The following is a 144,179-nucleotide window of genomic DNA, read 5'->3' as shown; positions in this document are numbered from 1 at the left end:
CTGCAAAGGCTATGGTCCCTGACAATATTCTGGCAACAGTACTGAAGACTTGTGCTCCAGAACTAGCCACACCCCTAGCCAAGCTGTTCCAGTACAACTACAATGCTGGCATATACCCGGCTATGTGGAAAATTGCCCAGGTATGTTCTGTACACAAAAAGCAGGACAAATACAACTCGGCCAATTACCGCCCCATCAGTCTACTCTCGATCGTCAGCAAAATGATGGAAAATGTCGTCAACGCTGCTATCAAACAGCACTTGTTCAGCAATAACCTGTTCATTGACACTCAGTTTGGGTTCTGCCAGGGCCACTCAGCTCCTGACCTAATTACAGCCTTGGTCAAAAAATGGCAAAAGAGCTGAACTCCCGAGGTGAGGTGAGAGTGACTGCCCTTGAGATCAAGGCAGCATTTGACTGAGTGTGACATCAAGGAGCCCTAGCAATGTTAAAATCAATGGGAATAAGGGGGTAACTCTCCACTGGTTGGAGCCATACGTATCATGAAGGAAGATGGCTGTGGTTGTTGGAGGTCAATTATCTCAGTCACTGGAGGAGTTTCTCAGGGCAGTGTCATAGGCACAAACAGCTGTTTCATCAAATAACCTTCCTTCCAACGTAAGGTTAGATTGGGGATGTTTGCTGATGAATACACAATGTTCAGCACCACTCATGACTCCTCAGATACTGAAGTAGTCCATGCCCATATGTAACAAGACCTGGACAACATTCAGCCTTGGGCTCCAACAACAGAGAATCTAACTATCTCCCCTTGACATTCAATGACATTACCATTGCTGAATTCCTCATTATCAACATCCAGGGGGTTACCATTGACCAGAAACTGAACTGGACCAGCCATATAAATACTGTGGCTATAAGAGCAGATCAGAGGCTGGGAATCCTGCGCAGAGTAACTCACCCCCTGACTCCCCAAAGCCTGTCCACCACCTACAAGACACATGTCAGGAGTGTGATGAAATACTCTTCACTTCCCTGGATGAGTGCAGTTCCAACAGCACTCGAGAAGCTCAACATCAACCAGTACAAAGCAACCCACTTGTTTGGCACCCCATCCACTACTTTCAGCACTCACTCCCTGCACCACTGATGTACAGTGGCACTGTGTGTACCATCTACAAGGTGTATTGCAATAACTCACCAAGACTCCTTCAATAGCACCTTCCAAACCTGCAACCTCTACCATGTAGAAGGACAAGGGCAGCAGACACATGGGAACACCACCACCTGGAAGTTCCCCTCCAAGCCACCCACCACCCTGACTTGGAAATATATCACCATTCCTTCACTGTCACTGGGTCAAAATCCTGGAACTCCTTCCCTAACAGCACTGTGGATGTACCTACATCACATGGATTGCAGCAGTTCAAGAAGGAGGCTCACCTCCACCTTCTCAAAGGATGTGGGCATCGCTGGCTTGTGCTGGCCAAGCCAGCGATGCCCACATCCCATGAAATAATTATAAAAAATTCTCTTCCCAGAAAACAACAGAGGCTGGGTCATTGAGTTTATTCAAGGCTGATTTTTGATAGACAAGGGAGTTAACGGTTATGGGGGGGCAGACAGGAAAGTGGACTTGAGGTCTCAACCAGATCAACCATGATCATGTCAAATAGCAGGGCAAGTTCGAAGTGCCAAATGACCTACTCCTGCTCCTATGTCCTATGTTGCTAACAACTCTCAGATAACTGAGGATGCTACAAGAAGGGAGAAAGATCCTTGCAGCACTCAAGTTTAAACCTGCTAACTTGAAAATGTCCCATTTATCCTACTCTCTGCCCATTAACCAATATCCCATCCATGCTAATATATTATCCCCAAACCCATGAGCCCTTACCTTGCAAATTGACCTTTTGTGTGGCACTTTATCAAATACCTTTTGAAAATCCTAGTATACTACATCTACTGGCTCCTCTTTATCTATAATGTGAGTTACATCTTCAAAAAACCCTAATAAATTTATCAAATATGATTAGCTAGATACTGGACACAGGCTTCAACAAAATGGAAAAATTAAAGACAGGCAGAAGCAAGATGAAAAAAGGATGGCTATTGTGGCAGAAGATAAAATTAGAATCCCAAGAATGCCCAATGGGAACTTCAGGTGTGACTCAAAGTATCATTATGCAGGGAATGTCTATAGTAAAGGTTGGTCCTCAAAATGACAGATTACAAAAATAATTCTGAGGAAGAGGACGAAGATAATGATTAATCCAAACAAATTATATTGGTCACAAGGAATTTCAGTCCTCTGATGAAAATGTTAATCGCAGATTCATTTAATTGTACAGTACTAGATAGTACTTGCACTTCTCTATTATGTGCGACAGATTGGTCCAAATGTTATGTTGATTCACTAAGTAATGAGGATTAAAGCAAGGTTAAGGAATATAAAAGCACTACTTGCATTAGGTTTGATGATGGCAACACACTGAGGTTACTAAAATGAGTTGTAATTCCATGTGAAATACCTTAAGTAAGCCATTTTATAAATACTGCTGTAATATGGTGTTGAGTAAACTTTTTATGAAAAAGGAACAAATGAAACTTGGTATGGCACTCGATAAGGCAACTATTTTTGAAAAATCAGTGGATCTTCAGTTTACTCAGTCAGGACATTATTGTATCCCCTTAATGAAACTTGGTGTTTCTCATCAGAATCTTAAGACAATTATTAGCGGCATCAGGTGATAAGAATCAGGGAGAAAAAAAAAAATCTCAAAGTTACATAGACAATTTACTCAGCCTACTGTCAAAGGTTAAAAATCCAGCTAAAATTGCAGGTCTGGTTGATAAATTGTATGAGAGGCTAATAAAAGAGATTAGTCAGAACTGGGAAATCTGTAAAATGTATCAAAGGATGCCATTACATTCTATTGTAAGCTGTCCATTGGCACGTGACATTAATGAGATAGTTGCCATGGATCTAAGGGTGTGAGACAAATGCAGAAATATTTTTATCCTACATTTTATAGATCTGGCAAATGTAATCTTTCTACAATAATACATAGTGAGGCCAAAATGGTTATTATAGACAAAGTCATGCAGAAATTGATGGAGACTGTATTTGGGACACCCATGAAGTTGCTGACTGACAACAGAGGGGAATTTGCCAAAGACATGTTCAGAGACGTGTGAACATATGAACATCATGGTCATGGATAATATAGCTCAAAGTCCTTTCAGCAATGGCCTCTGTGAAAGGAGTCATACAGTGATTGATGAAATGCTGCATAAAATTTTAGCTGATCAACCAGACTGCAAGCTGACAACCTCCCTTGCATGGATGATTCGTGTAAACAATTCACATCAGAAGTTTGGAGGTTATAGTCCCTGTCAATTATCTATTGGTAAAATCCCAAATTGTCTTTTGTTCTGTCCTATAGTCCTCCTGCTCTGGAAGGTATGATAATTAGAGCATTTTTTCCGCACTTTTAAATGCTTTACATGCAGGGAGACAGTCTTTCATCAAGGCTGAGGTCTTGAAGAAAATTCGGAGAGTGTTGAATCATCATAGAAGGCCATCCGCGACAGACTTCAAGTCAGGAGATTGGGTATACTACAAAAGAGAGGGTCATGGGAAATCGAAAGGACCTGGTAAGGTAATGGATCATGATGGTAAGTCAGTACTTATCAAACATGGCAATCAAACTGCTAAGGTTCATTCATCACGATTAATTGGAATTAATTACAAAATCTCAGACTCTGAGCAGCTGATAGAAGCAAATGAAGCATCTTGCATCTCAAATAGTCATGCTTTTTGTGATGAAGGTCTTGAGGTATTGAATGCATTGGATCAAGGACTTGATAGTGGTAATGTGAGTGATCACGACACGTATGACAGAGCTATCACATCCATAGGCCTGTTGCTTTGACTAGGTACCTGGGTGACATATATTTCAGAAGGTCTTAGTGAATGGAGGAATGTGACAGCTGTGAGACAGGCAGGAAAAACTACCAGTAAGTTTAAATATAAGTTGAATGTCCAAGATGGTTACTAATAGGTGAGGTCCATGGCCTGGCAGAATGGGTGAAAGAGTGGATGATAAGAAAGCCGTGACGATGAGTCCAGAAGTGACTATAACATCAGAAAATGAGCATGTACTGGAGAAAGTGTAAGAGGGAGATTTCATAACGCTAGTTCTAACAGATATAGCTTAGACAAAGAAACAAAGGCCATGGCGCAGTCCAGTCACAGAACCAAGCACAGAAGTCCTCATGATTGTGAAGTTTTGATTGCTGCCAATAAAGGTAAACTAATAAGAAAGGCAAAACAAAGATAATTTTAGACAGAGTTTGGAGTTTTCTGTGAGGTATTAGACAGGCGTCAATCAGCTTTGCCACAGGTGGATTTGTACTGGTAATGTCCTTGCAGATGGGATTTATAAGGCTAAAGCAAGTTTGGTTGTTAGGGGTTTTGAAGAGTGACTGGGTGTTACAGATTCTAGAATGGCCTCTCTCAGAGCTAAAATCTCTTTGGGTCCCTTGGTCACATATTCATGGGAGTGCAGGTAAATCAAGAGCCGCATTGCTGCAAGGGGATACTTTTCAGATCGAAAGAAATGTTTCTGATACTGCCTAAAGATGCAGCGGATGTAGAAGGAAAACTATGGAAATGAAACAAATCCATCTATGGCCTGAATGATGGTTCCAGGGTATGATACTTTTCAGTGACACCTGTTTTGCTGAAAACATTAATGTCATAAAAGAAAACTTTTAGCTACTTTGATGACACATGCTAATGATTTCTTATGGGGCGGTACTGGGGAATTTGAGACATGTGTAATTAATAAAAAATAGAGTAGAATTTAAGATTGGGAGACAGGACTTTGGGGCTACTCCTGACCTGCCCTCTTACACTCCTTATTCAGCCAGAACTGATTCCCCAGTTTGTCACATAACCACTCCCGTTGGCCTCTTGCACCGTGAAATCTTTTGTCATTTAATCTCTCCTCCACCCTAACCCCTCCTTCCCTTTTGTTCTTTTTCTCAGTTTTGATGAAAGGCCACAGATCTTAAACATTGGCCAGGATCTTCCGGTCAGGAGCGGAGTGGGTGTGCACATCGCTAACTGCGATTTAAACTGCCTGTTTAACTATTTATGCTGGAGTGTTTGGACCTTCCTGTCCCAGCTCCAGCTTTGATGCAGTGTTGAGCACAGTCGGGTGGCCTAGTGGTGAAGTATAACTGAAGTGAAGACAAACTTTGTATACCCTTTCTTGTCATGAACTGAAGACACGTCCCTTAAGGTCTGTCTTCAGTTCACTGACTTGCAAAGTGTTTCAATGGAGCTGTCAACCTCCGACAATGTTCACTCCCCTTCATCCCCCAAAATGCTCACCCCCCTCAAACTCCCGAAAATGCTCACCCCACCAACCCCCTGACAATGCTCACCCCCCCAAACCCCCGACAATGCTCACCCCACCCAAACCCCCGACAATGCTCACCCCCCCAAACCCCCGACAATGCTCACCCCCCCAAACCCTCGACAATGCTCACCCCCCCCAAACCCCTGACAATGCTCACCCCCCCCAAACCCCTGACAATGCTCACCCCCCCCAAACCCCCGACAATGCTCACCCCCCCCAAACCCCCGACAATGCTCACCCCCTCAAACCCCCTGACAATGCTCAGCTCCCCCCAAACCCCCAACAATGCTCACCCCCCCCGAAACCCCTGATAATGCTCATCCCCCCAACCCCCCGACAATGCTCACCTCCCCCAAATCCCCGACAATACTCACCCCCCCAAACCCCCTGACAATGCTCACCCCCCCAACCCCCCGACAATGCTCACCTCCCCCAAATCCCCGACAATACTCACCCCCCCAACCCCCTGACAATGCTCACCCCCCCAAACCCCTGACAATGCTCACCTCCCCCAAACTCCCGACAATGCTCACTCACCCCAAACCCCTGACAATACTCACCCCCCAAACCCCCAACAGTGCTCACCCCCAAACCCCCGACAATGCTCACCCCCCCCAAACCCCTGACAATACTCACCCCCCCAACCCCCGACAATACTCACCCCCCAACCCCCGACAATACTCACCCCCCCAACCCCCGACAATACTCACCCCCCCAACCCCCGACAATGGTCACCCCCACCCCCGACAATGCCCAACCCACCATCCTTTCAAGGGCAATTGATGATGGGCAGTAAATGCTGGCCTTGCCAGCGAAACTCAGATCCCATGAAAGAGTTAAAAAAAACTAATACAGGGTAATAACATTCATAATATATATCACAGGCTACAGGTAGTGTGGTATAGTGGTGTTATCACTAGACTAGTAATCCAGATACCTAGGATAATTATCTGGGGACCCAGGTTTGAATCCTGCCATGGCAGATGGTGAAATTTGAATTCAAAGTCTGATGATGACCACAAAACCAATGCTGTGTCCTTCAGGGAAGGAAATCTGCTGTCCTTACCCGGTCTGGCCTACATGTGACTCCAGACCCACAGCAATGTGGTTGACTCTTAAAAATGCCCTCTGAACAAGGGCAATTAGGGATGGGCAATAAGTGCTAGCCAGCAATGCCCACATCCCATGAACAAATTTAAAAAAAACACCCTTAATTTGTAACACAAGCTAAATAAACCCATAGTATATATAACAAGTTGAATACACTCATAATATGTATGACAGGCTAAATGCACCACTATTAGTTAAAACAAGCTAAGTATACCCATAATATTTACAAAGCTGCCAGTAGCATTTTTTCAAAGAAAGAGCCAGCATTCCAACTAACAGCACAGAAACCAGATACACTGGTCATTCATTGCATTTGTTGCTTGTGGAACTTTGCTGTGAGCAAAGTTTGCCTCCATGTAAGCAGTGGCCACACCTCAAAATTAATCCAGAAGAGTTTTCCATGAGGAACTGGACCCTTTAAGCTTTTAATGTAGCTCCGAACCCAGCCACTCCTCAGCCTGCTCACCATCCCTAATTGGATGGCAGACAAGGTGGCAGCCTATTAATTGGCTGCCTCCTGCAAAATTAAGCTGGTGGGTGCACTAATGAGGCGCAATGGGTCAGGACCCCGAAAATCTTTTAAGTGGGGAAAATTCTGGCCAATATGCCCAGGAGAATGGGAAGGGAAAATGCCGCACCATTACAAAAGAGGCCATTTGTGATTATGAGAAAGGTTGTTTGACTGGAGGGATTTGAATAGGGTATTTCAGAAAAGATAGGCGTCGAGCCGGGACACACTCAAACACTTTAAAGAGGAAAGATACGTTACAAATGGGGTGGCTGTTAGAATCATAGAGCACAGAAAAAGGCCATTCAGCCCATCATGTGTGTGCTGGCTTTCCTAAGGAGCAATTCACATACTGCCACTCCCACACATCCCTGCACATTCCATCTTTTCAGATATTTAGAAAATTTAGAAAAATCTGCGGCACAGAAAGAGACCACTCTGCCCATCATGCTTGCGCTGGCCAAGAACCGAGCACCCCAGCCTAATCCCATTTTCCAACACTTCTTACATAGCCCTGGAGATAGCAGGGCTTCAGGTACATGTCTAGACACCTTTTAAATGAGTTAAGGGTTTTTGTCTCTACTTTTAGGCAGTGAGTTCCTGATCACTACTACCCTTTGGGTGAAATAATTTTTCCTCACCTCCCCTCTAATCCTTCTATCAATCACTTTAAACCTATGCCCCCCCAGTCACAGACCTCTCTGCTAAGGGAAATTGGCCCTTTGCATCCATTCTATCCAGACCCCTCACAACCTTGTACATCTCAATTATATCTCCCCTCAGCCTCCTCTGTTCCAAGGAGAACAACTCCAGCCTATCCAATCTTCCCTCATAGCTGCAATTTTCCAGTCCTGGCAAAATCCTCATAAATCTCCTCTGCTCCCTCCCTAGTGCAATAACATCCTTTTCGTAATGAGGTGACCAGAACTGCACACAGTACTCAAATTATGGCCTAATGGTTTTATATAGTTCCAGCATAGCCCCCTTGCTCTTATATTCTATGCCTTGGCTAATAAAGGAAAGTATTCCATATGTCTTCTTAACCACCTGTCCTGCTTCCTTTAGGGAGATGTGCACATTCACTCCAAGGTCCCTCACTTCCTCAACACCTCTCAGTATTCTCCCATTTGTTGTGTATTCCTTTGCCTTTTTGACCTCCTTAATCCATCACCTCACACTCTCCAAACTGAATTCTGTTTGCACTTTTCCGCCCACCCAACCGGACCATTGATATCTTTCTGCAGCCTACAGATTCTATTCTCACTATCAACCACGCGGCCAATTTTTGTGTCACCTGCAAAATTTTTGATCATACCCCTACATTTACGTCCAAATAATTAATATATATACCACAAAAAGCAAGGAACCTAGTATTGACCCTTACGGAACCCCACTGGAAACAGCCCTCCAGTCACAAAACCACTTGCCAGTTGGAGAGGAAAGCTGGATCAATGTTTCTTTGAGAAACAGGTGATGATGGCAGTTTTGAAATGTGGGGGAGCGGGACATTTCCTGAGGAAAGGGGACCATTGACATTCCACAGGGAGCAGGAACAGGAGTTCAGTGATCAGGAACTGAATGGTGGGGTGCGGGGATAGGGGGTTGTGGGATCAAGGGAGCAGAAGATCAGTTTCTTTGTGAATTGAGATTTACATTGTTATTTGTTCTCTGAAAGCGGCTGACGTGAGCAAGGTAGCATTTATTGCCCCTTGATGCTTTGAGAAGGCAGTGATGGCCCTTATCCTCGAACCATTGCAGTCTTTGTGACGGTGAAGTCGCATAATTGTATTGGAGGGAGCTCGAGGTTTTAAACCCAGCAGTGATGAACGTGTGGTGATAATTGTCTAAGACAAGATGGTGGGGAATTTGGAGGTTGCGGTGGTCTTATTACGGTGCAACATGATTGGCTGCTCTAGAATGGACTCTCTGGAAAGGGAGACTCTTTGTTAATTTCTAAAATCTAATGCCTGATCTACTGACTCTTTGTTCCTCAGAGGTTTTGCCAATGCTACTATTTCTATTTCCGACCGAATGGGCAGCTTCACTGTGCTGCTACTGGCATGGGCACCCACCACTTTATTTAACTGGCCAGACCCTGGGCATCCCAGTGGGGTCAGGTGAGTAATTGTGTAATGCAGAAGTCATACTAAACCACTGTTTTGGCAGTTGAGCGGGATCTCAAATTTTCAGGACCATTTTTTATAATTGCTGGCTCTTCCCATTGTATTGATGTCACTTTGGCAGAGACCGTCAGTAATATAATCAAATTAAAGCATGAATAAATTTGTGTGTTAGCTTTTATATGGTTCTGAAACTGTAGGGAGCAAAATTGGCAAAGGCCAAGAATGTGCTATTGGCATTTTAATGCTAAAGTGCTGATTTACAATACATGGGTTTATTTTAAAGCACAACATAATTTCATTATTGCAATTTATTATTGGCTAACAATGAACAATGTATATTACTGGGCAACAGCATGTATTATTGGTTAAGGCACCATGTATATTTTTGGATAATAGTTAATGATGAATGCACAGGAGACCAAAATGTGTTACAAAATGTGTCTTACAATTGTAACCTCTGCAACTTCCCATTATACTGATGAGGGGCCACAGTTCACAGGGCTCGAGGCTGCTTACCAACCAAAAGGGCAAAGACAAATCACATACTCCTTAATAGTATTACAAACGCTTTGTACATTCAAGTTACATAGTCAGAACTTGTGAGGCCGCAATAGCCGGAAGTCGGAATGAAATGATGAGGCATCAGTTCCCAATAATATTAGTGACTCCACTGGTTCCAGAACATAAAAAAAGATGAATTGAGAAAGGGCCATTTTGCACAACAAAGCAGTTCCTCCTAGACTGTGTGTAATTCTGGTCTATTGCACACTCCAGTCAACCCATGAAATCTTCCGAGGAAGCATGCGCAATGCATAAGGAAAAATCCAGAATGCACTTGTTACTGTACATGTGACCAGTTTGTTTCTGTGGCATCACACTCCCATGGTAAACTCTGTGGAATTCTTTGTCCTGGTTACCCATTTCTGAACAGTTCCCCTCCAAGTCACTCACCATCCTGACTTGGAAATACATCGCCGTTCCTTCACTGTCGCTGGGTCAAAATCCTGGAACTCCCATCCTAACAGCTCTGTGGGTGTACCTACACCATATGGACTGCAGCGGTTCAAGAAGGCAGCTCACTACCACCTTCTCAAGGGCAACTAGGGATGGGAAATAAATGCTGGCCCAGCCAGCGAAACCCACAACCCGTGAATTAAAAAAAAAATTTGTGTTGTAAAGACTGGCACAGTAGCGTGTTGATAGAATTGTTCACAAGCCTTTCTGATTGGGAAACAAATGAAGAACAAGTCACTGACAATAAGCAGTGGTGCACTGTTGCAATAGAGGGAAATGCAGTATCTAATTTGTGTACAACAAGGCCCCACAAATAAGAATGAGGTAAATGATCAGATAATCTGTTTTTGTGATATTGGTTGAAGGGTAAATATCAGCCTAGACACCAGGGGAAAGTGCAGGAGCGGGCACGGGCAGGCGCGCCTCCGATCGGCGCCCCCAATTGGGGGCGCACCGCCATTTTACGTGAGCGGGCCAATTAAGGCCCGCCCAGCATGACGTCAACCAGGAAGCGCTATGCCGGGAGTGCGCTCTTTCGCGTGCGCAGGAAAGAGTGCACTCATCTCCCTGAGGCTAAGTGCTGCCTCAGGGAGATCGGCGCCAAATAAAGGTGCAAAAACAAAATTTCCCTGACATGTCCCCTCATGTGACACTGTCACATGAGTTGGGTCATGTCCATCACTTTAAAGCATACATTTATTAAATTTTTAAAAACCCTCATGTAACCTCATCCCGCCCGTGGATGGGGTTTCATGCTTTTTCTGAAGCCCGCCAGGTCTCCCAGCCTGCCCGCTAACCTTAAGGTTGGATGGGCAGGTCCATTAATGAGGTTAATAACTTTGTCAATGGCCTCAATTGGCCATTGACAGGTCGGCGGGCACACAGCTGATTCAGCTGTGCCCCTGCCAACCTGAAAATTGAAATGACGCGGGGTGACGTCGGGAGTTCCGCCCGATGTCATCTCACATCATTTTACGTGTCGGCGAGTGGGTCCCGCCCCCCCCTGCCTCCTGCTCACCGACCTAAAGATCCTGTCCGAGGGAAAACACCCCTGTTCTTCGAAAATGCCATCGAGTCTTTTACGTCCACCTGAGAGGATAGACAGGCTCACCTTTTAATGTCCAATCTAAAGGACATGATCTCCAACAGTGCAGCACCCCATCAGCCCTGCACCAAAGCATCAATCTAGATTTTGTGCTCAAGTCTAAAAGGTTTAAACTAGATTGACAGGGGGTTGGGAACCTGAAAGGGAGCTCAGATTGGAGTGAAGCAAAACTGTTAACAGGAAGTAGAAAAGCAGTAAGCCAAATTAGAAGGCAGATGTAACAAAGGCAAGCACCAAATAGGATCAGAATGCAGAATAATGTTAAAAAGACGAAGTTAAGGGCACTCTATCTGAATGCATGCAGTTTTCACAACAAGGTAGGTGATTTGAAGGCACAAATAGAGGTCAATGGGTACGATTTAAATTTTTTTATTCATTCATGGGATGTGGGCTTCTATTTCCAGCATTTGTTGCCAATCCCTAATTGCCCTTGGGAAGGTGGTGGTGAGCTGCCTTCTTGAACTGCTGCAGTCCATGCGGTGTAGGTACACCCACAGTGCTGTTGGGGAGGGAGTTCCAGGATTTTGATCCAATGACAGTGAAAGAACGGTGATATATTTCCAAGTCAGGATGTTGAGTGGCTTGGAGGGTAACTTCCAGGTGGTGGTGTTACCATCTATTTGCTGCCCGTGTCCTTCTAGATGGTAGTGGTCGTGGGTTTGGAAGGTGCTGTCTAAGGAGCCGTGTTGAGTTCTTGCAGTGTATCTTGTAGATGGTACACACTGCTGCTACTGTGTGCTGGTGCTGGAGGGAGTGAATGTTTATGGATGGGGTGCCAATCAAGTGGGCTACTTTGTCCTGGGTGGTGTCAAGCTTCTTGAGTGTTGTTGGAGCTGCACTCATCCAGGCAGGTGAAGAGTATTCCATCACACTCCTGACTTGTGCCTTGTAGATGGTGGGCAGGCTTTGGGGAGTCAGGAGGTGAGCTACTCGTCACAGGATTCCTAGCCTTTGACCTGCTCTTGTAGCCACAGTATTCATTTGGCTAGTCCAGTTCAGTTTTTGGTCAATGGTAGACTCCAGGATGTTGATAGTGGGAGATTCAGTGATGGTAATGCCATTGAACGTCAAGGTGCGATGGTTAGATTCTCTCTTGCTGGAGATGGTCATTGTCTGGCACTTGTGTGGCATGAATGTTACTTGCCACTTGTCAGCTGAAGCCTGGATATTGTTCAGGTCTTGCTGCATTTGGACATGGACTGCTTCAGTATCTGAGGAGTTGTGAATGGTGCTGAACATTGTTCAATCATCAGCGAAAATCCCCACTTCTGACCTTATGATGGAAGGAAGGTCATTGATGAAGCAGCTGAAGATGGTTGGGCCTAGGGCACTACCCTGAGGAACTCCTGCAGTGATGTCCTGGAACTGAGATGATTGACCTCCAACAACCACAACCATCTTCATTTGCGCTAGGTATGACTACAACCAGCAGAGAATTTCCCCCAATTCCCATTGTCTCCAGTTTTGCTAGGGCTCCTTGATGCCACAGTTAGTGAAATGCTGCCTTGATGTCAAGAGCAGTCACTCTCACCTCACCTCTGGACTTCATCTCTTTTGTCCATATTTAGTTCATATTGGAACCAATGCTGTAATGAGGTCAGGAGCTGAGTGGCCCTGGCGGAACCCAAACTGAGTGTCAATGAGCAGGTTATTGCTAAGCAAGTGCAGCTTCATAGCACTGTTGATGACCCCTTCCATCGCTTCACTGATAATGGAGAGTAGATTGATGAGGCAGTAATTGGCTGTGTTGGGCTTGTCCTGCTTTGTGTCTACAGGACATACCTGTGCAGTTTTCCACATAGTTGGGTAGATGCCAGTGTTGTAGATGTACTGGAACAGCTTAGCTGGGGGTGCAGCATGTTCTGGAGCACAGATCTTCAGTAATGTTGCCGGAATTTGTTTGGACCCATAGCTTTGCTCTGTGATGCTGGGGACCTCAGGAGGAAGCTGAGATGGATCATCTACTCGGCACTTCTGGCTGAAGATTGTGCAAATGCTTCAGTCTTATCTTTTGCACTGAGCTCCCCCATCATTGAGGATGGGGATATTTGTGGAGCCTCCTCCTTCAGTGAGTTGCTTAATTGTCCACAACCATTGAAAACTGGATGTGGCGGGACTGCAGAGCTTTGATCTGATCCGTTGGTTGTGGAATCGCTTAGGTCTGTCTATCACTTGCTATCTATACTGTTTGGCATGCAAGTAGTCCTGTGTTGTAGCTTCACCAGGCTGACATCTCATTTTTATGCCCTCCTGCACTCTTCATTGAACAAAGGTTGATCCCTTGGCTTGGTGGTAATCGTAGAGTGGGGGATATGCCTTGTAATGAGGTTACAGATTGTGTTCGAGTGCAATTCTGCTGCTGCTGATGGCCCTCATAGTTGCCCAGTCTTGAGTTGCTTGATCTGTTTGAAATCTATCCCATTTAGCACAGTGATGATGCCACACAACAAGATGGAGGGTATCCTCAATGTGAAGTTGAACTTCATCTCCACAAGGGCTGTGCTTTGGTCACATCCTAATGATACTGTCATGGTCAGTTGCATTTGCAGCAGGCAGGTTGGTGAGGATGAGGTCAAGTATGTTTTTCCCTCTTTTTGGCTCCCTCACCACCTGCCGCAGGCCTAGTCTAGCAGCTATGTCATTTAGGACTCGGCCAGCTTGGTCTGTAGTGGTGCTATCATGCCGCTCTTGGTTATGGACATTGAAGTCCCCCACCCAGATTACATTCTGCACATTTGCCACCCTTAGCGTTTCCTCCAAGTGGTGTTCAACATGGAGAGGTACTGATTCATCTGCTGAGGTGGGGTGGCATGTGGTCCTCAGCAGTAGGTTTCCTTGCCCATGTTTGACCTGATGCCATGAGATTTCAATGTTGAGGACTCCCAGGGCAACTCCCTCCCTGGGTGATGGTGGTGTGTGCGACATTGTAAGGTATGTTTCTGTGAATATGACTATGTCAAGCTATTGCTTGACTAGTTAATGAGACAGCTCTCCCACTTTTGGCACAAGCCTGGAGATGTTAGTAAGGAAGACTTTGCAGGGTCGACCCAGCTGATTTTACCATTGTTGTTTCCGGTGCCTAGGTCAATGCCAGGTGGTCCGGCATTCCTTTTAGACTTTTTAGTGGATTGATAGAACTGAATGGCTTGCTAGGCCAGTTAAGAGTCAACCACATTGCTGTGGGTCTCAAGTCACATGTGGGCCAGGCCAGGAAAGGATGGCAGATTTCCTTCCCTAAAGGGCATTAGTGAACCAGGTGGATTTTTATGACAATTGACAATGGTTTCATAGTCATTTATTGAATTGAAATTTCACCGTCTGCCATGGTGGGATTCAAACCTGGGTCCCTACTGCATTACCCTGGGTCTCTGGATTACTAGTCCAGCAGCAATACCACTACACCACCACCTCCCCTGTAACCATTGCCATTGCACAGACAAGGTTACAGGGTGACCAAGACTGGGAACTGAATATTCAGGGATATTTGTCATTTAGGAAGGGGAAAAGGGGGTGGTGGTGGGGTAGTGCTGTTATAAGGATGAGATCAGTACATTAGTGAGAGAGGATCTCAGATCAAAGGATCAAGATGTAGAATAATTTTGGGTGGAGCTAAAAAAACAGCAAGCGGCAGCAAACATTGGTGGGAGTTGTTTACACGCCATGAAACCGTAGTGATTATGTTGGGCATTGTATAAATCAGGAAATTAGTGCTGCATGTAACATGGGTAATACAGTAATAATGGGCGACTTCAATTTACACATAGACTGAGTAAACCTCATGAGAACTAATCCTGTAGAGGATGACTCCCTGGAGTGTGTACAAGATGGGCCTCTGGAGCAGTACATTGAGGGACCAACTCGAGATCGGGCTATTTTAGATTTCGTGTTTTCTAATGAGAAAGGTATAATGAACAAGGGAAATTATGAGAGGCAAGTTGGCTGTGGTGGATTGGGAAAATACACTAAAAGATTTGACACTAGTGTAAAGAACCTATTTTTATTTTCTTGGAGTGTGGCTTTAAAGACTACCATGGCTGCGGTTGAAAGACATGTTCACTGGAATAGGATGAGAAAATACAATGTTGCTATTTCCTGGAACAGAGTGTGCGAGGTTGGATAAAATGGTGCTGGAAAGAGAGTCCTGAACTAAGGGAAACTGCCTAGCAACAACATTTTAATTGGCTCCTGATCAGGTGGCCAAGGTTTTGTGTGATAGCAGTGAGCAGAGAGATCCTAGTCTGCAAAGAGAACACACCTAAAATCTCTCTCTCCTGTGTGTGTAAGAGTCCAGTAAATCTACAAGGCTAGCTAGCTGGCTTTTTCTTCATACCTCTGTAACCTGCTCTCTCTGAAAAAACCCCTGTCAAGATGAAAAGGGGAAAATCACATTGAAAAGCAAGTTTTCAACTAGTGAACTACACTGAAAGTGATGGAAGACCATCTTGTGTCATTAACAATGAACTGCAAGAGATTTGGAAGACATCAATCAAATTCAACCCATCGAATCCCATGCTCCAGATTAGTGCTATTGAACTGTTTTATCTCACCCTTAAAATCCATGTTTTGGATGTCTTGAGATGAGAACCAAGAAGCCGATTAAGAAAGGGAAAAGAGAATATGAATACAAGCTAGCGAGTAACATAAAGGTGGATGGTAAAAGCTTCTTTAGCTATGTGAAAAGGAAAAGATTAGCATGGACAAATAAGGGTCCATGACAGGCAGAGACAGGAGAATTTATAATGGAGAATGGGGAAATGGTGGAGAAACTAAAAAAAAATACTCTGGGTCTGTCTTCACAGAGGAAGATACAGAAAACCTCCCAGAAACACTAGGGAACCAAGGGACTCGTGAAAATAAGGAACTGAAAGAATTTAGTATTAAGCAGCAAGTGATAGGCAGAGCCAAGTGATTCTACAACCAACAGATCAGATCTAAGCTCTACAGTCCTGCCACATCCAGTTATGAATGGTGGTGGACAATTAAACAACTCACTGGAGGAGGAGGCTCCACAAATATCCTCATCGACAATGATGGGGGAGCCCAGTACATCAGTGCAAAAGATAAGGATGAAGCATTTGCAACAATCTTCAGCCAGAAGTGCCGAGTGGGTGATCCAAGTTGGCCTCATCCAGAAGCCCCTAGCATCATAGATGCCAGTCTTCAGCCAATTCTATTCACTCCATGTGATATCAAGAAATGGTTGAAGGCACTGGATATGTAAAGACTATGGGCCCTGACAATAATCCAGTAAAAGTACTCAAGACTTATGCTCCAGAACTTGCCGTGCCCCTAGTCAAGCTGTTCCAGCACAGCTACAACACTGGCAATTATCCCAAAAGGTGGAAAATTGTCCAGGTATGTCCTGTACACAAAATGCAGCACAAATCTAACCCAGCCAATTAGTGCACATCAGTCTGCTCTCGATCATCAGTAAAGTGACGGAAGGGGTGATCAACAATGCTATCAAGTGACACTTGCTTAGCAATAACCTGCTCATTTACGTTCAGTTTGGGTTCCGCCAGGGCCACTCAGCTCCTGACCTCATTACAGCCTTGTTTCAAACATTGACAAAAGAGCTGAACTCCAGAGGTGAGGTGATAGTGACTGCCCTTGACAGCAAGCCAGCATTTGACTGGGTGTGGCATCAAGGAGCCCTAGAAAAAGTGGAGACAATGGGAGTGAGGGGGAAAACTCCCCACTGGTTGGAGTCATACCTAGCACAATGGAAGATGGTTATGGTTGTTGGAGGTCAATCATCTCAGTTCAAGGAAATCACTGCAGGTGTTCCTCAGGGTAGTGTCCTAGGCCCAACCATCTTCAGCTGCTTCATCAATGACCTTCCTTCCATCATAAAGTCAGAAATGGAGATGTTTGCTGATGATTGGACAATGTTCAGCACCATTCGTGACTCCTCAGATACTGAAGCAGTCCATGTCAAATACAGTAAGACCTGGACAATATCCAGGCTTGGGCTGACAAGTGCTAAGTAACATTCGTGCCACAAATGCGCCAGGCAGTGACCATCTCCAACAAGAGAGAAGCTAACCATCATCTCTTGACATTCAATGGCATTACCATTGCTGAATCCCCCACTATCAACATCCTGGGGGTTACCATTGACCAGAGATTGAACTGGACCAGCTGTATAAATACTGTGGCTACAAAAGCAGGCCAGAAGCTAGGAATCCTGCAGCAAGTAACTCACTTCCTGACTCTCCAAAGCCTGCCAACCATCTACAAGGCACAAGTCAGGAGTGTGATGGAATACTCTCCACTTGCCTGGATGAGTGCAGCTCCCACAACACTCAAGAAGCTTGACATCGTCCAGCCAGCTTGACTGTCACCACATCCACCAACATTCACTCCCACCAGCACCGACGCACAGTGGCAGCAGTATGTATCTTCTACAAGGTGCCCTGCAGGAACTCAACAAGGCTCCTTAGACAGCACCTTCCAAGCCCACGACCTCTACCATCTAGAAAGACAAGGGCAGCAGAGATATGGGAACACCACCACCTGGAAGTTCCCCTCCAGGCTACTCACCATCCTGACTTGGAAATATATCACCGTTCCTTCACTGTCGCTGGGTCAAAATCCTGGAAATCCCTCCCTAACAGCACTGTGGGTCTACCTACAACAAATGGACTGCAGCGGTTCAAGAAGACAGCTCACCACCACCTTCTCATGGAAAATTAGGGATGGGCAATAAATGCTGGCCTAGCCAGCGATGCCCACATCCCTTGAATGAATGAATAAATGAAAAACAGAGGTAATATTCGAAAATTAAATTGGATTGAAGGTTGATAAATCTGCTGGACCTGGTGAGCTGCATCCTAGAGCATTGAAGGTAGAGGCTATAAAGATAATGGATGTATTGGTGGCTATCTTTCAAAATCCTATAGCTTCTGGAAAGGTTCCTGCAACATGGAAAGTAGCAAATATAACTCAACAATTTAAGAAGGGAGAGAGAAAACTGAGAGCCACAGAGCTCTTAGTTTGACATCAGTAGTAGGAAAAACGTTAGAGTCTATTATAAAAAATGTGATAACTGGACACTTGGAAAATAATGATCTGATTGGGCAGTCAACATGGATTTATGAAAGGAAAATCATGTTGACAAACCTGTTGGAGTTTTTTGAAGATGTTACTTGTAGCATAGATAAAGGAGAACCAGTGGATGTGATGTATTTGGATCTTCAGAAGTCTTTCGATAAGGTCCCACACAGGAGGTTAGTAAACAAAATTAGGGCACATGGGATTGGGGTAATATACTGCTATGGATTGAGAATTGCTTAACAGATAGAAAAGAGAGTAGAAATAAATAGGTCATTCTCAGGATAGCAGGCTGTTACAAGTGGGGGCCGCAAGGATCAGTGCTAGGACCACAGCTGTTCACAATCTATATAAATGATTTGAATGTGGGGACCAAATGTAATATTTCCAAATTTGCTGATGACACAAAACTAGGTGGCAATGTGAGTTGTGAGGAGGATGCAAGGAAGCTTCAAGGGGATTTGAACAGGCTAAGTGAATGGTCAAGAACATGGCATTTAGAATATAATGTGAATAATGTGAAGTTACCCACTTCGGTAGAAAAAACAGAAAGGCAGAGTATTTCTTAAATGGTGAGAGTTTGGGAAGTGTTGATGTCCAAAGGGACCTGGGTGTCCTTGCTCATGAGTCACTAAAAGTTAGCATGCAGGTGTAGCAAGCAATTAGGAAAGCAAATTAGCCTCCATCACAAGGGGATTTGAGTACAGGAGTAAAGATGTCTTGCGATAATTGTATAGACCCTTGGAGAGACTGCATCTGGAGTAATGTGTACAATTTTGGTCTCCTTATCTGAGGAAGGTTGTATTTGCCATAGAGGAAGTGCATTCACCAGGCTAATCCCTGGGATGGCGGGATTGTCTTTTGAGAAGAGATTGGGGATACTGGGCCTGTATTCTCTACAGTTTCTAAAAATGAGAGGTGATCTCATTGAAACTTACAAAATTCTTACATGATATGACAGGGTAGATGTAGACAGGATGTCTCTCCTGGCTGGTGAATCTAGAACCAGGAGACACAGTTTCAGAATAAGGGGCAGGCCATTTGAGACTGAGATAAGGAGGAATTTCTTCATGCAGAGGGTGGTGAATCTTTGGAATCCTCTACCCCAGAGGGCTGTGGAAGCTCAGCCATTGAGCATGTTCAAAACAGAAATCAATAGATTTCTGGATACTAATGACATCAAGGGATATCGGGACAGTGAGAAAAATGCCATAAGAGGAAGATGATCAGCCATGATCTGTTTGAATGGCAGAACAGGCTCAATGGGCTGAGTGGCCTATTCTTGCTCTTATTTCCTATGTTCCTATATATCCCTGGAGTGGACCTGAACCCACAACCTTCTGACTCAAAAGAAAGGATGCTATCAATTGAGCCACACCTAACACTTGGCAACTAGATGGCAATTGTTACATTTTTTTCATTCTCAATGTCTCTCCACCTTGCATACCATGGCCAAGGTTATGAACTCATCAACTAGGGGAAGTGAGGCCAGAAGACTGGGTTCATGGCCAGGGGGAATATTAACCTCAGTACCATAGCACTAGGTCACTGCGGTGCCCACTATATGAGACCCGCCAAATATATCTCTGGGACTTTGAAGGAATTGGTTGTAATTTGCAACCTGTTCAATATAGAATGCTTACACGGATTGCAATGCAATTGCTGTGTCACAGTCACTTGGACAGCACCAGTGATTGGGAAAGTTCAGTTCTTCTAAAGGTCAATTGGGCTTCTTATCATGAATGTGAAGAAAATGCAATTCAGGTATTTTTAGCATAATTAACAGACCATGAAGAAGTATTCTGGAATTGTCCTGTTCTTGCACCAACTATATATGAGACTCATGCTGAAACTCGGCAGCATTGGGCTCCCAATACTCCTCAGTTCCCCTCTGTCATTCAACTAAAACTTGCCTGGGCTTTGCTCCCTTTGTAATTTTTCATATCTTTTGCAGAAATTGGGAGTAGGAAGTGATTTGGGATCAACATCTAATGGAAAATATCCTGAAGGAACTGGTATGAACTCCTTACATCTTCTTGGGTTTTATTAACTGCATTTTAATATTGTGCACGGGATATTTGTGTTATTATTGGTATTTATTTTATGATTTGTAGACGATTTTTAGTTGGCAGAACTTGAATTGATTTTAAATGTAAACATTGATGCAATCTAGTGATAAACCATGGGGTAATTTTGTCGGGCTGTGCTGTCAATGGAGAGACCACATGAGAAAGCTAGGGGTCCTGTCTAGGATTTCTTGTCAGCGTAGACTCACATAATGACCCCTTAAATATTCACAGGAAGACAAGAGAAGCAGGTAGGAGAAAGCTGATTGATAGCGAAACCAATTCACTCTCTGAATTTACTGTCGTGTTTAATTTGCTCAGCAGAGCCCACTCGCGCGGATAGTCTTCAGTGTCCACTGGGCAACAGGCATGAACCTTTGAACACTGGCAGCTGTTTGTCTTTAGACAGAGGTTAGGACCGCATGACTGCGGAAACTACCAGGACTCCTTCTCTATACAATGCTTAAAAAGATTTCCGATTAACATCCTTCAATTTTGCTTTGTCCATTTTCTTATGTATTTTTCTTTAACTCACAAGAGCTGATGACTTTGCTGAGTAACTAGTTTAATATAGCATTACTGCCCACACAGTGACTAAGAGCTTAATTTAAACCATCAGTATAATTCATCACAGAGAGAAACAGAATGGTTAACAGTAAGTAAAACTCTTGGTAATTGTTTCATTCTCCTGATTGTGAGACAATTTCTGTCATGGTTTTTAATGTATATTCTTGTGCGTGATTTACTTTTTTCAACTCATCGGCATGAGAGATGTCAGTGATGGGATTGGAACATATTGCAGTAGATCAATCCCAGGCCAATTGTGTTTCATGCTTGGAAAAATTCTCTCCACTCTCCCTTCCAGTATCTTCAAGACAAGTACAATAAATGCTGGAGAAGTAAAGCTCCCTTCATCTTCTCACTAACAATCGTCTATTATTAAACAGGGTAAAACTGGCGGGAAAAGGAATCTCGCAAGTGTAGAAACTTTCTTACATTATTAATGCAAAAACTAATACGAGAGATAATGCACATTAACTCCAAACTCAGAAGAACTATTTACCACACTAGAGTGTATAATTGAAGATTTTGCAACAGTCACCCATTTGGCCAACAAACATAGGGAAGCACAGGGACAGTAAAGAGACAGAACAGTAGCACAGAGTGTGTAGAATAGAAAGCAGAGGCAGCGTTTAAGGTGGAAATTGGAGCCTTGGCCAAAAAAGTATATGTAAGAAATGGCAACCATTTGAATTGTAAAGTAATGCCAATTGTGAGAATTTTACACAGATACCCTCACATACAAACGCCCGTGCACACTCCTGCACACACACGTGCACTCATACCTATGGGCATGTAAATACAGAAATGCTGCACATACATACATAGACACATAAAGGATATACATAAAGACTTACAATCATCTCTGGTATACTTTTACATATAAATGTACATGGATCCATGTGTGGATAGACATAGACACCGAGGCAACACACCAATTTTAAATAGCAATTTTTGTGTAAATGCCATAGTCACATAAACTTATCTGCTTTTAAGTGACCCAAATGTTTTTACCATAGCATAAATGCACACTCACTCTTCTTTCTCATCTTCATACTTCCCCATAGTGACAATAGGTTTGCCAACCTTTATATGCCCTCCTCTGCTACATTTAAATTCAACTTCTCCAAAGTTCTCCTTGTCTGCCATCACCCTCTGTAAACTCCACATTGTCTGAAACGGCACTACCTCCATCATGCTGCACACTGCTCCCTGTTCGCCTGTCTCTTGCCTCTTCACTGACCTACACTGAGCCCCATCATCAATGGATTAAATTTAAAATCCTCCCCTATGGCCATGCTCGACCACTACAACCTTTCTCAGCCCTACATCTCCTCCTGCATCCTCCAATCCCCACAGTCTGGCCTCCTGTATATCCCTCTCCCACTGTTCCACTGTTGAAAGCCCCACTTCCAGTCGTCCTGGCCCTATCCAAACCTTTCTGCCTCCCTCCCCACCATTAAAACCCTTCATAAACTACCTCTCTGTCAAAGGCTCTGCATCCCTTCCTTTTACTGCTCTGTGTGGCACCTTGTAACATTTCCCCTGGTTCCGGGGCTATATAAATGTAAGTTGCTAATGTTATTATTGAGGGCTGTGAACATCAGACAAGGTGGAGCTGACAGGAATGATGAACATTGAAATGTAGATGGTGAAGATCACAGTGACTTGAATGTAGAGGGGCCTTTTAACGCTATGCCAAAAGAGCAGCGAGCAGAAATTCATAACAAGAGTTTAAGCGTTCGGCTGCTAATATTGGCAACAGTAATCTCTAGGCTGTATGTTAAAATTAGACCCCAGTCCCATGTGCTCTAAAACTCATGTCCATACTATAGGCAAGGATTGCCAACTTTGGTTGGAGGAATTCCCCATACAACGATTCTCATGGGCAAACCCCCTTCCCATAGCCGACTGGAAAGCAGACAGACTCTCCTTTCCTTGATTGGATCATTTCTGTCTGTTAGTCAAACAGCCTTTCTTCCTATCTCCAACAATAAATGGGAGTTCAAAAAAAGAATATATTTTAAAATTTTAATGCCCCCAATAGTTTTTCTCCAGTGTGGCTGGAAGCAATGTCCAGGAGATTAATCTTTAATTCCTCCAGATTCCAGGACAATCCTGGAGGGTTGACACCCCTACAGTAGGCTTGTTTCTGAAGTAACTGGTTTGAACTAAAAACAAGTGTGCATACTCTGCTGGGCATAAGTTCAGGTTTATGACTGCCCATAACTTTGTAACCATCTGTGAATTAATTAAAAAAATAGACTTGGCTATTCCGTTCCTGGCTGGCCTCCCACATGTTATCCTTCATAAATTTGAAGTCATCCAAAACTCTGCTGCCCATGTCATAACTCATACCAAGTCTCGTTCAGCTGTCACCCCTATGCTCACTAACAATGACTCCTCGTTAAGGTATACCACAACCCTAAAACTCTAATCCTTGTCCTCAAATCCCTCCGTTGTTGTGCCTCTCTCCATCTCTGCAAGCCCCTCCAGCCCCATCTGAAGATATCTGCATTCCTCTAATTGTGGCCGCTTAAGTATCCCCAATTTTAATCGTTCTACGGTGACTGCACCTTCAGCTGCCGAGGTCTTAAGCTCTGGAATTCTCTCCCTAAACCTCTCCACCTCCCTACTTCTCCCTCCTGCTTTAAAACACTCCTTAAAACCTACCTATTTAACCAACCCTTTGATTCCTCTACCCTAATATCTCTTTATGGGGACTCAGTGTCAAATTTTGCATTATAATGCTCCTGTGAAGCACATTAGGACATTTTATTATGTTAAAGGTGCTATATAAATGCAAGATGTTATTGTTCTGTCCTTCAGGGACAGGGGGCTTTCCTGAAAGCCTTGCTATAGGACAGTGGTGAGGAACCTCAATTGCAGACAGGAGCAAGCTGCTCAGCACAATAGAGGCCATTTAACCAGCTGTCCCTACCTCCAATTGTAAGGCTCATATCAGGCACTGGGGCAATGCAGCCATTGGGAGCTCATAAACCTTCCACTTAGGTTTAGGGTGGCCAACCTTCCGGGATAGCCACTGCCGTGATGAACATGTGAGAAAACTCATTAGGACATGAAACAAATTTGGACACTTTCATTTATTAATTGTCACAATCTTTAAGATGGGAAAAAGACTGCTTGACTGGCTGAGGCTCGTGAAAGGTGGTAGGTCATGGGGTGACTCCTCTAGGCATATACTTCACTAGAGCTGGGAACCTGATTTAGGAAATTACGGAGATAGGTAGCGGCATGGTTGTGAAGGGATTTGAACAGGACAATGGGAATTTTACAATCAAGGTGCTGCCAGACTGGGACCCATTGTAAATCATTGAGGACAGGGATGATGGTTTAACAGGACTTGGTGTGAGCGAGGATACAAGCTTAAGTTTACGAAGGTTACGCGGTGGGAGGCCGACCAGGTGCAAAATGCAGTAGAAGATCACAACACAAAATTCAACCTCATTATCCTTTTTTAAACTCTTCATCTTCCTCCCCAGAAACGGTCTGTGCTTCTTCATCATTGGTATTAAAATCACTATATATCTTGGCTGTGAAATTGGGCTCTGGAGCACTGGCACCAGTGGCGCTACAGAAACCTGCATTCAAAAAAAGTGGTAGCCAGAGCACCTGCAGACACTTTGGGCTCAGTTCATGCGGCATGTCCTGACTGACAGGACACTAGTGTGGGCGTGATGTGCGTGCACCTCAAGCATGTAGTGCCATTATATATTATCCTCCTCTGGTGGCTGGAAGCCCGTTCCCGGTGGGGGGAGGGGGGGACGGCCAATTTTTTATTGCTTATTGTACTGCTCAATTTTGTGGTTGCATTAAAAGTCGATGTTTCACCTCCACAACGCAAGGGTCGCCTTCCCAGTATGCCAGAAATAAACTTAAGTTACAACGAAAATTTGATGACCTTGAAGCCTTTGCTCGACTTGAAGATATAGGGATCACTGTGGAGTACTTTAACCCATCATTTCTGGTGAAGAGGCTAAACTTGGTTTTTGACTTGTCACAGCATTCACTGATGTTAGGTTCTAAAGTAAGCTACAATCTTCGCTTATGTCAAATGTTGACTCAACCTTATGCAAAATTCCCCAGTGGATACACATCATTGCAACAGATTGGACCAACACCTTTTACAAGATTCCATTAGCAAATATTCAATGAAGTACTGTGGAGTGGTCACACCCTACAAAGGGTGTATACACTCAATCCGTCACTGAGGAGTTGACATAAAGTGTCTTAGGTGACCTTCTAGAGGAGGGCTGAGTCGTCAAGCTTGCAGACAACCTGTACTGTGATGGTAACGGTCCTGATGAGCTTCTTCCTAAATGGCAATGTGTACTTCATGCTCTGTCATGATGTGATCGGTGTCTATCTGCCACTAGGACTGTCATCTGCGCTAAGACTACAAATTATTCTGGGATGGATTTGGCACATTGAAAGCTAGCCTACAACACATGGCTGCTCCCTCTAACTCCTCTCCACAGGAGAAGCTTTCTGGCGTGAGCTCTTTCATCGGAGCCTAAAAAATGCTTTTCAGGGCCCTTCCTCAGTGTGCCTCATACACAACTCCCTTGGATGCTGTTGCTGCCAGGTGCCAGTCCAATGAAAGGGTCAAGTGGACAGGTGGTCTGTGCACGAACTTCCAAATGGCACAATCTGCTCTTTCATCCACTAAAACCATTATCTTTCCCCGTCCAGTTATCAAAGACAGTGTTGTTAAGAAGCATGATATCGCATCAACCCTGGATGTGCCCATGGCAACAGACTCAAACTCGCTGGCATTTTCAGCACCAAATTGTGTGGTCATCAAATCACCTGGTTGGCTTGTGAAATTGAAGATCTATTCACTGCAGCTTCTAGCAAACACTTATAAGACCATAAGACCATAAGACTTCAGCCTGTATATTGTGCGGCCCAAACACCATCCTTGTAACCTCACAGAAAACAAACCTTGTGTGCAGGCCTCTGAGAAACTGTGCAATGGAGAATTTTCTGCCAGTCCACGTGTCATTACTTTCCTTTCTATGGCCGGTCACAACCATGCCTCTGTCAGACACCTAGCTGGATCTGTGAGTATCCCATCGGATTTTGCAAGCCTCAGTGCACCTCAATGTGAGGACCCCATCTGCCAAGTCTGTTCCTTCATACACCAGACCTCACATTCCACTGTTCACCACAGGTATCCATTGATGACATTGTATCAGGCTCAACAAAGCTCCCTTTCACCAGCAGAGCAGCATGGCCAGCTATCCAGTCAGAATGGCCCCTCCTTCATTGCACAAATGCCCACCTGTTGCAATGCATCCTTCCTTCAAAGGAACTTGTCAACATTCACAATGTCACATGTTATGTCTGGGTTGCTACCATTGTCCGGGATGATTTATTCAACGTTCAGCACAATGAGCCTCTTGCCCCATCCAGAGAATGCATTACCATTCCATGTAATGTTCTGGAAGCTCTTATCACTGCTATGTCTTGGTCACCCCTCATGTCATCAACTCAAACCAGTCACCCAGCAATATAGTATTTCTGTGCATGTGATATGGATGCCTCCATTGAACAGGCTACAGCTAGATGCCATACTTGCACTGCTCTCCAGAACATCCCACACATTGTCGTTCCCCAGTCTTCAAGTGACCCTCCTGAGGTGGTTCCTATGTAAACACTCTGCTTTAAATTATGTTTTTTGACTTGATTTTTATTGCCTCTGGGCTGGACTGTTTGTATGTGTGTCCTTGTGTCTTCATGTATGCCTGGGTGTACAAAAGTGTTTGTTACTCTTGGAGAGATAAAGTGATATTCTTAGTAAAAATGTGGAAAATTGCCCAAGTATGTCCCATCCACAAAAAACAGAACAAATCCAACCCGGCCAATTATTGCCCCATCAAGCTACTCTCGATCATCAGAAAAGCGATGGAAGGTGTTGTCAACAGTGCTATCAAGTGGCACTTACACAGCAATAACCTGCTCACTGACGCTAAGTTTGTGTTCCGCCAGGGCCACTAAGTTCCTGACCTGTATCTGAATGCGCATAGCATTCATAACAAGGTAAACAAATTGATAGCACACATTGAAGTAAGTAAGTAAGACCTGATAGCCATTGCAGAGGTGTGGCTGCAGGATGATAAGGCTAGGGTCCTGAATATTGAGGGGTATATGACATTCAAGAAGAATAGAGGAGGGCTAGCACTGTTAAGCAAGAATGATAATAGTTAGAGATGACCTTGGTTCAGGAGATCAGGATATAGAATTGGTTTGGGTAGAGATGAGGAATAGTAGGGGGAAAAAGTCACTAGTGAGTGTGGTCTACAGGACCCCTAAAAATAACCACAATGTTGGACAAAGTATACAAGAAGAAATATTGAGTTGCTTGTGATAAAGGGACAACAATAATCATGGGTGATTTAATCTACATATAAACTGGAAAAATCAGATTGGCAGTAATAGCCTGGATGAGGAGTTCATTGAATGTTTTTGAGATAGTTTCTTAGAGCAGCATGTTCTGGAACCCACCAGAGAGAGCAGGTTACTTTAGACTTGGTATTGTGTAATGTGACAGGATTAATTAATGACCTCAGACTGAAGGCACCCCTAGGTAGCAGCGACCACAATATGATTGAATTTTATATCCAGTTTGAAAGGGAGAAGAGTGGGTGTAAGACTAGTATTTTAAACTTAAATAAGGGCAACTATGTGGGCATGAAAGCAGAGCTAGCTGAAGTGAACTGGGATACTAGGATAAGGGACAGATCATTAGAGAAGCAGTGACAGACATTTAAGGGGATATTTCAGAATACACAGAATAAGTATATTCCTCCTATAAAGAAAAATTCTAAGGGAGAACCCACCATCCGTGGTTAACTAAAGAAGTTAAGGAAAGCATCAAACTTAAGGAAAAAGCATATAATTGCGCAAAGGTGAGTGGCAGATCAGATTATTGGTCAAAATATAAAGAACAGCAAAGAATAGATAAAAGGTTAATCAGGAGAAGGAAATTAGAGCATGACAGGAAGCTAGCTAGAAATGTAAAAATGGATAGCAAGAGCTTCTACAGGTTTTTAAAAAGGAAAAGAGTAAGTAAAGTGAGTGTTGGTCTTCTAGAGAGTGTGAATGGGGAGTTAGTAGTGGATAATAAGGAAATGGCGGATGAAATGAACAAATGTTTTGCTTCTGTCTTCACTATAGAGGATACAAAAACATTCCAGTAATAGCTGTAAATCAGGGGGTGGAGGGGAGAGAGGAACTTGGTGAAATTACAATCATTAGGGTAGTGGTACTGAGCAAACTGATGGAGCTGTGGGTTGACAAATCTCCGGGTCCTGATGGACTTCATCCTAGGGTCTTAAACGAGGTGGCTAATGAGGTAGTAGATGCATTGATGTTAGTTTTCCAAAATTTCCTAGATTATGGAAAGGTTCCATCAGACTTGAAAGAAGCAAATATAACCCCACTATTCAAGGAGGGAGGGAAGCAGGAAACAGGGAACTAAAGGCCAGTTAGCTTGATGTCTGTCATGGGGGAGGTGTCAGAATCGATCGTTAAGGAGGTTATAGCTGGGCCCTTAGAGAAACCCAAGGTAATTGGGAAGAGTCAGCATGGTTTTGTGAAAGGGAAATCATGTTTAACCAATTTATTGGAGTTCTTTGAAGGAGTAACTTGTGCTGTGGATAAAGTGGAGCCTGTGAACATACTATACTTGGATTTCCAGAAGGCATTTGATAAAGTACCACATCAAAGGTTACTGTCGAAAATAAAAGCTCAAGATGTAGGGGTAACACGTTAGCACGGATAGAAGATTGGCTGGCTAGCAGAAAGCAGAGAGTATGCATAAATGTGTCTTTGATTGGCAGGATGTAACGAGTGGAGCCCCACAGGGGTCTGGGCTGGGACCTCAGCTTTTTATAATTTATATTAATGACTTAGATGAGGAGAACAAAAGCATAGTAGCTAAATTTGTAGATGACACAAAGATAGGTAGGAAAGTATGTTGTGAAGAGGACATGAGGAAGTTGCAGATGGAGATAGATAGGTTGAGTGAGTGGGCAAAGATTTGGCAAATGGAGTTTAATGTGAGAAAATGTGAAATTGTTCACTTTGGCAGGAAGACGATAAAAGCAGAATATTACTTAAATGGAGAACGGCTGCAGAATTCTGAGGTGCAGATGGATCTAGGTGTTCTAGTACATGAGTCACAAAAAGTTAGTATGCAGGTGCAGCAACTAATTAAGAAGGCTAATGGAATGCTATCCTTTATATGAGAGGGATTGAACATAAAAGTAAGGATGTTATGCTTCAAGTTATACAGGGCATTGGTGAGACCGCATCTCGAATACTATGTGCAGTTTTGATCTCCTTATTTAAGGAAGGATGTAAATGCATTGGAGACAGTTCAGAGGAGGTTTACTAGATTGATACCTGAAATGAGGAAAGACTGGACAGACTGGGCTTGTTTCCACTGGAGTTTAGAAGAGTGAGGGGTGATTTGATTGAAGTATACAAGATCCTGAACGGCCATGACAAGGTGGATGTGGAAAGGATCTTTCCTCTTGTGGAGAAGTCCAGAACTAGAGGCACTGATTTAAAATTAGGTGTCGCCCTTTTAGGACAGAGATGAGGAGAAATATTATCTCAGAGGGTTGTGCGACTTTGGAACTCTCTGCGTTAGAAGGTGGTGGAGGCGGGGTCACTGAATATTTTTAAGACGTAGGTAGATAGATTCTTGTTAGGTAAGGGAATCAAAGGTTATCAGGGGTAGTTGGGAATGTGGAATTTGAAACACAAACAGATCAGCCATGATCTTATTGGATGGCAGAGAAGGATCGAGGGGCCGAATGGAGTACTTGTGCTCCTATTACATATGTTCGTATGACCTCATTACAGCCTAGGTCCAAAAATTAACAAAAGAGCTGAACTTAAGAGGTGAGGTGAGAGTGACTGCCCTTGATATCAAGGCAGCATTTGATCGAGTGTGGCATCGAGGAGCCCTAGCAAAACTGGAGTCAATGGGAATCGGGGGAAAACACTCCATTGATTGGAGTCATACCTAGCACAAAGGAAGATGTTTGTAGTTGTTGGAGGTCAATCGTTTCAGCCCCAGGACATCACTGGAGGAGTTCCTCAGGGTAGTGTCCTAGGCCCAACCATCTTCAGCTGCTTCTTTAATGATCTTTACTCCACCATAAGGTCAGAAGTGGGGATGTTTTCTGATGATTGCACAATGTTCAGCACCATTTATGACTCCTCAGATACTGAAGCAGCCAAAGTCCAAGTGCAGCAAAACCTGGACAATATTCAGGCTTAGGCTGATAAGTGGCAAGTAACATTCGTCCCACACAAGTGTCAAGCAATAACTATCCCCAGCAAGAGAGAATCTAACCATAGCCCCTTGACATTTAATCGCACTATCATCGCTGAATCCCCCACTGTCAACATCCTGGGAATTACCGTTGATCAGAAACCTAACCGGACCAGCCATATAAATACTGTGGCTACAAGAGCAGGTCAGAGATTGGGAACTCAGCAGTAAGTTATTCACCTCCTTACTCCCCAAAACCTGTCCACCATCAACAAGGCACAAGTCAGGAGGGTAATGGAATACTGTCCATTTGCCTGGATGAATGCAGCTCCAACAACACTCAAGAAGCTTGACACCATCCAGGACAAAGCAGCCAGTTTGATCAGCACCACATCCACCACCTTCAACATTCACTCCCTCCACGACTGATGTACAGAGGCAGCAGTGAGTACCATCTACAAGATGCACTGCAGCAACTCACCAAGGCTCCTTCGACAGCACCGTTCAAGTCCACGACCTCTACCACCTAGAAGGACAAGGGTAACAGATACATGGGGACACGACCACCTTCAAGATCCCCTCCAAGTCACATACCATCCTGACTTGGAAATATATCGCCGCTCCTTCACTGTCGCTGGGTCAAAATCCTGGAACTCCCTTCCCGGCAGCATTGTGGGTGTACCTACACCACATGGACTGTAGAGGTTCAAGTAGGCGGCTCACCACCACCTTCTCAAGGGCAATTAGGGATGGGCAATAAATGCTGCCTAGCTAGAGATGCCCATATCTCGTGAATGAATAAATAGAAAAAAAGTTCCCATAGCATGATTCGAAGAAGAGCAGAGTAATTCTGCAGGTGCTCTGGTCAATATTTATCTCTCAATCAGCATCATTAAAACAGTTATTTATTATTTATCTTGTTATTTATTTCATTATTGTTGATGGGAGTTTGCTGTGTGGAAACTTGCTGCCATATTTCCTACATTGCAACAGTGACTATACTTCAATGATACTTAATTGGTTGCAAAGTGATTTGGGATGTCTTGAGGTCATGAAAATCCCTTTATAAATGCAAATCTCTCTTTAAAAAAATATATTTTTAACATTCCATTGTGTGAACATAAAAATCACACTCCCCAAAAAATAAGGTAACCCAGTATGTTAAGCCCATAGAACTGAGAATCAGACAAGGAATGTTTGCTGGGAGGAAATAAACAGAAGTGAATGACAGGGTAAAAATAATCATAATCACTGGGATCTAACTCAATTCTGACAAGCTAAATGTTAAAGCAATTGGTTGCATGGCGACCTTGTTAAACCTTGCTGGTGCCCTTACTCTTCTATTCAGTTGACCGATTCCAGACAAGTATTAAATTGCATGGTGCACTAATCTAACCTTGAATTCATCTGCTTTTGTTACTCAAAGCAAGTTAGTTGCTCAGGTGGTTGCATTTTCAATGTATGTCAGCCTTGAGGATTCGTTCATTGTCAACCACCCACCATTTGATAGTTACTTATGAAAGATGAGTAGGACTTTGGATCCGCCAAATTATCTGCAGTCACCTTTCAGTCAAATTCTCTTTTGAAGAAATTATTAATTGTAAATGTCCAATCTGTTGACTATCATTCAACCTCTGTGCTGAGTGCAGTAAGGTGAATAAACAGGCAGTGGCTATTGGTGACACTCTCTCACCTCCTACCCAAGCCTTGATTATTAACCTGCACCATCCAAAGCATCATGCTTGACAAGGAGTGCAAGTGTGAACAATCAGTATTTATTTTCAAGAGAGCTTAATGTTCGGTAACACATTTACTTCACAAAGACTATTAAATGGGAAAAGAAATGACCCCCTATGGTTTCCAGGTTTGCTGCATTCCTTACTGTTGTCAGCTGATGTTTTCTTCCCAGATTCGTGACAACAATATGTAAAGTTATTGATCCTGACTGTTTAAACTTGGGTTGTTTGCAGCATATTGGAAACTGGACCTGTAATGCAATTGAAATGAAACATATTATGGGATCATACAGCACAGAAGGAGGCTTTTTGATCTGTTGTGCCTGTGCCAGCTCTCTGAAAGGGTGACCAGTTCGTCCCACTCCCTTGCCCTTTCCCCATAGCCTTGCAATTTGTTCCTTTTGTTCTACATCAATGCACTTCACATGTACAAGACTATCCATGAAAAATGGGAGCACAAAATAACAATTCCATTAATTTGCTTCTTTCACAGACTATGTACAATTTGTGCATTGATCTTTTTTTAAACTTACTTATTCTCCTGAGGAAGGTGAATATCTCCAGAGAGAGACATTCCAATATTGATAACTTTGCCATCTCTTACCTAAAGGCAATAGAGTAAAATTAAAATGACAGCTTATCAACCTAACATTGCCTAGTCTTGTTGCATTCCACAAGCAACATGCTGATCGATAGAAGAGAACAGAGTCACATTGCCCCAGGGAGGGAGACCTACCTTGCCCTTGACCCTCCTTTCCTTGGTGTTGATGGGCTTCCACTTTGCTACCTGAACTGCAACCCGCCCAGAGCAGATAGATGGCAAAATCAGAAGGCTACCTGGCAAGAAGACAAGGAAGGAAACCAAGGGCGGAGAAGAGGAGAAGGTGGGACAGCAATTTGCAGTTGAGAAACCAATAGCGGAAGACAATTTGATTCCATCAGTACTTAATAGCAACTCACTAACAGTAATATAAATAGGATAAATAATTATATAACAGCAGCAATGTAGAATTCTGAAATGCTACATCACACCAACTTTGACATACGGAAGCAAGTGTTGGATGATCAGTGAAGCAATGCAGAGAAGAATTGAGGCTGCAGAGTTATAGTTTTTGAGGTGAATAATGAAGATATCTTGGATGGGTTACATGACCAATGAAGAGGCACTAGTAAAATCTGAGGCCAAAAGAACTCTGTTGACCAAGATCAGGAAGAGACAGTTGAGGCAGGATTTCCCCTTCATTGGGCGATCATGGTGGGCGGGCCCCGACCGTGACTTACCGCTGAAATGCTCAGCGCTGCCGAGATGGGGGCGGGAGGAGCGCAAGCGCTAAAGTCGGCGCATGCGTGGGGGAGCGCACACTGAAAGCTCTCTGAAGGCACAGAGCTGCCTCAAGGAGCTGAAGAATTATAACAATTAAAAATAAAGATTTTGAAAATAAGGGAAACATGTTCCCACATGCGACTAAGTCACATGAATAGGGACACAGGGACATATTAAAAATTATGTTTAACAACTTTTATTTTTTTAAATTACTGTTGGAAGCCTCACCCCACCCGTGGATGAGGTTTCCTAATAAATGAGTGTCACCAGTATTACTATTATTTTATATTCTCTCTCTTCAGGTACCATTCCCTAAGAGATGTGGGCAACCATGGACCTCCATGTTAATCTTACTCTGGAGGTGTGGATCATCTTAATTGGTTGTACATTCCAAGGGAATCCTATTTTTCGCTGTCTGTCCAACCTTACAGTTGGCGGGTGGGTGAATAGGCTGGGCGAATAAGATTAAGTTAATTGATTAATGGCCTTAATAAGCCTCTTGATTGTCGCCGGGCATGCTGCCAGCTCTCGCGCATGTCCGCCGACCAAAATGTCGCTCGAGTGCATGATGACTTCGGGGCACTCGCCCAACGTCGTTGCGAACTATTTTACTCCCAATCGGGTCGGGTGCGGCCCTCCCATGGGATGTAAAATACTGCCCTTGGAATTTCCTGGGTATGTAATAAGAAATCATGATTTAGGAAGTCAGATGCTGATGTGAAAGACTGAGGTAGACAAAGAATGATCTTTCTAAAGAGCCTCACAAACTGGATGAATGTACCGCCAATTAAGATAATCCACACCTCCAGAGTAAGATTAACATGGTTAATCCATGGCTGCCCACACCTCTTAGGGAATGGTACCTGAAGAGAGAGAATATAAAATAATAGTAATACTGGTGACACTCAGACTTTCCTCATTAGAAACAGGAATTTAATAACTCCCTTAAAGTCTACATGTAATCAGTAGTAACAGATGTAATGCCCTGAAATTCATCCTGTGACCAGTTGTAACCCTACAACAGGCTATTCACCCTGTACTTACAGCCAGAATCCCTTTGTATTGTACAAGGTGCAGTCAGATTACTCAATCAATGCCACTTCTAGCAGAAACAGAATTACCTGGAAAAACTCAGCAAGTCTGGCAGCATCGGTGGAGAAGAAAAGAGTTGACGTTTCGAGTCCTCATGACCCTTCAACAGAACTGAGTAAAATTAGGAGAGGGGTAAAATATAAGCTGGTTTAAGGTGGGTGGGGGGGGAGGTGGGGGGGTGGGGGGGTGGGTTGGGGGGAGAGAAGTTGGCGGGGGGGTGGTTGTAGGGACAAGCAAGCAGTGATAGGAGCAGATAATCAAAAGATGTCACAGACAAGGGAACAAAGAGGTGTTAAAGGTGGTGATATTATCTAAGAGAATGTGCTAATTAAGAATAGATGGCAGGACACTCAAGGTACAGCTCTAGTGGGGGTGGGGTGGAAAGACTGACAGGGCATTACAGGTATAGATTTAAAAATAATGGAAATAGGTGGGAAAAGAAAAATCTATATAAATTATTGGAAAAAACAAAAGGGAGGGGTAAGAAATGGAAAGGGGGTGGGGATGGAGGAGGGAGTTCAAGATCTAAAGTTGTTGAATTTAATATTCAGTCCGGAAGGCTGTAAAGTGCCTAGTCGGAAGATGAGGTGCTGTTCCTCCAGTTTGCGTTGGGCTTCACTGGGCTTCTTGCCCACATGTCTGTCCTTGGCTTGCTGCATTGTTCCAGTGAAGCCCAACGCAAACTGGAGGAACAGCACCTCATCTTCCGACTAGGCACTTTACAGCCTTCCGGACTGAATATCAAATTCAACAACTTTAGATCTTGAACTCCCTCCTCCATCCCCACCCCCTTTCCGTTTCTTACCCCTCCCTTTTGTTTTTTCCAATAATTTATATAGATTTTTCTTTTCCCACCTATTCCCATTATTTTTAAATCTATACCTGTAATGCCCTGTCAGTCTTTTCACCCCACTAGAGCTGTACCTTGAGTGTCTTGCCATCCATTCTTAATTAGCACATTCTCTTAGATAATATCACCACCTTTAACACCTCTTTGTTCCTTTGTCTGTGACATCTTTTGATTATCTGCTCCTAACACTGCTGGCTTGTCCCTACAATCACCACCCCCAACTTCTCTCCCCCCAACCCCACCCCCCACCTTAAACCAGCTTATACTTCACCCCTCTCCTAATTTTACTCAGTTCTGTTGAAGGGTCATGAGGACTCGAAACGTCAACTCTTTTCTTCTCCGCCGATGCTGCCAGACCTTCTGAGTTTTTCCAGGTAATTCTGTTTTTGTTTTGGATTTCCAGCATCCGCAGTAGTTTTTTGTTATTACCACTTCTAGCAGGCTCTATCTCTCCCCCATCTCCTTGGATCCCATTTCATCTCTTGCTCCCTCTCTTCCCCCTCAAAACTCCCAGCTGATTCTCCCCCGGTCGGCTTAATTTCCAGTCATGTTGAAGCATGTGCTGTTTCTCTTTGGCGGCAGCTGGTGACATTACAGAGTGGGCAGCAATGCCCAGAATATTCCTGTCTCAACCCTATGAGAGCTTTAAGTGGCATTTAATCAACTGCACTTAAACACTCCCATTTATTATTACCACTACTGAAGAGGACCAGTCAATCACGGGTTGTTTCCAGGTGGTAGCTGTGTGGGTGAGGTTTTACAGTTTACTAAAGATGAAGGGTGCTTTCTAATTTTTTGGAGGTCCTTGGATTTGGCCTGTCTGTCTTGTTATAATTATCCGGTGATTCACTGTCATAAGTTGATAAGTTTTAAGAAACTTTGACACCTAGAACAGGCCTACATCCACTTGGCACTGGATGAAAGGTGATGCTGTACGTTTTGTGCTGCCTGGTGTTCTGACACTGATTCTTTATATTCCCTGCTGATGGAATCTCCGTTTTCTTATACGTGAGCAATGAACTGTTAAGGGACCTGTAGCTCTTTGCCAACTGGATCATCAGATAGTGGTGCTCAAACTGAGATAAAATATTAACTGTGCCACCACTGTTGCACTGAAGTCCAAGTTTTCTTGCTTCTGAATGCACTGTGTAGGGCTTACTGGTGTAACTTTCATAAATTCATCCCCTGGTTAAGGGTGTCATTGACAAGGTCATCATTTATTACCTATCCCTACTTGCCCTGATACAACTGAATGGCTCACTAGGCTACTTTGGAGCTTAGTTAAAAGCCAACCATGCTACTGTGGAACTGGAGTCACATGTGGATCTAACCCGGTAATAGCAGCAGGTTTCCTTCCCTAAAGGGCATCAACAAAACAGTTGGATTGTTGCAACTGTCTGACCATTTCATGGACACTTTTACTGTTACTAGATTTTTACTTAAGTTTTTTTTAAAAAAACAACTGAATTCAAATTCTCAAGATAATCTAGTGGGATTTAAACTCTTTTTTTTATTTGTTCCCGGGATGTGGGTGTTACTAGTTGGGCCAGCATTTATTGCCCATCCCTAATTGCCCTTTTTCTGGATTGTTAACTCCAGGTCTGTGGATTGCAAATGCACGGCACTCACCTACCTGCTTACTGACGTAACAACTTCAGGCAAGAGAATGCATCATCATCCTGAGCCCCCAGCAACTTCAGTTTACAGTATATCACCGCTGTCTGCCTTTGCCCTGAGTTTTGGCCTTCTGGCGTTTGGCTGAGAAATGGTTCTGTTCACAACATGTACTTCTGGCACTACACAGGACAGGTTTCTTTCTGATCAATGTGACTCCATCCACAGCATCTACAATCAGTTCAGCAGCATTTGGAAACTTAGGCTGTGTACCCCTTTCTCCTTTACCTTTGCCGATTGCCACACTTCCTCCTAGATACTTATTTCTTAAAGCTGCTTTCCTCCCGACTCCACCGTCACCATCCCTGGGTATGTCATGTCCTTTCTGCAGGACAGACCCAGCAGAGGTGGGCACAGTGGTATGCATTCGGGAGGGAGTTACCCTGGGAGTCCTCAACATCGACTCCGGACCCCATATAGTCTCATGGCATCAGGTCAAACATGGGCAAGGAAACCTCCTGCTGATTACCACGTACCGCCCCATCTCAGCTGATGAATCAGTACTCCTCCATGTTGAACACCACTTGGAGGAAGCACTGAGGGGGCAAGGGCACAAAATGTTCACTGGGTCAGGGACTTCAAGGTCCATCACCAAGACTGGCTCGGTAGCACCACTACTGACTGAGCTGACTGAGTCCTAAATGACATAGCTGCTAGACTGGGTCTGCGGCAGGTGGTGAGGGAACCAACAAGAGGGAAAAACATACTTGACCTCATCCCCACCAACCTGCCTGCTGCAGATGCATCTGCACATGGCAGTATCAGTAGGAGTGACCACCACACAGTCATTGTGGAAACACAGTCCCATCTTCACATTGAGGATACCCTCCATTGTGTTGTGTGGCACTACCACCATGCTAAATGGGATAGACTTCGAACAGATTTAGCAACTCAAGAATGGGCATCCATGAGGCCATCAGCAGCAGCAGAATTGTACTCAAACACAATCTGTAACCTCATGGTCTGGCATATCCCCCACTCTAACATTACCATTAAGCCAGGGGATCAACCCTGGCTAATGAAGAGTGCAGGAAGGCATGCCAGGAGCAGCACCAGGCATACCTAAAAATGAGGTGTCACCTGGTGAAGTTACAACACAGGACCACTTGTGTGCCAACCAGCATAAGCAGCAAGTGATAGACAGAGCTAAGTGATCCCACAACAACGGATCAGATCTAAGCTCTGCAGTTCTGTCACATCCAGTCGTGAATGGTGGTGGACAATTAAACAACTCATTGGAGGAGGAGACTCTACAAATATCCCCATCCTCAATGATGGAGGAGCCGAGCACATCAGTGCAAAAGATAAGGCTGAAGCATTCTTAATAATCTTCAGCCAGAAATGCCAAGTGGATCATCCATCTCGGCCTCCTCCAGAAGTCTCCAGCATCACAGATGCCAGTCTTCAGCCAATTCGATTCACTCCATGTGATATCAAGAAACGGCTGAAGGCACTGGATACTGCAAAGGCTATAGACCCTGACAATATTCTGGAAATAGTACTGAAGATTTGTGCTCCAGAACTTGCCACACCCATGGCCAAGCTGTTCCAGTACAGCTACAACACTGACATCTACCCGGCTATGTGGAAAATTGTCCAGTTATGTCCTGTACACAAAAAGCAGGACAAATCTAACCCGGCCAATTACCGCCCATCACTCTACTCTCGATTATCAGTAAAGTAATGGAAGGGGTCTTCAACAGTGCTATCAAGTGGCACTTGCTTAGCAATAACCTGCTCACTGGCGCCCAGTTTAGGTTCCGCCAGGGCCACTCAGCTCCTGATCACATTACAGACTTGGTTCAAACATGGACGAAAGAGCTGAACTCCCAAGGTGAGGCACAAGTGACTGCCCTTGACATCAACGCAGCATTTGATGGAGTGTGGCATCAAGGAGCCCTAGCAAAACTGTAGTCAATGGGAATCAGGGGAAAGCTCTCCACTGGTTGAAGTCATACCTAGCACAAAGGAAGATGGTTGTGGTTGTTGGAGGTCAATCATCTCAGCTCCAGGACATCGCTGCAGGAGTTCCTCAGGATAGTGTCCTGGCCCCAACCATCTTCAGCTGCTTCATCAATGACCTTCCTTCCATCATAAGGTCAGAAGTGGGGATTTTCGCTGATGATTGCACGATGTCCAGCACCATTCGTGACTCTTCAGATGCTGAAGCAGTCCATGTCCAAATGCAGCAAGACCTGGACAATATCCAGGCCTCGGCTGACAAGTGGCAAGTAACATTCGCGCCACATAAGTGCCAGGCAATGACCATCTCCAACAAGAGAGAATCCAACCATCACCCCTTGATGTTCAATGGCATTACCATCACTGAATCTGCCACTATCAAGATCCCTGGGGGTTACCATTGAGCAGAAACTGAACTGGACTAGCCATATAAATACTGTGGCTAGAAGAGCAGGTCAGAGGCTAGGAATCGTGCGACAAGTAGCTCACCTCCTGACTCCCCAAAGCTTGTCCACCATCTACAAGACACAAGTCAGGAGTGTGATGGAATACTCCCGACTTGCCTGGGTGAATACAGCTCCCAAAACACTCAAGAAGCTTGACGTCGTCCAGGACAAAGCCGCCTGCTTGATTGGCACCCCATCCACAAACATTCACTCCCTCCACCACCGACGCACAGCAGCTGCATTGCAGGTGTACCTACATCACTTGGGCTGCAGCGGTTCAAGAAGGCAGCTCACCACCACCTTCTCAAGGGCAACTAGGGATGGGCAATAAATGCTGGCCCAGCCAGTGAAGCCCACACCCTGTGAATGAATAAAAAAAAAACTCACTAGATTCACATATGCTTTTGATATTAATTTTTATTCTTGCAAATTCTTTTAGAGCCAATTTTTAGCCAATAACTGTTGTGTCTTTGATAGGATTTCCTGCAGACTCTGACAAAGAACATGGAGGCCAGTTACATGTGACTCCGTTGTTTCACCAGGGTCTTAAAGCTCTCGGGGTGGATTTTGTCCCTATCACTTGGGTGTCAAAGTGCAGTTGGGTGGAGAGCAGAGGTGAAAATCTGGCTCACAGGATCAATAACAGAATCCAGCTAGTTTACATTCTGTTCATTTCAATGGAAAGAAAATTCAATCATCCTGTTCAGAATGTGTAATTATCCACACCAGGTTTTCCATTCTGTGCTCTGTCCAGGTGGAGTGGGGCTCTACCCCATTTTGTCCATAAACTTCTATAAAATCTAGGTTGACATTCCACCCCAGTAGTGAGGGAGTGCTGCACTGTTGGAGGTGCTGTCCTTCAGATGAGACATTAAACTGAGGCCCCGTCTGCTTCTTAAGTGGACATAAGAGTTTCCATGGCACTATTTTGAAGTAAAGCAGAGGACTTCTTTTTGGATCCTGGCAAACATTTATCCCATTCCTCACTGCTGTGCACAAATTAGCAGCTACATTTCCTGCATTGCAACAGTAACTGCATTTCAAAAGTACTTCACTGGCTGTGACGTGCTCTGGGATCTCCTGATGTCGATTAAGTTGATGAAATCATGCCGTGTTGCACATAACATAAACTAATCACCCTTGTGCATTCCCTCGGTGCCTGCCTTTTATATGCGTTTGCCCATATTGTTCCAATGCAGTGCTACCCCAGTGGCTGCAGAGTGGAAGGCTGCTGACTATCAGTGGGTGAGATGGCAGGAAGCTCCGGAGAGTGACCTCAAGCAGCTCTGTGCCTAGAGGGCCTGGCTTCAGATGGAGCAGCAGTCTGGGCTGGCCGGCTGGTGGAGCGGCAGTGGTGGAAGCAAGAATGCTGTCATCCTGAGAGAGGATAGCAGGCGTGCTTTATGGGTCCACTGGCAGTCCCCCGGGGCAGTGCCTCAGCACCCTAGTAATGTGTTGGGGAATATGCTGCTGTAACACTCTGCAAGTCCCTTTGGATACTAGTATCAGAAGCCACGATGGCAGCAAGTTGAGCTTATGTAAAAGCAGTGTGAGTTTGCATGTCAAAAAGTTGACACTGCAGTCTCCTGTCTGAGCTCCTACAGCAGCACACTGTCTCCTGCTGGGGGTTATTTATGCTACAATGGAAGCTGAGTCATCAGCCATCAGTCACCAAATCATGTTTTGGTCCTCAAGTGTGCTCATGGAGTTGGCTACCACTTCCACGCTGGAAAGAATGGGCTCCGAGCCAATGGCACCAGGTCGACGCCAGTCTGTTCCATACTCCTTGACATTGAACACAAGCTTTTTGCCATGCTCCCCAATGCACCAAGCATTTCATTGTGCATACCCATCACCTTTTTCTGTAGTGTGCCTCATTAAAGTGCTCACCTGTGACCTCTGCAGTGGAAATCGCGTGCAACCTCAACCCCCCCTAGTCAGCTGGAACCTGTGCTTTTTCCCCACCCTGTCTGCAGGCCATTTATGTCCAGGATTACACCACATGTAGAACCTATCTCTATGCTATGGTCTATTTACTGCGCAGTGTCAGTAACTGAGCTGCATTGTTAGAGGTGAGTGATGGGGGTGTGATGAAGTGAGGAGTGGCTGGGGCTAATGGTTCTGTTGGTTGGATATGGCATTTGAAGATGCATTTACTAACCTTGACCACTTGTAAAAGGGTATTGAATTCCATGTACCACTGCGTCAATATCCTTGGGGTATAACTCCTGACATTGAAAGTCACAGCTATCTGCTCACACTCCCTTTCAGCATGTGTCTGGAGGGCCTCCTAACCTCCTGTGGATAAAGAATATCTTACTTGGCAGGATTTTCCCTTCGTCGGGCACACACGGTGGGGGGAGGCACCGGAAAAGCCGCGAAAAGGGCCGCTGCCCGCGATCGGACCCCAACCACGATTTCCCGCTGGCTGGCCAATTAACGGGCAGCCAGTGTGAAACGTGTGCTGAGGGCCTCAGTGCGGCTGGGGTGGGGGTGGGAGGAGCGCAAGCACTGAGGTCTGCGCAGGCACGGGAGAGCACTCACTGAAAGCTGCCTGAAGGCCCAGAGCTGCCTCAGGGAGCTGAAGATTTTTAAAATGAAAAATAAAGATTCTACAAATGATATAAACATGTCCCCACATGTGACTCAGTCACGTGAAAAGGGACATGTTAAAAGTGATTTTTAAAAAAATGTTATTGTTCTTTTATATACTGATGGAAACCTCATCTTGCCCATGGATGAAGTTTCACAAAAAATGCAAAGGCCGCCTGGCCGATTCGCCTGCCCACCAACTATAAGGTTTGACGGGCAGCGAAAAATTCTACTTAATTGCCTGCTTTAGGGCTTTGATAGGCCTCTTAGTTGTTGGCGGGCGCACTGTCGACTCTCACGTGCGCCCGCCGACCGGAATATCGCGTGAGTGCTCGACAATGTCGGGACGCTCGCCCGACGTCATCACGCACTATTTTACTCCCGATCAGGTCAGGCGCGGGCCCACCCGTGGGAAGAAAAATTCTGCTCACCGACTTGCCCACTTTTCACCACCTCCTCCACCAGAGCAGCTGATCCAAAAGCCTTGGAGCCCAGGCTTTCCCATTCTTCAGTTTCCCAGGTCGGATTCACTTCTTGCACGACTTCCAGCACCTGTTCCAGCCACGATATAACCTCACCCTTTAAGCAGTGCAGGCTAGTGCTAAGAAGTGCTTGGAAGTTACACTTTTGGACCCCATGCTAATGTGTTGACTTTGTAGGATAGTGTAACATGGCGATAGCGAACTGGAAGCCCAGTTTACAACTTACTTTATTTTCATTGAATGTAAATCAGGAGAGATGTAAAACAGGCTGGTGATTGGTAATTGCCCATTTTACACTGTCACAGAAGGGCAAAATCCAGCCTGTGAGGTGTCTGCAGCCAGCTTTTTGACATTGAAATGCCGCTTGTTTTAATTTGAGTCCTCTCGTCACATTATGTGATTTCTGACTATTTTTGCCAGAGTGGATTTGGGAAAGTGGTTACTATATGGGGGATTGTGTTGTAAAACAAAGCAAATTTACACAAATTTTTTTTTCCTAAAAGAAAAACCCACCGAGACAAAAGGTACTTTAAACACTAATTTTCTCTCCAAACTTGTTAGTGATAAGTAATCCATTAACCTGTCCCGGTAATCATAAACATCTCATACCCATTGGGGTGGATTTTCAACTTCCCAACCAAGTGTAAAACTGGCGTTGCAGATCAGCTGCCCATTGTAAGAAACACCTGAATTTAATTTCCATTCATATCATCAGAAGTGAAAATTGTCTAGTGTCTATAGTGGATGGCCCAATGTGCTCGAAAGGCCTGCTTGCTCCTGGCCAGTGGTTGACCAGCATAGATCCTTCCCTTTGCAGATCTGGTTACAGTGGGAAACTGAGTAGGCTCCTGCAGGGTCAGAAACATGCACTCAGTCAGGTTTCTCAAAACTGAAACCTGCTGCAGGGGGCAGCCAGGTCCAGTTAAGGCTGCAAGAAGGTAAAAATACGAGAAAGTAGTTAGAAGTCGTTTTGTTTTAAGTCAACTAAGTGATTTGGGGGAAGCGTTGTGTGTTTGTCATTTTGAGTTACTCAAGTGAATCCGTTCATAACTGTTGTTCTGTGCTTTCACTTCTGTTTTTGAAGTAAAGTAGTTTGACTATTTGTATCTAGCTTTGTTTTACTCATTGTTTGCACAGTCCACTTTTGAAAAGAGTGGGGTGTCAGGGGTAGGGGAACATGCCTGAAAGACACATTGCCAGTCCAGTTTAAGAGGGAACACACTGTTACATCTCCTTGGGTTACACTATTGCATAAATACGTTTGGACAAAGTGTGTCGACTCCAGGACATAAAGCCTGAGATCCACTTATAGAATGATATGCCACTGAACCCGACTGAGTATTTATGGTATTTGTAACTTGTAATGTTCCATTCTGATAGATTCTCAGTTTGACACAATGTGATTAAATCAGATCTTGCTGTCAAAATAATAGCTGAACTATTGGCACCAGCTGTTATTTATGGACAAATGGCACAGCAAATTTAGGTGATGAGTATTTGCAAGGTTAAACATGGATATCCAAAAGTCCAATAGTTCAGCTATTATTTTGACAGCAAGATCTGATTTAATCACATTGTGTCAAACTGAGAATCTATCAGAATGGAACATTACAAGTTACAAGTACCATAAATACTCAATCGGGTTCAGTCCTCATTGGCTTTGTGAAAACGACAGCTCACTGTCTGCCTCACTATTCAAATGCATTGAATGGCATGAAATTACTGTATTTCTACAATGGGTACAAACTAAACCCGCCATAAAAAGATGTCTTATCCAGTTTTTGTATCCATTGTTTTAACAATATGATAATTGTTGCTTACTGTCAACCATCTTCCCAGGCACTGAAAATTAAGTATTACAAGTGTGGAGTCTCATTCTTTCAGGCACTAATTGCTGTTAGAGATCTTAAAAATGTAAAGTTTTAAATTTCTTTTTTTTTACTTTGCATTTGTCATTTGTCTCATTCTTAATTCAATCTTTCCTTCCCTCCCTTTTATTTACTTGTCTTTCTGTACCTGATTTGACATTGAATTCATCCACTCTAATTTATAGGGAAGAATTTTCCCATCGGCGAGGGGGGGCAGGCCCTGCTTGCCGACAGGTAAAATGACGTGTGGTGACGTCGGGCAGGCATCCCTATGTTACCGTGCGTCGTTTAGATTGAATAAAATAAAAATTTTTGATGAAGTTAATGGACATGTCCCAGCTCATGTGACAGTTTCACATGAGGGGACATGTCCTTAAAATTTTTTTCACCTTTATTAAATATTCCAGAACTTAAATTGACCCACCCCAGTGCCTCAGGGAGATTTCTGCGCTCTTCCACACACATGCGCGAAACAGCACAGACCCTGACTCAGGGAATCCCTCCCGCCCGCACAGGGAGAGCATAGCACTTCCGGGTGTGCGCCTTAATTGGCCTGCCCACGTAAAATGGCAGCACGGACCCAATTGGGGGCACCGATCGGGTTCGCACTCGCTCCCACCCGCCCCCGCACAACCCCTCTGACGGGGGTAAAATTCAGCCCATAGTTCCTGCTCATTGCTTCCGTTGTATAGTTCTCAACCCTTTAATATTATTTCTTAAGGACATCTTGCTTCCAACAGTTGCTTGCTCTGTTCATGCCAGGTTTCTCTCACTGAGATGCTATCAACTTGCACCATCAGCCACTTGGAAAAAAAACACCTAAAAACCTGAACACACTACAGCAAATTCTAGATTAATATTTGTTACTGTGTGCCTACTAGTAATAATCAAACAAAGATAATTTAGAGGTAATGAAATATGCTCTTTGCAAGGCAGCATCTTAATTTTGCACTGCCACCAACAATTAAATAATGTCTGGGGCTGCGGTTATAGTGAGGCATATTCTCATAATTCAATCTTAACCATAGTCCAGCATTTAGAACTTAGCTGGGGTGTGATGTTCAATCGTGGGCACTACACTTCAGGAAGAATGGCAAAGCCTTAGAGAGGGTAATGAGGAGATTTAGCAGAATGGTGCAGGGGATGAGTGACTTCAGTTATTTGGAGAGACTAGTGAAGCTGGGATTATTCTCCTTAGAGCAGAGAAAGCAAAGGGGAGGATTAATAGAGTTGTTCAAAATTATGAATCAATACATCATTATCTATCTGTGAACCTTGTAGTAAGTTATGGCAGGCTATTTTACAGAGGTTGGGGACGGTGTGGTGTTGCTGGTGGATGGGGTGGGTGTGATTATCACAGCCAAACCAGGTTCTGTCCTCACCTGGTTGCATACGAGTGTATTCCAGGCAGACACTAAACAGCAGAGAGGACTGAGAACCCTAGCTGATGTGCCCCCTCGTTATTACAGAGTTTATCCCAATTGCAGCAGTCCCATTGCCTCCCCAGCTGAGAACAGCTAGTCCAGCACTGATTTAGGATTGAATGTGGAACTTCTTCTAATCTCTGCATCTGAATTAACCACTGAATAAACCTGCTGAACCACTGGAGGAATAGAGGAAGTTTCATTCTGCATCTTATCTGAGTTGATAAGTCATTCATGGAACAGTGCAGAGAAAACTTTATTTCACAGATAACCTGTGCTGCACCTGACTTGAATTTCTGGATGCAGACTGACACTGTACATTAGAGGGTGTCTAAAAGTAGTTGTAGTATAGGGCAGAGTGAAATGATGCAAGAGAGTTTTCTAGATCAGTATGTCGAGGAACCAACGAAAGAATAGGCTATTTTGCATCTTGTGTTGGGCAATGAGAAAGAGTTAATTATTAAGCTTTTCTTATCATTTCTTCAAGGGATGTGAGCACTGCTGGCAAGGCCAGCATTTGTTGCCACGCATTATTGCCTTTGAAAAGGTGGTGTTGAGCCACGTTCTTTCACCACTGCAGTCCACATAGTGTAGGTACACCTACGGTGTTGTTAGGAAGGGAGTTCCAGGATTTTGACCCTGGTAATATAGTTCTGAGTCAGGATGGGAGGATAACTTGCAGGTGGTGGTGTTCCCATGTGTCTGCTCCTCTTATTCGTCAATGTGGTAGACATTGTGGATTTGGAAGATGCACCAGAAGGAGTCTTGATGAGTTGCTGCAGTGCATCTTGTAGATGGTACACATTGCTGGCACTGTGCACTGGTGGAAGGAGTGAATGTTTAAGGTGGTAGAAGAGGTACTGATAAAGCGGGCCCGCTTTGGCCTGTTGAGCTTCTTGAGTGTTGTTGGAGCTGCACTCATCCAGGCAAGTGGAGAGTATTCCATCACACTGTTGACTTGTGCCTTGTAAATCGTTGACAGGTTTTGGGGAGTCAGGAGTTGAGTTACGTGCTGTAAAATTCCCAGCCTCTGACCTGCTCTTCTAGCCACAGTATTTATATGGCTAGCCCAGCTAAGTTTCTCTCAGTGATAACTCCCCAGAATTTGGATAGCGGGGAATGTAGCAAAGGTAATACATTAAACATTATAAGGAGATAAAAGCAAAATACTGCGGATGCTGGAAATCTGAAACAAAAACAAAAATAGCTGGAAAAACTCGGCAGGTCTGACAGCATCTGTGGAAAGGAAGACAGAGTTAATGTTTCGAGTCCGTATGACTCTTCATCAGAACAAAAAAAAATAGGAGATAGGTTATAAGAAGATAGTTAGATTCTCTCATGTTGGAGATAGTCATTGCCTGGTACTTGTGTAATGCATATTTTACTTGTCACTTATCAACCCAAGCCTGAATGTTGTCCAGGTCTTGCTGCATATGGACATCGGCTGCTTCAATATCTGAGGAGTTGTGAACAGTAGCAAACACTATGCAATCATCAGCAAACATCCCCACTTCTGACCTTATGCTGGAGGGAAAGTCACTGATGAAGCAGCTGGAGATGGTTGGACTGAGGACGCTACTCTGAGGAACCCCTGCAGTGATGTTCAGGGGCTGAGGTGATTGGCCTCAAACCATTGTAATCAACTTTCTTTTATGCTAGGTATGACTCCAAACAATGAAGAGATTTCCCCCTGACTTCCATTGACTTCAATTTTAGTAGAACTCCGTGATGCCACCCTCAGTCAAATACAGTCTTTATGTCAGGGAAAGTCACTATCACCTCACTTCTGGAATTAAGCTTTTTTGTCCATGTTTGGACCAAGTCCGTAATGAGGTCAGGAGCCAAGTGGCCCTGGCAGAACCCAAACTGAGCAAGTTATTATTGAGTGAGTACCACTTGATAGCACTGCCAACAATACCTTCCATCACAAAATAAACAGAAGCAAAATATTACAGATGCTGGTAATCTGAAATGAAAACAGAAAATGTTGGAAAAACTCAGCAGGTCAGGAAACATCTGTGGAGAGAAACGGTGTTAACATTTCATCAGTTGACCCTTCATCAGAACTGAGGAAAGATGGAAATGTAATAGATTTTGAGCAAGCGAAAGGAAAGATGGAGGAAGAAGAACATAAGGGATAGGATGTGATAGGATGGAGGGCCAGAAAGATTAAATGATAAAAGATTTAAATGGTATGAAAGCCAAAGGGATTGGTATAGGGGCAGGTAAAGACACAAAATAAGTGTCTAGATGAGGTGTGAATGGCTCCATAGCAGTTGTCTGAATGAAAAGTGAGCAAATAAAGAAACAAGTAAAATTAAACCAGCAAAAAACATGAAACAAAATGGAAGCAGACGTTATGATCTAAAATTGTTGAACTCGATGTTGACTCCAGAAGGCTGTGGAGTGCTGAGGTGCAGGATTAGGTGCTGTTTCTTGAGGTTGTGTTGAGCTTCATTGGAACACTGCAACAGGCCGGGGACAGGAAGGTCAGAGTGGGAGCAGGTTAGAGAATTTAAATAACACCTAACAGGAAGCTCAGGGTCATGCTTGTGGATTTAATGAAGGTGTTTCCCAGTCTGCGTTTGGCCTTCCCAATTTTGAGGAGACCTCATTGTGAGCATTGAAAGAAATGGAAGTAATTTACTGTTTCACCTGGAAGGAGTGTTTGGGGCTTTGGATAATGAGAAGGGAGGAGGTAAAAGAGTAGCTGTTGCATCTCCTGTGCCTGCATGGGAAGGTGTCATAGGGAGCAGCATCACTTTGCTAGTGATTGAGAGTAGACTGGTGGGGCAGTAATTGGCAGGATTGCATTTGTACTGCCTTTTGTGGACAGGACATATCTTTTCAATTACATACCAATTTTCCACATTGACGAGTAGATGCCAGTGTCATAGCTGTACTGGAGCAGCTTGGCTCGGGGCATGTTTAGTTCTGGAGCTACACCAACAGCTGGGATGTTGCCAGGGCCCATAGTCTCTTGTTTTGACCTTCCAGAATTCTTTAGATTCTCCAATAGTTCCCAAGGATTTGAAGGTATTAAGAATAACCCCACTATTTAAGAAAAGAGAAAGCGAGAAAATGGAATACTATAGATCAGTTAGCTTCGAATCAGTAATAGGCAAATTGCTAGAATCTATTATTAAGGATGTATAAGGCAGGGTATTTAGAAAATCATAGTATTACTATGCAGTCAACATGGTTTTATGAAAAGGAAATTGTGTTTGACAAATCTGTTAGAGATTTTAGAAGATGCAACTTGTAAGAGCGAAAAGGAGAAGCCAGTGGATATGTGTACAGTACAGTCCTGCCTTTTCCTTGTTTGTGTATTTGCTTACCTGTGCTTTGTACTTTGTACACCACATCACCCATCACGTGCGCAATTGTTCGCTTATCCACATTATCTTTCCCCTCTCTCCTCTTTCCCAGAGGAGACGGCAGCCATGATGGAGCAGAGACCGCGACACGTTTGAACGGGGAGATGGTGTCGAAGTCTCTGGAAGTGGATTCCTTCCATTAGTTCTGGCCGTGGACATTTCATTTTCTTTTTTTTAAGCACCTTTCTGACAGGGGTGCAAAGGGGTGCCTGGAATGGTTGCAGCTGAACTGCAGCTCGAACAGAGAGATTAACCTGGAAATGTCTGAATCTCTCAGTCCAGAGCTGCAATAATGGCTCTGTTCAATTCTGAAATGTTCACCGATTTTGTCTGCAAGTTTTGAGGTGATTCATGTTTTTCTTAAATGAGGATTGTCTCTTTTTAAAATTTTCAACACATGTCTTGGATGTTAAAAGAGCAGATGAGTCTGTAGTTGGATTCTTTTGTTATGACATTGAGCTCAGAGGTTTCCCCTGTCTGTCACATACCACAATTTGCTATAGAGTAACTGCACAAACCAATTCTGCCCTCACATTGCTGGAACCTTTCTAACTGACTCCCATTGGACAGCATATTCATCATTCGCGATTTCACTGTTTGCGAGGTTTTGCGGAAACATAACGCCTGCAAATGGCGGGACTTTACTGTTTTTAAATTTTCAAAAAGCATTCAATAAGGTACCACAGAAAAGGCCAGTACACAAAATCAGGACTCATGGGATTGGGGTAACATGTTAACATGGATTGAGGGTTGGTTAATGGACAGAAGACAGAGAGTAGGAATAAATAGGGCTTTTTCAGGTTGGAAGGCTGTAATTAGTGGGGCACCACAAAGACTAGCAATTGGGCTTCAGTTATTTACAACCTGTATTCCTGATTTTGTAACAAACTCCAATACTTACCTCAAGTTGAGTTCATGAGTCGCAGTTCAAGAACTACAGTTCTTGGGGGGCCTTGGGACTTCTGCACATGCACCAGCTGGGAAAAGGCCACACGTGCGCAGTTGGTGTCTTTCACCTCTTCAGACTGGGAACCGGCCCTGAGCACATGCGCAGGGAAGCAAAGGAAGCAAAGAAGTGAAACAGCACAAAACCGGTGGTCAGGTGACCTGAACCGGAGCGTCATTGGAGAGAAGGTGTTCCAGGGAGACGACACAGAGAGGGGGGACAGGGAGAAGGTTCCAAACCAAGAAGAAGGTCCCAAAGCAGGGAATGGGACAGAAAGAGGTCCCAGAAGAAAGTCCCAAGCAGGGAAAAAGACAGGGATCAGAGATAGATCCCATTGAATCAAGACAAATGACAGGAGCAGAGAAAAAGGTTCCAAGTTAAAGAAGGAGCTGTGGGGAGCAGACTTGAGGTGAAGCAGGCTTGAGAGAAGCCCAGAAGATCTGAGAGAGCAGCTAAAGGATGGTGACTTCTGTGCTGTGGGCCGTAGGAGCAAAGGTACCCTTCTGGAGCAGGGATGTTCTGCTTTGCGCAGCCGAAGATCTGAAAGTGTGCTTGGAAGATGAAGCTTGAGTGTACGTGGAGATCCAGAGGAAAGCAATCTCAGAAGGTGAGATTGAAACCCTGAAGGTGGATCCTTGTTGAAGCCGTCTGAGTGGGAGAGACATCTGGAGAGAATTCCAGGGCAAGGTCTTCAAATGTTGAGATTGGAGACACTCGTGAGAAAGGCAGAGCTTCAGTGAGACTGGTTAGCTCAAAGTGTGACAAGCGTCTGGGTGAGTTGTTAAGAATCTGTTTTGGTCGCATCTGTCATTTAATTTTTAGTGTGAGGTGCATGACCACAGTTTTCCTGTTGATTCGCATGTACCGCATTCTTACCCTGATATTAGAGCACAAGATAGTTATTGTAAATTGTTTATCTGTTTGAATTTGTACCTGTCTGTAAAGCTATAGCTGGGTGAAGGGATAGAGTACACTTTAATCATTTTCTTGTGTTTGTATTGAGATCTCTCCAACATTTTTGTCTGGTGTAATATAGCTCATTTTTCTTGTTTAATAAACGTTTTATTTTTTCAGTCAAAAGTTCATTAGCAGACTCCTGTGAATTTGTTCAGTAACTTCCCTCCACGGTTTTCTTAAAAAAGTTAGGATCTATCAAGTCAGGTTCTCCTCTGGAAACTGACTTGTCCAGTAGTAACATCAGCTGGGATCATGACAATTTAGCTGAGGGGACCAAGTGTAACATATCCAAGTTTGCTGATGATACAAGTTTAGGTGGGAAAGTAAGCAGCGAGGGAGGATGCAAAAAGGCTGAGGAGGGATATAGACAGGCTGGGTGAGTTGGCAAGAACCTGGCAGATAGAACACAGTGTGACAAAGTGTGAAATTTTTCACTTTGGTAGGAAAAATAAAGAGCAGACCGGTGAGAGACTGAAAATACCTGCACTCAGAGAGGCAAGGGTGTTCTTGCACATGAATCACAGAAAGATAACATGCAAGTACATAACTCAATTAGGAATGCAGATGGTATGTTAAGTTTTTGTTCCAAAGGGATTTGAGCTTAAGAGTGAAGAAGTCTTACTACAATTGTACAGGGCAGTGGTGAGGCCACACCCGGAGTACTGATGTGCTGTTTTGGTCTCCTTACTAAGACGGGCCTTCTTGTATTGGAGAGAATCCAACAAAGATTCCCTAGACTGATTCCTGGGGTGAGGGGGTTGTCCCTGGAGGAAAGATTAAGTAGACTAGGCCTATATTCCTGGTAGTTTAGAGGAATGACAGATGATCTAATTGAAACGTGTAAAATTCTTAAGAGACTTGACAAATGCTGAGAAGATGTTTCTGTTGGCTGGGAAATCTAGAACATAACGTCCAAGTCTCAGATTAAGTGGTTGGCCATTTAGATGAGGAGAAATTTCTTCATTCAAAAGGCTGTGAGTCTTTGGAATTCTCCATCCCAGGGAGCTGTAGGTGTTCAGTTGTTGAGTATATTCAAGGCAGATGTATTAAGTAAATTAAGGCTGTGGATGCTGGGTCAATTGGCACTTTCAAGACTGAGATGGATAAATTTTTGCCAGGAGATGGGCATCAAGAGTTACGGAGCTAAGGTGAGTAAATGGAGTTGAGGTACACATCAGCCATGATTTAATTGATTGACAGAGCAGGCTCAAGGGGCTGAATGACCTACTCCTAATTCCTATGGTCCAAAGGGGGACCGTTCCAGCCCAAGAGGTGCCAAGCATGAGAGAAACAGTGTTGGAAGTGTTATGATCCCTGTAGAGAGTGAACTTTTAAAAAGAGATGAATTTCCCAACAACCGATGGAACTAAACCAAAGAACAAGGCTTCACATTTTAAGATGCTTACTGTAACAAACAAGCTAAAATAAAGCTAGATCAAACATTAATTAACAAGCAACTAATCAACCAAGCCAAAGAAAATATATTTTTGCATTAATTAATTAACAAAATTAAAATATGTCTTAAAACTCTTTTCACTGTGTGTTGCACATCTGGCAGATATATAGCATTACAAGATCAAGTCCAGCAGGCTCAACCCTCTCTCCCATGCCAAATCAAGTCTTCCAGTATCCTTTGAAAATCCTTCCACTCAGTTTGTGTATTCCAGAACTGACTTCCACCAGCAAGGCCCACCTCGGCGATTTTTTTGTTGTTAAATCTTCAGAAGTCCCATCTGTTCTGTCTTCTTTTCAAACAGAGAACCACTTTCCAGCATCCTGCTTGGCTGCTAACACAAAATCAGTCTTTCCCTTCTATTCACGGCAGTAGCTGCATTGATTCTCTCTCTCACTTGCTCTCTGTGTCTTGGTGTCTTTGTGTCCAAAAAGCAGCTGTCCCTTTTTCCGTGTCAAGATGTGCAAACTGTCACTTGATTTTCAACAGGTTTCAGTTTTGGTTTCTTCCCCCATGATCACTAGATCACATCAGCCTGCTCTCTGGACAGAGGTTTAGTATGACCACCATCCCCCCATCCAGAACATTCTGTTTCATCTTAAGTTAAAAAGAGACACCTTAAAGCATAACCGTCTTGTAACATAACTCTCAGAGGGAACCTTATAGAGACTTTGAAGTAATGAAGCTGCACATATATACAATCCAGAATGTACCACACAGTGCAATAAAGAGTTCACACACAACCAACATTACCTTTAAGTGGGCGCAGCAGTGCAATCTTAATAGGATTGTACGATTAAAAAAAAGGCCATGCACAAGAAACAAATGTTAGGGAAGACATTGTTTAGAAGGTACTTAATATAGTAGATAAAATAAACTGGAACTATACACCAGAAAAGATTTATTTACACAGAGGCTGATCAGTGTCTGGATCAGCTTGCCAGGGAAGTGTAGTTAAGGCCAGGATACAAGGCTCACTTAGATGGTATGAGAGGAAGATGACAAACATTTTGAAAGATTGCGATCCAATGACCCCAAGATCATTCTTCATCCACATCTATCTTGTGATTTTAACAATTATTAACAATAGCACTGAGCACTGGTGGTAATTATGAACAATAACACTTTCTCCTAATACAGTACCACCTGAAGGTTCTTTTGCTGCTGATCATTGTCTCTGCGATGGGAGGAACACTCCAGCATGGACTCAATATGTCTCTCATTAATGCACCATCAGTAGTGAGTAACACGTACCTTTATATTGCTCTATCATTGAGACTTGAAGAAAATGAAGCAGTTTATTGCGCCATTTCATTTTTGGAGTGATAGGGGCCAACATTAAGCAGAGTTGAGTGCTGGCGAGTGTCTTCAATTAGCAGTAACACTGCTTCTCATAAACAACTTAAACCACCTGGTATCAACTGGTGAAGGAACATTGAAATGACGTCAAGTGGAACATTATGTCTTTTAAGCCTGACCCTCCATTTGTTGATGTGTTAACATTTGAATAGACAAATTTGAAATTTTAATTAGTTAGGCCAAAAAAACCTGCCCCATGCCAGGATGTCCAGGACAATTCCTTCCTCCACTTCCCGCACAGCTGTGTATTCTCCTTGGAGAGGTTAAAACCCAGAGGAAATAACCCAGGTCCAACTGGGAACACAACTACTCTGGAAAATTCTTCTCCACCCTCCTCAGGCAATCAAACCCAGTCTAAGAGATCACACAAACCAAGTATCATTGACAAAGACTTGTATCTTCCATATGATGCAATCTCTGTCTCAGTCAAGACCCAGTCCAGCTGCATCATGCAGGAATTCAGACTCAGCACCCGCTGCACTGACTGACAACATATTCCAGAGGCTCACTGTTCTTGGGGAACAGAAGTGCTTCTATTTTAAATATAGAACATATTTAGTGGACACCAGGTATCGATGTGCTGTGCCATACGATTGCAGGACGATGACTTCAGTTTGTGCTGCATTGAAGAGGCGATGACTGGTAATGGGATTCTGTCACAGGCCATGTCAGAAATCTTCACAGTGAATCCATGTCCGGATGTCAACCATGGCTTAGTTAATAATAATCTCATCTCTGAGTCAGACGGCCATGGGTTCCACTCCAGTGACTTGAGGACATAATCCAGGCTGACACTCTAGTGCAATACTGAGGGAGAGCTGCAGTGTCAGAGGTGATGTCCTTCAGATGAGATGTTAAACCGAGACCCTGTCTGCCCTTTTGAATTGGATGTGAAAGATCCTGGAGCACTATTTCGAGGAAGAGCAGGGGGTGGGGGGGAGAGAACTCCTCATTTGTCCCTCAACCAACAGCACTAAAAACAGTTTAACCAATCATTATTGCATTGGTGTTTGTTGTCCTTGCTCTCAAAAGATTAGCTGCCATATCTTTACATTGCAACATAGACTATACTTTAAAAACTTAATTGGCTGCAAAGCGCTTTGGAATGCCATCATTGGCCATGAAAGCGCTATATAAATGCCAGTCTTCCTTTCTTCTTTATCCCAGTGACTGAAAGGAATTGGATCCAGTGCACATGCGCTTGCTTTCTTGGTACTGGGGCGGCGGGCCTGGAAATAAGGGTCGTGAGGGGTGTCACAAGAGGTGGGGAGGATGTGGGTTTGTGATTGCACTGCTCAAACTGGCGAGACCAGGCATTTTTCCACAGGACAGGTGGGAAAATCACCCCTTGGTTGCTCTTAGGTTGTTTTTCCACTGACTGATTTGAGAGAAGCATTGACAGAGGCCTTGGAGTAGGCTCCTTGCCCAGTCAGGGATGCTGCATTGGAGCAGATCAAAAGAAAGAGACAGTTGGGGGTGGCATAGGCTACAGTTTAACAAGACGAAGTCTTACCCTCAGCACTAAGAACACCCCATTCTCACCCCCCTGACCAAACAAATATTGATTTTAACAGGATACTTTCTAATTACAGTACATTAAGAATTTTATCAATGAGACTTGGCTGGAGCGCCATGGTACAGCAATGGAGGAACATGCAGTGAAAGCAACCTGGTCAGTCATTGTGTCGATGTATTCAGTTGGAGCTGTGTTTGGAGCACTGATCGGTGGACATTTCTCAGTAAAATATGGAAGGTAAGAGCATAGAAATTTGTGAAAGGAGAATCCATCAGGCTCTGCTGACCTTGTGGCAGAAGTGCAACCACGCAATTATCTGACATAAAACCTGCATTAGACCACTGAACTCTGCATTCTCATCGGCATCAGAAATATGCCCGATGCTGTGTTGTCTCGGACAATTTCAAGTGAACTCATGGCTTTTGGTCAAGTGTTGGTGTTGGTGTTGAATGGTTGTTGTGTTTCACAACATAACAACTTGTATTTATATAGCACCTTTAATGTATTAAAATGTCCCAACGGGCCAAAAACGTTCCAAAATATGACACTGAGCCACATAAGGAGATATTAGGTCAGATAACCAAAAGCTTGGAGGTAGGTCTTAAGGTATCTATTAAGGGAGGAAAATGCGATAGAGAGGCAGAGAGGTGTAGGGATGAAATTCCAGAGCTTAGGGCCAAGACAACTAAAGTTACAGCCACCAGTGGTGGAGCAATTAAAATTGGGGATGCTCAGGAGACCACAATTAGTTGAGCACATGTATCTTTGGAGGATTGTGGGATTGGATGAGATTACAGAGATAGGGAGGGGTGAAGCTATGGAAGAATTTGAAAACAAGGAGGAAAATTTTAAAAGCAGCATGTTGTTTGACTGGGAACCAATGTAGGTCAGCGAGCACAGAGGTGATAGGACATGGGCAGCAGAGATTAGGATGACCTCAAGTTTATGAAGGATAAAATGTGGGAGATCAGCAAGGACTGCATTGGAATAGTCATGTCTAGAGCATTTCAGCAGTGATGAGCTGAAACAGGAGTAGAGTCAGTTACAGAGGAGGAAATAGGTGGCTTTAGTTATGGCCCGGATATGTGGTTACGACCTCATCTCAGGATCACATACACCCAGGTTGCGATCAGACTGGCTTAATCTCAGGCAGTTGCAAGGGAGTGGGATGGAATCGGTAGCTAGGAAATGGAGTTTGGATTGGGGGTCAAAAACAATGACTTCAGTCTTCCCAATATTTAATTGGAGGAAATTTCTGCTCATCTAGCACTGGATGTCAGATAAGCAGTCTGATAATTTAGCAACAGTGGAGGATTAGAGAGAGGTGGTGATGAGGTAGAGCTGGGTGTCATCAGCATACATGTGAAAACGAACACTGTGCCTTCAGACGATGTCGCTGAGGGGCAGCATGTAGACGAGAAATAGGAAGGGGCCAAGAATAGATCGTTGGGGACCTCAGAGGTAAAATGGTGTAGGAGCAGGAAGAGAAGCCATTGCAAGTGATTCTTTGGCTATGATTAGACAGATAAGAGTGGAATCCCATGAGAACAGTCCCACCCAGCTGGACCATGGTGTAGAGCAGGCTTGTCCACCCTTTTCGCGTGAGGGGCCACATTTCAATTAATTCCTCACTCGCATCGCCCGGTGTGCAAGTTTTGGGAAGAAAAGGAAACAGAGTCAGGTAAATGGAAATTTATCTCACTATGAATCCATAACAAAAAAATATGCCTCTTTATGAACGAGCTTCAAATGAGAATAATGACCTTCTCTGCACCATATTCCACACGGATGATTCCTGGCATTGTTTTAACTTGCACAAGAAGTCAACACCTGCCTGTACGCTTGATGTGGTGCTGCGGAGTATTCTGGACAGATGCCCATCCGTCAGGAATGATCTTGATATTGTCCATCCTTTTCATCTGAGGGACCACATTTCAATTTTTTCCTCGCTAATGAGGGCTTCTATGTGCCCTTCCCCCTCTCCCCTCCTCCAGAGTTTCTCCAGTCTCCAGCCAGCGGGAATCCCTCTCCCCTCCTCCCTCCCAGCTTTCTCCAGTCTCCGGTCAGCGGGAATCTCTCTGCCCTCCCCGCTCCCAGGTTTCTCCAGTCTCCAGTGGGCATCACTCTGCTACCCCTCCCCTGTCACGTTGCGGCTCTGCAGACTCACTGTTATGTTCCAGTGCTTTGGAAACTGAGAACTGATCGCCGCTCCTTACCTTCCCACTGCTTGCTGCTCATCCAATCACAGGCTGGTTTCTCCCCACATTTGTTGCTGATGAGATAGTCTTGATCTTAATGACAAAGAAGTCCATGAGCTCCCCACATTTACTGTTGGGAGTGAGAGTGGAGGAGAGGTGTTTAAGAAGTCAGTTTGCAGTAGAGAAAAGAAACAACAGCAATTACACTTCAAAAGTACACCATTACGGGGAGTGCTTGAGACTTTGCAACATGACAAGATGATATCTGCGTGCGAGTGACATTAATACACATATTAGAAAATGGTGAGCACCTGTCGTGCCATGGCCTATGAACGAGATCTTTTGGAAGAGGATGCAAGTGGAAATAAGATATTGCCAAAAATATTTCCAATGCTAGAATAATAGGAAATTAGTCACAGAGGAAATTAAAATCCAAAGGAATCCATGTAAGGTTGAACAGCTGAGTGTATAAAAGAAGGGAAACCCTTGATTTAGATTCCCCTAATCAAGTTATCTGTGCAGGTAGAATTTGGCTGATGTGCCTATACTTGTTGGACTTGGGTAAGAGGCTTATGTCCAAAAGGACACACCCCATTCACCAAAATCCAGACAGCTAAGGTACAGATTGACAGATTGGCAGAGTTATGGTTCAGGATCTTGTATTATGTGCTGTTCACGTTTAACATGTTAAAGCTGTGCAATCCACCAGCAGCACAGAGAATGGGCTAATTTCCCATTATTTGTCCAACTAGGACCACCATACCCATTAGGTCATTGGCTTGCATGGTTATCTAGAGCTGTGGGAAGAATCCTAATGAAAGATCTACACCTGCGGATTCTCCTTATGAGCTAGACTGGCTGCTCAATCAACAGCTTCACTGAATATCGCAAACTTGTCTGGCTCAGGTATTTGGTCCACCACAGTGAGATGGCTTCATTCTGAACTTTTAAAAAAATTAATTCATGGGATGTGGGCTTCACTGGCAAGTCTATCATTTATTGCCCACCCCTAACTGCCCCTGGTCAGAAGGTATTTTAGAGTCAACCGTATTGCTGTGGGTCTGGAGTCGCATGTAGGCCAGGCCAGGTAAGGACAGCAGATTTCCTTCCGTAAAGAGCATCAGTGAACCAGATGGGTTTTTAACAACAATTGACAATGGTTTCATGGTCATCATTAGCCTTTTAATTCCAGATTTTTATTGAATTTAAATTCCCCCATCTGCCGTGGCAGGATTCAGGGCACTACCCTGAGTCTCTGGATTACTAGCTCAGTGACAATGCCACTACGCCATTGCCTCCCCTTGCTTCACCAGCCTTTTCAGCTTGAAGCCATCTCGATCGCAAAGAGTCCTGTTTACCTGTGCCCCCTTCACCTCAAGAAGAGTAATCACTTGTTTGATAACACCTCACGGTGCATTCAGCTCGATTGAATTGTTCCTTTCAAATCAAGTGTTTTATGTTTCAGGAGGAACTGTCTGATATTCAACAATATTTTGGCAATAGTGGCAGCTTTTTTAGTGGGTTTCAGCAGGATAGCAAGATCCTTTGAGATGATCCTAGTGGCGAGATTCTTGTATGGAGTAAATTCAGGTATGAGGAATATTTCTTTGACTATGTTAGTGATGCAGCAAGATTATCTTTTCTGATATAATTGTAAATACATCAAATAAAAGCCCATGATGTCCCAGGTAGTTTCAGGAATAGAGATCAAAGGCAATATTCTGCTGTGTTTAAGATGTTGCATGTATAGTAAGTGGCCAGAGCAAATCTGACCTCATAGTTATCAAAGAGGATGTGTAATGTACTTTATTAACATTAAATCTTGACTCTTAAATATCTGTACTGAGACCGGGACTGGGGCCTGAGGATGGGCTGAGGTGCCAGGGTAATGGCTGGGGGAGAAGGGGAGAGTGGTTGGGGAGCTGGGAGGTGCTGGGGTGTCAGGGTAATGGGGGGGCTGGAGAACCAGGGGGCAGGGTGCCAGGGTAACAGGGGTCTGGGGAGGTGGGGGGGGCAAAGGGGGGAAGGTGGGGTGCGGGACCCAGACCCATACAGGTGGGTGGATTAATCAGTCATGGTGGAATCACACAGTGGGCTCACTGGCCATGAGTGGAATCACACACTCCTAAGAAGATACACAATTGTGATTCTTAGAGGCATTTCAAAATAAAAATACAGGACATAAAGGTGTCTGGTCCAGACAGGGGCCAGAACAGCTGAAAACCGGACTGCCCAGTATAAAAGCAGACCAATGGCTGGCCATCCTATTCCTGTAAAGACACTAAAATAACCTCTCCTATAACATTAATCTACCCGCACACCTGTAACATTAATCTCCACATCCTGTAACATTAATTCCCCCACTCCTGTAACATTAACATAAGTATAATTTTTCAAAATTTTTTTCAAACATCAATCCCGCTTCCTGACCCGGATCAGTGCAATGCCTGACTGAAGTCAGTCCCCCTTCCTGTCCAGGGTCAGTCCCCCTTCCTGTCCAGGGTCAGTCCCCCATTCTGTCCAGGGTCAGTGCCCATCCTGTCCAGGGTCAGTCCCCCATTCTGTCCAGGGTCAGTCCCCTTCCTGTCCAGGGTCAGTCCCCCATTCTGTCCAGGGTCAGTCCCCCATTCTGTCCAGGGTCAGTCCCCCATTCTGTCCAGGGTCAGTGCCCATCCTGTCCAGGGTCAGTGCCCATCCTGTCCAGGGTCAGTGCCCCATTCTGTCCAGGGTCAGTCCCCTTCCTGACCAGGGTCAGTCTCCTTCCTGTCCAAGGTCAGTGCCCCATTCTGTCCAGGGTCAGTCACCTTCCTGACCAGGGTCAGTCTGCTTCCTGTCCAGGGTCAGTCCCCCATTCTGCCCAAAGTCCGTCCCCCATCCTGTCCAGGGTCAATCCTCTTCCTGACCAGGGTCAGTCCCCTTCCTGACCAGGGTCAGTGCCCCATTCTGACCAGGGTCAGTGCCCCATTCTGACCAGGGTCAGTGCCCCATTCTGTCCAGGGTCAGTCCCCTTCCTGTCCAGGGTCAAGTTCAATAAATAAAACGGTGGCACTATTAGAAGAGAACATTATACTGAAGGGACTAATACCTCGTGTTACTTCAATTTTCCAACAAGTGTATTTAATAACACTGATGTTTATTTCCATTCTATCCGAAGGGAATGGTATGAATATTCACTGCATGTACCTTATGGAGTGTTCTCCGAAGAAGTTGCGAGGGGTTGTGACCATCACCACTGCAATATTCATTTCCGTCGGTAAATGCTTAGGACAGATCATGGGACTCAGGTCAGTCTCTTTGCAATACTCCAACTGCACATCTCAGATTACAATGTCACAGGGTGACCACCATTGTAGGAGTGGAACTCAGTCAGGGGCTAGAGGGCAGAGGGCAGTGCTCTCAATTCCACAGTGACACTTCATTATACCCGCATCAAAATTGCCTGTTCCCAGACATAAAATATGGGAGAAAGAGAGAATTGAGATGCATCATGTGTACAGATCCCTCCCTTTCTAGCATTCAAGTGACTGGGGTCCTTAAATTCCCTTGTTTCACAATTCATTGCTACTTTTAACAGTCAGACTGTCATTGCTGGGTGGCCTGATTCCAGATCTGCTTCAGGGTCATGCCCAGTGAGACAGTCAGTGGGTTTACCATCTGTTCAATACCTTGCTGTAAACTACAGCTCAGAGTGGAGTGTTGGGTCACACCCGCATCCTCCCGCTCCGTGGCATTGAGCTACAAAACAGACCTCGAAGAGAAATTTGCATTTATGTATGTGAAACCTGATCTCCATTGCTGATGATTATATTTAAAATACTTCCCCATCCTTTTTCCACCAATAATCTTCCCTCTATCCCCTGAAAGTGTTGACTCTTTGCTGCCTCTTTCATGTAAACAGTGAAACAACTGTCCATGCAAGACACTGGAGCTGAGCTTGGTCCTTACCCAGTGTTTATATAAAGTATTTCCAACAAGGCTCACTGAGTAATGATGAGCAGTGGGAAACCAGGCTGGTTCTTCTATTCCCCTAGCAAAGGTGGATGCCATTTTAGTGCCCCTAATGCCAACCTGGGTGAAATGAGCAAACTCAGCGCAGATTCCACTTGTAATGCTTGACTAAGCCTGGGAGATATAACTTTGTGTCAATGCTCAGTTCCAATGTGGGAGGTTCCATTTTTCTAGAAGGCTCCATTCCTCTGCTGTGCTCAATTCCTGGCCTGAACTAGGGGGTGCTGAACAGCCATTCTGTGAGGAGGGATAGTATGGGAAATTGGGCTGGTCCACTCCAAGTGGCAGAGGCCCTTGTGGCACAGTGGGTAGTGTCCCTGCCTCTGAGCCAGACGCTGCGGGCTTGAGTCCCACTTCAGGACTTGGTAGCCACAGGAGGTGCCTTGATAATATGACCAGGCAGGTTGAGTGTCAACCTGCAAATCCCTCCAACACGCATATGGCAGGCAGTAAGAGTGGGATAGTCTCCTAGTCAGCTATGCTTGATGCGGAATGGCGTCCCTCAAACTATAGCCCCTGGCTTCAGGCTAGTGAGCTGCCCCAGGGAAAAACAAGCCACAGAAAGTAAGCATGTGCTTCATCTGCCTCAGGCATCTCTAGATGCGGAAAGTCCAAGTCTGAATGGTAAGCTATATTGAGCTTTGGTGAGGTTTGGTAGCAGGATACTTGCCTAACCTCATAAAGCAGATGTATGAATCCAGGCAGACTGATACACAGAGCAAACACTGTGGAAAAATTGGCAATAAAAAAATACATGCTAAAACAATTCCAGAGCACTGTGAAAATCACACCATCAGAATGGGGAAAGGTATTCCTTGCCTTTCAGTTATAGAAACATTGCATGTGTATAATAAGTTGCTGAATTTATGTAGTGCACAGAGAAGCTTGCACGCCAGTTAAGAGGATCAGCTTCAATACTGGGGGCAATTTTCATGTTGTGCAATTGTGTAAAACAATAATAAACCAGCAGCAGTTTTACACCTTTCCCCATTATAACTTCCATCGACTTAAGAGGAGATGAAGTTTGAGGAGTTTCTATAATACAATTACCCCTAGTAATTGGCATCATCTGCACTCCTGCCACTCATCAATCCAGTAAATGGGTTCCATTCTGCTCCCAACCTTATGCAGGACCTGCTCATGAAAAACATGTTTCACTGTGACAAGACCACTCTCACCCAGTAATAGGGAACCTTCTCAGATGTTGCATTTCATAATATTGTGCAATATTTGCAAACATTTACAACCGTAAACCCCTATCCTTGGAGCACACAGGTGAGCGCTGACAGGTCAAAGCACCATTCTGTCTCAATGTTTCATTCTCTGGAGACAGACCTTTTCCAATCTCCTGCAGAAGCCGGTTGGTTACAATGAATGAGTTTGTGAAATGGAGCAATCCTAACCCATATGCCATATCAATATGTAAATGAAGACCAGACCATTGGGATGAAGAGGGCTGCTTGGTGTTGATGGTTTTCAAGAGGCCTTCACCAGCTGGGCTTCCAATTACATGGACTAGCCAAAGCTCATCTCATACTGCGTCTAAAGCTAAGAGAGAAATGCGAACGGGTGAAGAACAACAGGTACAGGACAAAAGTGATCACTTTTATAAAAAAAATATTTTCTATTCCACAAAACTGGAAACATTCTTATGAAAAGTAGAAGAATATTTGGATTGTAGATGGCATGAAAGTTAAAGGACATTGCATTTGCAGCATTGGTAAGTTTAAAGATCACAAGAATATCTCCAATCAACACTTGGATGCAGTGACATTGGGTGGGAATTTTCCGGTCCCGCCAGCAGAGCAGAAAATTAGGCCTCAGGTCAAAAGTCGGATTTCTGCCGGCGGGAAAACAAGTTGGAATTTTCCCCTCAGCACATTCATGGCGGCCCTAATGGCGGGTGGACTCTCCGACTGATCCACGTTTGCATGTATTAGCATGTCAGGAATGCTCACTAAAACACAACTCGCGGGAATCACCTAACCCTAACCCTAACCCTAATTATGTGCACGCCAGCGGGAACTTAGACCAGTCTGATTCACAACCGGATTTAAGTGGCGTACACCTGCCAACCTTCACGTCACTCGCGGCATCGAACTGCAAGCCCAACTGCAACAGCACGCTCCGAATCATCACCGCTGCCAAAGCTGATCTCTCAGGTGAGACGTGGGGTTGGCAGGTAGGGCTGCTCACACTGGGTGCTGCGGGGCACAGGCAGGGCTGTTCACACTGGGTGCTGCGGGGCACAGACAGGACAGTATGCTACCAGCAGAGGGAACAGGGGAGGGAGGGGAAATGGCAAGCAGAGGAATGACTGAGGGTGGGCAAGCTGGAGCCCGACCTGGAAGGGGTGCATGCAGACCCGGGAGGGGGTTGGGTGGGTTGAGTATGGAGCAAGAGGTTTGGGGGTGCAAGCAGACTCAAGACTCTGGAAAGGCGGGGTTAGTGTTTGTAGTAATTATAGTTTTGGGAAATGTAGGACTGTAGCTTTAAGAATAATCCTGTGTTGTAAGATCACATGATCTGTGTAAACCAATGTGTTAACAGTGTGGGGAACCTCTATAGGGGAAGTTCTTCTTTAGCTATGGAGTTTAATTCACAGGTGTAGTTGTTGCTGCTGCCTTATAAATAAAGTTAAATGTTTCCACTAAGAAAAGTTGTCTGAAGATCAATTCTATAACAAGCTGGCGATGAGGATAAATCAGATTCGGTGTGATTGTGAATATCTAAGTTCATTAAAAATAAAAGAAGATATACTCATCCGAAATGCCACAGCTCGGCAGAATTGATCCCTTTAAACCAGCCACAGGCGATTGGTCTCAATATATAGAACTTCTTGCATTCTACTTTCAAGCCAATGAAATCACGGGGTAGGAAAAGAGAAGAGCAATTTCCCTAAGTATTTGTGGAGCAAGACCGACAGTTTGATTCATAGCTTGTTGAGCCCCCAGTGCCCCAGATTGGAAGATTTTCAGTGAATTAGTAGACCTCGTTAAGGGACATTTTTAATCCAAGCCCTCAGTCACAATGCAGAGGTTCAGGTTCAATTCACAGAATAGAGCCCCAGGAAACAATTGCTACCCATGTGGCGAAATTAAAACAACTAATGGAACATTGATCAGAATTTTCCCCCTGTCGGGGGTGATGTTGAAGTGCGGGCGCTCACAGGCACGCTTCCGATCGGCGCCCCCAATCGGGGGCGCGATGCCATTTTATGTGGGCGGGCCAATGAAAGCTAAGTGCTGCCTCAGGGAGATCGGCTCTAAATGTCAAAAAGCTAGAAATAGAAAAATAAAATTTCCCTAACATGTCCCCTCATGTGACACTGTCGCATGAGTTGGGATATGTTCATAATTTTTACAAAAACTTTATTAAAATTTTTAAAAACCGACATGAAACCTCATCCCGCCCATGGATGAGATTTCATGTTTTTCCTATTCCCCACCGGGGCTCCTGGCCTGCCCACCAACCTTAAGGTTAGACTGGCAGATCCTTTAATTACTTGGTCATTGACAGGTCGGCGGGCCCGCAGCTGATTTTGCTGCGCCCCCGCCTTCCTGAAAATTTAAATGGGGCGTGGTGACGTCGGGAGTTCCGCCCGACATCACTGCGCATCATTTTACGCATCCCCGCTCACCGACGTGTAAACTCCTGCCCCTTGTGATTTTGGTGAAACCCTGAATGACATGCTCAGGGATCGTTTAGTACGTGGCGTGCAGGATGACATAATTCAGCAAAGATTGCTGGCTGAAGTGAATCTTGATTCTAAGAAAGCGTTCGAAATAGCACTGGCGATGGAAAGTGCTGTGAGGGATTCGCAAGCAATTCAAGGGGTGCAAAATGGCGCCGTTCTCCTAGACGGGAGGGAACGATCAGCTGAAAGTGGTGCGAAAAGCCGGGACTGCGCTGCAAAACGAGAAACAGCTCCCACTAACCGAAAAATGAGAGGAAACAGCTTAGCAACTAAATTGAAAAATAACTTTCATCGACGTGGAAACAATCAGTCTTCTAGCGATTAGCAACTTAAAAAGTGGAATGTTATTTTTGTCACAGAAGTGGACACATAATGAGTCAGTGCAAAGCGAGATTTAAACTGGCCTCCAAGCAACAAACGGAGTCTAATGAAGCCTATAGTGTAGAAGAGCCAGAAACAACCAATTCTGACATTTATTCATTATTCAGCATGAAAGTTGGGAAGACAGAGTCAATCACTGTCACATTGGAAGTGAATAGTAAACCATTGAAAATGGAAGTAGACACGGGAGCTTCTACCACTGTAATAAGAGAACACACTTTCAGATATTTAAATAAAGGTGATCAACATTTAAATTTGGGACAAACATCTGCCAAGTTGAGAATGTACAAAGCAAAGAAATCCAGGTAAAAAGTATCGGAGCAACTGTTCATTATAGACACCAATCGGTACATCTACCCATGATGGTATTAGAAGGTAGAGGACCAAACCTTCTAGGTCGAAATTGGTTGAGGGAAATTAACCTTGATTGGCCAGTGAGATTTCACAAGGAAACTGGAAGAGCTCCTGTCTTGACGAGGGACCAAGGTAAGGTACCTCAGAAAGTGCCTGGAGAGTCCAAGGACTGCAACAGGATGAAAAAGGAGTGTGTAAACATTCAGCAACCTGAAGAAATGAAGACTGTCTTAAACAATTACATGGAAAAACAACAGAAGAATCCTAAGGAGACTCTGCTGAATTACAAAATTCAAGGTGAAGTGAGCGATCTTCGCAAAGAAAAGGAAAACCTGTTGAAAGACCTTCACACACTACAAAGATCCCACTGGCCAAAGTTTGTGCCTCTGAAAAATTACAAAGAGAATTTAACACCTCTCTGAACAAGCTGAATAACCAGTTGGCAGAGAAGACACAGCAATGTTTAAGTTTCCAGGAGGAAGCCAACAGATATAAGAAGGAGACAGAAGAAGAGCTGAAGAATCAGCTAAATGAAGCTGAAGAGGTTTTGAAAGCAAAAGTCGTGGAACTTTCCAAGATGTAAGCAGATAATGAAGTCATGGGGAGCTCAACTACTGAACCAAGACAAGTTGAGATTGCATCTGAGAGAAGTCTGGCCGACAGTGAAGTCGAAAAGAAGGCCAAAACTAAATTCTGTGGTTAGAAAGAAGAAGCCACATAAAAAGAGGATAAGGAATTGCTGATAAGGCACCGATTTTTAAAAAATCATACCATGTGGGATTCAGCATTGCTCAATATCCTGATTTTGTGAATCATTCTAGAACTCTGGATCAGAGGCAACACATGACTGTGCCATTTGTTCACTTGCAATTACCGGAATTACCATACACGAACACTGGTCAAACACAAGTCAATCCAACAATACAAGTGCCAGTTCGCACCATTTGCTTACCCAGGAGTTCCAAATTTGCCTTTATCTTTTCATCAAGGTACCATCTTCAGGCAAGACTAAGCCTAATGCTTCCCAGTTTGGAGGGGAAGGTGGAGAAAAGTCAAGGGAACCAAAAAGCGACTCATGATTTGCACGGTCACGAGCAACAATTTACTGTTGGAGAAGCAATGTATGTAAAGAATTTCGGAGGAGGACTGAAGTGGTTACCTGGTAAAGTGAGTTCAGTGACCGGACCATTGTCGTACCATGTGGAAGTGGAGGACCGGATCACCCGTAAGCATGTGGTGCCAGCGAGGGGGGAGCACCAAGAGAGATACCCGAACAAAATGATGTTCCACCTGTAACCATTACTGAACCAATGGTTCCTGTTGAACCAAGGACAGACATGCCCAATGTCTCTGTCAGAGTGGAAGACACTGAACTGCATGTTAATGAGGTACCTGATGTTATTCTGGTTTCAGAGACTGTGGTTCCTACAGAGGAATCTGAAGTTGTGGAGCTGCGACGTTCCACAGGGATCAGGAAACCACCTGAAAGACAGAACTTGTAATTTTATGCCTTGTGTAAATATTGTAATGTCATGAGATAAATATCCTTGTAAATACAAAATGTACAGAAAAGTTAAAGGGGGAGGAATGTAGTGATAATAGTTTTGGGAAATGTAGGACTGTAGCTTTAAGAATAATCCTGTGTTGTGAGATCACATGATCTGTGTAAACCAATGTGTTAACAGCGCAGGGAACCTCTGCTGTAGTTATGGAGTGTAGTTGCTGCTGCTGTCTTGTAAATAAAGTTAAATGTTTCCACTAAGAAAAGTTCCCTGAAGATCAACTCTATAACAGTGTTGCACAGAGGGAAGGGGTGCACACAGACCCTAGACTGGGGAAGGGGTGGTTAGTGTTGCATAAGAGGGAAGGGGTGCACAGAGACTCATCACTGGCAGGGGGAGGATTGAGTCCTGAAGGAAGCGGGGTGAGTGTCAGACAGTCTTAGTCCTGGAACTGAGGCCAAATAGTCTGGATGAGAGATTAAAGGCAGTTCTTGGGGCTTTGCAGGCCATGATACTGGGCTATGCATGGCACTCATGTCTTGGTCCCGGTCCAGGGAGGGGCAAGGCCTGTCTGCTCAATGGGGGTTATGCACAGCATGATGTGCAGAGCATGGTCAGTGCCTCACTCGTGCTGGTCTGTGGGAGTGGCTGACTTGGTACTGGGCTGCAGATGGAGTAGTCATGGTCAGGGGAGGCATCTGTAGCCTGTAAATAGCAAAAAAGTAATAAAGGAGGGGCTACTAAAAGCCTCTCGTGAGGGGCATGGGGGTGGGTGCTTCTGTATGTAACCATGAACACAGCTTCAGGATGGGGAGGGGTGAAGTCCACATTGGGCATGGGAACATCTACAGTGATGGGCTCAGGGAGGAAGAGCAGGAATGTCCACAACAATCACTATGGACTCCAGGGTTACTGGGGGAGGCTGGAGAGTGACTGGAGGGAGGTCGACCTGCACACTGTGGGGTTCCAGGATGGTCGGAGGGGCATTAACGGTGACATCGGGAGGGTCAAAGCTGGTCTGGAAGTAGAAGTGCAGCATCACCATGTTGAGACCCTGAAGCAATGACGCAGTTTAAAAGTTAAACCGAAAAAATCGCCATGGGAGGGGTCTGAGGCAGCGTGGGAGGGGTCTGAGGCAGCGTGGGACGTGTCCACTGCTGGACTCCGGGCCCCTTTCAGAGGGTAACCTCATACTTATAGAATTTCAACATGGAGATGAAGGCTCAGCTGAGAGAACTCATGTAGCCTTTATTGAAAAGTTAGAGTTGGAACCATGGTGTGCTCTATCGTGAGACTACACTAGGCATTGGGGGCACGTTAGAGGTGGTCTCAATAAGCATGTGACCATCAGAGGAATGTGAGAAAGGAAGAAGCAGCCATTAAGGAAGTACAGCTGCTGGATATCTACAGGAAGCTCCATCAAATCCTGAAAACTGCACTGACCAATTGACATGGGTCACAGGCACAAAGCATCCAATCTTTCCAAAAGTGCAAGGCAGAGGTAATCTCAAATCCAAATTAGGCAGCGTGTGAGTGCCTTTCGTGAGGCCAAAATTACAGCATTGTGCTCAAGCCTCTTCCATCCCACATGGGATTGAGTTGTTGGGGCGGCTTCTTAGACGCCCATGATCAGTGAGGGAGAGCCTCAGCTACAAGGGAAAAGGCAGGCAGCACAAACGCAGCCCAAGGATATGACAATGGCTTTCTGGCTTGGGGTGGGAGGTCTGTAATTGTTGGGTGAGATACATTCATCTCTTGGATCTACCTGTCCAGAGGGAGAAGGAGGATTGCAGAATGGAGGCTGCCTTCCTGATGGCAGTGCTCAGATTGAGGAGGAGAGGAACGGCCCAGCGCCATCCAGCATGGCTTAGAGAAGACCCCCGGCCTGAGGTCCATGGTCCGGGGGTGCCCCAGGAAGACCCAGAGGCTGAGGAGGTCAGGTCCGTCCCATGGAGCTGACTGGTACAACCAAGGGCCTACTGAAGATGCCTCTCCTGTTTGGTGATGAGAGACAGTCAGTGCCGTGCACGTGTTTGTCAAGAGGTGTGATGGCTCATATCTGCCACATTCTGCGGGAAGATCTAATGCCGCATGTGCTGGGAGGCCATCCTCTGCCAGTGCCCCTGAAAGTCACCACTGCACTTATTTTCTTTGCAAGTAGCTCATTCCAGGGATCCGTAGGGAATCTATGCAGCATCTCTCAGTCCACCACACATAAATGTATAAAGAAGGTGACGGATGCCTCTACAGTAAGGCTCACCATTATATAAAGTTCACAATGGATGAAACGAGCGAGGCTGGCGCAACACCTGCCCCTTTACTTCCCCCCTCCTCACCATCCAAGGGCCCAAACACTCCTTTCAAGTGAAGCAGCGTTCCACTAGCACTTCCCTCAATTTGGTCTACTGCATTCGCTGCTTCCAATGCAGTCTCCTCTACATTGGAGAGACCAAAATGCAGACTGGGTGACCGCTTTGCGGAACACCTTCGGTCTGTCCACAAGCATGATGCAGACCTCCCTGTCGCTTGCCATTTCAACACACCACACTGCTCTCATGCCCACATGTCCATCTACAATGTTCCAAGACTTAATATTGAGTTCAACAATTTCAGATCATGAACTCTCTCCTCCATCCCCACCCCCTTTCCGATCCCCCTTTTTCCAATAATTTATAATTTTTTTACAAATATATTTTTCTTTTCCCTCCTATTTTTAAATTTATTTTGATCTATTGTTTCATCTCCACCTTTTAGCCCATTTCGATCCCTTCCCCCCACCCCACCCACGCTAGGGCCATCTGCCACTAGCTTGCTACCCTTTAGCGTATCCTTTAGATAATATCACCACCGTCAACACCCCTTTGTCCTTTTGTCTATGACGTCTTTGGCAGTCTCTTCTTGGCCTCAACCTATCACTGGCCCCCTATCGAGCTCTACCTGTCCCTCCCACCCCCCTCTACTAGCTTATATTTCATCTCATTTCTATACTTTTTAGTTCCGATGAAGGGTCATACGGACTTGAAACGTCAACTGTGTCCCTCTCTGCAGATGCTGTCAGACCTGCTGAGTTTTTCCAGGTATTTTTATTTTTATGCCAAATTTCTGGGATTTGCAGTGATCTCAGGCTTCACTGGAGTGCAGGGAGCGATCAATTGCACACATGTGGCCTTAAGAGCTCCCTGGCAACAGCCCCTGATCTTCATTAACAGGAAAGGGTTCTATCCAATCAACGTTCAGCTGGTCTGCGATCATCAGGAGCAGATCATCCATGTGTGTACCAAGTACCCTGGGAGTTCTCATGACTCCTACATCCTGAGTCACTCAAAGGGCCACAGCATTTATAGGGTTGGCTGCTGGGTGATAAGGGGTACCCGCTGAAGGTTGGCTCATGATACCCGTGCGACTTCCCAACATGCCTCAAAGGAGAGATACAACACGGCGCACTCTGTGACAAGATCCATCATTGAGCAAACCACTGGCATCCTGAAGATGCTTCTCTACTGTTTGGACCATTCAGGCGGGGTGAATCATTGTGATCTGTTGTGCGCTGCATAATCTGGTGCTTCAAAGGGGAGATCACTTGCCACAAGGAGACATGGAGGAGGCAGAGATTTCCTCGGACAAGGAGGACTTGGAAGGGCAGGAACCTGAGGAGGACGATGATGGTCAGCTTCCATGTGAGGATGCCATCGCAGTGGCAGGACATGGAAGACCTGCCCGTCACATACTGATAGCCACAAGGTTCCAGCAGGAGTAAGATCCAGGAAAGGGGACCTGAGCACATTTCTCCTGTCCCTTAGCACCATGCCAGTGATTGGAAAGGCCCTTACAAGCAGTGACATCGCAAGTAAGGTCAGCATTCGACCTTGGACCTGTGACCCTCAAGGGTCACGGAGCCCTCATGCTTGGGAAGGTCAGCACCCGAAGCTGCATACAGCCGGTGTGAGGTGAAAGGCAGCACACCAGCACGCAGCCTGCACCAGCTGCACATTGTGTAGTCATTGCCACCTGAAGGAGACACTTTCAGCGGCCACAGAGATTTATACATGTTTGTAGAGACCATAATGGCTCCAGGTCATGTGCTTTCACACTCACAATGAACACAGCTCAGTGTCGATACAACATTGGATTTAACCCTCCAAGACACATGAGCATACCTAATTCTATGGTGTTGCAAGGCTTAAAGGATCAAATCTCAATGTGCAGTCTTTCAGGATATGAAATCTCCCTCACATGACCCATGAGGCGAGTGATTAATAGGAATCTACTAAACATCACATGGATCTGAGGCACACAAAGAGAGGCAATCACGGAGTGGGAGCTTGGGTCACCTTCTCAATATGATGCCACACAGATTCATATGCAAGAGGCATTCACATGCTGAGACTATTAACATGAACACAAAATGTATTTACAAAGGTGCTTGATTTACACAGTGAGTGATCACTCATGCCACCATTGTGCTCTCAGTATATCTTAATTTTTCTTACCCTACCACTGTGTCTGGGTGCATCCCCAGCATCCGCAACAGAGGTGGAGGCAGCTTGCTGACTGCTATACCCTGTTGTCTATGATGACCTTGGCAGGCATCTCCTGGAGGCCGAGGCCTCAAGGGCCCTGGTCTTCTTTGGGTGTCCTGCAGTGTGGTAGGTGACTCCTCCTCGGCCTATGGTGCTGGAGCTGATGGCGTCACAGGCAGAGGGGATTCGAAGCAGCTGGACACTCTCAGAATATCCTGGGTAGAAGGCCCCGGGGTGCCCAGCTGTTGGTTCCCATCCTTTTGGGTGCCCGAGGGTCCCTGACCGGCTCCTTGAGGAGAAGGGGCACCCAGAAAAAAGCCGAGGTGACTCATCCCCCTCTCACCTAGCCATTGATGGATCCCATCTACGCTGAGGGCAATGGAGTGCAGGTCCCAGCACAAATCTAGCAGAAGCTGCTGGACCAAGGTCTCCAAGGCAGCCACCACCCTTCCCACAGAGACCTCGAGGTGCTCACATGTTGGAGCCACAACAACAGACAGAACGTGGAAGGACTCCTCCATCCTTCCCTCCAGTCTGTTGGCTGCCTGTTGCAACACTACCTGATGTTCTGCCGTCTGCCTTTGTATCTCCAGCATGTGTACCACAGCCATTTCCAGTGGCTCATCATCTAACTTGGCCTCAGCAGGTGCCTGTTCTCCAGCAGTCCTCCGATTGCCAGAGACCTTGGCTGTCACTGCTTCTGACTGCTGCCATGTCAGTGAGATGGTCTCTGAAAGTGACCCTGAGCCTAACCTAGATCTAGGACTCACCGAGGTGTGTGCCTCTGCACTGGTGAAGGGCGCGGGTGAAAGCTGTGATGGGTCTCCATCGAATGGATCCTCATTTGAGGTGGGCGGGGAGGTGGAGCTGATGGGCTGGATGGACCTGTGTCTGGGCCTGTTGGTGCCTGTAAGAGAGAGAAGATAGATTGAGTTCATGAGCAGGCAGAATGCAACATTGCATGTCCCTCACTGTGAATGTTAGGATGTGATCAACTCATGGAGGGCTCAACCCTACTGGGTTTCTAGGGGAGGCCGATCTCACCTTCACCACAGAAGTGAGCCTGTCCTGCTCTGCCAGCTCGAGGGTAGTGAGCTCCTGTATATCTGCCATCCCTCCTGCCCAGTGGGATCTCTCGCTGTGGTCCTAGCTCGGCCTGCATAAAGACAAATGGATGGAATGTGCTGAGAGGAGATGGTGGAGAGGCTGAGAAGCATGCATGCCTGCTGTGTGTGCTAAGCCCTCACCAGTAAGGGCTAAGGATGCTGTTGTGCAGGAAGATAGATGAGAGGATAGTGATGTTACAATGTGTGTGAAACATTTAATGTTAATGCCTCCTCCACTAATAGTGTGTGAGATCCTGGGAAGTGTAACCCTTTGAGTGCCTGAAGCCATTATGAGAGTGTGAGTCCAGAGTGAGCAGAAAGTTGACTTACCTTGGCAGAGCGGATTAGATCGTTCATCCTCTTCCTGCACTGCCGGACATTTCTTTTTTGTGTGCCAGCGGCCCAGGCCTCTGCTTCGACCCCCTCCCAGGCTGGTGAGGTGAGGTTGATGGGACCTCCATCCTTTGAGAAGAGGACATCACAACGTTTGCAGACCATGTTGAGGAGAGCCAGTAGGGAGTCATGGCTGAACCTTGGGGCATATGTCCTTTTTCTCCTGGGGGCTGTCTTCAGGAAATCCAGACCACGCAACTGGGCTGCAGAGAGTGAATATGTGTGTTCGGCTGGCATTTAAATATGGCGCCAGGACCTTTGACCTGCAAGGTGATGGCGGACGGACGAATCTGGGCCCGCCAACCATCCGATTCGGTGAGCAGCTCGCTGATGCATAATTAATGAGGTTCCAAACGCACAATCGGGAACGAGAAGCCGCCCTGCCACCCAGCAGGAAACACACCGCTTATCCTGCCCGTCACTGCTCTTAGTCCCCAGAACAGAAAATTCCGTCCATTATTTTGAAGCGCTATAGTGTAAATTAGTGCAACTTTAAACTTCAAATGTGGCTGAAGAACAAAAACTGTGCAGTTGATAAATGAAGGTATTATTGCAACTGATGTTTAATAACATTCTATACTATATTAGTATATTTACAGATGACTCACATCAGCTTTCAGAGAAATCTTAAATGGAGCTATTCACTGCAGGAGTCACGCTCAGATTGGACTGGCTTATTAGCCATAGCTCCACTGGGTATTGCCCTAATATGATCCTCACTATGGCCTCCGCTGTCTCTATAGAGAGCTGATTGATGTGTTTGGAGGACTCTCACATGTATTTGTGTCACATCAGCCAGGGAGATGATTGCTGCAGCAACCAAACCCTATGACATTGCAACCAAAGGACATTCCAAATTACAGGCAGGAAAGAACTTTCATTTCATTGTTGTCTTTTTACTCTGAGCATCCAGTTTGTGTGTTAACCATGTGCAGGGTGTGAGCCAAGGGCATTTCATTATAAATCTAGATAAACTATTGACAAGGCCATACTTGGAATATGGTAGAAGGTTGCACTGTGTGTTAACTGTAATGAAGATGGAAATATGTTCTTGAGACAGAAAGGAGATCTTCTCCTTTTGGAGCACCCTGCCTTTAAAAGGATGAAAACGCATTGGAGAGACTTCAGAGAGTGGTAACAAGGATTATTCTGGGACTTAGGGCCTTGACTTATCAAGAGATAAGTAAGAGTAAACAAGGGAGTAAACACTTTCATTGGAGATAAGGAGATCGAGGGGACACATGCTTCAGCCTTTTTTTATTTACTTACAAATGGTTAGTCATAGATCTATGCTCATTTTCTTAGATTATTGGGCAAGGGTTCACACTAGCGAGGCAGACTGTCCATACACAGGATGTCAGCATTCTTCAAGAATGGAGGGTCAGGTAGGTACCAAATTCATGGTGGGCAGAATTTTACGGCCCTGTTTCGGTGGGGACGGGGCCGTAAAATGCGGCGAGACATTCTAAACCTCATTGGCTTTGGCGGGAACGTAAAATCCCACTGCTGTAAAATTTCGCTCCATGCTTTCTCCTTAGATCTGCAGAGTAGGCAGCATAGTCACGGGGTGAGTTTAAATGTTTTACAGCTTATCACAATCAAAGAAAATTGTGAGATGAGAATGCACTTAGAAATGTAGACCGTGGTCTTGTTACAAATGGAAGAGAATGGAATCTATATCAAAAACCTGAAGAGCACCTTGTGCCAGAACGTCAGAGGCTCCATCCACACTGAGACTGAATGCCAGTCTGTTTTCAAACATCTCAAAGTTCAAAGACATTGAGGGACATAAAGGGTCTCTTGTCTTTACTCTGACACAGTGGTGATGAGGGATAGAAAAGTGATGAAGAAGAATCATCTACATCTTTGGAATGCCTTTCACAACCTCAGGACATCCCAAAGTCCTTCACAGCCAATGAAGAACTACGTTGAAATGTAGTCACTGTTATAATGTAGGAAATGCGGCAGTCTGTTTTCACACAGCAAGGTCCCACAGACATCAATGAGATAATGACCAGGTAATCTGTTTTTTGTGATGTTGGTTGAGGGATAAGTATTGTTCAGGACAATGGGGAGAGTTCCCCTCCTGGTTATCTTTAAAAGAGGAGGGGATCTTTTATGTCCTCCTGAGAGAGCAGGCTGGGCCTTGGTTTAACATTTCATCCAAAAGATGGCACCTCCATCAGCACTCCTTAAGTATTGAGCTTGAGTGTCAGGCTAGATCAAGTCTCTGGAGTAGGTTTCCAATCCACAACCTGACTCAGAAGCGAGAGTGCTACTACCAAATGAGCCGTGGGTGACACCTTTCATGAGTAGCCGGGAGGAGTGAAAATAAACCACTGGCCCATTTTACCCTCCACCTGAACAATCGCAGATGAATCCCAGAATCTCATAGAGGGAAAGCAGGCACTACTGGCTCAAAGTTTCCAAAGCTGTAATCCCTTTGAACCATGTTCCACACTGAGGGTGCCTTACTCTGTAATCAGCCCTAGCATTTAAGGCATCAGATGCATCAGATACTCAACTCTTCTGCCCCATCAGCAAGAGGGGCAAATGATCAAAGACATTCATTTTGTGCAGAACCCCACAACAGTCCTGTTGAGGACAGTTCAAAACCACATTGCACAGGGATAACACACACATTTAGGCTCTGTATCCAAAAATAAAAATAACATCTACGACATGTCATATTGTGCTATCTCATTTTGTTAAGGATAAAGTGAAGTCTCAGTTATCAAAGCCCAAAACAAAATAAACATCTGCAGCTATTAGCCAAACAAGAAAAAAAAAACAGCACCAAAATGGCTGCAAATGTGTACTAACTGCTCAACTTACAAGATCTACTGTCCTGTAGTGGGCCCCACTATAAGACGCAGGCTGTGACACCCTCCCACATCTCACTCCTTGCCTGCTGTGTCTAGTCTCCTGATTCTGGCTCTACTGCACCTTTTGCCTCCTGCTCCTTCATGCTTCCCTGCAGTTTTTCACTGGAAGTCCATTGTGAGACACCTGTGCAATGCAATATTAGGCAACACTCAGCTGGGATTTTGGCCCCCTTCAGTGGAGAAAGGGAAAGAAGCCATCTGAGTGTTCCCAGCACCTGAAGCTTTGCTTCAGCACACCGTATTTGCCCCAAAGGCGGTACTACCAGACCGCCCGTGACTGCAGTCAAATTATTTAAAACGCAGCCACAAACAATGCAATACCAGCAAACGCTTTTGCTTCGCGGTGAATGTTATGAATCCCGAGTCAGAAAACAGGCCAAAAAATTGCATGTTTAACTAGCAGCCTGACGTGACAAATCAGCAACTAACCTGACAGTATTGCAAGATCCCTTTAAATAGGGTCCTTCTTGCCAGTGCAAAGTTTTGCTGGACAAATTGATCACATGGCGAGTCAGGTGCTGGAGCAACCCAATATCCCAAAAGGATCCTGTATCAAGCCTATATCAACTTATTACATAGTTATTCATTCTTTAAATAATTGTGGTGAATTATGGTGTAGGTGCACTTGTGGATTGCATGGACATGTGCTTCCTGCCTGTCATATTGAACACATATCAGGATTCAATTTACCTCACAGGTTTAATGAGAGAAGGTAACAATGGGTGATCAAAGATTGAAAGATGCACATTCTCATGATTTGCACTTTTTATCTCACTCCAGAGTGGAGATTGTCTCACTCCAGAGTGGAAGGTATCTCATTCCAGAGTGAAGGGTATCTCACTCCAGAGTAGTGGGTAAATCACTCCAGAGTGGAGGGTATCTCACTCCAGAGTGGAGGGTCAGTCACTCCAGAGTGGAGGGTAACTCACTCCAGAGTGGAGGATAATTTAAACCCAGCTAGCTTTTTAGTTTAATTTAAAGTTCTGTCCCAAGCGTAATATTGGTTTGACTTAAACTGTTTTTTTTATAGATATATGTCTTAAAAGCCTTTAAAATGCTTGAATATATCTCAACTCTTTGTGTTATGTGCTCTTTTTGTTTCTCCAGAGAACTTTTAGGCAATGAGAGTGTATGGCCTTTACTGATGGCCTTCAATGCCATACCTGCCTTTATACAGCTTCTTACCCTGCCCTGGTTTCCAGAGAGCCCCAGATATCTGCTGATTGACAAAGGAAACAGGGCTTTGTCCATGAATGGCAAGTTGAAGTCCATTTCTGTAGATATAATGTGGAAATTAAGAGCCAATCATTTGTAACACTCAACAGTGCAGTTAATGCAGGTAACCATAGCACTAGTTGTCAAGGAGGCTTAATTAATTGGAGGAGGTTTTGTCCATTGCAATTCATGTTTATCAGGAGTGGACAGTGTTAGAAAGTGCCATATCTGAAATTTCAGCTGTACTCTGGTCTCCAGGTGTCGATTGAATCTAATCATTTTTTATATAAGACTTACAGAGTGCCATGATTACTCAATCCACAATGTTTAGGATTAAACAGTTTAAATAGTCACATAATCCGCTTGCACTGACAGTAAGGCAGAGCCGCATTCCAGGAAGAACAGTAATGGGTGTAATTACTGATCATAGCCATTCTGTTCCTCATGGAATGATAGCAGTATAACTGAGCCCTGTTGTGTTGCGTTTTTGTTATATTGGGATAGTTGAGTAGGTTAGGTGCCTCATATTGGAACAACACTCTGTCTGCTAACTTGGCATTGCCTGAAAGGGTGGTAGAGGTAGAAACCCTCATAAACATTTAAAAAGTACTTGGATATACAACCTAGAAGAGCTGGAAAGTGGGATTAGGCTGGATAGCTTGTTGGCCAGTGTGAACATGATGTGCCGAATAGCCTCCTTCTGTGCTGTAAATTTCTATGATTTCCATAAAGCTCCATAAAGATCCATTTAACAAGTAACTGTGAGGAGCGACCATCTTTGTTGACATTTTTTCCTGCAAACGAGACTTTTCTCAAGGACAGTGAGGGATGTTTTCTAAATGGTGTTGTAATTTCGGAATGAATTTCTCCTGTGCTGCCAAGAATATAGTAGTGATCAAATCTTCCACATGTGTCGATTAAAAAAAGTACCTCTATCGATTACTTGGTCCTTACATGTAAGCTCTAGGGGCTGTTAGCTCCAAGCTTGCTTAATCCTAGAGACACTGATAGTAACCAGTGTTGCTTTTAGAGCTATCCTGGGCTCTCTGGTCAAACTTTGACAGCAGAAGCTGACGTCATTAATAGCACATTCGGAATGGCCTTGAAATGGACGAATTCCAATAATTTAGTCCTAATGCATTCAAGACACACAGGACAGGAACTCCTAAACTAATTAACCATTCTGTCCAGGTTCATGCTGTGATCGTCAGCTCATGAAGATCACATTAAGATTTTGCTGGGAGCACTTTTCAAGTAAAAGCCATAATCCAGTTATGATTGAAAGGACACCTTTGTCTTCTCTCATGACTTTATCAGAAATATGAGCAGTGCAGACGAACACAGTGAACCACTCGGTGTCTCCCCACACTAAACTTGTACCTTCTTTATTTCCGTCTGTTTTACTCACAGCACTTCAAAGACTATGGGGCAAGCGTGATTTTAGTCAGGAGCTCGAGGAAATGCAGGCTGAACGGACTGCGATTAAGGGTGAAAGGGCAAGAAGTGTGTGGGAGTTGTGCACCGACCCCTCTGTACGAAGCCAACTCCTTATCAACTTGATGATGTCGTTTCTCATACAGCTCAGTGGCATCAATGGTGTAAGTATTAAAAGGCAGCTGGTGATGTGTAAAGGGCGAGATCGCAGTTTAGTGCCCATACAACACCCCCCCCACCCCATAGCTTGAGCTTCTATCCTCAGAAATGCAATCAAAGGAAGCACCAAACTTTCCATAGTGGGAGAAAACATCAGGCATTCTCCCAGTAGCTTTATAGCACACCCTAGTGGCTGCTTCAAGACTTACATAAAGGAAGTGACTGGATATCTTTGAGCACCTAAGCAACACTGGAATTTCCAAAATTAAAACAGAAGAGGCTGGAAAACATGCAGCAATTTCATATCAATGACCTTTCATCAGCCTGAAGCATTCTCTCTGCATGGATGCTGCCTAACCTGCTGAGTATTTTCCAGCATTTTGTGTTTTTATTTCATAACATCGTGTTTCTCTCAGAATTACCAATGAAGAGCAGGGGAGTTCTCCTGGGGTCCTGGCCAATGTTAGCCCCTTAAGCAACATCACAAAATAAAAAGATTATCCAGCATTTATTTAATTGTAGTTTATGGGACCCTCCTGTGCATAATTTGGCTGCCCTGTTTCTCTGTCATATAACACTGACTGCAAAAGTACCACATTAGCTGCGAAGTGCTTTTGAATGTTCTGAGAGTGTGAAAAGTGCTTACAAAGACAAGTTCTTTCTTCCTGATGCCCTCCCATTTACCTACATTTTCCTCCCCTCAGTTTGTATAACCATCTCTTTTGGGTTAGAACATTTTGGGGTTAAGCTGCACTCTAGGAAGTGAGCATGACACCCAGTTCAGCCGACTCCCATCAAATTCACTTCCATAAGTACAGATGGGACATCAGGTAGACGGGAGGACATTGGATTAGAAGGGAATGCTCTTCCACCCTTTACCATTGCATTTACAGTTACTGCCTAAACCCCAAACCCCAAAAAACCTTACTAGCCCCTTATTAAAACTCATTTAACAATTTCTATGGTTCAGTGTCAAAAATGTTTTGATTGATAACACTCTTGTTAAGCACCTTAAAAAAGAAAGGCTTGGGATACTTTGCTACATTAAAGACACTATATAAATACAAGTTGTTGTTATTGTTGAAAATTTGTTTGCTCCACTCCTTCTACATGATATAATCCACCAAAGAAAGACTTGCATTTATATAGCACCTTTTGCAATCTCAGGACATCCCAACATGTTTTACAGCCAGTGAAGTACTAGGTTAAGTGGTGAGTTAAACAGGTAATGTAAGGACCATATCATTAGAATTGGGGATGTGATATAGCTCTGATATTATGATTGGATGTATAGATCCTTCAAAAGAATCTAGGGAAGAGATAGTAGAGACATTACTACTCATATTTAATAATTTATTAGAAAAGGGTGTAGTGCCAGAGAATTGGCAGATAGCTGATGTAATTTCCTATATTTAAAAAGGGGTCAGAACATGTCTGGGGAATTACAGAATTATGGGCAGAGTATTGCGCTCATTGGGCAGCCGCGCCTCTGACCTGAACGAGCGTAAAATGACGCACGGTAACGTCGGGCGAGCACCCAGACATCATCGCGCACTCACGTGATATTTCAGTTGGCGGGCGCGCACAGGAGTTGGCAGCGCACCCGCCGACGATTAAGCGGCCTATTCAGGCCCTTGATGAAGTCATGGCTTCAAATTTCTTGCTGCCCGGCCAACTGTTAGGTTAGGTTAGAAATTGTTAAATGAGTTTTAATAAGGGGCTAGTAAGGTTTTTTGGAGTTTGGCGTTTAGGCAGTAACTGTAAATGCAATGGTAAAGGGTAGGCTACTCCTTTCCGGTGAGCATTCCCTTCTAATCCAATGTCCTCCCGTCTACCTGATGTCCCATCTGTATTTATTCCACTGCCTCCTGGCAAAAAATCCAAGCGGCCTTTGCATTTTTGGCGAAACCTCATCCACGGGCGGGATGAGGTTTCAACCAGTCATTAAAAAAAAAACCTTTTTGCACTCATCTCTAATATGTCCCCGCGCATGTGACAGCGTCACATGAGGGGACATGTTTTTTAATATTTTTAATATCTTTATTTTTTATTTGGAACATCTTCAGCTCCCTGAGGCAGGTCTGTGCCTCAGGGAGCTTTTGCTGTGTGCTCTCGCAAACTTCCGCTCTCGCCCTCCTCACCCCCCCCCGACACAGGCAGCGCTGCAGCGCACATTTCACGCTGGCCGATCGCAGGCGGTGGTCGGCTTCCAGACCGCTCCCGGGCCCGCCTGCTCAGCCTGCCCAACCACCGGAAATTCCTGGCCTATAGCTTAATATCGGTAGTAGGAAAAGTACTGGAATCCTGCTAAAGAAGGGAATGGGGGAACATCTAAAAATGAGAAATAAAGTAATGAATAATCAGTATGGATTTCAAAAGAGAAAATCTTGTTTTGCCAACCTTATTGAATTTTTTGAGGAGGTAACAGGGAGAGTAGACAATGGTAATGCAGTAGATGTAATTTATCTGGATTTTCAAAAGGCCTAGGAACATAGGATTTAGGAGTAGGAGTAGGCCATTCAGCCCATCAAGCCTGTTCTACCATTCAATAAGATTAAGGTTGATCTAGTTGTGGTCTGAATTCCACTTTCCTGTCTGACCCCCCATAACCTTTGACTCCAGTGTCTATCAAAAATCTGTCTAACTTGGCCTTGAATAAATCCAATGACCCAGCCTCCACTGCTTCCTGGGAAAGAGAATTCCACAGACTAACAACACTTTGAGAGAAAAAAATTCTCCTCACCTCCATCTTAAATTGTAGACCTCTTATTCTTAAACTTCGTCTCTGAGCTCAAGTCTCTCCCACAAGTGGAAACAAAGTTCCGGTATCTATCCTATCAAGTCCCCTCAAAATCTTATATGTTTCAATGAGATCACCTCTCATTCTTCTAAACTCCAGTGGGTATAGGCCCAACCTGTTCAACCTTTCTTCATAAGATAAGCCCTTCATCCCAGGAACGGGTCCAGTGAACCTTCTCTGAACTGCTTCTAACACAATTATATCCTGTTTCAAATAAGGAGACTAAAATTGTGCCATAATTATTAGGTCTGGGAATGTGGAGTCCAGGGACAAGTGACAGAATGGATTGCTAGCTGCCTTCAAGACAGAAAACAGAGAATGGGAGTAAAGGGTAGTTATAGAGTGGCAGAAGATGGGAAGTGGTGCTTTACAAGGATCAGTGCTGGGGCCACTGCTGTTCACAATTTACGTTAAGGATGTGGACTTTTAAATCAAAAACGCAATTTCTAAATTTGGGGCTGGCACAAAATTGCTTGGGGTCGAATAGTTAGGGTGAGGAGGAATGCCACAAATTACAGGAGGACATTAATAAACTTGCAGAATGGGCAAATAATTGACAAATGGAGTTCAGCACAGATAATTGTGAGGTAGTACATCTTGGTAGGAAGAATAGGGAGGTTACGGATAACTTGGGAGATGCAAGTCTAGGTGGGTTAGAGGAACAAAGGGATTTCGGAGTTCGAATATACCAATGACTAAAAGTTGCGCTACAGGTTAGCAAAGCCATTTTAAAAAAAGCAAACCAAGCAGCGGGATAAAGCTGAAAAGTAGCGAACTTCTCACAGGCCCACGTGGCTGCCATGCCTCCTTTTCGATTACAGCGCATCTTTGTTCTGTCTCAGTCACTGCCCGAGATGCATAATATACGGGTCTGCATGTTCCACCTTTCTGGATGTGGAAGACTACTGCACCTAGTCCAGTGTTTGATTTGAGGTTTGTTTTATGTCTATTGATCATAATATCTGCACTCCAATAGTTCCCATTTGATCCTGTAACTTCTCCCAAGAATGGTACTTGTTTTTCTTTTTCTTCAACTTCTTGAATGGTTAATGATCTTAGTTGTTTCTCCTTTAATTTTTGTGTAAAGAGCTGTTTGCTGCAGTAAACTGATTTAAAACGGCCTCCCTTCCTGCGGGAATGTCACTCCGTGTTCTTCGCGCTGATGCAGCCTTTTCCCACCACAACAAGAACACTGAAGAGTGGCGGCTACTGCGCCCTCTTTGCTTTTTCTTTGTTTGGAATTAGGTGTGCTGCGACTTCTATGTGTTACAAACTGGACTGTCGAATAAAAATCTTGTTTTGCTTTCTCACCTCTGCCTGCCTTGTTAACTACACAGCCTTTGATAGGGTCAAGCCTTCCCTCGACTGCAGAAAACCTGATGAAGTTTGTTCTAGAACTGGTTTAACAAGACGATCTCGAATGAATTCGTCTTTCAGGGCTGCATATTTGCAATTCTCAGCTAATCGATATAGATTGTTAATAAAGGAATCTGTGCTCTCTCCCTATTGAAGTTCCCTCTATAATTGTCTTCTTTCAAAGACCAAAATAAGTATCTAAGATTTGATAACTTCTTCATACGTTGCTGTGTCTTCATTTATACCCTTTCTGACCATTACGTTGTCTGCAATACTGCCTATGGTGTAGAGTAAGGTACTGACCTGTTCCTTGCTAGGCATCTCTGCTAGCCCCAAAGCTGTTCTCTACCTGGTAAACCTGTGATGCCAGTTCTGCCACTTCTAAGCTTAATCTGGGCCTTACATGTGGTTGAAGCACTCTGGTAATGGTAGGATATTTTCCATGTCTTCCTTTTACTGTTGCCTTCTCTAGTGATCAGTTGAAGGTTTTCCCATGCTGTTCTTGTCCTGCAATCATTTCTCTTGCTGCTTCTCCCAGTTGCTGGGCTCTTTGCTCACAGCTCCTTTCATCCTGTTTTCCACTGTCACCATCTGTTATCATTGTTGTGGTTCTTAGATGTGGTAGTCGTAGGTCTGAACTTACAGATAATGCTGGAGGCAAGGCTATTGATAAACTCTATCTTTTAATGAACATCATACTAACTACGTACAAACAGACTTAGCATGGGGCTCTGCTTGGAACTATCTCTCTCCATGCTCTGTTATCATGTGATCTTACATCACTGATGATTTTGTTTATTCATTCATGGGATGTGAGCATTGCTGGCTAGGCCAGCATTTATTGCCCATCCCTAATTGCCCTCGAGAAGATGCCTTCTTGAACTGCTCCACTCCATGTGGTGTAGGTACACCCACAGTGCTGTTATGAAGGGAGTGCCAGGATTTTGACCCAGCGACAGTGAAGGAACAGCGACATATTTCCAAGTCAGGATGGTGAGCGGCTTGGAGGGGAACTTCCAGGTGGTGATGTAGACTATATATTTACATATCTAACATTAATTCTTTATACTACATTGTCTGCCTGGTGGAAAGCTGGCGAGAGCCCCATGTCACCTCCTTTCGGAAAGGCCAGCCGAATTAAGTGCCAATCAGGCACTTAACTGGGCAGTAGTGTGCCTCTCTGGGGTTAAAGACCACTGGGGCAGAAACAGTGGAAGAGTCAAGAGCGTTGGTGGTGAGGTAGAGCTGGGTGTTGTCTGCATACATGTGTAAACTGATGCTGTTTGTGGCTGATGTCATGAAGGGGCAGCAGGACTGTGAGAAGGATGGGGCCTAGGATAGATCCTTTGGGGACAAGGTAATGGTTCATGAATGGAAAGAGAAGCCATTGCAAGTGATTCTCTGGCTACAATTAAATAAGAACCAGGTGAGCGCAGTCCAACCCAGTTGGACAACTGCGGAGAGACGTTGGAGGAGGATGGTGTGATCAACCAGGTCAAAGGCTGCAACCAGGTCAAGAAGGATGAAGAGGGAAAGTTTACTTTTGTAACAGTCACATAGGTTAGAGTTTTGCCCTTGATGGGCGGGCCCCACCGGCTCGGCGGCGGGCGGGCAGGCGATTGCCGCCACCAAAATGGGCCATGCCGCCATTTTGGTTGGGCGGGCCAATTAAGGCCTGCCCAGCGGGCCGCCCGACGGGAAGCGCTATGCGCTTCCTGTGCGGGGTGGGAGGGATTCCCCAACTGTCAAAGTGCGCTCTTTCGCACATACGCGCAAAAGAGCACACATCTCCCTGAGGCAAAGTCCTGTCTCCGGGAGAGCGCTAAAAGTGTTATAAACGTAAAAAATAGAAAAATAAAAAAAAATGAACATGTCGCCCTCATGTGACAATGTCACACGAGATGGGACATGTTAATAAATATCACATAATGTTTATTAAAGTTTTTTAAAACAGACATGAAACCTCATCCTGCCGGTGGATGAGGTTTCATGTTTTTTCAGAAGCCCGCTGGGGCTCCTGGCCTGCCCGCCAACCTTAAGGTTGGGCAGGCAGGGCCTTTAATTGGCTTAATTATCCTGTCAATGGCCTCAATTGGCCATTGACAGGTTGGCGGGCGCACAGCTGATTTCGCTGTCTGCCCGCCTTCCTGAATATTTAAATGGGGCGGGATGACCCTGACGTCAACCCACGTCATTTTCGCATCGGTGAGCGGGTCCCGCCCCAAACTCGCCGACGGAAAAATTCTGGCCATAAGATGTCATTTGTGACTTTGATAAGAGCTGTTTCAGTTCTGTGGCAGAGCAGAAACCTGATTGGAGGGATTCAACCATGGAGATCTGGGAAAAATGGGCACAGATTTGGGAGAGGACAATATGTTCAAGGACTTTTGAGAGGAAAGGGAGATTGGAGATGGAGTGGTGGTTTGCAAGGATGGTAGGGTCAAGGGTTTATTTTTGAGGAGAGGGGTGATGATGGCAGATTTAAAGGAGAGAGCGACAGTACCTGAAGAGAGAGAATTTTTTAAAAGTATCAGCTAACATACGGATTAGGAAGGAAAGGTGTGTGGTCGCCAGTTTAGTGGGAATATAGAGCGGGGGTCTCATGGATGAGATGAGTTTGGAGCGGTCATGAAGAGAAACTGGATAAAGATGTGAATTCAGAGCTAGGGCAGGGGGAGCTTTAGAGATTTGGCTCAATGGGTTAAATGGGAAAGGAGGGAAGTGATGAAGCAATGATCAGATGACCTCAATCTTAGTGACAAAGAAGTCCATGAGCTGCTTGCATTTATTATTGGACATGAGGGTGGAAAGGAAGAGGGGTTTAAGAAGACAGTTTTGAGTAGAGAAGCTGGGGTTTATTTTAAGAATACTCCATTTAATTATTTAATACTGAGAGGTTGCCAGTGGCATTGTACGTGGCTAGTTGATAAATATGTTTGTTTTTGTATATGCAAGATAGCAATAGAATTGATGGGTGGGGAGGCGGGTAGAGAGAGTTTGGAAACTGACACGAGTCTACAACTACTGCAGACAACATCTTGCCTATAAGATATATGTAGGCAGTTTCAAAGTTAAGTCTTCTCTCCTTCTTTTGGCTTCTCCATTTTATTTGGGGTCACCACAATGCAGGTTGATCACCCTTCTCCATCTTCTCCCATTCCTCTTTTGATCTCACTGTGTTTAAGTCTCTCGCTGCCACATCCTTCCATCTGGCCTTAGGCCTTCCTCCTCCTGGCAGTCCCATCTCCATCGCTCAGCTCACCTCGTTCCCTCTCTCTCTTTCTCTTCACAACAGATGCCCATACCATTTCAATCTCATCTTGGCTACTTTCTTCAATGCTCCCACAGTCTTCACTGACCCCTGATGTGCTGGTTCTCATTAATCCACACATCCATCCCAGCATCCACATCTCATTAGTGTTCAGCCGTTGTTCCTCTCTTCTGGATGTTGCCCAAGTCAAAGTTAAATTTTGACGGAAAAACATGGTCAAAGATCAGAACAACAGGAAGTTTGACAGGAAACGCAGACTTTTGATACATACTATTTGACATCCCATGGAAACAGCATACTGGAGACAAAACCAAGAACAATCTTCAGGTGAGGAAATCTAGAAGTAAAGGAACATTTCAAAGAGTTACAGGCGTAATTCAGTCCCTAGTTTGCGTATTACATAGAATTACATAGAATCTACAGCATAGATTGTACAACATAGTAGAGCTTGTAGTACTCAAAACAAGGGGGTGGGGGGAGATAAATATAAGATAATCACTAACAGATCACTTAAGGAATTTAAGAGGATTTGCTTTACATGGAGGAAGTTGAGATTGTGGAACTCACTGTCATAAATATGGTTGAAGCAGACAGCATTTATATATTTAAAGAGAGACTTGATGGATACAAGAGGGTTAAGGCAATGGAGGGATATGGATGCAGGATAGGAAGAGGTAGTTAGAGTGAAAGGATATTTATGTGGAATATAAACAGCAACATTGACCAGTTGTGCTGAATGGCCTGTTTCTGTGCTGTAAATTATCAACTGGTATATATCAAAAATCTTGTGTAAGTACACATTTCCCCATCTTCCTGTTGTTAAGATCTTGTTGTCATTTCTCTACGTTTACCCCATAAACCTGATTTAATAATGAAATATAATAAACAAACCCCTCACACCCCCAACCCAATCCACTACCCAACCCAAAAAGACTCACCACCAGCCAACACCCTTCCGATGCCACTCCCACCACACCCCAACTCGATCTGACTACCCCACCAACCCAACCACCTGACCGGACCTGACCCAACTCACCCCCCCCTCCGACTATCCCTGACAAGACTACCCCCTCCCAGCCCCACTACCGTCTCCTCCCCGACCCTCACCCCAACCCAGCCCCCCTCACCAACCCGACTAACCCTCCCTGACCCAACTACCCTTCCTGACCGTATTAACATCCCAACCCAAACTACTAACCCTGACTATCCTCCTGGCCTGACTAATGCTCCCCGAACTGAACTATCCCTCCAACCCAACTACCCTCTCCAGCCTGACTAACCCCCACCTCCGCCGAAACGACTACTCCATCAGTCCAAACCCCCACTGACTACCCCCTCACTCACCCACTCACTCACTCACTCACTCACTCACACACTTGTCCACTCATCCCCTCACTCATCCACCCAGCCACTCACCCATTCACTCACTCCCTCACTCACCCGCCTACCCACTCACCCATTCACTCACTCCCTCACTCACTCACCTACCCACTCACCCATTCACTCACTCCCTCACTCACCCACCTACCCATTCACTCATCCACCCACCACTCACCCATTCACTCACTCCCTCTCACCCACCTACCCATTCACTCATCCACCCACCACTCATCCATTCACTCACTCACTCACCTACCCACTCACTCGCTGACCCACTCACTCACCTGTTCATTCATCCACTCACTCACATACTCACCCGTTCACTCATCCACGCACTTGCTCACTCATGCATTCACTCACTCACTCGCCCACTCACCTACCCACACAGTCACTCACCCATAGTAACTGATGATATAAAAGGGGGTTTGTCCTTTCTGTTGCTCCTCTTTACCTGTCTTCTGTGCTGCTTCTCTGTGCCGGTTTGCACTGATCTATCGCTGTGTTACAGCTGGGTTCCGACACCCTGGCTGGAAGAATGTAAAAATGTCTCCATGCAGAGACCTTTGCAGACGGCAGTGATGCGTGCAGCATCACTGCTGATTGGAAGATTTGGCCCCTTGTTCTGCCGACCACAATGAACTGCTGATCTCTTCCAGTATTTTGGTGCAGTCTTTCACATTTTTAGCTATGCCACTCATTTGGTACCATGTGCAAATTCCAGTATCCAAATCATCCATGTATATGGTGAACAACAGTGGCCATATTTCAGATTCCTGCAGGAGATCACTTCATTTTCTATCAGTCCAAGACACTTCCTTTAACTTCTGCCCTCAGTTCGTCTCTAAGGGGTGATCTAAATGAGACGTTAAGGTGATCCAAGGAGTTAATAGGATAGATTGAGATCAACTATTTCCTCTCATGAGGGAAGCCCAGCTCAAGCAGGCATAACCTTAAAATTTGAGTTAGGCCGTTCAGGGGTGATGTCAGGAAGCACTTCTTCACTTAGTGGAATTCTGGAACACTCCCCCAAAAAGCTTATAAGGCTGGGGCTCATTGAAAATGTCAAAACTGAGAATGGTCTATTTTTGTTTGACAAGGATATTAAGGGACATGGAACCGGGTTAGGCAGATGGAGTTAACATACAGATCCACTATAATCTAATTGCATGGCAGAAGGGGCTTGAGGTGTTGAATGACCTGCTCTTGCTCTTATGTTCCATGTTCCAGGGTTTTCTCCTCACATTTCAGGTTTGGTGTCCCCTCATTCCAGGTTCCCTCTCCCTCAGTTTCTGACCTTTGATGTTATTCAAAAACTGTGTAAAGTTGGCTGCAATCATCCAAGTGATAAACCCTGCAAGTTTCACATTATGGTGCAGCCTGGCATGGAAGCTGCCCAAATTGCCTATGATTACTGTGGCACCATCACAAAGTATTTCTATTCCTACTCTTCAACTTTGTTTATTTGGAATTTGTGACACTTTGAGAGTATTTAGGATAGGTTTCCCGTTAAAGTTGTCAATTGTTGACAGAAGGAAAAACTGAGGGAGATAAAGAGTTTTTACTTAGAGCAACAGCCTTAATTTCAATGTATTGCAGAGGTAGGGAGAAGAATTGGATATATGTTCAAAAATAAAAACATTTAAAGTGTTCTGGGGAAAAAGCAGGGGAGTGGGACTAATTGGATGCCATCTTCAAAGAGCCAGCAGATGCACGATGGGCTGAAAGGTTTATTTCTGTGCTGTATTATTCTATGATTCAGAGAGAGTGTGCTAGATAGGTTAGGAAGAACAGTGAATGTTGTGTACCATGAGATCACTATTTGATAATACACTATTAAAGAACAATTGCAATACAAAACAAAACTTCTAATCTCAAAGTACCTTTATACAATTTTTGTTTTCCAGATCTATTCTTATGCTTTTGAGATTTTCCAGGCAGCAGGAATTCCTGATGAGACAATACCACATGTATCCATTGGAACCGGGCTAATTGAAATGTTTGCGTTGCTGATCTGTGTAGGTGAACTGAATTAGTGGCGATGCGAAGAGTAGAAGCCACAGATTACAGAAGTTTGAGTTTTGGCTAGTTAGCTGTATCTGCATGGAAGTTGCTTTGGCTCTGAAGGGCTCCTCTTAACAACTTATTATTTAACAAAGTGTAGCATTATTGAAGCCTGAATCCTCTCAGGTTGGCTCATGTCCACATAATGTGTAAAGGGATGCAGGTCCCTCAGTGCCAATGAGTTCAGACTAACCCCTATACGCCAATCAGATTGGTCCAACACCACTTTGCCACTGCGCAGACTGCCTTTACAGTGATCTGATTGACATTCTAGCTCACTTGGGTCTGGAAGTGCATCAAAAAATGAAATAATGCCTGATATCATTACACTCATTTACCTGCTCCATCGCACTGTGTGATACCCACAGTCTGCATATTGGGAATCTTGCTGCCTCTTTAAAGAGAAGTAACTGGTTAAAACGGCAGTGGAATCAGTTTGTATCTCAGACCTTGTGTCTTGGTGACTAACTTACAAGGCTTATAGCCAAAGTACTCACCTGCTTCTTTGTCTGACTCAGCACTGCAACTGTGAACAGTACACAGAGACTGGACAGCTTAATCCTACAGAAAAACGGCCAGCTCACGACATTTCTATTGCATTTGCAGACTAAGGAAGTAATGTATTTAGCTCATTAATGCTGAGTTAGGAGAGTTGAGAGTAAATTCCAGAGCTTCTCTATGTTACTTAACAGATTCTCCAGCATATAGCAAAAGGTATTGACAGTTTCAAAGAAGGTAATGTTGCCTGAAGCTCAGTGATAGACATCTTTATGATGCATTATGCACTCTGCTATTAACTGTATCAATTCAACTTGAGTTTATAACCAAAGGCTGCTATTAGAGACTTGTGGGGCCAAGGAGCAGTTCTGTTAGCCCAGATTGGAGATCTTTTACTGAATCTACTGAAGTTTCTCCTGTAGCCAGTCAAAGGATACCCAATTACCTGGAAAAACTCAGCAGGTCTGGCAGCATCGGTGGAGAAGAAAAGAGTTGACGTTTCGAGTCCAATGACCCTTCAACAGAACTCTTCTGTTGAAGGGTCATTGGACTCGAAACGTCAACTCTTTTCTTCTCCACCGATGCTGCCAGACCTGCTGAGTTTTTCCAGGTAATTCTGTTTTTGTTTTTGTTTTGGATTTCCAGCATCCGCAGTAGTTTTTCGTTTTTATAAAGGATACCCAATAGCAGATTGTTATTGTTACTGAATGTTTTCCCTTATGAATCTTGTTGCACAGGCATTCTTGGTTGATAGAGCTGGGAGAAAAACACTCTTCTGTGGAGGATTGGGACTTATGAGCCTGTGGACGGCACTTTTGATAGTCACGTATTCACTGCAGGTAAGTGATAGCTGGGTAGGCCCAGGAGAAAGGGACATTAAGATTGATTTGATGAAACACTGAGGTAAACACTGAGGGATACCATTGTCGACAATATTCTCTTAAACTAGCATTAAGAATTATTTAGGTCGGTTTTTGTTACGCTCTCTGTGGAAAAGTCCAGAACTGTCAACATTAGTGAAGGATTCAAAGAGTGGAATAGTTTCAGCCCTTGGTGGACTATGTTAAGAAGCCTATTATTTGTCCTTCAAGGCGAGGGTGACCATGTTCATGATCCAGGTATTTGGTAGGGTTCTGGTGGGTGACTGCTAAGGCCGATCTGCATCTGGAAGGTTTTACCGAAAATAAGACATGATACTGGAGATGATTGAGTTTTGGATGAGTTGCTGGCTTACGGTTTCCTCCCCTCATGTTTTCTCTCTGCCCCTGACATGTCCTTGCTTTCGAAGGGCACCATTTTTTATTTGGCTGCGCCAGGTGCAGTGATCCTGGGTGAGCTTCTCCCAGGACTCAAAATCGATATTGAAACTCCTAAGTGAAACCTTCAGAGTGTCCTTGTAGTGTTTCCTTTGATCGCCAGAGAGCGTACCCCAAACTTAATCTCTCCACAGAAAATTCACTTTGGTAAGCGAGTGTCAGGCACTCTGGCTTTGTGACTAGCCCAACTCAATGTGACGGTCTCATTATGGTGTGGATCCTCAGGTGAGCACCTCAGTGTCTGGTATTTTGTCCTGCCATCTGATATTCAGGAGCTTCCGAAGGCAGCTTAAGTGAGTGGTTGAGCTTCTTGGCATGACGCTGGTACACTATCCAGGTCTCACATGTGTAGAGCAGAATGGGCAGGACTATTGCTCTATAGACTTTCAGTTTGGTAGGCAGACTTACTCCTCTTCATTCCCAGACTGTTGTTCGAAGTCTGCTGAAGGCTACACTTGCTTTGACAATTCTTACATATGTCTCGTCATCAACATAGACAGCTCAAGAGAGTGTGCTGCTAAGATAAGTGAACTTATCCATTGCTGACAGGCTCTGATCATGGACCGAAACCTTGGGCTTGAGATAGGCCTTACCAGGAGCAGGCTGGTACATTACTTCAGTTTTCTTCATGCTGATTGTAAGGCCGAAGTTGTCACATGCGTTGGAGAACAAGTCCATGCTACATGTCCAGCTCTAAACCAGCAGTTAGTGCACAGTCATCGGCAAATAGGAAAAATCAAAGTATGTCTTTGGAGACCTTGGTCTTTGCCTGGAGTAGTCTCAGATTGAGCAGCTTCCCGCCTATTCATTATCTGATTTCGATGCCAGGATCAACATCATGGAAAGCATCGGAGAGCACGGTGGAGAAAAACATGCTGAAGAGGATTCGCACTAGTATACAGCCATTTAACTAGGAATGGGTTGGAAGATTCATCATCCAGACCATCATTCAGGACACGTGCGAGTATGTTTCATGGAGCTGTCTAACCATTGTGATAAATTTCTTAGTGCAGCCGAATTTCTCTGTTATCTTCCAAAGGCCCTCATGGCTGACTGTGTCAAAAGCCCCAGTCAGATCAATAAACGTGGTGTGGAGGTCCATATTCTGTTCTTGGCATTTCTTCTGGAGCTGTTTAACTGCAGACGCCATATCAGTGGTTCTGTGAGCTTTTCTGAAGCTGCACTGATTCTCTGACAGCAGGTCCTGGTCGAGATGTTACACCAGGCCAGGCTTGTCCAACACGTGGCCCATGAGCCACAATCCTGCCCACCAGGCCCTTCTGTCCGGCCCGCAGATCCTGTGTTCAAAATGTCGATAAGTGTATTTGAAGATTCTTCAAAGAACTCCTCCTCCAATCACAGGCCATTTCTCTTCAGTGTTTACTGTTACTAGGATCACTAGTGAGCCAATCAGCAGCAAATGTTGGAGGGAACGAGTCTCTGATTGGAAGAGCAGCTTTCTTCAGCCTGAGGCCTGAAAATATGGTGTGACAGAAGCAGTGAGTCTGCTGGGGAGGGGGAAGAGTCGAAGTGGCTGCCTGGTGGGTCAAAGTGGCTGCTGGACTGGAGGGAAATTGGCTGCTGGACTGGCTGCTGGTGGCGGGGGGGAGAGAAACTGGCTGCTGGGGGGGTGGGGAGAGAAACTGGCTGCTGGTGGCGGGGGGGAGAGAAACTGGCTGCTGGGGGGGTGGGGAGAGAAACTGGCTGCTGGGGGGGGGGGGGGAGAAACTGGCTGCTGGGTGGGGGGGGGGAGAAACTGGCTGCTGGGGGGGTGGGGGAGAGAAACTGGCTGCTGGGGGGGAGATAAAGTGGCTGCTGGGGGGGTGGGGGAGAGAAACTGGCTGCTGGGTGGGGGGGGGAGAAACTGGCTGCTGGGTGGGGGGGGGAGAAACTGGCTGCTGGGGGGGGGGGAGAGAAACTGGCTGCTGGGTGGGGGGGGGAGAAACTGGCTGCTGGGTGGGGGGGGGAGAAACTGGCTGCTGGGGGGGGTGGGGGAGAAACTGGCTGCTGGGGGGGGGGGAGAGAAACTGGCTGCTGGGGGGGTGGGGGAGAGAAACTGGCTGCTGGGGGGGTGGGGGAGAGAAACTGGCTGCTGGTGGGGGGGAGAGAAACTGGCTGCTGGGGGGGTGGGGGAGAGAAACTGGCTGCTGGGGGGGTGGGGGAGAGAAACTGGCTGCTGGGGGGGTGGGGGAGAGAAACTGGCTGCTGGGTGGGGGGGGGAGAAACTGGCTGCTGGGTGGGGGGGGGAGAAACTGGCTGCTGGGTGGGGGGGGGAGAAACTGGCTGCTGGGGGGGGGGGAGAGAAACTGGCTGCTGGGTGGGGGGGGGAGAAACTGGCTGCTGGGTGGGGGGGGGAGAAACTGGCTGCTGGGGGGGGGGGAGAGAAACTGGCTGCTGGGTGGGGGGGGGAGAAACTGGCTGCTGGGTGGGGGGGGGAGAAACTGGCTGCTGGGGGGGGTGGGGGAGAAACTGGCTGCTGGGGGGGGGGGAGAGAAACTGGCTGCTGGGGGGGTGGGGGAGAGAAACTGGCTGCTGGGGGGGTGGGGGAGAGAAACTGGCTGCTGGTGGGGGGGAGAGAAACTGGCTGCTGGGTGGGGGGGGGGAGAAACTGGCTGCTGGGGGGGTGGGGGAGAGAAACTGGCTGCTGGTGGGGGGGAGAGAAACTGGCTGCTGGGGGGGAGAGAAACTGGCTGCTGGGTGGGAGATAAAGTGGCTGCTGGGGGGGAGATAAAGTGGCTGCTGGGTGGGGGGGAGAGAAACTTGTTGCTGGGGGGGGAGAGAAACTGGCTGCTGGGGGGGAGATAAAGTGGCTGCTGGGTGGGGGTTGGATAAGGTGGACAATGGAGTCATCTTTTTATTCTTGCGTGATGGTTCATTGTTCTCACAAAGACTGAAGCTGTTCAGTGAGGTCCTTGACTGGGCATTGACTTCCAGTCTTGCAGACTTCAGCTGGGTTGGCATCAGTTCCTGGTGCTTTGCCACTGGACAGGAGATTGTAATCGTGTGGGACAGTAATCAAGAGACCAGTTGTACCAACCTGCAGCAGCCTGTTGACTGCTTCTTCATTGGTGGATGAAGGCCAAATGAGGATGGGGTTAGAGTGCTCTGCCCTTCTTTCTGGAACTTGGGCTTTTTCTGTGAGTAATGTTGACATGTTGGCACTGAAAATTGCTGATGGACCAGTAGACTGGGGCCCGTAGACAGATTTCAGAGCATCATAGAATTTCTTCCAGTCGTAATTGTCTGCAAATGACTGAAGTTCATCTGTCTTCTGATTCAGCCAAGTGTTTGGCATCTCTCTGAGCTTGGACAGTCCTGCAGATGTTTCAGCAGGGATTGTGCTTGGATAGTGATGACTTGTCATTGAGGTAAACCCTGTAGAGGTGATGTTTCTCCTCCAGTAGTTTCTGGATTACCTCATGTTTTCATCAAACCAACCTTGATGCTTATGAGAGGTAAGGCAAAGGATCAATGGAGCAGTGGAGCACACTATATTCCTGAAGGCAGTCCAGACATTTTCAGTGTAATGGGTGTCCATTTTTATACGATCATATGAACTAGGAGCAGGAGTAGGCCATTTGTCCCCATAAGCCTGCTTCATCATTCGATAAGATCATAGCTGATCTTATTGTGGCCTCAACTCTACTTTCCTGTCAACCCTTTATACCCTTTGACTCCCTCGTCAATCAAGAACCTGTCTGACTCAGCCTTAAAAATATTCAATGACCCAGCCTCCACCGCTCTCTGGAGAAGAGAATTCCACAGACCAACGACCCTCGGAGAGAAAAAAATTCTCCCCATCTCCTTCTTAAATGGGAGACCCCTTACTTTAAAACTGTGTCCCTGAGTTCTAGTCTCTCCCACGAAGGGAAACATCCTCTCAGCATCCGCCTTATCAAGTCCTCTCAGGATCTTATATGTTTCAATAAGATCACCTCTCATTCTTTCTGTGTGGACAACCTGTCCAGTCTTTCCTCATAAGATAAGCCACTCATCCCAGGAATGAGTCGAGTGAACCTTCTCTGAACTGCTTCTAAAGCAATTATATCCTTTTGCAAATAAGAAGATGAAAACTGCACACAGTACTCCAGATGTGGTCTCACCAAGGCCCTGTACACCTGAAGCAAAACTTCCCTTGCAATAAACAACAGCATTCCATTTGCCTTCCTAATCTCTTGCTGTACCTGCACACAAACGTTTTGTGATTCATGTACCAGGACCTTCTCAAGGGCAATTAAGGATGGGCAATAAATGCTGGCCTAGCCAGCAATGCCCACATCCCTTGAATGAATTTTAAAAAAGGACACCCAGATCCCTCTGTACCACCGAGTTCTGCAACCTCTCTCCATTTAAATAATAAGCTGCATTTCCATTCTTCGATTCAGAATTTTCTATTTTTGCCGTACACAGGCGACCCTCGAGTTTCACTGAGAGATTCCTGCATGACTATGTGTTTGAGCTTTGAGACATTGAGATGCTTCTGGGGGCATCAAGGTGGATAGATCTGTAGGGGGTGGTGGTCTGTGTCAGTTTCACCTCTGACTTCTGAGCGGTTCGAATTGCTCCCACTCCCTGGGTTCTAGACCTTGGACTTATTTGGGGGTTGTGACAAAGTGCAGCAGACAACTGGTTTTGGTGCAAAAAAAACTGAGTTTATTGAAGTCACAAATGAACTTATAACATTAGGATTACACTGAGATTATACAGACCTACAAAGTACACTTAGTTAAGAATGGGAAACACACGGCATAACGAGGGAAAATCACGCTACTAATCCCCTTACCCTTGTCCCACCCCCAAAACCTAATTAAATTGAACTAGGAGAGGCCAGGGATCATGCTCACCAACCCAGAGTTCCTTGACAGTTTGAAATCCAGCCAGGTAAGCAGGTTGCAGCTTTGGGGAACGCTCTTTGTGTCCTCTGGGGCCTGCCATCCCCACGCGGTCCTGGTCTGTGGAATCTGCGAAGGTTCTTCAGTTGAGTGGAGGGCTGCAGTTGCGGCCTTGTTGTCGTCGGTTGAGCCTGCCACCCCATGCCCCTCGCCGTGATGTTGCCTGTGGGCCTGCAAACCTCCAGATCTTCTTGCTTAAACTCTGTTTCGACCGCTCCCAACTGCTCACTGCCTGCTAGCTGGTTTCCCTCTCTCTCCCCCTCTCGTAACTAACTGGCCAGTTATACTGACTTTCGAATTTCTTATCGGAATCCAAATCAAGGTTAGTTCTTTGTTTGACTTTGGTGGACTCCCTTAGGTGATTGTAGTCTCATTGTTTTTAATGGACTCGCATGATGTTTATCATTGTCTTCCTGCCTAGTAACTAGTTTTGAACTGAAAGCCATTGTATGTGTGGAGTATTGATGGGTTCGCACAATTGAATTGATTGTCCCTTCCTGCCTTAGTAGTTAGTAGCGATTATTTATGCAAGGTTTTGATGGGCTTCATATTTTGTGTGAGGTGAAGTCTTTCTCTGGGTTGATTGTATTAAAGGGAAGAATGCGTATTCTGTCTCCTTTCGTTGCCTGGTTTCAGGTAAAACAATCCACACTGCACTCAATAAACCCGGGCATGTGCAGCGCCAGGCCTTCATGGGCCCAGCCTCCTGTCTGCAGGGTTTTACACTTAACTCAGCAGTTTAAAAGTCCAAGAGTCATATCCTTGTTGATAATATGAAAAATGTGGGAATTTTGAGAACCCTTCAAGATCTTGGTATCTTTCTAAGCTCTGAAACGATAAGCATGGTCAGCCCAGCAGTCAGCACCTCACATGGTTTTTGTTACACTCACATTCTGCCTGGTGATGACACGGTCAATTTGATGCTATTGTATAGAACAGGGCTACACCTGGGATGTCTTTTTGTTAAGAAGATTCAGGCAATGGAATACATTTTGCTGGAGGAAAGGGTTACGTTATAAGGGCAGGTTGTGCACATTGACTTGTAACTCCTTGAGTTTAGAAGGTTAAAGGGTGATCTAGCAAGGATTTTTAAAACAATAAAGGGATTGAATAGAGTAAAGAGAATTTGTTTCACCTGGTGGCGGAATCAAGAACAAGGGGGCATAATCTTAAAATGAGAGCTAAGCCATTCAGGACTGAAACCAGGAAGTGAGGTTACCACTGACAGATAAATGGAGTTGAGGTACAAATCAGACCTAAACAAATTGAATGGCAGAACAGACTTGAGGCTGAAGGATCTAAACATCTTTAACATGATTCTACATATGCCTCCCATAGAGTTCCAGTCAATCGTAGAGTAGGTGTGGCCTCACCATTCACATCACAGTCTTCAATCCAAGGGAATGATGTCTACGTTTAAGGACTTCCACAAAATGCCGATGCGCCCAGCATGACAAATAGATTGGTATCTGCAGCCAGTAAACAATTGACACACACTGCAGCACCCACTCACACTGCAGCACCCACAGACACTGCAGCACCCACACACACTGCAGCACCCACACACACTGCAGCACCCACTCACACTGCAGCACCCACACGCACTGCAGCACCCACATGCACTGCAGCACCCACACGCACTGCAGCACCCACACGCACTGCAGCACCCACACACACTGCAGTATCCACTCGCACTGCAGCACCCACACACACTGCAGCACCCACTCACACTGCAGCACCCACACGCACTGCAGCACCCACTCGCACTGCAGCACCCACACACACTGCAGCACCCACTCACACTGCAGCACCCACACACACTGCAGCACCCACTCACACTGCAGCACCCACACACACTGCAGCACCCACACAGACTGCAGCACCCACACACACTGCAGCACCCACTCACACTGCAGCACCCACACACACTGCAGCATCCACTCACACTGCAGCACCCACACACACTGCAGCACCCACACACTGCAGCACCCACACACACTGCAGCACCCACACACACTGCAGTATCCACACACACTGCAGCACCCACACACACTGCAGCACCCACACACACTGCAGCGCCGACACACACTGCAGCACCCACACACACTGCAGTATCCACACACACTGCAGCACCCACACATACTGCAGTATCCACACACACTGCAGCACCCACACATACTGCAGCACCCACACAGACTGCAGCACCCACACACACTGCAACACCCACTCACACTGCAGCACCCACACACACTGCAGCACCCACACACACTGCAGCACCCACACACACTGCAGTATCCACACACACTGCAGCACCCACACACACTGCAGCACCCACACACACTGCAGCATCCACACACACTGCAGCACCCACACATACTGCAGTATCCACACACACTGCAGCACCCACACACACTGCAACACCCACTCACACTGCAGCACCCACACACACTGCAGCACCCACACACACTGCAGTATCCACACACACTGCAGCACCCACACATACTGCAGCACCCACACAGACTGCAGCACCCACACACACTGCAACACCCACTCACACTGCAGCACCCACACACACTGCAGCACCCACTCACACTGCAGTGTCCACTCACACTGTAGCACCCACACACACTGCAGCACCCACTCACACTGCAGCACCCACACACACTGCAGCATCCACTCACACTGCAGCACCCACACAGACTGCAGTATCCACTCACACTGCAGCACCCACTCACACTGCAGCACCCACACACACTGCAGCACCCACACACACTGCAGCACCCACACAGACTGCAGTATCCACTCACACTGCAGCACCCACTCACACTGCAGCACCCACACATACTGCAGCACCCACACACACTGCAGCACCCACACACACTGCAGTATCCACTCACACTGCAGCACCCACACACACTGCAGCACCCACACACACTGCAGCACCCACACACACTGCAGCACCCACACACACTGCAGTATCCATGCACACTGTAGTATCCATGCACACTGCAGCACCCATGCACATTGCAGCACCCACTCACGCTGCAGCACCCACACACACTGCAATATTCATTCTCATGCAGCACTCATTCAGGACTTGTATCCTGTGTCGGTTCCATCCTGTACACTGTCCCATATTCTGCATTCCTTCTCCCGGCAACTTGTTGTCCTGTTCCCAGAGTGGTGCTTGCGTCTTGTACAAATTCACTGGTTCTGCTGCTCTGAGGCCTGTGTTTCCCAGAGAGTCAGGAAAGCAGTTTGTGAGCCGTGCTTTTTGGAAACGAATCGATTAAACTAATTCTACTTTCTGCTGGTCTTTGATTGAATTTGATTTCTCATGGCCACACCCAGCTATGAAAGGAAGGTGTCATTACTAATTAGCCAGTGGTCTCCTTTGCCATGACTTCTTTGCTGCATTAACAGTATTGATTCTAATTATTTGTGCATTGACCTCAACTTGGTACAAAGGCCTTACCATCAGAGTGCAGTGTTTCAGAGATTTTGATAATTATTTGCAGGGTGAGGACACTTCGTCTCCAGCTTTCATTTTGCTCAGTATTAACTGGAGGAGAGATGGAGCTCACACCTTAAAATGCAACTCCAGTTCAGACCAGTGCCAGTCAACTCTAAGTTTTATTGGTTACTCACTGCTGAATTCCCAGTCCCTGACCTGCTCTTGTAGCCATAGTATTAATATGGCTAGTCCAGTTCAATTTCTGGTCAATGGTAAACCCCAGGATGTTGAAAGTGGGCGATTCAGCGATGGTAATGCCATTGAATGTCAAGGAGCGATGGTTAGATTCTCTCTTGTTCGGGGTGGTCATTGCCTGGCACTTGTGTGGAATGAATGTTACTTGCCATTTGTCAGTCTAAGCCTGAATGTTGACCAGGCCTGGTGGCATGCAGATGTAGACTGCTTCAGTACCTTACGAGTTGTGAATGGTACTGAACTCTGTGCTTTGACAAAAGTATTAGATCTTTAGCCAGCCTGGTTATTTCTGCAGGAAATTAAATTGGCCAATGTCTTAATTAAAATAGGTTCATTAAGGATGTCAAGAAATTGGACAGGGTGTGGGTTGATTTACTCATGGTAACAGAGACGAAGGACTTCAGATATCTGAAAAGACTGGAGGAGCTGGGGTTGCACTTAGAGAAGAGAAGGTTAAAAGGAGATTTAATAGGAGTGTTCAAAATTATGAGGGTTTTTGATTGAGCAAATAATGAGTAATTGTTTCCACTGGAAAGAGGCTAAATAACCAGAAGACACTGATTTAAGGTAATTGTCAAAGGATTCAGATGAGGAGAATTTTTTTAAACGAGTTGCTGTTATTTGGAATGCACTACCTGACAGGGTGGGGGGGGAAGATGATTTAACAGTAATTTTGGAAAAGGAATTGTCTAAATTCTTGAAAGGGTTGAAAATACTTGACAATTGCAGGATTATGGGGAAAGAACAGGGTAGTGGGACTAATGGGATAGCTCTTTCAAAGAGCCAGCACTGATACAATGGGCTGAATGGCCTCCTTCTGCATTGTATGATTTATAATTACCAATTCTATGATTTCAAGGCAAGAGAGTGATAAATATTTGGAATAATCTACCAAAGTGGTAGAGATAAAACATTGGGGTCAATCAAAATACAGTTGGATGGCATCATGGCAGAGCCAAAATGTTGGAAGAGGAGCTTCATGGGGATGGTTGGCCTTTTCTCATCTTATATTCCTGTTTCCTCACAGTTGGTCTTCAGAGAGATGAAGTGATTGAAGGGTAGTGTGGAGTCGGGGGTGGTGGTTGGGGGGTGGATCGCTCCTGTTCACATGACTGGCACCTAACCCTGTCCATTGCCTGCAGCACCTGGTTAGCTGGATGCCGTATTGCAGTCTGGTCATCATCTTTGCTTATGTCTTCAGCTACGGACTAGGCCCAGGTGAGCCGCATCATACAGGTATCCTTTCTCCGTACGAGTCACCCCATTCTTAAAACACACCTCACCAATCTTTGCAAAGCCAATGATTGAAATACATCACTTCCACCAACCAGGTACAGGTACGACCTGACATCTGGTGTTTGCGCCCTGTTAGTGGTGAAGAGAGGTACAGCGAGCCATTTCAAAGCATCTTGACCCGAGAATTCTGCACGTCAGTGGAGGGTGGGTGGGGAGGGGGGCAGGGGCTTCTTTCTGCAGCTACAAATCTACCGCCTGAGCCAGACTTGGCTGTGGAAACACTATGAAATCCACACAGGGCACCAATCTCCCAGAATCCGAACCTAAACTCCATCAGATTAATAAAACAATTCGAATGTGTCCAATACCCTATTCCAACGCCCTTGCCTGGCAGCTGTTCCAGCTGTTTGTCACCCTTTCAGATCACCTTCAGGTAAAATTTTCTGCCACACACACACTAACAGCTAGTTAAAGATACGGTTGCCAACTTTGTTTGGATATATTCCAGTTGGTTTCATCACATCCCATCTCCATCCGCTCTGCCTGCCCCCATTAATCGCTGCACATGTTCATCATTAACTGTGAAATGATTTTCCACCAATAGAAATGCAAACAGACTCTTTGTTACCCGATTGGACAATTCAGTTCAATAACCTTCTTCCCATCTCCAAATTTTCCTTGATTTTTTCCCCCGGAGCAGTGAGGCATCACAATCACAACAGGTTTGGTAACTCAAATTAAAGATGGAGATTCGATTGTTTCTAATGGTGACTCTGGTTGAGGTGACTTTATTTGAAATATTTTTTGGTACTTTTCCAGCTGGAGTAACTATCATCTTACCCTCGGAAATATTTCTCCAGTCTGACAGGCCTGCTGGCTATGTTATCAATGGCTTCCTCAACTGGTTTGGCCTTTTCCTCATCGCAATGGTTTTCTCTTTCATGGTCGTAAGTAAATTCAACATTTGCAAAACAGACTGTTGCTGAAAGTCTCCCAAAATTCATTAAATCAGTTCCTTCATAAACCTCACTCACTCAGCATCATCTCACCAGTTCAAGCTCACATCCAGTGTCTCTCTCACTGAGCCTTAATCAATCAGTCCTGCCCTCAGTCTCCCTCACTCATCCTCCCTCAGTCTCACGCACTGACCCTCCTTCAGTCTCACGCACTGACCCTCCCTCAGTCTTCCTCACTCATCCTCCCTCAGTCTCACGCACTGACCCTCCTTCAGTCTCACGCACTGACCCTCCCTCAGTCTCACGCACTGATCCTCCCTCAGTCTCACGCACTGACCCTCCCTCAGTCTCACTCACTGACCCTCCCTCAGTCTCACGCACTGACCCTCCCTCAGTCTCACGCACTGACCCTCCTTTAGTCTCACGCACTGACCCTCCTTCAGATTCACTCACTGACCCTCCTTCAGTCTCACGCACTGACCCTCTCTCAGTCTCACTCACTGACCCTCCTTCAGTCTCACGCACTGACCCTCCCTCAGTCTCATTCACTGACCCTCCCTCAGTCTCATGCACTGACCCTCCTTCAGTCTCACACACTGACCCTCCCTCAGTCTCACACACTGACCCTCCCTCAGTCTCATTCACTGACCCTCCCTCAGTCTCACGCACTGACCCTCCCTCAGTCTCACTCACTGACCCTCCCTCAGTCTCACGCACTGACCCTCCTTCAGTCTCACGCACTGACCCTCCCTCAGTCTCACAACATTGACCCTCCCTGACTCTCACTCACTCACCCTCCCTCAGTCTCACTCTCACTCACTGACCCTTCCTCAGTCTCACTCACTGACCTATCCTCAGTCTCACTCTCACTCACTCACCCTCCCTCCGTCTCTCTCACTGACCCTCCCTCAGTCTCACTCTGACTCACTGACCCTTCCTCAGTCTCATTCACTGACCCTTCCTCAGTCTCACTCACTGACCCTTCCTCAGTCTCATTCACTGACCCTCCCTCAGTCTCACTCACTGATCCACCCTCAGTCTCACGCACTGACCCTCCCTCAGTCTCACTCACTGATCCTTCCTCAGTCTCATTCACTGACCCTCCCTCAGTCTCACTCACTGATCCACCCTCAGTCTCACACACTGACCCTCCCTCAGTCTCACTTACTGATCCACCCTCAGTCTCACTCACTGATCCACCCTCAGTCTCACTCTCACGTACTGACCCTCCCTCAGTCTCACTCACTGACCTCCCTCAGTCTCACTCTCACGCACTCACCCTCAGTCTCACTCACTGACCCTCCCTCAGTCTCACGCACTGACCTTCCCTCAGTTTCATTCACTGACCCTTCCTCAGTCTCACGCACTGACCCTCCCTCAGTCTCACTCACTGATCCACCCTCAGTCTCGCTCTCACTCACTGACCCTCCCTCAGTCTCACTCACTGATCCACCCTCAGTCTCACTCACTGACCCTCCCTCAGTCTCACGCACTGACCTTCCCTCATTCTCACTCACTGACCCTCCCTCAGTCTCACGCACTGACCCTCCCTCAGTCTCATGTACTGACCCTCCCTCAGTCTCACTCACTGATCCACCCTCAGTCTCACAACATTGACCCTCCCTGACTCTCAGTCACTCACCCTCCCTCAGTCTCACTCACTGACCCTCCCTCAGTCTCACTCTCACTCACTGACCCTCCCTCAGTCTCACTCTCACTCACTGACCCTCCCTCAGTCTCACGTACTGACCCTCCCTCAGTCTCACTCACTTATCCACCCTCAATCTCACTCACTGACCTCCCTCAGTCTCACTCACTGATCCTCCTTCAGTCTCACTCTCACTCACTGACCCTCCCTCAGTCTCACGTACTGACCCTCCCTCAGTCTCACTCACTGACCCTCCCTCAGTCTCACTCTCACTCACTGACCTTCCCTCAGTCTCACGCACTGACCCTCCCTCAGTCTCACTCTCATTCACTGACATTCCCTCAGTCTCACTCACTGACCTTCCCTCAGTCTCACGCACTGACCCTCCCTCAGTCTCACGCACTGACCCTCCCTCAGTCTCACTCACTGACCCTCCCTCAGTCTCGCGCACTGACCCTCCCTCAATTCACTGACCCTCAGTCTGATCTCAGACCCAGCTTTGCCCTGTTTTCTTTCTCTTTCTTCCCTCACTGCTGGTCTGTGTTCCTGTTGCAGGAAGGCCTGGGCTACCTCTGTTTCCTGATATTCTGCACCGTCTGCTTATTGCTCACCATCTTGGGGTATTTCGTTCTGCTGGAAACAAAAGGCAAGACGCCGCTGGAAATCAGTGAGGAATTCAAGAACAGAAAGCTCTGGAAAAACTCACCGCTCCAGGCCACACCTAACGGGACAATCCCACAAAACACAGTCGAGATTATCATGTCAACTGCGTTCTAACCTGTGGACAAAAAAAGCTACCGGAGCATGAGGAAGAAGTTTTGACCTGAGCTATCATGTTTCGCACTGGACTATATAATAAGCCCCTAGCTCCCAGCACAGGGAGTGTCCCTATTTCTTTTTAAATTGTATACCTAATCATTCCACTGCAGGATGTTCGAGCACAGGCCGAGGCGGTCAGCTGGGAGAAGTGCCCCTTTGAGCTACTGCTATGAATCGCACCCAGTTGCTAATGTGGCTGAGGAGGTGGTTTAGTTTATGTACGTTGCAGATTTTTTTTTTTAAAAGCTCAGATTTTTTTTTAACTCTTTTAAGCGTACAAGAGATCCACGAGAGTAGTGCCAGCTTCCTGAGGTCTGTTACCATAGCAGCACTGGCCTTTTGTAATTTTATCAAATGCAATGTTGCTGGCAGATCTCCTCCTTGCTCTCGAAGCGTCATGCACTGATGGATGTCTCCCTCCCCAGAGGTACTGTTCCTGAGAAACTCCTCTGGGAGCAACTTTATAAGTTAAATACAAGTCGGGTAGGTACAGCTCAGATCCACTGCTGTTGTTAATCTCTGTTTTCAAAAAATATATTGCATAACCTTGGGTATTGGGCATTTCCAGCCAGACAGTGTTGAACTTTGAGTTGCTAAGCCCCTTGCCTCAGCCTTTCTTAACTTATTCAGAATCGCCTTCCCTCCATCACAAGAACAGGAGTTGGAGCTGACAGCTGGCAACCCTTCTGGTAAGGAGGAAGGCTGTGCCAGTTTACAACATCCCGGCTTGGATAGACTAGTGGCTGCAGTGTGTAGTACCCACAGGATGCACTCACCAAGCCTGCTTCAACAGCGTTGGACTACTTTCTTGTTCTAATCCCTCTCATTCCTTTAAACGCCGCAGTATACGCACATATGCAATTGTAAGAATGTAGGGTCAGGTCTTTATTGAGACATCATACGACACAATTGAGACATCATACTACATACATACTACATACATCATAGTATGAGTGCTACTTACAGAATTTTTCACACACTTCTTATCCCAATTTTACCTTTGATCTCCACATTCCATGCATATCACTGATATATCATTGGACATCAAAGATACACAGAAGTGTATCAAGGGGCTGAATGGGCTACTTCTGCTCCTATTTCATATGTTTGTAAGTGACATCAGGATAATAACACAAAGCTGACAAAATGCACTTAACTCTCCTCAATCTCTTCCAATCACCTTCTGCCATGGTAATATTGCCCTGTTAAGATTTTTCCATCATTTTATTGCCATGAATATATTGTCCACGCAATCTCTTCCCACTCCCATAAACAGAGTGACCAAGTTTAACTGACATCACTGCCATGGCTAAATGACTTTCACACATCCCATCATCCCCCTCATCTGTGAAGATATCCTTGCCTTAAGCCCACTCATACAATACACCCAAGCTCAGGAGAAAGCTGTTTGAGCTCATCATGTGCCAATCCCACAGACAGCGCAGGACATGCTGTTCCCACAGACAGCACCTTACAAATACGTGACTTCTACCGCCTAGAAGGGCAAGGGCGGCAGACACATGGGAACAGCACCGCCTGCAAGTTCCCCTCCAAGCTACATCACCAGCCTGACTTGGGACTATATCACCGTTCCTTCACTGTCACTGGGTCAAAATCCTGGAAATCCCTCCCCAACAGCACTGTGGGAGTACCTCACCACATGGACTGCAGCGGTTCAAGAAAAAGGCTCACCACAATCTTCTCAGTGCATATAGGGATGGGCATAGAATGCTGGCCTTGCCAGAGACGTCTGCATTCCCTAAATGAATTTAATAAAATTAACATTCACACTAATATGTGTCAGGTAATGACTATTCCAAACAATACACCACTATCACCAATATACCCCCCAACATCAACATCGTGGATGCTACCAATAGCTGGAAACATAAGTGGACCACCCATATCAGCACTGTGGCTGCAAGAGCAGGGCAGAAATTCTCTATGTTCTCTGCAATAAGTAGCTCATGTTCTGATCCCTCAAAGTCTCTCCATCATCCCTAAGGTTCAAGTGAAGAATACGATGGAGTACTCATCATTCGTCAAGATGGTCATCTCTCCAGCAACGCCATACAGAACAGAGTAGTTCATTTGATCAGTGTTTCTCCTACTGGACAAAACCTCTATCCCCTCCATCACTGGTCACTATGGCTGAATTATGTACTGGGTACAGTACTGGATTAGAGTTTATGGCTCAAACCCTACTCTGATACAAGAACATAGGAAATAGGGGCAGATGTGGACCATATGATCCCTCAAGTCTGCTCCACCCTTCAATAAGATCATGGCTGCCTTTCAACCCCAACTGCGTTTTCCTGCACCAATCCCAGGTCCCTGGATTCCTTAAAAATCCTTAGAAGTTCAAAAATCTATCAACCTTAGCCTTGAATATATCCAACAACTGAACTCCCATAGCTCTCTGGGGTAAAGGATGCCAAAAATTCACAAACTTTTGGGTACGGATATTTCTCCTTAGCTTAGTCCAAAATGGCCAGCTCCTTTTATTGAGACTACACCCCAGTTCTGGAATCTTCAGCCAGGGGGGAACAACCTCCCAGCATCTATCCTGTAAAGGCCCTCGCAGAATGTTAAATGTTTTAATGAGATCAGCTCTCATTTTTCTAAAGAATATAGCCTCATTCTACTCAATGTCTCTCATAGGATAACCAATTTTCATTCCGGAGATCTTCATTACCCCCTGTTTTAGACTAATATATCCTTCCTCAAGTATAGAAACCAAAACTGTGCACAGTATTCCAGGTGTGGTCTCACCAACGCCCTATACAATTGCAGCAAGACCTCCTTACTCATACTCCAACCCCCTTGTAGTAAAGGCCATCACATCATTTCTCTTCCTAACTGCTTGCCGTACCTGCTTTTTTACCTTTCCGTGCTTTGTGAACAAGGGCACCCAAGTGCCTCTGAACAACAATATTTAATAGTTCTTCGTTATTTAAAAAATAATCGGTTATTCTATTCCTCCTACCAAAGTGAATAACTTCACATTATCATCCATCTGCCACCTTCTTGCCCATTCATTTAACCAGTCTATATCCCTTTGCAACCTCCTTGAGCTGAATTTTCCCAGCCCCATGATGGTGGGCTTGGAGGCAGGGTGTCTGGGAAAATATGGGGGACAGGGCATTGGGACAGCTCCTTGACGCATTCCCGCTGTTGGAGAACTTGCAACCTCAACTCATTTTTTCTGCCCAATCCCATATCCCTGGATTTCCTCACAGTCCAAAAATCTTTCAATCTCAGCCCTGAATATGCTCAACGACTGAGCACCCATAGCTCTGTGAGGGTAGAATTAGAAAGATTCACAAACTTTTGAGTGAAGATCTCAGTCTTAAATGGCCAATTCCTCCTAATGAGACTATATTGAGACACGGTGTGGGCTGGGAAGCGGATTGGCTGTCCATTCTATGGAGGCATTGTTAGGACCCCAGTTAGGGACATTGTGCGGTTTTGCTGACATTCTGAAATGGCTGAGCGCATCCCACCATGTGCCGAGCACGCCATCTCAATAGAGACGCCCAAGGGCCAGCTCCATGACCTGGTGACAGGGCCATTGGCAGGATTGGCCACACCTGCAGCCCAAACAATCCCACCAGAGGAGTTTCCCCTCTGTATTAAGGGGACTACTGGCTTCAGCCCTGATAATGTTTTATTTCCATCCGCGGCTCCATGTTGAGGTGCCCTGCAGTCTACGACCTGTCTCAGCAGCACCCATATGTCCAGGAGCAGCTGCCAAAACTTCAGGGCTGCCAGCCTACAGATTCGGACAACATCACTGGAGCCAGTCCGCTGTCCTAGAGTGTGGAGAAACTTGCTTCAGCAGTGTCACAGCCAGCAAGTGCGGAAGCGTGGGCTCATGACCCACATTTGGTCCTGACCTCGGGGGCCCTGAAGCTTGTAAAATCCTGTCCTCTTTGTCCTCCTCACACCTTACCTTCTCACCTGGCTTTGTATCAGCTGTAAACCTCGATACAAGATATTTGGTCCTTGAAAAGGAGAGGAGATTTACCAGAATGGTTCCAGGGATGAGGGATTTTGGCTGCAAGCTTATGTTAGAGAAGCTGAGGTTGTTTTCCTTGGAGCAAATGAGATATCTGATAGATAGAGGTGTACAAGATTCTAACAGGTTTACAGAAGGCGGACAAAGACAAGCTATTCCTATTACTTAATGGCACAAGGACTAGAGACACAGATACACGATTTGGGACAAGAGACGGCGGGGGTGGGGGGTGGGGCCGGAGGGGGGGGGGGGGTGGTGGGGTGGTGCTGTGGAGGCGGCGAGTTGCTGCGAGGAGGAACTTTTTTACACACTAAGTGGTAATGATCTGCAACTCTCTGCCTACGCGGGTGGTGGAAGCACAGAAGATCAATGTTTACAAAAGGAAATTGGGCCGGTACTTGAGGGAAATAAACTTGCAGGGCTATGGGGGTATAGTGGGGGAGTGGGGCTTACTGGTTCTAGAGAGCCAGCATGGACTTGATGTGCCCAATAGCCTCCTTCAGTGTCGTAATGACTCTATCACTCTATAGCAATACAATTGGTCCCTTCATCTAAATCATTAATATAGACTGTAAATAGCTGAAACAGCCCATTAGCTTGCCAACCTGAAAATGACCCATTTATTCTTACTCTCTGTCTTCTGTCCTTTAACCAACACCCTATCCATGCTGACCTATGACTTTCAACACCACAAGCTCTTATCTTATCCAACAACTTTTTGTGTGGCATCTTATCAAAAGCCTTATGAACATCCAAAAATGCTCCATCCACTGGTCCTGCTTTATCCAGAGTGACCAGCCATCTTGGATTTTCCGGGTCTCTCCTGTAATTTGGCCTTTCATCCCATGTCCCACATCAGGCCTTCCTTGGGTGTGTTTTGTCCTGGATCTCTTCAATCCCGGAGTTCTATTGCAGGCATGGTTTCTGCACATGCGTCAGGCATGGCAAGGATGATGGTGTCTGCTTGGGGCTGTCCTGCAGTTGTTGAGTAGTGGGCTCCAAGCTGGCAGCATCAGAATTGGAGTGGGTCACACGACTGTGGTTTACCACCCCCTCCCCAACGTCTCATCAGCCCCTCCTCAGCTCCCAAGGAGTTACCAACAACACCCCCCAAACTCTTCTGCTCTCATGGACTCACCAGCATCCCCCTGCCCACTCCCAATGTCTCATCAGCGCCCCCCCCCATGGTGAAGTGTCCCTTACCTTTTCCACCCAGAGTTGGTCACCCTGCCTTTATCACCTGCTGGTTCTATCCTCACAAAACTCTAATACATTTGTTAAACATGGATTTCCATCCATAAAACAATGTTGACTCTGTCTAATCATGTTATGATTTTTCTAAGTGCCCTGTTACCATTTTTTTAATAATAGATTCCAGCATGTTCTCGATGACTGAAGTCAGGCTAACTGACCAGTCGCTCCCTGTCTTCTATCTTCCTCTTTCCTTGAATAGCGTTGAGACATTTTCTACCTTCCAATCCGCTGGGTTGATGTTTGCACACACACATGGTCATTTCAGGTTATGATAAGAATAGTTGACCATGAAAACTAACAAGATGCTGAGAAAACCTTACTGCTTTAATATTTCCTGGCCCAGTCCATCATGATGGTGTTGACTCCTAATGTCCTTATTGCTGTTAAGTACATGTAATAAATGCTGCCATGTCAAGGTTTATGAAACTGTTTAATTTGATACCACCTCCCAGTCTGGTGCCTTTACCACTGAGGCTTGTCACACAATGTACATCAGCTCCCATTACAAGGGATTTACACTGACTGTACAACACCTCCAATTACAGGGGATTAACGCTGACTGTACAATACATCCAATTACAGGGGATTAACTGACTGTACAATACATCCAATTACAGGGGATTAACACTGACTGTACAACACCTCAGTGGTGGGGAAACTATTGGAAGCAATTCAGAATTAATCTACACTTGGAAAGGCAGGGTTTAATCAAGGACAGTCAGCATGGTTTTATTAAGGGGAGGTCATGGCTGACCAAAAACAAAAATACCTGGAAAAACTCAGCAGGTCTGACAGCATCTGCGGAGAGGGATACAGTTGACGTTTTGAGTCCGTATGACCTTTCATCAGAACTAAGAAATATAGAAATGAGGTGAAATATAAGCTGGTAGGGGGGGTGGGACAGGTATCCCTCTCCGCAGATGCTGTCAGACCTGCTGAGTTTTTCCAGGTATTTTTGTTTTTGTTCCAGATTTCCAGCATCCGCAGTATTTTGCTTTTATCTTCACGTCTGACCAATTTGATTGAATTTTTCGAAGAGGTGACCAGGTGTGTAGATGAGGGCAATGCATTTGACGTGGTCTACTTGGACTTCAGCAAGGCTTTTGATAAGGTCCCGCATGGGAGACCGATAACAAAGGTAAGAGCCCATGGGATCCAAGGCAATTTGGAAAATGATCCAGAATTGGCTGAGTGGCAGGAAGCAGAGGGTGATGGTCGAGGGGTGTTTTTGTGACTAGATGCCTGTGTCTAGTGGGGTTCCACAGTGATCGGTGTTGGGTCCCTTGCTGTTTGTGGTATATATAAATGATTTAGATTTGAATGTAGAAGGGTTGATCAGTAAGTTCGTAGATGACACAAAAATTGGTGGGGTGGTAAATAGTGAGGAGGATAGCCTTAGATTACAGGATGATATAGGCGGGCTGGTGAGATGGGCTGATCAGTGGCAAATGGGATTTAATCCACATAAGTGTGAGGTGTTGCACTTGGGCAGGAGAAACAAGGCACGGGAATACACGATGAACGGTAGGACCCTGGGAAGTACCGAGAATCAGCAGTAGCTTGGTGTGCATGTCTACCGGTCCCTTAAGGTAGCGGGACAGGTAGATAAGGTGGTTAAGAAGGCATATGGGATACTTGCCAAGGCATAGAATGTAAGAGCAGGGAGGTTATGCTGGAACTGTATAAAACGCTGGTTAGGGCACAGCTAGAGTATTGCGTGCAGTTCTGGAATCTGCATTATAGGAAGGAAAGAGAGAGTGCAGAGGATGTTGCCTAGGCTGAAGAGTTTTAGTTATGAGGAGAGATTGAATAGACTGGGGTTATTTTCCCTGGAGCAGAGGAGATTGAGGGGGGACATGATTGAGGTGTATAAAATTATGAGGGACACAGATAGGGTAGACAGGAAGGAACTTTTCCCCTTGGTGGAGGGATCAATAACCAGGGGGCATAGATTTAAGGTAAGGGGCAGAAGGCTTAGAGGGGATGCAAGGAAGAATTTTTTCACCCGGAGGTTGGTGGGAATCTGGAACTCACTGCCTGAAAGGGTGATAGAGGCAGAAACTGTCATAACATTTAAGAAGTATTTGGATGTGCACTTGTGATGCCATAGCATACAAGGCTATGGGCCACGTGCTGGAAAATGGGATTAGAATAGTTAGGTACTTGTTTGACCGGCGCAGACTCGATGTGCCAAAGGGCCTTTCTCTGTGCTGTGGACCTCTATGACTCTATGACTCTAATTACTGGGGATTAACGCTAACTGTATAACACATCCCATTACATGGGATTAACATGGACTGTACAGCACCTCCAATTACAGGGGATTAACATTAACTGTATAACACCTCCCATTACATGGGATTAACACTGGCTGTACAGCACCCCACATTAAAGTGGATTAACACTAACTGATCAACACCTCCCATTACAGGAGTTTTAACACGAACTGACCAACATCACCCACTGTAGAAATATTTCTTTTAGAGCAATGCAAACATTTCTTAAAAGTGTAATTAAGACCGGAGGGATATGGCCTGTGTTTCTTTCACTTAAGATGGAAAACTGAGTGACTTCCTTTCAAAGCGTGCGCTAAATCCATCCCACTTTCCGGTATTTGTTATTCCCAAAATACCCAGTGTGGAGCAACGCACACTCAGGAGAAAATCCCTCAGATATGATGAGAAGTTGAGATGTTAAACATTGGGTGAATGTTTCTAAAGACGTACACGTATCTGTGGTTGTGTCTGCTTTGTTCCTATTGTGGCCAAAGCTAGATTCAACTTGGAATCTTCAGCTGGTTCACACAACAGGATTCAGGGATCAGTTAGAATCATAGGGCAGAATTTTATGGGTCCCTGCCAGTGGGCTTGCAGGGGGTGGGGCCTGTAAAATCCACTGGTGGCCTTCCTGCCTCATCTCCCATCTGTTCCTGACCTGTCTGCAATTTTACAGGAGGCAGGTGAGGGCGGGCAGCCCGCCCACCCTCACCCCAATTGAGGCCCTCTAGAGAACAATTAATTGCCATTTAAGGGCCGCTTCCCACCCAGCTTCAATTCTGAGACCGCAGGAGGAGTTCAGGGAAGGGGTGGGAGGGTGGGTGAGTGCAGTGTTCAGCACGTTATGCTGCTCAGGCCTTGGACAGGAAGGTTGGGGGTGGGCCTTCCATCACTGGCCCTCTTTCTCGATTGGATCCCCCAAGGCCTAGCATCCTCTTTGGCCTCTTCATCAATACCCCTAGGCCTCTCCCACACTCCAAGGCCTCACTGCCTGTCTTCACCACAATACCCTCTGCACCCTCTCCATCCTGGCTCCAGCACATAGACTTGTGGGGACCGTCTGTAGTCCTCAGCCTGCAGTCCTGCAGCTCCCAGTGGCGCTGCTGGGACTAGAGAGCTGCTGGCCAATCATATCCCGAGTGAGTGGCAGAAGTCCCACCTGTGTTCAATGGCTGCGGGGCTGCTGACATCAGCAGAATGACAGAGCATAGAAGGAGACCATTCTGCCCATCATTACTGTGCTAGTTCTTTGGAAGTAGAACAAATTAGTCCCACTTCTCTCCATAGCCCTGAATTGGTTTCCCCTTTTAAAGGCTGCCACTGAATTTGCTTCCACCACTCGTTCAGGCAGTGCATTTCAGAGCATCACTCTTTCCTCATGACACTTTCTTTTACTCTGTGTCCCCTGGTTACCAACTGGAAAACTTCTCCTTATTTACTCCACCAAACCCTTCATGTTTTTGAACACCTTTATCAGGTTTCCTCTTAACCTTCTCTGTTCTATGGATAACAACTCTATCTTCTCCAGTCTCCCCATGTAACTAACTGTCATTCGTGGTAACATTCTAGTTTATATTTTCTGTATCCTCTCTGGACATTCCTTCCTAAAGTGTGATGGCCAAAACTGGCCACAATACTCTAATGATTCATAGAGGTTTAGCAAAACCTCCTTGATTTTCTACTCTATGTCTCTGTTTATAAAGTCAAGGATCCAACATGCTTTGTTAGCAGCCAGTTGCACTCCTTGACATTGTAGCAGTAAAGGAAAGAGAGTTTGAAGTAGTCATTGGGCAGGATTCACTGCCTTTGTAGTGGGAACTTGGCAGCATGTTGTGTTACACTAAAGGGAAAGAGCCTATTTATTTAGCACCTTTCACAACCTCAGGACCATCCAAAGTGATGTACAGTTGCTGAAGTACTTGCGAATTGTAGTCACTGTTGTAATGTCACAGCTAACAACAGCGAATTTGCACACAGCAAGCTCCCACAAACAGCAGTCAGATGATGGCCAGATAATGATGTTGGTTGAGGGACAAACATTGGATAGGCCATCAGGGAGAACTCTATGTCATCCTGAGAGGGCAGATGGGGCCTTCAGTTTAACGTTTCATCTGAAAGACGACACAACCAATGGTGCAGCATTCCCTCAGTACTGCACTGGAGTGTCAGCCTTATTTGTATTAAGTTTCTGAAGTTAAAATTGAGGCCACTGGATCATGACTGTGCAGACAGATGTTCTGCCCCTTGCAAGGTGAAGAGAAAATTTCATGAAAAAGGCAGAGATCTGATGGGACCAGGCCTCCAATAATTTTTGAGGATATTCACTGGGATCCTGCCATGGCTACATAGAGAGACCAGCAGTACCCCTCCTCTACCACCTCCCCAAACAATTTCACCTCCACCTCCTGAAGGTAGGTCCAGATCTATAACTGAAATTACATCAAAAGTCACAAACACCTACTCCCTCCTTCTCAGCTCATGAGGTAAAGTTGTCTACCCTCCAGGATTGATCCTGGAGTCTCAGGCACTTGAAAACTAATCACCAGAGCATTCAGAATCACAGAATCACACAGTGCAGAAGTGGCCCTTCGGCCCATCGAGTCTGCACCGACACATGAGAAATACCTGACCTACCTAACTAATCCCATTTACCAGCACTTGGCCCATAGCCTTGAATGTTATGATGTGCCAAGTGCTCATCCAGGTACTTTTTAAAGGATGTGAGGCAACCCACCTCCACCACCCTCCCAGGCAGCGCATTCCAGACCGTCACCATCCTCTGGGTAAAAAAGTTTTCCTCACATCCCCCTTAAACCTCCTGCCCCTCACCTTGAACTTATGTCCCCTTGTGACTGACCCTTCAAATAAGGGGAACAGTTATTCCCTATCCATCCTGTCCATGCCCCTCATAATCTTGTACACCTCAATCAGGTCGCCCCTCTGCTCCAATGAAAACAACTGAAGTCTATCCAACCTCTCTTCATAACTTAAATGTTTCATCCCAGGCAACATCCTGGAGAATCTCCTTTGCACCCCTTTCAGTGCAATCACATCCTTCCTACAATGTGGCGACCAGAATTGCACACAGTACTCCAGCTGTGGCCTCACCAAGATTCTATACAACTCCAACATGACCTCCCTACTTTTGTAATCTATTCCTCGATTGATAAAGGCAAGTGTCCCATATGCCTTTATCACCACCCCACTAACATGCCCCTCTGCCTTCAGAGATCTATGGACACACACGCCAAGGTCCCTTTGTTCCTCTGAACTTCCTAGTGTCATGCCGTTCATTGAATACTTCCTTGTCAAATTACTCCTTCCAAAGTGTATCACCTCACACTTTTCAAGGTTAAATTCCATCTGCCACTTATTTGCCCATTTGACCATCCCGTCTATATCTTCCTGTAGCCCAAGACACTCAATCTCACTGTTAACCACCCGGCCAATCTTAGTGTCATCCGCAAACTTACTAACCCTACCCACCACATAGTCAACTCTGTCGTTTATATAAATGACAAATAATATGGGACCCAGCACAGATCCCTGTGATACGCCACTGGACACTGGCTTCAGTCACTAAAGCATCCTTCTGTCATCACCCTCTGTCTCCTACAACTAAGCCAATTTTGAATCCACCTTATCAAATTATCCTGTATCCCATGTGCATTTGCCTTTTTCATAAGTCTCCCATGTGGGACCTTGTCAAAGGCTTTGCTGAAACCCATATAAATTACATCAACTGTACTACCCTCATCTACACACCTGGTCACCTCCTCAAAAAATTCAATCAAATGTGTTAGGCATGACTTCCCTCTGACAAAGCCATGCTCACTATCCCTGATCAAACTTTGCCTCTCCGAGTAGAGATAGATTCTCTCCTTCAGAATTTTCTCCAGTAGTTTCCCTCCCACTGATGTGAGACTCACTGGCCTGTAGTTCCCTGGCTTATCTCTACAACCCTTCTTAAATAGCAGAACCACATTAGCTGTTCTCCAGTCCTCTGGCACCTCCCCCTTGGCCAGGGAGGAATTAAAAATTTGGATCAGAGCCCCTGCGATCTCCTCCCTTGCCTCCCTCAGCAGTCTGGGACACAAATCATTCGGACCTGGAGATTTGTCCACTTTTAAGCCTGCCAAAACCTCCAATACCTTGTCACTCTCTATATCAACTTGCTCAAGAACCTCGCAGTCTCTCTCCCCGAGTTTGATACCTTCATCCTCACTCTCTTGGGTGAAGACGGATGCGAAGTATTCATTCAACACTCCATCGATGTACTCTGGCTCCACCCATAGATTGCCCCCTTGGTCTCTAATGGGCCCTACTCTTTCCCTGGTTATCCTCTTCCCATTGGTATACTTATAGATTATCTTGTGATTTTCCCTACTTTTACCAGCCAGAGCTTTCTCATATCCCCTCTTTGCTCTCCTAATTGCTTTCTTAAGCTCCACCCTGCACTGTCTGTACTCCACTAATGCCTCCACTGATTTGCTTCCCTTGTACCTGCTAAAAGCCTCTTTTTTCCTTCTCATCACATTCTGAATATCTCTGGTCATCCATGGTTCTCTGGGCTTGTTACTCCTTCCTATCACTCTAGAGGGAACATGTTGAGCCTGTACCCTCCCAATTTCCTTTTTGAATGCCCCCACTGCTCATCTGTAGATTTCCCCACAAGTAGCTGTTCCCAGTCTACCTTTGCCAGATCCTGCCTTAGTTTACTAAAATCCGCTCTCTCCCAATCCAAAACATTTTTTTGCAACTTATCTATTTCTTTGCCCATAACAAGTTTAAACTGTACCATGTTGTGTTCGCTATCACTAAAATGCTTGCCCATCATCACCTCAGCCACCTGTCCAGCTTCATTACCCAGAATTAGGTCCAGCACTGCGCCATCTCTTGTTGGACCCTTTACATATTGATCTAAAAAGTTCTCCTGTACACATTTCAAGAAAGCCACTCCATCCAAGCCCTTAACACTATGTCTATCCCAATTAATATTGGGAAAGTTGAAATCACCTAATATAATTACCCTATTGTTAATGTTTTTACACACCTCCGCAAATTGTGCACGTATTTGCTCCTCAATTTCCCGCTGACTATCTGGGGGTCTATAATAAACACCTAACAATGTGGCTGCCCCTTTTTTATTCCTAAATTCTACCCACAAAGCTTCATTCAATGCCCCCTCCAAGATATCATCTCTACTTACTGCAGTAGCTGACTCCTTAACTAATAATGCAATGCATCCTCCTCTTTTACCCCCTCCCCTGTCTCGCCTGAAGATTCTATATCCCGGAATGTTGAGCTGCCAATCCTGCTCCTCCCTCAACCACGCCTCAGTGATGGCTACTATATCACAATTCCACATGTCAATTCTCACTCTTAACTCATCCATTTTACCTGTAATACTCCTGGCATTAAAGTAGAGGCCATCCAACCTTGCCTTACTCCCTTGAAACTTAATGCAGCTGTACTCCCTCTGACTTGATTGTTTTACTGTATTATGATGTGTCCCTCTTCTGCTAACATTCTGTGTCCCCTCCCCCCGCTGAATTAGTTTAAACTCCTCCCAACAGCACTAGCAAACCCACCCGCAAGGATGTTAGTCCTGCTCTGGTTCAGATGTAGACCGTCCCGCTTGTACAGGTCCCGCCTTCCCCAGAAATGGTCACAGTGATCCAGGAATCTAAAACCCTCCCTCCTGCACCAACTCTTAAGCCATGTATTCATCTGTGCTATTCTCCTATTTCTGAGCTCGCTAGCACGTGGCATTGGGAGTAATCCAGAGATTACAACCCGAGGGGTCTTGCTTTTTATTCTACTGCCTAACTCCCTGAATTCTTGATGCAAGACCTCATCCCTCTTTCTACCTATGTCATTGGTACCAACATGTACCATGACCTTATCATCCTCCCCCTTCAGGATGCCCTGCAGCCGTTCAGTGACGTCCCGGACCCTGGCACCAGGGAGGCAAAACACTATCCTGGAATCACGTTGACGGCCACAGTTGTGCCTATTTATTCCCCTGACAATAGAATCCCCTATTACTATTGCTCTTCGTCTCTTCCTCCCCTCCTGTACAGACAGGCTGCTTATGGTGCCAGAAGCTTGGCTCCGCACTCCTGGAGGAACCAGCGCCCTCATCAGCCTCCAAAATGGAATACCGATTTGCATTGCTGAGAGAAACACAAGCAAAAACAAATATTTTAGTTGATTAATTATAAAAATATTGAAAGTGGGAAAAAGGCTGTCCGACTGTAGTCCAGAATCATCCAATTGGATAGTGAAGAGTCTATTCGCTTTCCAATTGGTGTATTAAGGCCCTGCGTCACAAGGACAATGGGTCAGGTGACCACTGGGGAGAGTTGGCAGTGGGAACCTCCAAGAATACATTCAACCAAAGTTGGCAGTCCCACGGTGAGAAAAGGAGATAAATAGGCCAAAGCAAGATTCCTCATACAATGATGCATAAGAGGCACATCTCCAGAGCCAAAGGGACACCTCCAGCATTCATTGAAAAATCAGCAGCAGCACTGATCGCTGTCAAATACTTACAGCTACAGTAGGGATATCGTTGGCAGGTATTGACCTAACAAGAAACCGGAACTGAATCAAAGCTGAACCAGAGGTCCAATTAACTGCAGTCTGCTATAGAAGAGGTCAGAGCTCCATTGAGTGACTGTCATAACTATCGGTCTCTCAGTTTAGGAATCACATGTTTTGCTCTACCTTTTAAGTTTCAGACTGAGTTTTGCCCTGTGCTCGTCACCATGCTACTTTGACTGAAGGAATTAGGCCCTGCCATCGTCTCATGTTAAATCACTCATGGCCAAAGCTGTGTCATTGTAATCCTGAATGTTTGGTCTTCATTCTCACACCTATGCCGATTAAATTGGTCACTATCATAGCATACTGCAGGTGTGGTTAAATAAAGTCGCTCATTGGACAAGTAATGCCATGTTAAATTTTCTTCATTTCTAAGGTAAACTAAAGGTTAATTTGTAGCTCTGATCTGTGTGAGTGAGAATTGTTGGCTGTGATTTCTTGCTGAGGTTGCAATGATGATTTAGTGTGCAGTTAATGCTGGGAGTTGCTGTTTCTTCAAAAGTAATAGGGTGACTGCAGCTTCTAGATCAGTGCTTCCCACATTGGGCAAGACAGGGTCCACAGCTGAGGAAATCACAAGAACTACATCATAAATCTGCAATGCAGGCACCCTACAGCACCTCACAGAGCAGGATGACATCTCAAGCTCCTCAGGTTGGATTTAGCCCTCCCCTTCCAGCAGATTTGAAGTTGGGGGAGGGTGGGGCACACATTAAATCCAGTGGGCGGCCTATCTGCTGCCTACCCATCCACCCCTGCCCTTACTGCAATTTTACCAGCGACATGGGTAATGCCAGGCAGCCTGCCTGCCAGTGGGCCAGTTGAAGCTCTTCAGTGTCCACCCCCCTCGCCAACGCTCCTCCCCAGCCCTCAAACGCTTACAACATTACAATCCATTGCTGAACGCCCTCTCAAACCCTGAATGCAGTACCAACAGTGGCCACTGTTCAGGATGGCACTGTCGGTACTTGGGAGCTGCCAGCCTCTGATTGGTCAGCAGTTCTCTGAGGTGGGGCTTCCCGTGCTTGAGGGGAGGAAGCCCCACCTCCAGCCTGCCAACAGCCAATTGACCATAAAAGTCTCCAGGGCAGCCATTCTTCCCCTGGCTGGTCTCCCTGCCCCAAATAAAAAATTGGGGACCAAGACATCTCGTATAATTCAGCCCCTGGTGTAGATAGTCAAGACTACCCACATCTCCAAGAGGCAAACCAGGGAAAATCTCAACAGAGGTAGGACATCCACCCATAGCAGATAAAATACATTAGAAATAACAAGAAATGCAAACTTTTTCAACTAAAGTTAACTTCTTTTTTAATGGACCGTAGATTCTGAGCTCCAGGCAGTGTAACTATGGGGTACCCCAAAGATACACTGGGGAACCAACTCCTAGGATTTCGCAGGTAAGGTTTTTTTAAAATTGATTCATGGGATGTAGGCTTCGCTGGCTGGGCCAGCATTTATTGCCCATCCCTAATTGCCCTTGAGAAAGTGGTGGTGAGCTGCCTTCTTGAACTGCTGCAGTTCATGTGGTGTAGGTACACCCACAGTGCTGTTAGGGAGGGAGTTCCAGGATTTTGACCCAACGACAGTGAAGGAACGGTGATATATTTCCAAGTCAGGATAGTAAGTGACTTGGAGGGTAACTTCCAGGTGGTGGTGTTCCCATCTATCTGCTGCCCTTGTCCTTCTAGATGTTAGCGGTCGTGGGTTTGGAAGGTGCTGTCTAAGGAGCCTTGGTGAATTCCTGCTGTGCATCTTGTAGATGGTATACACTGCTGCTACTGTGCGTCAGTGGTGGAGGGAGTGAAATTTGTGGATGGGGTGCCAATCAAGTGGGCTGCTTTGTCCTGGGTGGTGTCAAGCTTCTTGAGTGTTGTGGGAGCTGCACTCATCCAGGCAAATGGGGAGTATTCCATTACACTCCTGATTTGTGCCTTGTAGATGGTGGACAGACTTTGGGGAGTCAGGAGGTGAGTTACTCATCACAGGATTCCTAGCCTCTGACCTACTCTTGTAGCCACAGTATTTATATGTCTAGTCCAGATCAGTTTCTGGTCAGTGGTAACCCCCAGGATGATGATAGTGGGAGATTCAGTGATGGTAATGCCATTGATCATCAAGGGGCGATGGTTAGATTCTTTCGCGCTGGAGATGGTCATTGCCTGGCACTTGTGTGGCGCAAATGTTTCTTGCCACTTGTCAGCCCAAGCCTGGATATTGTCCAGGTCTTGCTGCATTTGGACGTGGACTGCTTCAGTATATGAGGGGTTGTGAATGGTGCTGAACATTGTGCAATCATCAGCGACCATCCCCACTTCTGACCTTATGATGGAAGGCAGGTCATTGATGAAGCAGCTGAAGATGTTTGGGCCGAGGACACTATCCTGAGGAACTCCTGCAGTGATGTCCTGGAGCTGAGATGACTGACCTCCGACAATCACAACCATCTTCCTTTGTGCTAGGTATGACTCCAACCAGTGGAGAGTTTTCCCCTTGATTCCCATTGACTCCAGTTTTGCTAGGGCTCCTTGATGCCACACACGGTCAAATGCAGTCTTGATATCAAGGACAGTCACTCTCACCTCACCTTGGAAGTTCAACACTTTTTTCCATGTTTGAACCAAGGCTGTAATGAGGTCAGGAGCTGAGTCGCCCTGGCAGAACACAAACTTGGTGTCAGTAAGCAGGTTATTGCTAAGCAAGTGCCGCTTGATAGCACTGCAGATGACCCCGTCCATCGCTTTACTGATGATTGCGAGTAGACTGATGGTGCGGTAAGTGGCCAGGTTGGATTTGTCCTGCTTTTTATGCACAGGACATACCTGGGCAATTTTCCACATAGCTGGGTAGATGCCAGTGTTGAAGCTGTACTGGAACTGGAACAGCTTGGCTAGGGGATCAGCATGTTCTGGAGCACAAGTCTTCAGTGCTATTGCTAGAATATTGTCAGGACCCATAGGCTTTGCACCATCCAGTGCCTTCAGCCATATATTGATATCATGTGGAGTGAATTGAATTGGCTGAAGACTGGCATTTGTGATGCTGGGGATCTCCGGAGGAGGCCGCAATGGATCATCCACTCGGCACTTCTGGCTGAAGATTGTACCAAATGCTTCAGCCTTATATTTTGCACTGATGTGCTGGGCTCCCCCACCACTGAGGATGGGATATTTGTGGAGCCTCCTCCTGTGAGTTGTTTAATTGTCCACCACCATTCACAACTGGATGTGACAGGACTGCAGAGCTTAGATCTGATCCGTTGGTTGTGCGATCACTTAGCTCTGTCAATCACTTGCTGCTTATGCTGGTTGGCATGCAAGTAGTCCTGTTTTATAGCTTCACCAGGTTGACACCTCATTTTTAGGTATGCCTGGTGCTGCTCCTGACCCTCCTGCACTCTTCATTGAACCAGGGTTGATCCCCTGGCTTGATGGTAATGGTAGAGCGGGGGATATGCCAGGCCATGAGGTTACAGGTTGTGTTCGAGTACAATTCTGCTGCTGCTGATGGCCCAAAGTGCCTCATGGACGCCCAGTCTTGAGTTGCTAGATCTGTTCGAAATCTATCCCATTTAGCACGGTGGTAGTGCCACACAACATGATGGAGGGTATCCTCAGTGTGAAGGTAGGACTTCGTCTCCACAACAATCGTATGGTGGTCACTCCTACCAATACTGTCATGGACAGATGCATTTGCGGCAGGCAGGTTGGTGAGGATAAGGTCAAGTATGTTTTTCCCTCTTGTTGGTTCCCTCACCACCTGCTGCAGACCCAGTCTAGCAGCTACCACCCAGAGTACTAGACTAGCAGTCTACCACCCAGAGTACACTCTGGGCCCTCACCACTCTCAGTGCTTTCTCCAAGTGGCGTTCAACATGGAGGAGCACTGATTCATCAGCTGAGGGAGGGCAGTACGTGGTAATCAGCAGGAGGTTTCCTTGCCCATGTTTGACCTGATGCCATGAGATTTCATGGGGTTTGGAGTCAATGTTGAGGACTCCCACCAAGGTTACTCCCTCCCAACTGTATACCACTGTGCACCACCTCTGCTGGATCTGTCTTGCCGGTGGGACAGGACATACCCAGGGATGGTGACGGTGGAGTCTAGGACGTTATCTGTAAGATATGATTCCGTGAGTATGACTATGTCAGGCTGTTGCTTGACTAGTCTGTGAGACAGCTCTCCCAATTTTGGCACTAGCCCGCAGATGTTAGTACGGAGGACTTTGCAGGGTCGACAGGGCTGAGTTTCCCATTGCCTTTTGAACAGCAGTTGTCCAGAAGTGCAAACTTCCCAAGGGCAATTGCCCTACATTAGGAACTATCTGAAAATGCAATTTAAATTGCAAACTTCGGATTGTTCAGACTGTGTTACACCAATAGTTTCTAGAAAAAGGTAGAAGAATTAAAACCAATTCTAGCCTCTGTGCAACTGCTGTACAGACCCACACCGACCCCCCCCACGGGACTCCCAGCACACCCCTGAACCCTGAGAGGATATCCCCAACCCTCTGACTACCCCACCACAGCACTCCCCCCATGCCCAAAGGTCCACCCCTCCCACCCTGACAGAAACTCCCCTGCCCACGGGATTCCCCCTAGCCCCCACGGGGCTATTACCCCATCCCCCCCCCTCCATGGGGACCCCTCCACCAAGCCCGACTCCCCCCCGCACACCACTGCCGCCAGGTCAAACTCCCATCCCCACACCCCCACCACGCCCTCCCCCCCCAGGGCCAGTCCTCAGTGGGTACCTAAAACTCTGCTGCCCATGTACTAACTCAAAGAATTGAATCATCAGGTGGTTACAGCACAGAAGAAAGCTATTTGGACCATCAAATCCATGCCAGTTCTCTACAACAGCAATTCAGCTGGTCCCACTCAGCCAACCTTACCCTGTAACCCTGCAAATTTTTAATCTTCAGCTGCTTATCCAAGGCAATGGTCCAAGATAGATTTTAGATTTAATACAAACTCAGCAAGTTAACACAATACCCTGGACAGTGGAATTCCAAATGGCTTTTCCCCAACTCCACTTTGTAAGACAGAAGACTTATGCACAAATGCTTTTCATTCTCCTTTATATATGTTTCTCTCTTTTTAATTTGTAAATTCTATTGTTCTATATGTTTTTGAAACTGTATCTTCCTCATAATATAAAACTTCCATGTTGCCAACATTGCCAGTAACCTTTGGGAAAAATAAACACATTCTTTAACCTTGCTTATCCGGCCTGTTGTAAACAGGCTAAAATCCCTTTGAAATCCAAATCTCCCTTCATTTATCAAAAAATGCAAAATCCCTTCACACCTTACATGCTAAGGCAGCATCCATGTTTACTCATTAGCATGTCAAGCACCTAGCTCCTTTTGATGAGTTAAAGCTTGTAGTCTACTTGCCTCCAAATGCAATTAAAACACACGCCCAACTATAGTTACCCCCATAAACCTACTTCACAATAAACCAGAAAAATATTATGAAAATTATTATACTTTCATGACACTGCGCTTAGGGTTGATTCAGCAATACAGTCACGTGATCCCTGAAACAGTATGAAAGATTTTACTTACAATCATTACACTCATCCCCCTTTAATTTTTTTTACATCTCTTATTTACAAGAATATCTTAATCCATAACATATACAAATATAAACAGTTCATGCAATTATAGATTAAGTCTCTGACGTGGTTTTCTAATGTGGTTAGAGCGACATAACTCTACGACTTGATTCTCCCACTGGATCAACTTGATCAGGAGCTGCAGCATCAGGGACATCCTTAGACAATGGCAGTCCAAACTTATTTACTTCAGGTTTGTCTATTCTATGTCGATCTGGCACCTCAGGGATTAAAGGTTTGACTTCAATTTCGGGTGCAGTAACTGGTTGTTGGAATGTCTCTCTACTTCTTAGATGATTCACATGTTTCGAACAATCTGGTTTTCCGCTTCCACTTGATATGACATAGGTTCTGTTTCAGAGACAATTTTACCAGGAACCCACCTAGGTCCAGTTCACAAAATTTTGCACGAAAACTGCCTCCCCCACAGTAAATTTTCAAGCTTTACTGTGAATATCATGATTCACTTTCTGGCTACTCTGGTTCTTCTCTACCTTCCCTTCTAAATTAGGAAACATCAGACTTAACCTGGTACGAAGACGACGTTTCATTAGTAATTCAGACGGTGTTGAACCAGTAGTTGCATGAAGAATCGTTCGATAGTTGAGAAGAAATCATGGGGCAGAATTTTGCCGTCGGCGAGCAGGGGGCGGGGCCCGCTCGCCGACGCGTAAAATGATGCGGGATGACGTCGGGTGGAACCCCCGATGTCATCCCGCCCCATTTAAATTTTCAGGAAGGCGGGGGCGCAGCAAAACCAGCTGCGGGCCCGCCGACCTGTCAATGGCCAATTGAGGCCATTGACAGGATCATTTAAACAATTAAAGGACCTGCCCGTCCAACCTTAAGGTTGGCGGGTCGGCCAGGAGCCCCGGCGGCAAATAGAGAAAATATGAAACCTGATCCACCAGCGGGATGAGGTTTCACGCAGGGTTTTTAAAAGTTTAATAAAGTTATAGTGTAAATTATGAACATGTCCCAACTCATGTGACATTGTCACATGAGGGGCACATGTTAGGGAATTTTTTTTTTTCTATTTTCAATCTTCTTCAAAGTGGAAGCGATCTCCCTGAGGCAGCACTTAGCCTCAGGGAGATATGCGCTCTTTCGTGCGCATGAGCGTAAAAGCGCACTCTCGCTTTCGGGGAATCCCCCCCCACCCGCACAGGAAGCGCATAGTGCTTCCTGCCGGGCGTCATGCTGGGTGGGCCTTAATTGGCCCGCCCACGTAAAATGGCGGTGCAACTCGCTTCTCCAGCAGGAATCGGCTCCCCGCCCGCTGGAGATTGGGTCGGGTCGGGCCCACCCGCCCGACAGGCAGAACATTCTGCCCATGAAATCTGTGTTTCTAACATTCTTTCGAATAACTTCTTCATTCCTGTTTTAAGAGTTTGTACTGCTCTTTCTGCTAACCCATTGGACGATGAATGATATGGTGCACGGTTTAATATGTTTAATCCCATTTAAGCTCATGAATCTCTGGAATTCTGTACTAGTGAAGGCAGTACCATGATCCGAAACAATGGCTTCTGGTAGACCATGTACACTAAAACATTGGCACAGCTTTTCAATAGTTGCACACAATGTCGGTGATCTCACTTCATCCACAAACAACCACTTTGAGTGCACGTCAATGGTCACCAAAAACATGGTACCTAAAAACGGACCTACATAGTCTATATGTAGTCTAATCCAGGGTCGACCAGGCCACTTCCGCGGATGCAATGGAGCTGAAACGGGCAACTTCTGCTGTTGCTGACACTGGAGACAGTTTTTCACTACTTTTTCTATATCACTATCTATACCTGGCCACCAAATATAGATTCGCACAAGCATCTTCATTTTCGAAAGGCCTGGATGCGCACTGTGAAGCTCTTGTCAAGAGGGGTTCTCTTCCATGCGAAGGGACAACGACTCTTGCTCCCCACAAAAAGATTCCATCTTGACAACTTAACTCAGTTTTACGGGCATGGGATGGTTTTATCTCTTCAGACACTGGTGTACTCGACCATCCTTGCAATACCTGGTCTCGGACTTTTGACAAAATTGGATTCCAATTTGTCCAATTCTTTATTTGCTTCACACAGACCATCAAGGACTCCAGGAAATTCAACACAAGTACAACTTCTTGTGGCACTGGAGCATGTGTAATGCTATCTGGCAAAGGAAGATGACTGAGGGTGTCTGTATTTGCTATATGCACGGACGGTGCATAAAGGTGTACTCATATGCCAACAAAATCATGCCCATTGTTGAATTCTGGCAGAAGCTTTCAGTGGAATTGCTTTATCTTCGCTAAATAAACCCATTAGTGGTTTGTGATTTGACACGATGGGGAAATGTTGACAATGCAAATATTGATGGAACTTCTTTACTCCAAATATTACAGATAAACTTTTTTCAAGTTGTGAGTAACCCTTCTCGGCTGCAGAGCGTTCTGGAGACAAAGCCTATTGGTCTTTTGGAACCATCTTCCACCCTGTGTGACAACACAGCTCCCAAATCATAGGGAAATGCATCACGGGTTAATATTAATTCTTTTGATGGGCCATAATGTACTAGCAAAGATGATGAATGTAATAGCTTCTTGGCCTTTATGAAAGCTTCTTCTTGTTGCGCCATGCATGACCAACGATGGGTCCTCTTCAATAATATGTAAAGGGGCTAACACTGTTGATAAATTTGGAAAGAAGCGACTGTAATAATTTATCATGCCCAAAAAAGACCTGAGTTCAGTGACACTGGCAGGAAAGGGCACCTCCTTGATTATCCTGACTTTCTCCTCTACTGGATGCAACCCTTGGGCACCTAAATAAGTTACTTCAGTCACTTGGAAAGTACACTTCTCTTTCTTCAATTTTACACCAGCTTCTAAAAATCTCCTTAAAACCTCTTCTAGGTTGGCCAAGTGTTCGGCTTCTGTTGATCCTGTGATCAAGACATCATCCAGGTACAATACTGTTTGGGGAAGTCCTTGCAGTAGGCTTTCCATGGTTCTTTGGAAAAATCGCACAGGCAGATGACACACCAAAGGGTAGGGGTGTATATTGGTACAGGCCCTTGTGCGTATTGATAGTTACATACGCTCTAGATGTGCTGTCCAGCTCTAGCTGTTGGTATGCACGGCTCATGTCCAGTTTGGTGTAGGATGTCCTCCAGCAAGATTAGCATACAGGTTTTCAATCCTCAGGATTGGATATTTGCCTTGTTCACAGTTAATTTGTAGTCTCCACAAATGCGAATGGTTTGATCTGGTTTCATCACAGGGCCTCTGGGTACTGCCCATTCTGAAATTTGGACTGGCTGGATTGTTCCGAACTTCTCTAAGCAGCACAATTCTGCATCCCCCTTCTCCTTTAGGCACGGGTCTGACCGTAAAGAACCGGGGTGTCGCCTCTGAATCGACATATATTTTTGCTTGTAAGCTTTTTATCTTTCCCAATTCATCATGAAATATGTTGTCATACTTTTTAACAACTCAGGAATTCCCCCTGTTCCAACTTGAAAAATTTCTGACTAGTTCAGCTTAATTTCTTTTAATCAATCACGGCCCAAAAGACCTGTTGCAACAATCACTGGAAGATGGGATGTCTGTTGCCTGTAGGATACAGGTTCTGAGGCGATGCCTCTCCAGTGTATGTCTTCAGCTGAGCTTTGGTTTGCTCCAGATTCAGTGGCTGGTTACCTTCTCTAAGGTATTTAAAGATGTGTTCTACCACCACTGTGGCTGATGCTATTGTGTTAACCTCCATGACTAGAGGCTTCCCATTCACTTGAAGGGTGACGTTGATTGGTTCAGTTTTCACTGCTTTGACATTGTATAGGGAATAGACATCAGTATCAGCAGCTTCTGGTTCAGTTATATTGTGCACTGCAATCATCTCGGCCTGCTGTCTGATTGGCTGTCTTGATTTCGCCCTGCATCGCTTTCTAACATGCCCTTTTTTGTGACAGTAGTGGCATTCTGCCTCTTTAAATCTGCAGGTTTCCAGTACATGGTTATCCGCACATCGGTCACAAATTAATTTCTGAATTGCTGGTGAGATGCTTCCAATATTCCTTTTTGATTTTTCGAGCAGTAAAGACTGTTTCCCGTGTCGCGATTGTCTTCCTGGTTTCTGCGCCATGCCCAGCGGTAGGTTCCTGCCCCAACTGAAGAACGGCGCCATGTTGCACACTCTGCAAAGCCTGCGAGTCCCTCTCAGCACTCTCCATTGCTAGCGCTATTTCCATGGCACACTTCAAATCAATGTTAACTTCTGCAAGTAAACGGTGCTGAATGGCGTCGTTGTATACGCCACAAACTAAACGATCTCACAACACATCGAGAGTATCTCCGAGGTTGCAGTGCTCAGTTAACTGTTTTAGCTTCGTGATATACGTTGCAATTGACTCACCTGGGACCCTTACTCTAGAGTTGAACTTAAATCTTTGGATAATCACCGATGGTTTAGGCTGAAAATGTGTCTTCCCGAGGTCGACTGGCTCATTAAAATATTTGGAATTGGGTGCGTTCGGGGCTGTCAGACTATGGGTGAGGCTATATGTCTTGCTCCTGCAGGCACTTAGAAGAATTACTTTCTGCTTCTCCTCTGCTGTTACTTCATTCGCCACAAAATAGAAACCTAGGTGTTCTATATACTGGCTCCAGTCTTCCATGGATGAGTCATTTGGGCTGACTCTGCCAAAGAGTGGCATGACTGGTGAATATAACATTCTTTCTTTCCTTAAAAAGTGATATACTCACATTCAGGAGACGAGGTGCAGCATCAGAGCTATTTATCCTCGTCATCATTCATAATAAACTTGATGTACTGAAGGTTTCTTGTTAGAAACAGTTAACTTTAGTTACAGAGCTCCTGAAGAAGCTACATACTTGAACCAAGTCCACGACTAGAAAACTCCACCCCCAAGGTTACCCGCATTTAGGGCTGATGTCAGTACAGTCACGTGATCCCTAAAAAAAGTATGAAAGGTTTTACTTACAATCAATACAGGAACAATTTCTCTCTATCTGCTCTGTCTGAATCCCTCACAATTTCAGACACATCTATCAAATCTCCCTGCAACCTTCTCTCCTGTAAGGAGAACACTCCCACCTTGCCCAATCTATCCTAAGTCCCTCAGTTCTGGAACCATTCTCATAAATCATTCCCGCACTCTCTATAAAACATTAAAATCCTCCTGAAGTGCAATGCACATAATTGGTCACCACAATTGATGCCAAGACAGTGTGTTTCATAAAGATTCGCCACAATTATTTACTTTTGCACTTTTTGTCTCTATTTATAAAGCCCAGGATCTCATATGCCTTTTTAATCACATTCTTAACATACCACCTTGAGCAATTTATGCTTGTGGATCCCCAGGTCTCTCTGCTCTGGCATCCCCCCTTTATACCTTTATTATATGTTGCCTTTCACCATTCTTCCTCCCAAAATGTTTCACTTCATACTTCCCTGCATTTGAAATTTACCTGCCACCCATCCTTTCATTCCACCAGCATGTCTGTATATAAGAGTCCATCACTGTCCTCCTCACAGTTCACAATGCTTCCAAGTTTTGGGTCATCTGCAAATTTTGAAATTGTGCCCTGCACAGTCAAGTCTAGGTCATCGATACAGGTCAGGAAAAGCAGCGGTCCTAGTGCCGACCCCTGGGGTACGCTAACTGTATATTTTCCTCCGTCTGAGAAACAACCATTCACTACTATTCTGTTTTCTGTCTCTCAGTCAGCTTCGTATCCATGCTCCCACTGTACCTTTTATTCCACAGGCTTCCACTTTGCTGACAAGCCTATTTTGTGGCACTTTAGCAAATGCTTTTTCAAAGTCCATACGCTTCTTCAACCATATTTCCCTCATCCACCCTCTCAGATACCTCATCAAAAAACTCAATCAAGTTAGTTAAACGCAATTTAATAAGCCCATGCTAGTTTTCCTTAATAAATCCACCCTTGCCCAAATGACCGTCAATGTTATGCCGGATTATCATTTCTGAAAGCTTTCCCACCACTGATGCTAGACTGACTGGCCTGTAGATGCTGTGTTTTTCCTCACATCCTTTTTCGAATGTAACGTTTGCGATTCTCCAGTTGTCCGGCACCATTCCTGTGTCTAAGGAGAATTGGGAGATTACGGTCAGTACCTGCTGTTACTTCCCTCAGCATCCTCGGATGCATCTGATCCAGTCCTGGTGAGTTAACATGTTTAAGTCCAACCAGCCTTTCTAATACCTCCTCTTTATCAATTTTTTTAGTCTGTTCAGTATCTTAACTACCTCCTCTTTCACTGTGACTTTGGAGGCATCCTTTTCCTTCACCTTCCTTGTTCTAGATACAAAGTTTTCATCTGGTACCTCAGCCATGCCCTCTGTCTCTATGCATAGATCCTTTTTTTGGTCCCTAATTGGGCCCACCTCTCCTCTTAGTAGCTTTTTACTATTTTTATGTCCAAATAAGACTTTTGGATTCCCTTTTATGCTACTTTCGCTGAACCAAAAGATGATTGCTACAGGTTACATGACTCACATGATTGTCCATCTATCCTGGAAGTTTCCAACAGGTGTTACAAGAACAAAATAGGCCCCCTTTCATCCTCGCTGACCTCACATCCCATTGTAGGGACATTATAATCACAAAACCAGGGGGCTTGCAGAGATTGAAACACGTTAATCCTGTAGGGGTGTTAACAGGCCCATCTCGCTCCTGGGACTGTCCAGGCCCATTTAAAAAGGAGAATATTGAGGGGAAAATGAACATCATTTGTATCTATATAAGCTTACCCTTTTAGCGGAGTCACAGGGTCTACCTAGACAATGGCTCCCTGAAACAGGGTATTCTACATGGATGGTGACTCTTTCAGAGGCTAATGACTCGGACTTATGAGCCATAAATCAAAAGCCAGACCCAGACACCAGATAAACATCTCTTTGGAAATCATTATGCAGGAAGAAGGTCACATGACTCGATGAGTATTTTGAAATCTCTATATGCAGTTGAGAACTGAGAAATAGGCAGTCTGCTGATTACCCCCAACAGCAGGGCTCCCGGCTGACCAAGCAGCCAGCCACCACCTCTCAACTCCTCAAAGCCTGTTTTATTTTAAAGGCATCTGACCATCGCCTGCCAAGCAGTCTAGGAACAGAAATCTCATCGTGCTGCATCGTCATTCACTTTAAAGGACTTTCGTGCTGCTGTCTCTAATCAGGGCCTCATTTGAATTGAACTACTCTACAAAGGAAATTCCCTCTGGACTTTGACTTTCTGGATTCTGGAAATCTGTGGTTCTCTTACTGTTGTTATCCATAGTTGTAAAACTCCCCGGGCAGAATTTTACAGCCCCATTTCGGCGGGGACAGGGCCGTAAAATGCGGCGAGCCATTATAAACCCTATTGACTTCAGCGGGAACGTAAAGTCCCACTGTCGTAAAATCCTGCCCCCTCTTTTCTATCCTCCTTAGGTATTTGTGTGCGTTAAGTTGGGAACATCCCCCCCCCGGTTTTCATGTAGAATAAACTAGCCTTTTTAGTTAATCATAAAGAGAGTTTGCTATGAGTTACTTATAAAAATTGGACCACACAAACTGAGGGTTTGGGGAAACACGCCACAATCTAGTTTTAAACAATTAAAAACACCTCTGTTTACAGGCAGATGAGAGGATAAAGAAATTCAGTTTGTCTCTCTCACCTATCCATAACAGAAATTGGGAGCTCAGGCCTGGGATAGATCTATTACAAGCAAACCAAAATCTGACCAAACATTTGACCAAGTCCAACTTTCAGGAATGAGCCTAATCTGATACAAAGAGAACCAATTGGAAGCCAAGAGGGAAAGTTCAGTAGCTGAAACGATCTTTAAACCACAATTAAGCTACTGCAGCAAAATTCTCTTCCCCTAACACGAAATAAAATGGCAAATTTTGATGCACAGTTGTTGGTAAAACAAGGAGACTTCAATGGCGAAACATTAGCATCCCTAAGCTCAGAACAATTGAAAGCTGTAGCTCGGGGGATATGAGCTAAAATACCTGGTAATGTCAAAAGAAGTGAGTTACTCCAGTTTTTTTCTTTATTCATTCATGGGATGTAGGCATCGCTGCCAAGGCCAGCATTTATTGCCCTTGTTCAGAGGGCATTTAAGAGTCAACCACATTGCTGTGGGTCTGGAGTCACATGTAGACCAGATCTGGTAAGGACAGCAGATTTCCTTCCCTAAAGGACATTAGTGAACCAGATGGGTTTTTACAACAATCAACAATTCATGGTCATCATCAAACTTTTAATTCCAGGTTTTCACTGAATTCAAATTTCACCATCTGCCGTGGTGGGATTCAAACCTGGATCCCCAGAGCATTACCCTGGGTCTCTAGAGTACAAGTCCAGTGACCATACCACTATGGCCCTGCCTCCCCTCTCCAGTTGCATGTTGAGCAATTGGACCCCACTTATCAATCAGAACAGGTAGATGAGGAGTTAACCCCTCACACTGAGCCCCTTCCCCTAGCCAAACTCAAGCTGGAAAAGCTCAGAATGCAGCTAGAGTTTCGGGAGAGGGAAAGGGTGGGAGAAAGAGAAGTTCAAGTGAGGGAAAGAGAGAGAGAGTTAGAAGCTCAGGAGAGGTAAAGGGAGAGAGTAGAATTCCAGCTGTGAAAATGGGAAATGGAGTTAGCAGCGCGAAGGGAGAGAGAGATTAGACAGATGGAAGCTGCTGGGGAGAACCTCTCTCTATCTGGTAACAGCCCAAACCTCCCTACCCCAGAACCACTCTCTGAGGCCCTTAAGTACGCTAGATCCCTTCCCAAATTTGAAGAGAGTGGTGTGCAATCCTTTTTTATCACTTTTGAGAAAGTAACAGGACAGCTAAAATGGCTACCAGATATCTGGACCTTTTAATTCAAGGGTAGCTATCAGGGAGAGCCCATGCCGATTCCTGATGTGTCCACTAATTACGAACAGGCCAAGGCTGCCATCCTTAGTTTCTATGAGTTAGTCTCAGAGACGTATCGCCAGCAATTCCAGGACACCGGCAACACTGCCATTGACAGGAATTGACTCCCTATTCGGAATTGATTTGGCTGGTAGCAAGGTGATATCCTCCCCTATAGTTTTAGACCAGACAAACAAAAAGAGAGAAACCCAGCAGCTACAGGAGGGCATTCCAGGGATCTTCCCTGGCTGTATAGTGACCCGATCCCAAGTTAGGGCATTCCAGGGATCTTCCCTGGCTGTATAGTGACCCGGTCCCAAGTTAGGGCATTCCAGGGATCTTCCCTGGCTGTATAGTGACCCGATCCCAAGTCAGGCAGGCAAGCTTAGTCAAAAGGAAACTAGTGTCCCAGTGAGATGATCCAGACATCAGGTCAGCAGAAACCTTTTAAAAACCTGAAAGAAGTGGATGAGGTGCTCAGCTAAACCTCCCCAGTTAAAGCCCAGCAGGCAGACCCTGAAGTCAAGCACATATTGCCGACTGCCTGCTCTGAAGCAGAAGCCACCCAGGCCCCCGCAAGATGTGGTAGTGATGTGGAAGTGGAGGCACCCCCAGGAGGATCGCAGATGGATCTGGACAGTGTTTCACCATATTGTAGTGCCCCCAGAATACTGTCAAGAAATTCTAAAAATGGCCTATGCTATTCCGATGGCCGGACATGTGGGTACCTGTAAAACTTTGGTCCCCATCATAAAGCACTTCACTGGCCCTCAAAAACAGCCATGCCTGCCAGGTTGCAGGAGAACCCCAAGCCACAACTAAACCAGCCCCCCTTATACCCATTCCAGCAGCTGGTGAATGTTTTGGCTGAAAACTGAGAGACTGAGTAGGACCACTACCCAAAACCAAGACCATCTACCAATACCTCCTCACCATAATGGACTCAGCCACCTGGTTTCCCAAGGCCATTCCCCTCAGGAAAATCACAGCCGAGGTCATGATCGAAGAGATAACTTGCTTCTTTATCCAGTGCAGCCTGCCAGGAGAGAGATCCAATCAGATCAGGGGACCAACTTCATGTCCCAAGTGTTTCAGGAGGTTGTACGCAGTTTAGGTATAACGCAGCTGAAGTCCTTGGCGTATCACCTTCAGTCCAAGTGATGCTAGAACGATATAATCAAACCTCGGAAACCATGATTAGGGCCGAATGCTCCCAATATCCGCATGACTGGGATTTGAGTTTAGGCTTCCTACAATTCGCTACCAGGGTCTCCCCAAACGGCTCTACTGGCTTCACCCCCTTTGAATTAAGTTAAGGGCTTGAGGTGCGGGGCCCCTTGGAACTTCTAAAAGAGAAATTTCTAGAACCTAAGGAAGACATCACCACTACATACCCACCTTTCAGGAATGGCTCTTCAATGTCAGTGCAGTGGCCGAAGAGTATTTAAAAACTTCACAACAGACAATGAAACAACAAGCAGGCCCAGACCCAGACTCTCCAACCCAGAGACTGAGTCCTGATGCTGTTGCCCCCTACCCACTGCCCCTTTCCAAGCCAAGTTCAGTATCCAGTATCTAGTGGCCGAACAGATCAGAGAAGTAAATTATCTGACCCACATCCCTGATAGGAGGAAAAAGCACCAGTTGTGCCACTTTAACTTGCTATAGCGGTATTACAGCCAGGAGTCTGATCAACCCATGGGTGTTTGCCAGAGGGTGGAAAAATCTGAGAGCAGCCAGGAGGCATCAGCTGAGGAGGAGGGACTATGGGGTCACCTGGTTGAACCCCAGCTACCAGACTAGCAAATACCGGAGTCTTGAAGGACTTAAATGCTCGCTGGACACACCTGACCAAAGAGCAGAGGGAGAATGTGGCCCCCCTGCTCAAACAAACTAGTTCAGGTCCTACAGGAGATCCAGTATATGCTGGATAACGACATCACTGAGCCTGGCCAGAGTGGTTGGAGATCCCCCATTGTACTGGTCCAGCTGTCTGAGCAGCTGGAGTTGCTGGGGTCACAGGCGGAGGGGATTTGGAGTGGCTGGACATCCTTGGAGTGTCCTGAGTGGATTGCCCCTGGCTGGCTGGCTGACATTCCTCCTCCCTGTGAATGCCCGAGGGACCCTCCCTGACTCTTTGAGGAGAAGGGGCTCCTGGAGGGAGATTAAAGTGCCCCATCCCCCTCTTGCCTAGCAACTCATAGATAGAGGGATGGTGTGAGCAGGACAGATGCAAGAGCAGATGATAAGCATGAATGCCTTTTGAGTGTGCTGGGCAGTCCTATGTAAGGGCTGAAGAGGTTATTTGTGCAGGATGTCAGAGGACACGATCATGTTAAAGTATATGTGAGAGAATCAGTGATGATGTTCCTTCTGCTGGTAGTGCATGAGATGCCTGTGCACCGTAACCCTGCAAATGCCTGATGGCCTTGTGAGAGTGTGAGTTGAGAGTGAAGAGAAGTTTGACTTACCCTGGCGGAGCAGATGAGATCATTCATCTTTCTTCGGCAAAGCAGGAGGGTCCTCAGGTGCTGACCTCTCTGGCGACTTCCTCCCAAGCCTGCGTTGTGAAGGTACTGGACCTCTGGCTCCCATCACGGGAGGTAGAGGACCTCCCACCGGTCCGGGGCTGCATGGAGGAATCTCTCCAGGTACCTGTCACTGAACTTGAGGGCAGAGGGGCTTGTTTCTTCTGGGGGCCATCACTCACCACAACAAGTCCTGGGCTGCAGAGAGCGAATGTGTGTCCGGGTGCCATTTAAATGTGGCAGCCGCAATTTCAACCTGATGGGATTATGGCAGGTCGGACGAACCCCAACCCATCACGAGATTCAACAAGTTGCTCATTTATGCGTAAATGATGAGGTGAAAAGTGGATGATCTGGCGCAGTAACCTGCCCTGCCGGCCAGCAGGGGTCGCACCGACTTGCCTGCCAGCCACCGCAATTAGTCTACAGAGCAGAAAATTCCACCCTCTTTGTCTTTTTAGCATGATTTATCAAACTTTTTAATGTTTGAATGTATATCACTTTTGAAAATGATTTATCTGTCTTCCTTGAAATATGTATAAAAATGGTTCTGCTGTTTAAATTTTTAATCTTGTAAAGTGATTCATGCCAAAGAAATCCGATTTAATCCTTTGTTCGGGTGCTTTTCACTGAAGTAGCCTGGTTTATACTGATTTTATGGTGCAGTGACTGGAAGCCATGCCCACAACTATCTATCGTTTTTGCGCATGCTACATAGCGCTGCTGGGCATTGCTGAGGCTTACGCTGGGGGCAGGCAGGAATCCATCCCCTCCTTCAAACTCAAATTCTCACCATGGGGATCACAGTACGCAAGGGCCATAGCTTGAATTGATGTCAGGGCAAGCGCTGTAGCTGTGCTTCTGATCAGAAAATCCAGCTCATTGGTTTTTTTGCCACAGGGCCTTTCCAGGACCTGGGAGGATCACAGTGGCATTCTTCCAAAGTCTTGACAGTTCTACCCCAACACACCATTCTGGAAAGATGGTGTGTCTATTCATGGCTATGAATGTGCAGTAACAGGTTGCCAACCTTGGTAAATTTCCTAGAGTGTACAGCACAGTTAACAGTGCTTGCTGGAATGGAACAAGTTAATCAGATGACATGCCTCACTGTAAGGACTTTGGCTCCTTCAATATGCAACGTGCAGAAAGTGATCCTCTCAACAATTGAGTATCAGAGTCCATGAGTGACTCCATCATCCTTAGCCAGTCTTGCTAGTGAACAGGAAGTTGGCTTAAACCCACAACTTGTGATCCTCTCTATGGCATCTTTCAAAAAGCGGTATAATTCAGCACACACAGATATACAGTTCATTATAGAGCAAAGGTTTGTTTTGGCTCAAACAGCATTATGTGTGCTTTTATCATTCTAAGGGTGCTTTGCAGTGTGAGCCACCCAATGTGTCTAGGTCTTTTGTGATACACAACCTCACCCACATGGCGCACACATCTTGGAATGGTTTTCTGGCATATTGTTGTCTATTATCTGACACGCTGTCCACTGAAGAACCAAATAGGCTAAAGATTGCACGCTTGGATTTGTTACTAATATGCTAGATGTACCCCTTAACTGTTGAACGATTGGAAATTTTGAGAAGTAGTCAGTGGCCAAGAGAAAATCGTCACCTCAGATGGTAAAAACGTCAGTTGCAATCTTCGGCGATGAGTGTGATAGGACCTCATGAGGATGAAACAGTTCTTTGCGCTAGCTTGATTGGTGCTCTTGGCATGCCTTGCACAACTCCATAGCTCTTTTGATATCACTGTTCTTAGTGTACTCAATGGGGTCACACTCGGTTTTGTCTTCCAGTACTGGTGCTTTGTTGATTTTGTGAGTTGTGACATTTCTGAGCTCCCTACACACTGGTAAGTCTGCTACTGCTGGACCTTGTGTGTCTGCTAAATAGAAAGCCTACCATGGCCATGCAGTACTGCCATATCTGCACTTTAGTGTTAGTGCTCCTTCACAATGGATTGGAGAACCATTATATGCCATCAGCCTGGCTCCTGTAAGCTGTAACACCTATTCCCACTTATCCAAATACATATCCATAAGTGTTCTCAGTGGTAGAATATTAGCACTAGCTCCCATGTGTATCTTGAGATGAAGAGTATGTTTGCCATTCTTCTTAGGACATATTATATCAATTGTGGTATAAGTTTCCAACTGAGTGATCGCATCCATTCTGTGTGTTACTGTTATAGTGTGGAAAGTCTGTTCATTTTTGAGCTCGAGAACATAGGAACATAGGAGCAGGAGTAGTTTATTTGGCCTTTTGAGCCTGCTCTGCCATTCAGTAAGATCATGGCTGATCTGGTTGTGGTCTCAGCTCCATTTTCCTGTTCACCCCCCCATAACCCTTGATTCCCTTGCCTAACAACAATCTGTCTAACACCGTCTCAAATAAATTCAAAACCCAGCCTCCACTAATTTATAGAGAAGAGAATTCCCCACACCAACGACATTTTGGGAGAAAATGTTTCTCCTCATCTTTGTCTTAAAAGGGAGACCTCTTATTTTTAAACTATGTCCCCTAGTTTTAGTCTCCCCCACAAGAGGAAACATCCTCTGGGTATCCACTCTATCCAGTCCCCTCAGGATCTTATATGTTTCAATAAGATCACCTCTCATCCTTCTAAACTCCAATGGGTATAGGCCCAACCTGTTTAAGCTTTCTTCATAAGGCAACCCCTTCATCCCAGGGATGAGTCCAGTGAATCTTCTCTGAACTGCTTCTAGAGTAATTATATCTTTTCCTAAATAAGGAGACCAAAACTGTACACGGTCATCCAGATGTGGTCTCACCAAGACTCTGTACAGCTGCAGTAAAACTTTCCTATTTTTATATTCCATTTCCCTTGCAGTGAACACCAACATTCTATTAATCATCCTAATCACTTGCTGTACCTGCTTACTAACTTTATGTGATTTATGGACCAGGACATCCAGATTCCTCTGTACCACCGAGTTCTGCAATCTTTTTCCATTTAAATAATATGCTGCTTTTCTATTCTTCCCGCCAAAATGGACAAGTTCACATTTACCCACATTATACTCCATGTGTCAAATTTTTGCCCACTCACTTAACCTGCCTATATCCGTTGCAGATTCTCTACCTCCTCTTGACAATTTACTGTCCTACCTATCTTGGTGTCATCAGCAAATTTAGCTACCATACATTCAGTCCTTTCAGCCAAGTCATTGATAGAGATTGTAAATAATTGAGGCCCCAGCACCAATCCATGTAGCAGTCTACTAGTTACAGTTTGCAAATCTGAAAAAGACCCATTTATCCCTCTGCTTCCTGTTAGCTAACTAACCCTTTATCCATGCTAATATGTGACCTTCTAGATCATGTGCTCTTACCTTGTGCAGTAACCTTTGATGTGGCACTTTATCAAATGCCTTTTGAAAATCCAAGTACACCACATCTACTGGTTCCCCTTTATCCATCTTGAATATCATGTCGTCAAAAAAACTCTAACAGATTAGTTAAACATGATTTCCCTTTCACAAAGTCATGTTGGCTTTGCCTGATCAAATCGTGATTATCTAAGCATCCTGCTATAGCCTCCTTAAAAATGGGTTCTAGCACTTTCCCTATGACAGATGTTCGGCTAACTGGCCTATAGTAGGAACTCACCAATGTCCCTTAGACAGCAACTTCCAAACTCATGACCACTACCATCTAGGAGGACAAGGGCAGGAGACACATGGGAACACCACCTGGAAGTTCCCCTCCAAGCCACTCACCATCCTGACTTGGAAATATATCACTGTTCCTTCGCTATTGCTGAGTCAGAATCCTAGAACTCCCTTCCTAACTGCACTGTGGGTGTACCTACACCACAGGGACTGCAGGGTTCAAGAAGGCAGCTCATCAACACCTTCTCAAGGGCAATTAGGGCTGGGTAATAAATGCTGGCCTAGCCAGCGATGCCCATAGCCCACGAATAAATAAAAAATGTTTCCTGCTTTCTACCTCGCAACTTTCTTGAATAAAGGTGTTACATTAGCTATTTTCCAATATGCAGGAACCTTTCAGAATCTAAGGAATTTTGGAAAATTATAGCCAATGCATCTGCTATCTGTGCTGTCACTTTTTTTAAGACCCTAGGATGCAGGTCATCTGTTCCTGGGGGCTTGTCAACCTTTAGGCCTAATAATTTTCCTAGCATCTTTTCCCTGGTGATGGTGGTTGTAGTAAAATAATCCCTCCCTATCATCTTTTGATTTTCAAGAACCTTTGTATAGTTTTCTAAGCCCTCTACCCTGAAAACAGGCACAAAATACCTGTTCAACACCGCTGCCACTTCTTTTTGTTCTATTACCAATTCCCAGACTCATTCCAGGGGGCCTATACTAGCTTTAGTTACTCATATCCTATTCAAATGCTTGTAGAAACCCTTACTATCTGTATTTATATTACTAGCTAGCTTTGCTCTTACTCTGCTTTCTGCCTTTTTATTATCTTTTTAGTCATTCTTTATTGGTTCTTGAAGCCTGTCCAATCCTATGATCCACCAATAATCTTTGTGGATTTGTACATTGTTTCCTTCAATTTGATATTATCCTTAACTTCCTTATTTAGTCACGGATGATGCATCCTTCTTAAAGAGCCTTTCTTTCTCACTAGGATAAATCTTTGCTGAGAGTTATTAAATATCTCCTTAAAAGTCTGTCACTCTAATGTGCTACCTTTTAACCTAGTTTCCCAGTTCACCTTAGCCAACTCTGCCTTCCTACTCTCATAGTTACCTTTATTTAGGTTTAAAAAACTAGTCATGGACCCACATTTCTCCATTTCAAACTGAACTTGAAATTCTATCATGTTATGATCACTGTCACCTTGAGGCTCCTTTACCATGAGGTTATTGATTAATCCTGCCTCATTGCTCACTACCAGGTCTAGGATAGCCTGCTCCCTGGTTGACTCTAGAACGTACTTTTCTAAGAAATTGTCCCGAATACACTCCATGAACTAATTTTCCTGGCTACCTTTGCCAATCTGATTTTCCTAATCTACATGTAGATTAAAGTCAAGCATGATCATCGTGGTACCTTTCTTACACACCCCATTCTTCTTGTATGCTCTGTCTCAGTGTCTTCTATGTGATCTAGTTTGCTGTCCACTTCATGGATAGGCTTATGGTTAGGCAGGTTTTTGGCACGCTCCTTGTTGCTGCCACTGTGCGGCATTTGCTTTTTGTTTGGCCGTGTGTAGTAACTGAAGGTATAGCCTCTCCTTCTGTTTATCAGGGGTCACGTGATGTTTTTGGAGGCTCTGACTAATAAGCCTTAAACGCAGGTAATCTGGGGTGGTGGGGGGGCGGGGGGGGGGTGCTTCCTGAAAAGCTCGCTGTAATAAAGTTTATCTGTTTCTTGTTGAATCCTGTCTGGTCTGTCGAGTCATTACATTTGGTGACGAGGGTAAAATAGCTCCAACGCTGCACCTCGCCTTGTTAACGTGAGTACATCGAATCTTAAGATAGAAGAAAAGGCTACTCACCAGTCATGTCACTCTCGGCAGGATCGATCCTTATGATGTGACTATGGAAGACTGGAGCCAGTATGTAGAGCACCTCGGATTTTATTGTGTAGCGAACAAAATGACCTCGGATGAAAAGCAGAAAGCAATCCTTTTGAGTGTACGTGGTAGCAAGACATACAATCTCATCCTCAGTCTGACAGCCCTGAGCGCGCCCAATTCTAATTCCTTTAATGAATTAGCGGAACTCGTGAAAAGGCCGAAGCCATCCATAATAATGCAGGGGTTTAAGTTTAATTCCAGAGTAAGGGCCCCGGGAGAGTTCATCACAACCTATGTAGTGGAGTTGAAGCAGTTGACTGAGCACTGCGACTTCAGGGACACACTCAATGAAATGCTGCGGGACTAATTAGTTCGTGGGCAACACCACATCGACAACACCATTCAGCGCCATTTACTCACAGAGGTCAACATCGATTTGAAGCACGCCATGGAAATGTCCCTCGCTGAGGAAAGTGCTGCGAGAGACTCATAAGACCATAAGACATAGGAGCAGAAATTAGGCCAATCGGCTCATCGAGTCTGCTCCGCCATTCAATCATGGCTGATAAGTTTCTCAACCCCATTCTCCTGCTTTCTCCCCGTAATCTTTGATCCCACAGGATTTGCAACACATACAACATGGTGCTGTTCTTCATGTGGTGAAGTAACCTACCACCGAACGTGGCACGAAAACCGGACCAACAGCATCGAAGCGAGAGGCAATGTCCACTGTTAGAAACATGAAAAGGCCTAGTAGGAACACCTCAGCAGCGACTCCAAGGTTAATTTGTTATAGATGTGCAGGTGAACGGACACCTGCAGATTCAAGGAGGCAGAATGCCATTATTACCATAAGAAAGGTCACGTAGTAAGGCAACGCCGGGCAAAGTCGAAACAGCCCATAGAGCAGCAAACCAACATGGTTGAATTGAAAAATACAGCAGAACTTGAAGCTGCCAAAACCGACATCTATTCCCTGTATAATGTCACTGCTGTAAAAACCAAACCTATCACTGTCATAATCCAAGTGAATGGAAAGTCATTAATAATGAAGGTAGATACAAGAGCCTCAACCACAGCGGTGGGAGAGCAGACATTTAAATAACTAAATGAAGGTACCCAGCCACTGAATCTGGAGTGGACAACCGCTAAATTGAAGACATACACTGGAGAATCTATTCAGGTAAAGGGCATCGCCACAGTACCAGTGTCTTTTAGGCAACAGTCAGCCCAGCTTCCAGTGATCATAGTGATGGGAAACGGACCTAGTCTTCTGGGCCGAGGCTGGTTACAGAAAGTCAAGTTTGACTGGTCTGAAATATTTCACCTGAGAATAGGAGGAATTCCTGAACTGCTAAGAAAATATGACAGTACGTTTTGGGGCAAATTAGGAAAGTTAAAAGGCTTGCTTAAGTTAAAAGGCTTAAAAATATATGTGGATCCTCAGGCAAACCCTGTTTCTTTAAGGCCAGACCTGTGCCTTATGCATTGAAGGAGAAGGTGGATGCAGAACTGTGCTGGTTAGAAAATCTATGCATCATCCAACCTGTCCAAATCTTGGAATGGGCAGCACCCATAGTACCAGTGGTTAGGGGAGTTTAAGGTCTCCTCTGCCCCCATTTTCCCCTCCCTCCTTCAAATGCAAGGCTTTTGCAAACCCAACCACTGACCTATGAGTGCCTGGAGATGGTTCCTTCAGGGGCTCCTGCTGCCTGACAACCTGCTCACAGGCCAGCTGCTGCTTCCCGCCAGTGTCCCAGTGGGGGGACTGACGGGTCCTAGACAGATGGTCTGCTGCCCGCCTCCCTCGCCCAACCTACCCCAGGCTCATTGCCCATTTCGTTGCAACTTGGCTGCCTCTCACCAGCAGCATTTTGGTTAATGAGAGTTAGCCAGATTTACCGTTCATCTAAGCCTTGGTTTCCTTTCTAACTTCTGACTACATGCTTCTGAAGAAGCAGCTAGTCAGTCTTAATGAAGGTGGCTGAGCACACAGCTAATGCATTACATATCTGGCCTTTTCATAGGTAACATATTAGCCTTAGGCCGGACCCCAGTAGGGCACTTGGTACTTTCACACCAGCTTAAATATTAAAGGCCAACCTATTCAGAGCTTTGCTGTCATACGCAGTGCCAGGCGACTGAGCTTGGGAAAAAGAACGCAGCATGCTGAAGAAGCTGGTATGATTCAATTACAATGTGACTCGGCAATTCCATTGTAGTTACCGCGATGCAGGCGCAGCAAGGGGGAATCACGGCTCTCATGCAGCTCACAGCTATTGGTCAGTCTCAATATTTATAAACCTAAGACGGAAAAGCATTATCGCG

General features: G+C 45.5%; 1 protein-coding gene across 1 annotated transcript; it reads left to right on the top strand.

Annotated features, from left to right (window-relative positions):
* Positions 1 to 52,091: 52,091 nt before the first annotated feature.
* Positions 52,092 to 106,606, top strand: LOC144687180 (solute carrier family 2, facilitated glucose transporter member 11-like). Its single transcript, XM_078552936.1, has 12 exons — positions 52,092 to 52,118; positions 53,564 to 53,662; positions 55,375 to 55,535; positions 58,962 to 59,086; positions 60,651 to 60,780; positions 77,450 to 77,598; positions 78,968 to 79,155; positions 89,862 to 89,972; positions 91,254 to 91,355; positions 101,576 to 101,651; positions 102,489 to 102,616; positions 104,829 to 106,606. Exons 1-12 carry the CDS (start codon positions 52,092 to 52,094, stop codon positions 105,048 to 105,050), a joined length of 1,518 nt encoding a protein of 505 aa, XP_078409062.1. The 3' UTR covers positions 105,051 to 106,606.
* The last annotated feature ends 37,573 nt before the right edge of the window (positions 106,607 to 144,179 follow it).

Source organism: Cetorhinus maximus, chromosome 12, assembly GCF_964194155.1.
Source record: "Cetorhinus maximus chromosome 12, sCetMax3.hap1.1, whole genome shotgun sequence".
Lineage (NCBI taxonomy): Eukaryota > Metazoa > Chordata > Chondrichthyes > Lamniformes > Cetorhinidae > Cetorhinus > Cetorhinus maximus.
The sequence above is the reverse complement of the archived record's forward strand: the minus strand, read 5'-3'. Positions and strand labels throughout refer to the sequence as shown.

Excerpts from the sequence above, each read along its gene's own strand:
- LOC144687180 (XM_078552936.1), top strand. The coding sequence starts at position 52,092 with ATGGGCATCAAGAGTTACGGAGCTAAG. Across the intron at positions 53,663-55,374 it reads TCATTAATGCACCATCAGTA|TACATTAAGAATTTTATCAA; the intron begins GTGAGTAACACG and ends TTCTAATTACAG. Across the intron at positions 79,156-89,861 it reads AGCTCAGTGGCATCAATGGT|ATCTATTCTTATGCTTTTGA; the intron begins GTAAGTATTAAA and ends TTTGTTTTCCAG.